We start from the raw sequence: 144,179 nt of genomic DNA, 5'->3' as shown, positions 1-144,179 counted from the left end.
AGGTTTCAAGAATCTATTGGAATAGGATGAGATCATGGAATAGATGGTTGCAAGAATGCATCATCTTCTTCCTGATCTCAATCAAGAACAAGAACGAAGAAAGAATAATTAGAAATCTTAATTAGGTTAAACATGGATCATGAAGAAAATATAGTGATCAAGTTTAGGTTAACACAAATATCACCCAAGGGAAAGAGAAACAACGAATCAAGATTCACCCATGGGAAAGAGAAACAAAGAATGCACAATCTGAAAAAGGTGTTGGGGAGTTTCCAACAAATAAAAGAACAATAGGGTTTCATATATGGTTACCTCTCATAAGAGTTGGTTACCTCTCATGAGAGTTACCCATAATTAATTCTCACAAAAACAACCCAAGATAGATAAAGGAAAATCTCATTAGTATTTCAAAATAAAGAATGGAATTAGGAAGGGTCTACCAATGAGATAAAATAAGGTTCTCAATTAAAGTGAAGGGAAAGAAATTCTAATCATACAATTAGGGATTACTAACAAGAATCCGTGTATCCCACGAAAAGACTAGGGAGAATAAAGATTCACCCTTAGGGCAAAGAATTTACAATCAAGAAAGGTTTTAGGGAGGGTCCAAAGAATTAATAGAAATAAAAGGGTTGCCAATTGTTCCAAGGAAAAACAAGGAACAACTCCTCAATCATGAGGACATAAGGGAAGGTCATGGTAATAATATGAGACCTTCCCCACAATAATAAAGATAGGTAGGAATTTAGGGAAAGTATCATTAAGAGCTTTGGTGGAATCAAATTCAAGGATCATCGCCATATGGCTTCAAGATCATAGAGTGAATTGGGGGATTCACTCTAGGGTTAAAAGAATTAAAGAAGAGGTCATTACAGTAGTGTAATACCCTTCTCAAAATCAGAAGTAGAGAAGAAAGAATGAATTAAAGAAGAAGCGAATTGAATACCAACCTTTTAGAAAAGAAACCGATGAAGAAATTTGAAGAGATGCTTGAGGATCTTCCTTGGCTTCGAAGGAGAGATTCTAGGGATCTTCCCACGTTCTCCCAAGGCTTAAAAACAGATTGAGAGTGAAACACATGGAGTTCCCCCTTTTAAATAGCACAAAGAGTTCAAGAGTTACTAGGGTTTCACCAAACTGACCAAACTGACCCTGTTGGTTGATTGGTTGCCAAAGAGGAAGTTCAAAGGTCGATCCCACACTATCAAGAGGTTTAGAAACATGGTGGGAATAGTTTACCACGAAATTAAAGGAAATAAAGCTTTTGAAAATCTTCAAAATAGATATTTACCAAAATGCCACTGCCTGGACAGCTTATTCAAAAATAGGGATTTAATGGGCCTAACTTCAATATTTTTGGATGGGCTTCTTTCAACACATCATACTACTTACCTAGTATGGAGGGATGTCTTCAAACTAGGTCCAACTAAGCTTTAGGTCCATCAATCAAGTTCTTCTTCACAAATAAATAGTTCAACACCAAATCAAGAAAAGATTTCCATAAGGAAAACACCATCATCAATATCCATGGGTTTTGGGTCAAACACCATATCTTCTAATGAGATGGCCCACAAAGACATCTTCCTCATTTTCAAAGATAGTAAAACTGAAATCACGGTCAAACTTCAAAGTCAACATTAAACAAAACCCGACTTCACCCAAAACATATCGGTTTTCCGGGCTAGATTTAGGCTGGGTGTCACAGAAAGCCTAGTCATTTTGCTCGTGATTGCACTGAGCAAGAGGTATGTATTGTGTGTTATACCTCATCTTGTTATGTAACAAGTTCTACTATGCTTGCTGAACTAAATCCTTTGTGGATTGTTGATTCAGGTGCGACAGAACACATAACAAGGGAACGCTCGAGCTTCGTGGAATACCGTCGTATTCCAAGAGGAAGCAAAAGAATAACGATGGGGAATAGCTCAAGCGTGGAGGTTCATGGCATAGGCACATGCAAATTAGTTTTGCGAGGTGGCCAGACGCTGTTACTCCATGATGTGCTGTATGCTCCAGACATTCGGCGAAATCTTGTTTCGTTATTTATCTTTTAAGACATGGTTTTAGAGTTGTATTTGAAAACAATTCTTTGGTTTTTTATCTGGGTGATACAGTTTATGGTTATGGTTTTCTTGATAATGGTTTCATTGTATTGGATACAATTGATTATTCATTTAATTCTAGTAGTGCTTTTGTTTGCCAAAATACTGTGTGTATTGATTCTAATTTGTGGCATGCTAGACTAGGACATATTGGCTTAGATAGGATGAACAGGTTGGCAAGAGAAGGTCTCTTAGGCCAAGGTTCACTATCTGATTTGCCAACATGTGAGTCATGTCTAGCGGGAAAAGCAACTAGAAAACCATTTAAAAAGGCTTTGAGAGCCTCTCTTCCTTTAGAACTTATCCATTCAGATGTGTGTGGACCCATGAATGTGCATACTAGAAAAGGACAGTCTTATTTCATCACATTCATAGATGACTATACAAGGTATGGTCACATTTATCTAATTTCTCATAAGTCAGAAGCTCTTGAATGTTTTAAGAAATTCATGAACTTAGTTGAGAATCAGTTAGATAAAAGGATTAAAACTCTTAGAACAGATAGAGGTAGAGAGTATCTCTCCGATATGTTCAAAGGGTTATGTGATGAAAAGGGGATATCTAGACAACTTACTATTCCGGGGACTCCACACAAAATGGGGTTCTTTGAGAGGAGGAATAGAACCTTGCTAGACATGGTGAGATCCATGATGGCACAGGCAAATCTACCCATCTCTTATTGGGGAGATGCTTTGTTGCTGCGGCCTATATCCTCAACGAGTTCCAACCAAATCGGTTCCTTCCACACCATATGAGTTGTGGACCGGAAGGAAGCCAGATTTGAGTTACTTGCGCGCATGGGGATGTGCAGCATATGTTCACTCTACTTCTCACCAATATGGAAAGCTTGGACCCAGAGGAAGAAAGTGTATCTTTGTGAGATATTTTGAACCCTCAAAGGGCCATGTCTTCATTGGACTAGATGAGAGTGAGAGGAGAACGGAACTTGAGTCTAGGGATGCAACATTCTTGGAGAATGATTTTCCATCTCTTTCAGGAGTTAACAAAGAATCATCGGAATTCTTTGAGATACAAGATAGTGGTCTTGTCACTCCAGGGATTCATATTCTGGATAATGAACCTGGGGTTCATCCAGAAGATCCTAGTGGGAGTGGGAGTGCAGATGTGATAGCTACCTTAGACGGTGAGCAATCTGACATGCACTTGCGCTGTAGTGGGCGCGGGCTAGTTCCTCGTCGACGTTTCGACATAGAGGATGAAGCCTACATGGTAACTCCTGAAGAGATCCACTGTGAGATGACTTCAGTCGATGAGCATGAACCAAAGAGCGTGCAGGAAGCTCTTGCGGGGTCAAGCTCAAAGGAATGGTTAAAAGCAATAAAGGAAGAGTTGGAGTCGATGAAAGTTAATCATGTCTGGGACTTGGTTGACTTGCCGCCAGGCCGAAAGGCAATTGGGAACAAGTGGGTTCTCAAGATCAAAAGAAAGGCGGATGGATCTATTGAGAGATTTAAGGCTCGTTTAGTGGCTAAGGGCTACACCCAACGAGAGGGCGTTGATTATGAGGAAACTTTTTCCCCTGTGGTTAGGTTTGCAATTCGCCTCATACTAGCCATTGTTGCTCAGATGGACTTGGAGCTTTATCAGATGGATGTAAAAACTGCTTTTCTCAATGTAGAACTTGAGGAAGAGATCTATATGGATCAACCTCAAGGCTTTGAAGCAAATGGACTTGACCGCAAAGTGTGCAAGAAGTCCATATATGGCTTAAAGCAAGCATCTAGACAGTGGAATGTGCGCTTCCACCAAGCTATGATGGAAAATGGTTTTTCCATGCTTGAGGAAGACCACTGTGTTTACACCAAGAGATCGATAATAATTATGTCATTCGACACTTTGTATGTAGATGACATACTTATGGCTAGCAATAGCAAGGAGCTATTGGAAACCATTAAGAAATGGTTGTCCTCCGTATTTGATATGAAGGACATGGGTGAAGCAAGCTATGTGCTTGGTGTCAAGATTGTCAGAAATAGGCAAAAGAGATTACTGGGTTTATCTCAAGAGACCTATATTGACAATGTCTTGACGAGATACCAGATGCACAACCGCAAACCAATTGATACTCCGGTGGAGAAGGGTTTGCATTTGAGCCTTGATATGGGTCCTAAAACTCCAGAGGAGAAAACCAAGATGGAAAGAGTTCCATATTCCAGTGCAGTGGGTAGCCTTATGTACGCTATGATGTGTACTAGGCCGGATATTTGTTATGTAGTGGGTTTGGTTAGTCGGTACCAATCAAACCCAGGCATAGAGCACTGGAAAGCAGTCAAGAGGATATTGAGATATCTCAGAGGAACGAGTAACTACATGTTGTGTTACCAAGGATCGGATTTGCGGTTAGTTGGCTATAGTGATGCCGACTAGGCTGGAGACATCGATGAGCGCAAATCAACCTCTGGATATGCTTTCTTGCTGAATGACGGGGCCATTTCGTGGTGTAGCAAAAAGCAGGCTTGTATATCCCTCTCGACCATGGAAGCAGAGTATGTGGCATGCTCGGCTGCGGTTCAAGAGGCTGTTTGGTTGAGGAGATTCCTTCGACATATCGGGATTGTGATGACATCCAAAGAGGCTGCCCTTTGTCTATTGTGATAGTACGACAGGCTCTTAGCTATGTCAAGGACCCCAAGTATCATGGGAAGACCAAACATATACAGTTGAGATATCACTTTGTTAGAGACATTACATCAAGGAAGAAAGTTGTACTTAAGCACATATCTACTAGTCAGATGGTAGCTGACCCTCTTACCAAACCTATAGCCAAGGATGTTTTCATTTCTCATGTAAAATCCTTGGGCTTGTGTAGATTGTGACTTATTTTTTGTACTGAGACTTTCTTATTAATGAGTAATATGAGTTCATTCCAGCATTTCTTTTTATTCACTTTCTGTGTGATTGTGTTTTGCTAGCATAAAACAATATATGTCAATAGGCAAGAGAATGGCTCACTCACACGAGCATTTGCCTCTGGCGCCTTGGAGGCGAGCAGAGATGAGACGGATTGTGAATGACTTTGTGTAGGTCAATTCATAATCATGATGTCGCCTTGATTTGGAATCAAGATGAGTTTCTCTATTGTGAAGAGAATTGACATGAATGTTCCCACTATTCATATTGCCTATAGGAGCCAGTGCGAGTACTTTATGTGGCGCTAGGGTGGCGACAATAAAGAAACTCGGGTTAGGCGCAAGAGGTTGCGACTAGACTAAGACCTGTATGGTGTTGAGATGGACATACGTTCTATTGTATATAGAATGCTCCACCATAGCACGTATATCATACTATGTGTGCTTAGCGATCATTGGAAATGAGAGGATGGATCCCTGCTCCTCTCATTGTGTGAGTCCTGGACCTTATGGTCTATTAGTGTTCTTAGTGACTTTCGACGACATCATGAAACGAAGGGTTGATGTGGCTACTTTGGGGTGTTACCTATGGTCATGATTGATTTGACCTAAAGGGGCACTACCGGGAAAGGAGTCAATCCTAAGTGTAGTGATGGTCTGGGGCGAAAGGAAAGGTTTGATTCAACTGCACCCTAAAAGTGTTTGCTGGCGCCAACTGTATGTGTTACAGTAGTGAACATTTTAAGGACAAGAAGGTGATCTCTCAGAGGGATCGAGATACCTTTAGTCTGATGAGTTTGAATAAACCTAGGACATTGTGTTATACTAATGCTTATTTGATTTGTTTCTATGAGTGATGTGCCATTCGGCCTTCGGGAAGGTTTCTAGTTTGGGGCTCACGCGTGCGGTATATCACCGGTCGCACAACCCATTTTGCCGGTATGACTTGTGGATATTAGTGTCCGGGACACGGGTGGTCTATGTATCGGGATACATAACGAGAAGATTGAATATGTATATCTAGGATATACATGTGTGTCTGGGACACAAGAGGTCTATGTATCGGGATACATAGCGAGAGAGATTGAATGTGTATATCTGGGATATACAAGTGTGTCTGGGACACATTGAAAGATTAACACTTGCCCTTGTGCAAGTGGGAGCTGTTGGAATTTATTAATATGATTAATAAATTAAATGCCCAAGGGCAATATTGGAAACTCACTATTAGGGCGGTTACAAAATAGGGTTATATATTTTGGTAACCACCGCATTAGTGAGTAAGTGTGTGATTCATTCGCACGAGATTTATCTCAGAGAAACGACGGCTCCATCTCTCTCTCCCTCTCTCCTAGAATCGCACGCCGAGGAAGCTTTTTTCCTCTCCTCGCTTTTGATCTTCATTCCATTAATCCACGGCATTTGGGTTGTGAATATCATTCCCTTTCCCAGTGATTGTGGAATCACCCCGGTAGAGCTTTGGTGGTTGAACGAGAACGTGGATCTAGACTTCCACTGCGAATACTTCAAGTAAGGGAAAGCGAATCCAGGTAAGGAATCTTTCCCCCGTCAATTAAACAATATTGATATATGGAGTATTTACAACAGTTGTCAATAAATCAAGAAAAGTTATCTTCCTTCTCAATATATGCGGTTTATTGAGAAACTTAATTTTGATTTGAGTAGGGTTTTCAAAAGCTCATGCAGATGAAGAATTCCAAAAATGGAAAAAGAATGCTACTTTACTTCATCAAAGAGAGGCAACCAAGATTGCTTAAGAATTACACCAGTATAACTCTGAAAGAATTAAGAAAGAATACATATATCCTTTTGATGCCCTAACTCGAATTTTAAAGCAGAGAACAGAATTGATATTAACAGCACAATCAGATCAATCTATTAGGGGGAAAAGAAAACGAAGATGAACACTTCCTCCTGCAGTCTCCATAAGTATAACTACTGTGTCACCATGGTCTCAAAGAAGTATAAGCTATCTAATTCCAATGCAAACCTGGGCATCTTCTCCGGCACCGGTGGTGACAACTTCTTCATATTCGCCGACTCTCCGGTGGCCACCTGAGATCCCTTTTGTTCATCTACTCCTTCAAGTCTTCTTCCCTTTTGATTTGGAACAAAAGTAAGAGAAGAACCCAGTAAGAGCCCCAAGGACCCTGCAGCAATGGCTGACAAAGGACTAGAAAACCAATTCATGGATGATCAAAGAGAATCAAAATAGAAGCTTTAGATAGATTTTAGGTCTGATGGAGAAGAAAGAGAGCAGTTAAGCTATATATATAAGGACTGAGGGGAGAGAGGGAGAGATCGAGAGAGAGAAGGTTTTTGAGTTTGGGAATTAGATGGCTTGTGAAGGCCGAAAGGGATTTATGGGTCTTTTACTTTTTGAGTGGGATTAGGACATTACGTGGGCCAATCACTGTGCTTTATGTGGAACGTCTCATATGAATCGTTTGTTCCTATTGTAGTGCTAATTGTTGACGGCTCATGAAGATTCTCAATGGATGGTTCAGAATCTTTCAGCATATATAAGAATTAAAATACACCATGTGTAAGTGTCAATGCAGGGTTGGTTCAATTGTAAAGATTCATACTTCACAGTGGTCTTGAGTTCGACCCTTGCGGAACTAATGAGTTAGTTTTTTTCCCTAGCGAAAGCAATGGGCTCCATTTAAAATTTGAAATCCCAATCCGCTTTCCTTCACCTTATGGAGGAATTATTCTTGTTTCTTACGGAGTTATAGGCATACGTTGTATTCCAACGTACCTTGGTCTCTCCCTAGGCGTGTCAATTTGCAGTCCGAACCGCATCGGTCCGTTATTTTCCAAATTGGCCCAAACCGAATCTGAATGGAATGTTTTTGGGCTGAGGGTGCAGATCCCACATTAGCCCGAAACCAAACGCAACCCATTATACTTGTTGTACAACCCGTTTAATAGTTTTACATTAAATACTATTTGAATGGTCATATTACCCCTAGGTAGTAGGTATAGATAATCAGAAAAATTGAAAATGAATTCAAAGATCAAATAGTCATTCTACTACTTGTAAGAGTCAATTTGAAGGATTAAATATAAATGTCCAATTGAAAGTATTAAGTTTGTTTAAATTAAATAAACACTTATCAATTTAGAGGTATTTCTTTTGCATATCAAACTAAATACCAACCCAAAAAGAGACAGATTTCATAGAAGGGGGAAAAAAATCTACATTCTCACAGAACAAGAACCCAACAATCAATTATAGCACAAGATGGGATTTAAAAGGTTTTTGGTTTGAGGATTTGTTTATTAAGGACCATACGGTGGAGCTTAAGGAATGAGCTTGCAGTCTCTATGCTACTACTTACTATGTGGTTCTTGATTTCTATAGGGTGGGTGAATTTCCTACAATGTGGAATGACTTTTTTTTAAAGGAAATTGACCAATAGTAATTTTGCTTTGCATGAAATTTTGGCTTTTTTTGTAGGATGCTCAACTATTTCTTTTTATTCTTTTTCTTGAACACCATAAAGCGTTAATCAATCTGAATCTAAACCGTTAGCCCAAACCGCTAGTCAACCCATACCCAAAACGCACCAAATTGAAACTAGCCCTAAACCATTATTTTGTGTCATGTTTGGGCTGAATGTTTTGTATCTCGAAACCGTTAAGCCTAGCTCGAAACTTGCCCAAACCGGACCGTTGACACTCCTATCTCCCCCCCCCCCCAACAAAACAACTTTTTTATATGGAACCCACTATTATTGGGGTGAAACTAACGTTCAACATAAAAGCTTACATTACATGACACTCACTTGCAGAATTACAAGTTACCCACAAGTAGGGTGTAAAATAACCTAAATAGCCTTTGGCCAGTAAAATGACTTAACTACCCTCATTTAATACCCTCCCATACCTGATTTTTAGGTGGGTTTTTCCTTTCTCTTGTTGGAAACTGCACACCCCCTCCTACCGGCCACCACGACCCACCCCTCTCTCTCTCTTGACTAGGCATTGGGTACTACAAGGTGGGTCATCTTGGGTACTTCAATCCTTCTATGTTCATCATACTAATCGTCCTCATAAGCATATTCTTCTTCATGGGTTTCTTCTCCATTTACATCCACCAATGCGCCGAGAATAATATCAGTGGAAGTGTACGCCCTACCTTCTTGGGCAGTGAAATGTCATGAAGGGTAGTGAACCGTGGTAATCGAAACTTTCCCAACCTTTGAATACTCAATGGTGAAAGGGCTCAAATTGGGGAAAGAAGCCTTAGAGTGCACCGTATGCTTGAACGAGTTTGAAGATGATGAAATGATTCAATTCTTCCCAAATGTGACCATGCATTTCATCTAGAGTGGTATATTGATGCTTGGTTGGCTACTCATACCACTTGCCCTATTTGTCTAGCTAATCTATTCCATATACTTGGGGAAACACTCCTAGATATGTTACCAATATAGGAATTGAAAAGCACATCAAAACGGGGAAGCCAGAGATCAAAACCAGTAGATGCACAGAATGAAGAACTTGATGTTTCAGTTTGATGTGCTTAAGAATTGTTCAATCTTCAAATACCTACAAAATGAACGTCGACTCTTCAGTCAGGAAGCCACCTCTGATGGTTAAATCAATGAGAGCACCATCAAAGAGCCCTAGCAAGTTTTAGGGCCTAATTGAAAGATTGAATGGAGGGAAACGAGTCAATTACCTTCCCTTCGTGTTATGCTTCGATTTATACTGATTTACCTCTTATTTCCGACCATCGGATCAATTCACAAGTTTTATTCATAGCCGTGTGATTGTAGGGTTTTTCTTCCTCAATCCGAGTTAGTGGCGATTTCCATTTAGAGCATGATTGCCCTCCCACCTCTCTCGAACTTGGTGGGAACTGACAAGTTCCTTCATGCTCAGCACATCAATGGGTTAACCTCTGAAACCGGTCCCATCCAAGGCAATTGAACCTACCATAGTTCAGCCCAGTTGGTTATTATTTTTACTTATCACAGTTCATGTGATAAAGGGAAGAAGAGCCATTAAGACTGGGGACAGTAGCACCTAAGGTAATTAATCCAATTCAAACACCAATGCACAACCATCCAACAAGATTGAGATTGAGATCGAGATCGACAAGACCAAGATACACATCTATATTTCCAAGGTCGCATTTGATGGGGCACTTGTTGGTTCACCCTGGAGACAATATGGAGTTTGTTGGAAAATGCCATGTCAACATTTGCCACATCAGCCTCCATTGTTTTTGATGATAACAAACATAAATTACTAATGGCTATATTGAGTTGTGTTTGTTTTAGTTCAAGATGAGAAACAAGTGTACCAACTCCAAGTCAAAGCCATATGCTCAAGACAAACCAAAACCAAGTCCATGCCAAGATGGACATGAAGATAATCATGAAGAATGGAATACAAGAAGACTCAAGAACTTCAATGATCAAGACTTAGGCTGAATTAGGGCTTAGTACACTCTCGCATACACATTTATGTAAATGCGTTGATAATATGTAACTCATGCTACTAGAGTGACCTAGGACATGTTAGTGAGGTGTACAATGCTTAGGGTTGACCAAAAAGTCAAAAAATCCAAACCAAGTCCCAGCCCCAAGTTGATTCAACAAAACTGCACCAGACGATCGACCGTCTGGGCAGACGGTCCATCGTCTATTTGCAGTTCACCGTGTTTTTGAACACAGTAGGCCAGGCGGAATTTCTGTCTGGCAGACAGAATTCCGTCTGTGCTAGTCAAGCCAGACGGACGACCGTCTGGCTCTGACTAAGTCATAATGGCTAGTTTTTAACGGATCTTTTCCAGACGGACAATCGTCTGGGCTGAAAACAAGACAAAAATTATGTCCATTTTCTATCCATCGGTGATTGGGTTTAGGCACTCAAAGGTGCTCTACATAAGCACAATTCACCTCTTTTGAGAGGTTGAACACTCACACTTGATCACCCACTCCCCAAGTGATCCTAAGCTCTCAAATTGCAAGAAAGCCTTGTGCTTTGCCTCCGACCTTCTCCCCAACCTTGAAGAACATTCCAAGGTATTAAGAAAGCTTTTGGAAGCCAAGCTTGAGGTGGTTAAAGGCGTCGGTGGTGCATACATTTCCATTTGAGCATACAACTCACATTGCATCACACTCACACAAGAGGTAAAGTGTCAAACCTCTTGTTAAGGTAACATCTTTTCTTTTGTAAATTGTTTCAATTCTAGTCTAGGTAGATTGGAATTGGTCATTGGGTGCTCTTTCCTGTGAAAAAGGATTGCTTGGGTGCTCTTGCCTTTGAACAAAGATTGCTTGGGTGCTCTTGCCCGTGAACAAAGATTGTAAAGGGTACTCTTGCCCCGCAACAAAGATTGTAAGGGTTTGACTCTCTACCCATCATATTGAAAGAGATCCATTAGTGGAATACTCTTTTGAGGCTAAGAGAGGAGCAGACGTAGACTTGTAAAGTCGAACCATTATAAATTCTTGTGTTGTGATTGCTTGTATTTAATGAATTTCATTTAAATTGTCAATTTACCTTGAAATTGCAATCAAACCGAGAATTTGGTATAATCCACGAGGTACAACCTAATCACCCCCTCTAGGTTGCACCAACAATTGGTATCAGAGCGGGAGCTCAAATTAACATTAAAATCAATCTCTAAAAGAGTAAAAGATCATGGCATCATCATCCAACCAATTCTCTTCAAGACCCGACGGTCTAAATACCTCTAGACCTCTATATTTTGATGGAGAAGGGTTTGCTTATTGGAAGAATAGATTTGAGGATTTTATATATACTATTGATATAGATGTTTGGGACATAATTACATATGGACCAAATGAGATTACCAAATTTGATAAAGATGGTAATAAAACCTCTCAAACCAAGAACCGAATGGGATGAAACTGACAGAGTCAAATCCCAAGCAAACCACAAGGCCAAAATGTTTCTACAATGTGCCTTAAGTGAAAAGGTACATAATGGATGTGATATTTGCTTGAATGCAAAAGAAATATATGATAAGTTGGTAGTCATCTATGAAGGAACAAACCAAATAGAAAATATCAACTTAGCCTTGATGGCAAAAATGGATGAAGATCAAGATCATGAGGTAAAATCTAGATGTGATAGTCTTGATTCCATTCATGATGAAAATGAGATAGATAACATTGATGAAGAAGACCTAGCAAGTGATTTTCACACCTTGTATAATTTTAGCAAGAAAATCAAAAAGAAAAACAAGGTCTTGGAAGGCGAAGTGTTATCTCTTAATGACACCGTAAATGATCTATGGGAGTACATTGAGAAAATAGAAAAAGAGAATAGTGACCTAAACAAAGCCCTTGTGAAATTCACAAATGGGCAAAGTAATCTAGATAATCTTCTAGGAACCCCCCCCAAAAAGAGTCCACAAGATAAAGAAGTACTCGGATTCTATAGTGAAACTTCAACTTCTAGAAAGGGGAAGGAAGTTCAATTTGAAAAAGGGACATTTAGCAAGAATCCCTTTTCAAAACCCACAAATGTTCAAGGGAACATTCAAAACGGGAACAAGACCCAACCTCAAACCAATAAAAGGAAAATTGGAAGAGGAAATCACAATTCCCAAAGGAAAGGGCAAAATGGGCCAAAGAATGACCAAAGAACAAGAAGACCAAATCAGTCAAGTCAAGGCTATTCAAGAAGAAATGGAGGATACCAAAACTATTATGACCCTAGGTGGCATAAACCCCAAAGCAATCAAAATGCCCATAGACAACAACATCACCAATTTTGGCCAAACGAAAATCAAATGATGTTTGATTATAGCTTGTCACATCCTTACTATGCATATTATTAGCATTCTCAACCTCCAATCAGGCCATACATGCCAAACCATCAAAGGCCTAGAAGAAGTGAAAACTTCTATAAAAACTTAATTAAATGAATGCGCAAAGAAGTCAAAACCTCAATGGACAGAGGAAACAAAGACCTCAAGTCCAAGAACCTTGTGACATTTGTGACCCAAGGTTTCAAAGGCCGAAAGGATATCAACCTAGTTGGTTCAACATGGAACCAATAGGATCTAACCAGGATGGACCCATATAGACATGGGTACCAATGCACATCCTTATTTTCTATATAGGTTTGCTTAATGAACATCCAAAGAAGTGAATGATACATCGATAGCGGGTGCTCCAAGCATATGACGTCAAATCCAAAGCTCTTCAAAAGCTTTGATCGTATGATGGAGGAAGCGTCACCTATGGAGACAATGGAAAATGAAAGATAGTTGGCATTGGTCGAATCAACATTGGAGGTGCTTTTATCTCTAATGTATATTTAGTGGATAAATAGTCCTAGAACTTGCGTAGTGTAAGTCAACTATGAAGTATAGGATATAGAGTTACATTTGATGTCTCTTGTTGACATGTGAAATATATGAATGGAAATCTAATCATATAGTAGGAGGGATAACATTTACACTTGTGTGTTCAATGAATCATCTCCTAACTTGACTTGCCTTATGTCACATGAAGAAACTATAGTCTGGCATAGAAAATTAGGCCACATCACATGAGGCTAATTGAGACCATTGCATCAAAGAATCTAGTTAGAAATCTTCCAAAAATGAAGTTTGATAAAAACTATTTTTGTGATGCGTGTCAAAAGGGAAAACAAACTAGAGTGTCACATAAGTCCAAAAACTTAGTCTCCACTAGTAGACCACTAGAACTCCTACATATGGACTTATTTGGACCAATTCCCACAACTAGCCTTGGTGGTAAACACTATACCTTTGTAATAGTTGATGACTACTCAAGGTATACATGGACCATATTTCTAAAGCATAAAGATGATGCTTTTGAAGAATTTGTCATCCTTGCTAGGAGAATTCAAAACCAGAAAGGTTACTTCATAACCACCATTCAAAGTGACCTTAGGAGGGAGTTTGATAACAATAGCTACTTTGGAGAATTCTGTGATAAACAGGGCATAACTATAATTTCTCCACTCCTAGAACACCCCAGTCAAATGGAATAGTAGAAAGGAAGAATAGGTCACTCCAAGAAATGGCTAGGACCATGCTTAGTGAATTCTCAATGCCAAAGTATCTTTGGGTGGAAGCCACAGGCACCGCTTGTTATATCTTGAATCATGTCCTAATTAGGAAATTCCTAAACAAGATACCATATGAATCGTATAATAACAAAGTTCCTAGGGTTGATTTCTTCCAACTATTTGGATTTAAATGCACTATATTGAACACTAGAGACCCTAAAGGAAAATTTGAAGAAAAAGTGGATGAGGGAGTGTTCTTGGGATATTCCCAAAACAGAAGAGCATATAGAGTGCTAAATAAAAGAACTCTAGTTGTGGAAGAATCAATGGATGTCTCATTCAATATATCTCCACCTAAGGAAAAATACAAACCTCTAGTTGATGAGGAAAATGATGGAAGGATTGAACATGCCATTAGAGAAAAGGTTGACAACTTATCTCCAAAAAACCCAAAAAATGATCCCAAAGATGGTGGGACCCCCTCTCAAGAATTGCCTAAAGAGGTAGTCCCATGGAAAGACAATCCTCTTGAACAAGTCATAGGTAACTTAGGTCAAGGAATCCAAACTAGGTCAAGAACTCAAAACTTTTGCAGCTATGTTGCATTCTTGTCAACCATAGAACCTAAGAATGCTAAAGAGGCCCTAACGATAGGTATCGGATCATGGTCATGCAAGAAGAGTTGAATAAATTCGAAAGAAATGATGTTTGGGAACTCATTCAAAGACCTCGAAACCATACCATCATAGGCACCAAATGGGTGTTTAGAAACAAGCTTGATGAGAATGGTCAAGTTGTTAGAAACAAGGCAAGATTGGTTGCCCAATGATATAATCAACAAGAGGGAATTGATTTTGATGAGACCTATGCACCCGTAACCTAATTAGAATCCATAAGAATGTTATTGGCATTTGCATGCCATAAGAATTTCAAGTTGTACCAAATGGATGTGAAAAGTGCCTTCTTGAATGGATTCATTATGGAGGAAATGTATGTTGCACAACCCCCAGGCTTTGAAGACTCCACCTTCCCCAATCATGTCTTCAAACTTAAAAAGGTCCTTTATGGACTTAAACAAGCCCCACGAGCTTGGTATGAAAGACTAAGTAAATTTTTAGTCCAAAAGGGATTCTCAATGGGCAAGGTAGATACCACACTGTTTGTCAAGTACAAGAAAAATGATATTATTATCGTACAAATATATGTGGATAATATCATATTTGGTGCTACAAATGAATCCCTATGTCATGAGTTTAGTACTTGCATGAAAAATGAGTTTGAAATGAGTATGATGGGTGAATTAACCTTCTTTCTTGGTTTACAAGTTAAACAAAATGAAAATGGCATCTTCAGTAGTCAAACCAAGTACATAAAAGAACTCATAAAGAAATTTGATGTAATATCTTAAAAGGCTAGTGGAACACCCATGAGCACATCTTTGGAATTATCAAAAGATGAGGATGGGAAGCCTTTTGATGCCACTAAGTATAGAGGTATGATTGGAAGCCTTCTATACTTAACGGCTAGTAGATCGGACATCATGTTTAGTGTTTGTGCTTGTGCAAGATACCAAGCCAATCCTTAACAATCTCATGCTTGTGCCATTAAGAGAATATTCAAATATTTGAAGGGCACATCAAACTTAGGACTGTGGTATCCTAAAGGTCAAGAATTTGACTTATTGAGTTTTTCAGATGCCAACTTTGCCGGTTGTCATGTTGACCGGAAGAGCACAAGTGGCACATGTCACTTGCTTGGACCATGTCTAGTGTCATGGTTCAGCAAGAAACAAAACTGTGTTGCTCTTTCGACTACCAAGGCGGAATACATTGCAGCCAGTAAGTGCTGTGCCCTAGTTGTTTGGATGAAACAACCTTATTAGATTACAAGGTTCAACTTGAGAAATGTCCCATCAAATGTGATAGCACTAGTGCCATCAATCTTAGACAAAACCCTGTGCTTCACTCAAGAGCCAAGCAAATTGACATTAGACATCATTTCCTTAGGGACTGCATTCAAAAGAATGAAGTGGTCCTTGAATTCATTGATACAAACCATCAATTGGTTGACATTTTTACCAAATCCCTAAGTGAAGACCGTTTTGTTGAACTAAGAAAAGAGTTGGGGCTGATTGACCTCTTAGAATAGACAAAATCATCAAAAATCTATTCCAAATCCCACTCTCAAAGTAGTGGATAGTTCAGCAACCAAACAGTCGTCCATCTGGCTAAATAGCCTAGACGGAATTCCGTCTACCAGACATAAATTCCATCTGGCTTACTGTGTTGTAAAAACAACACAGTAAACCAGACGGTCGACCATCTGGATCAGATAGTCGTCCGTCTGGTTAAGTTGAAAACACGCATGTATTTTTCCTATGATTTAAAACCTTTCCTCCTTGCTTGTGTGAGACTCCACGAACAGCAGTCCTCAAGAGCTCTCTCTCTTGCGTGTGTGAGATCTCAAGAGAAGAATCCCCTGTGTGAGAACCTTGGTGAAAGTTCTCCTCAGCAAGACTACCTATCTCCTCAAACAGGTACTTCTGGTAAGTCCTCAAAGACCTCATCATTTCTTGGATAATTCAAATCCATATGATGCATAAATCTCAAATCATTTGAAGATTTTTTTAAGGGTCTTTGAGTTGCTATATTTCTTAAACAGCATAATCTTTTTGGACTTGAACCATACTGAATTTTGGGTTTCTACCCTGCTTTTCACTAATAGGTTAAGCCATACTCTGTAACTCTTGTTAAAACCATACTCTTTGGAATGTATGTTGGTTAAAACAAGTTTTGGTTACATGTTGATTTCCTTCAAAAATTTTTGGAGGTTATCTGTCTAAAGGAACAACTCTGTCTGAAACAACATTATTTTGGCTACATGATAAATGTCCTTTGAAGACATATGAATTTCTATTTAGAGGCCATTAAGTTTCTCTAAAACTTTGTTGTTTAGGGGTTATCTGTTAAAGAAATCTGTCTTTTTTTTTTTCTTCTTAAATACAGTTCTTTTGAAAACTATGGATTACTAGAGTCATTGAGTTGCTATCATATTTGATTCCAATAGTATTACAGCAGTCTCTAGTTTGAACTCTTATAAGAATGAGATTCTTCACCAAAGGAGTTCTCTTCACAGATTTGTTTTTGGCCTGTTAAACTTGGTCAGACAAAAGTCTCTTCCAAAATTTGATTTCCCCTTTTTTCACTCTCCAAAATCCCCTTATAATCAAGCATACTCAGAATTCCTTGTTGAAACCATATTCTTTTGGTTACAACAAGACTAGATGAGTAACAACAATCGATTCTCTTCAAAATTCTGAAGATTACATGCTTCTAGGGCAAATCTGTTTTTCAAATCCTAATGACTGCATTCTTTGCTCTTGTGGATGGAAGACCTTGAAATGCAAGTATTGCTGCATTTCTCAAAATCTGGTTTAGCTCTTCATCTAACCTCAGACTTTGAGATCCTTATTTTCAACTATGATCCAACATTTGGATTCTTTTATGATTTTCAGTTGCCAAACCTGAATCTCAAAACAAGTTTTGAGCACTCATGAGTAATCCTTCTTAAGGTCCATTATGCATTTGTTATTGAAATCTTTAAGGTCCGATACTATTGGTGTATTCAATGATTGACAGCTCATCATGTCTCACCGCAAGAACCCTTTCAGTCCGAGGTGGTGCTTCCTCTTCTAGAGTCCCCTGAAGGTTCCCCTAGACTAGATAAGTGGTTTAGGAACATTAAAGCCAACAAATTATATCCTAAGATTGTCGCACGAAGCATTGAGCAAGGCACTACTGTTGACCTTGATGACTTCTCTCAAATTTCCCATCAAGGATATGTTTGAAGCCATAGGCTGGGTTCCCATGCTTTATGCCATTGAGGTCACCTATCCTAGACTTGTGACTCATTTCTATGCAAATCTTCGCCATGAAGGAGCAGGCGAAAATCTAAAAGTGACCTCCTATGTCAAAGGGATGAACATTGTTCTCACTATCCCTTCTATTTCACATCTTGTTCCAGATCTCTACTGAATGAGATCTCACCTCTAGACTTATAAGAACACCCCACCTAAGGATCTTAATATAGATGATGTCTATCAAAAGTCTCCTCAAAGTATGTCAAGATTTCAGATCCTTGATTCTCGCCTCCCCTCCCTGCAACAGCACTTTGATACCCGTTTTGACTCGATGGGTATTCGCATGGACACTCTTGAAGGCATGATGGCTCATCATACAATGCAACATATGATGACTCATCTCAAGATTCCTTCTATACCGTCTCCCGAAGTTGAAGATGCGGAAGGTGATGAATAAGAAGATGAGGATGAGAAAGGAGATGAAGAAGATGTTGAGGCAAGTGGCAGTGGTAGCGAAGATGGTAGTGGAGATAAAGAAGAGGGCAGCAAAGATGAAGACTAGCTTCAGTTATCTTTTGCTTTATGCAAATTCCTCTCGTTGACCAGCTCTTGTTTCATGTTATGATTGAATAGTTCTTGTGAATACTTGTCTTTATACATGAATCTTGGTACTATTGATGTAAATGACATGTCTTGGTATGAAATGCAAATTTTTGTTTCTCTTCTCTACTGTCATCTTGTTCTTATTGAAAGAGAAGCTCATGTTTAGGGGGAGCATGCCATGTTTTCTTCTCCTTTTTGTTCATGACAAAGGGGGAGAAAATATTGTCAGTTAAAATTCCCTTTAGACTGTAAATGTTAATAGCATGAAGTTTGGAAACATATTAGCATGATGTTTAATGCATATGTCATATGAGACTCACATGATGATTTATGAATTGCTCCAAAGTATGGGGTTAATTAGTATACTTCATGGCTATATGATTATCCAAGTGCATGAATGGTAGTTTTTATAGTCTTCTATCATTCCATCACTTGTATGTTTGTCATCATCAAAAAGGGGGAGATTGTTGGAAAATGCCATGTCCGCATTTACCACATCAGCCTCCATTGGTTTTGATGATAACAAACATAAATTACTAATGGCTATATTGATTGTGTTTGTTTTAGTTCAAGATGAGAAACAAGTGTACCAACTCCAAGTCAAAGCCATATGCTCAAGACAAGCCAAAACCAAGACCATGCCAAGATGGACATGAAGATAATCATGAAGAATGTAATACAAGAAGACTCAAGAACTTCATTTATCAAGACTTAGGCTGAATTAGGGCTTAGGACACTCTCGTATACACATTTATGTAAATGCATTGATAATATGTAACTCATGCTACTAGAGTGACCTAGGACATGTTAGTGAGGTGTACAATGCTTAGGGTTGACCAAAAAGTCCAAAAACCCAAGCCAAGTCCCAGCCCCTACTTGATTCAGTAAAATTGCACCAGACGGTCGACCATCTGTTTGCAGTTCACAGTGTTTTTGAACATAGTAAGCCAGACGGAATTCCTGTCTGGGAGACGGAATTCCATCTGTGCTAGTCAAGCCAGACGGACGACCGTTTGGCCCTGACTAAGTCATAACAGCTAGTTTTTAACGGATTTTTTCCAGACGGACGACCGTCTGACCAGACAGACGACTTTTTGGGCTGAAAATATGACAAAAATTATGTCCGTTTTCTATCCGTTGGTGATTGGGTTTAGGCACTCTAAGGTTTTCTATATAAGCCCAATTCACCTCTTTTGAGAGGTTGAACACTTACACTTGATCACCCACTCCCAAGTGATCCTTAGCTCTCAAATTGCAAGAAAGCCTTGTGCTTTGCCTCTCACCTTCTCCCCAACCTTGAAGAACATTCCAAGGTATTAAGCAAGCTTGTGGAAACCAAGCTCGAGGTGATTAAAGGCATTGTGCTTGGCCTCTCACCGTCTCCCAACCTTGAAGAAATATACCAAGGTGTTTCTAAGCTTGTGGAAGCCAAGCTTGAGGTGATTAAAGGTGTCAGTGGTGCATACATTTCCATTTGAGCATACAACTCACATGGCATCACACTCACACAAGAGGTAAAGTGTCAAACCAATTGTTAAGGTAACATCCCTTCTTTTGTAAATTGTTTCAATTCTAGTCTAGGTAGATTGGAATTGGTCATTGGGTGCTCTTGCCCATGAACAAAGATTGTTTGGGTGCTTTTGCCCATGAATAAAGATTGCTTGGGTGCTCTCGCCCGTGAACAAAGATTGTAAAGGGTACTCTTGCCCCGCAACAAAGATTGTAAGGGTTTGACTCTCTAACCATCGTATTGAAAGAGATCCATTAGTGGAATACTCTTTTGAGGCTAAGAGAGGAGTGGACGTAGACTTGTAAAGTTGAACCACTATAAATTCTTGTGTTGTGGTTGCTTGTATTTACTGAATTTCGTTAAAACTGTCAATTTACCTTGAAATTGCAATCAAACCGAGAATTTGGTATAATCCATGAGGTACAACCTAATCACCCCCCTCTAGGTTGCATGAACAGAGTTGTTCACTCTCTGGCTGCCAGATGAAGGGAGGAAGCAAATCATGAGCAAGACACTCAACTGTGTCACATCGCTCCAGCCGGTACCTTATCTTGAATACTTGGAGGTGTGATCCATAGCCCCAAAGAGAACAACCTAGATTTTGTAAGCTATGCTTCATGCATGTGTAGTTGATATGGGCAGAAACTGGGACGAGCACCTAGTATTGGTAGAGTTTGCCTACTACAACAACTATCAATCCAAAATTGGCATGGAACAGTTCAAGGCATTGTATGGATGAACATGTTGGACACCTTTGTATTGGGATGAAGCTGGAGAGCATAGAGTTTTTGGCCCAGAGTTGATAGAAGCCACTGGGGCTATGGTTGATTTGATTAGGGAGAGAATCAAAATAGCTCAGTCTAGGAAGAAATCTTGTGCAGATAAGCGAAGGATAGACCTTGAGTTCAAGTAGGTGAGTGAGCTTTCTTAAAGGTATCGCCGGTGAAAGGTGTGATGAGGTTCAACATCAAGGGGAAGCTTAGTTCAAGATATATCAAACCTTTTGAAATTGTAGAGAAGGTGGGACTTGTTGCATATCGGTTGGCACTTCCTTCATCTTTAGCCGGTGTGAATGAGTTGTTTCTCGTTCTCATGCTTCATCAGTGCATAGAGAACCTAGAACACTTCCTACCAAAAGAGCCCAAAGGTTTGAGTGCAAACCTTTTTTATGAAGAAGAACCGGCTGAAAATTTTAGATTGCAAGGACAAGCAACTTTGAAACCAAACCATGCCATTGGTGAAGATTCGATGGAAGAACCATACTTTTGAGGAAGCATCAAGGGAGAAAGAAGATGAGACGTGAGCAAAGTGTCCAACCCTCTTTGGAGCCTCAGGTACATCAATTTCAAGGACAAAATTTCTTGTAGAGGGGATGTAAAATCCACTAAAATCCTAACCCAATAACCCATCATTTCAAGTCTTCGAATCTAGAGTTCTAGTAGAAGGGAACTATGGGCCATTTGAGTTTAGCCCTGGAGTTTGGGAATTGAACCTATGGACTTGGATGAACTAGAAGAAGAACCAACCACCCTATTTGACTTCAAGAGGAGAGAGAAAGTTAGTCTTGAAGGCATAAAAAATGAGATGCTAGCATGCATGACAAGGTGTATACCATTGATTCAGAAATGTTTAAAGCTTTCCACCCTTTGAAGCTCACTGAAACTGGGTTTGTATGAGGATGATATAGGACTGGTTGATTTGGCCGGGTTCTCGGTTTCATCAATTGCGCCCTGCCCATAAAAGGGGCATTTTTGAGAATTTGGGTCGAGAAATCCTATTTTACGGTTTTCTCACCTCATAAACAAATTGTTTATGCTAGTGGGAGGCTGAGAGCATGGGAGAGGAGAGGTGCTTGAAATTTGGGGAGATTCTTGCACGTGAGGTTGTGGTGAAGCACAATTTGCGAGGATAATCATGTGTGAAGATAAGAGGACTCTAGAGAGCCTTTATTCCAACCACTTTTCATAGTATTTTGATAGATGTTTGTAATAATGATGGTAGTTGCAGAAATTGGGTGGTAATGAATGCTTATTCTTGTCCCTGTTCATGTTTCTCAACCCTATTCAGCAAAAATCATGTTAACTTTTCATTTTGAAACTAATTCATCCTCTCTAAGATGCCCGCGGCCAACTCTTTGGGAACCAATTTCCTTTTCGATTTTGGACTAATTGGAATGTGATTGGAAGGTGTTTTAGGGACAATACTTTTGTTCTATTGAAGTCTAAACCCCCTCCCCAATGGATTTTATTTCAAAATGAGCTCAAACTAGGGCTTTTTTGTTGCAGCCCAGGGGGTGGTTGACCAGCCCTGGTAGGTTTGAGTGGCCGGGTGTGCAAGTTTTGGTTCTTTTGATGCCCAGTTTGATTCCCGATCAAAATCTAATTTAGTCTTTATGCTTCTAAGGTGCTTATAGCTTGTTTACACTGTTGATTTGTGGATTTCTTGGGCTTTTGGAGATCATTATTGGCATTAACATGTGAGGAACACTATCATATATTGTGTATTTAATTTTCTTGTGATTGCAATGTCATGTTTATATTCCTATAAACTGTTGTGGGACTTTGCACAGATACAAGGTAAAGTGAGGTTTTATAGCCTATGCATCCACATAAACTCATTAGGTGCATGGTCAGTAGGTGTCTAAATGTGTCACACCCCATTCGACCGCATTAGATCCACCCCGACAACCCATGATTGTGATCCACAACCATAAGATCATAGTTACAATATCAGTAATAAATAAAACACACAAACCCCTAGGTTAAGAATATGAAATTACATTAGGGTTTGAGGGTCAAACTGGGCAAAGACAACATCAATACAGCCTCGGAGACCTAACATGTCGGTTAAGGTGGTTGGTCAGTTGATCGATCGCCCTAAGTGACCGCCCCACTCTCAGGAAAAATTCTAAGTGACCTTTATTTCAGACTTTTGATCACCCATCTTTGGTTTGATTTTGGGTTAGTCTAAGTCTAAATCATGTCTTTAGAACTCCAAAGAGGTCACTTAGACTATAGATCACATAAAGGAATAGTTTAGATCCACATCCTCTTCTCCGATAAAATCCATCCTCTTGAAATGATCCAATTGAGATCATTGATGGAAAATGACCAAACTAATCGAAATCACTATCACAAAATTTAGAGGAAGATTAACTGTTCCCTAACAAGATAAAATTCAATAGAATAAGAAAGTGGTTAAATTAACCTCCACTTGAATCTGAAAATCAAAGCAAACTCGCAAGATTCCCTATGGAAAGTGGTTCTCTTCCACCAACCACGTGCTCTCTAACTCTTCTCAGTCTATGGTGGCCTCCAAGAATAAAATAAAAGGGAATTAGGTGGTGGAAGGCTTTAAATAAAGTGTTGGGGGCAAATAGGGTTTTCAGGCACAATTTTTCAATCGATTGTCAGGGTGGCTGATCGCTTGGTCAATCGACTACATTAAGCAACCGCCCCCTAGTACTTCTCAGTACTTGGGCATTTTGCATTCTCGGATGATCCCTAACTCAGTTACAACATTAAACAATAGGTGAAGGGCTCTTACCTTGTTCACAGACATCCTCCAACTCAACCTTTCTCATACTGGATATCCACCTACCCAATCCATCAAGGTTTCGACTAGATATTCTTCAAGTTTCCAAAAGGCAGGTTCTTCATCAACAATATCCAGATCCATGGACTCTGAGGCCGAAACATGGATTTCAAGCCAGATGGCTCACATCTTCTTCCTGCTAAAGCTTTGGGTATTCGGACCTGCAATTCGAGTTTTGGGTTAGGAATACGAGGGTTATCACAAAACATGTTTGGTTAAATTAACCCGATTGAGTGCTACTACCCTTTTAGGGTATTGAAGCCAAGTGACCCATGATGGTTGTGGCTTGGTCCTCTGAGCATCATACATGCCCATTGTTATTATGTAGTGGTTGGATTGCATATGCTAGCGTTGGGCTCATAGGGCCACCAAGATGGCTTGAGCGCTGTCAGGAGACATGAGAGACATCCGCCCCAATGTATGTGGATGACCATAGGGTTAAGGAATGGTAGTCCAAAAGATGGTTTGAGTGCCATGAGGACTAGCATTCCTAGGTGAGAAGGATAAGCAAACCAAAAAGGCACTAGGCATGGGACGATATCTGAATCACATGTAGCATAAGACATAATTGACCTTGCATTTGGGCTAAACTTATCCCTAACACGTGCTAGTTCTCAGACCAAATGGTTTTGGTGAGACAGTGGTGACCTAATCCGAAGCCACAAATATGATGTGACCTAATCCCATTTGCCGTGGAGAACCCAAAAGACGGCTTGAGTGCTGTAAGGGAGAGTGACGAGACTACCTAGAGAAGGCTGATGTTGTAACTTAATGTGTGTTTGCTATAGAGACTACATTTGTTAGAGTCTAGGAAAATACTTGCCTCCTCACTTATTATCTCATTGTAATTATATTCCATATGAATGTTGTGATTGATGCATGATGTATGATTATGTTGACCTCACTAAGTTTTTTGGAACTCCCTCCAATATATATATTCTTCTTAGATTTTGTTTCAAGTTATGAGGACCCCGTTTACTTGGTGAGTTCACCACCTGTGAAGTCCTGCGAGGGACCGGCAAGCGAGGACACCGAGGTACACGCAGAGTTCTATCCTTGCTCGGACTGCACCTATGGAGGCTAGCTCTTTTGAAGCCATTGAGATACCTTATGAGAAAGTAGTTGCCTTAGTTACGATCACTTATGTACTTTATTTATTTGTTAGGCAGGGGTACTACTTATATTCTTGATTTTCTTTGAGAACTTTTAGATTTCCACTATTAATAAAATTTCCTTGTTTAAACTCTAATTATGATTTTGACTAACTTTGAGTAATATTTGAGGTTAACTGTAATAAATTTGATACCTTGATATTTTATATTTTATTTCCTTTTCTACTCTTGGATTATGCTATATTGTGTTATATGGTTATGGGTTAGTTGTGAACCTAGACTCTATAGTTTATCACCTCCACAGGTATTCGGATATGTTTGGAACCAGTTGGGTGGGGTGTGACAGAAACAACTGAAAAATCATATTTGTAAGAACCTAGCTAAAACGTGAGTTAAATCTCTAGCCAAAAGCAGGAACAACCAGAAAGACTCAAAAAATATATACAATAAATAAATCCTATATCCTTTTAAAAGATAGGAATTTGATGGAGGACCTTGAGTGACGAAATGAAAGGGGCACTGCCGTGAGGGTAGAAAAGTAGTTGATTTGAGGATATTGAGATCGAAGATGAACCACCACTGCCATTGTTCATTCCTTAAAACTCTTCTTTTTTTCCTCCAACTGAAATACCCTTGAAATGTTGGCGAAATATCACTGACATTTTGGGGGCTCACTAGTTTTGCCAGCCAGTAAGAACCCCGAATTCAGCAATATTTCACCCCTTAAATATAACAATTGTACCTCTATTGTTAGACTAATAAGGCAAAGCGATGAGTTAGTATGTATTATGTTTAAAAATTCTTAATAGTACCCTTCTTTATTTCAATCCTTTAAAAAATATACATAATTTTTTATTATTTTATTAATTTATTATAACAGTCTCACATACCTCCCCCCCCCTCAAATTTTTTTTTCTTCTTTCTGAATAGGTTCCTAAAAGGTAGACCTATAAATAGATTGGATTCGGCTAAGATACACCAGTACCTGAATCCGATGAGCAAAACCGCTATCCGAATCTTGATTTGATATCTAGCAGAAATTTACAAAAGGTATCCTAATTTGAATCCGAACTTTATCGGATATCCGATAATTATTTGATCTGATAAACTTTCTAATTATTGATTGCTGATTGTCATTTTTTTATTTTTCGATTTTCAATTTCAGATTTTTTTCGTTGCCAATTATTGCTTTCCAAATCCGACTGTCGACCCTTTTTAGAGAAAAAATGAAATGGTTGATCTAATGGTTTTTCCACAGTTTGGCCAAAGTTGGCTATGGATAATTGATGGGGTATAGGGTCAGTTCAACATATTTATTACGGTTAATCAAGTCAGAGCAATTCCCTTAGACTGATTTAGGGTTTGTTTGGTTACTTGAGTTTGGAGATTTAAATTCTATAGATTCCAAATTTATGGAGTCATGGTTTCTAAAATTAATTGTTTGGTTAGCCTAAATCTTTGGAATGAAATCTGTAGATTCATCATGAAAAAACATCTATGGAGTCATGGTCCAAATGTTTAACGTTTTTATAATAAGGGTGAAATTCAGGGTGAAGTCTCTGGATTTCACCTCATACCTATAAATCTACAGATTCACATTTTTAGTGTAAAAATATGAATCCCTAGATTTCATGAATCCAGAGATTCACACAACCAAATGTGTATAAATCTCCCATTTTTGAATCTAGAGATTTCAAATCTCTGAATTCATGTAACCAAACATGCCCTTATTACCTAATCTTTGCAGCCAATTTTGTAATCATCAGTTTGATAGAGCTACGCTATGCTGGTTTTTTTTATTGTTGTTGTGTCTTTTTTTTATTTTATTTACATGCTATGTTGTTTGGATGGCAGAAATGACATTGTTTTCTCTAACGTACAACCAAATCCAACAGAACTGGAAGGAACTTAAATAGCTGAAGGAACTTAAAATTAGTCCCCCAGAACTAGAAGAGACAATACAATACCTGCCTAAGTTTAAGGCAAATTCAAAACGCATATGCCGACCTTTGACCCAAGATACAAATGAACATACTACTACTCTAATGTGTTCAAAAGTGTATCAGGCAAAGGAGAACTGGACAGAATATTCAACATGGCATGTGGATTTATTAACAATGCATCAATTCGGGGCACTACAGAGTCCAAATACAATCTGATCCTGAGTCGGCTATTAAGATGACAGAGAAGATGTATCGGGTGCCATGGTATGTAGTGGATCTTGTACAACAAATTCCTGGGTTGGCTACATATTCACAATTAACCACTAGTCTTGTGTTGTAGCTTCAATTTTGGCTACTTGGAAGAAACTTTGGAAGATCAATTCTAGTAGGGAAGGATAGAGAGAGTACAAGACTAAAACTGGGATTCTCTGATTCCAAATTGTTGAATTATCAAATAACCCTATCTTGTTGTTGACGTCTGAGGGATCTGCACGCACACCAGAACTGTTGTTGTAATCACAGTACTTCTTTAGAGCTGAAACATACATGAAGTACTTTCTTTAAGGTATTTAGACACCCCGAATTGTGCAATACGGGTTCTAAAAGTGTCTTCACCCCAAGATCAGTCAGCCCAAACCTTTAAGGTTGCACCCCAGAAAGGTTTACTCAAGGTATAATCAAGTTATGTTCACTGCTTAACAGAATAACAGGGAGAGAGAGAGAGAGAAAGAGGAGGAGGAATTCTGTGTGTCAAGAATGAGCACGAAATGGAGTTTATATAGAGCCCCAAAGGCTGTGGGTGAAAGGGTAAGGCTGTGAGGGTACCTTTCAGCTCAACTCTCTTCAGCAAGGTACATTCAGTTGACCTCCCTACAGGAGAGTGCCACTCAAATGGCATCTCCACGTATTCACCCAGTAGTGGGCTTTCCAGAATAGGGCCCATGACAAACTGGGCCTTCCGTATCAAGCCCAAGTCCCAAGTCCCAAGTCCCAAGTCCCAAGTCCCAAGTCCCAAGTCCCAAGTCATATAGATATATATATATATATAATCATGGCAGGGTCACTATAGGGTATCAAGTAAATTAATAATACCTGGGCTCTTACTATATAAAAACCATATAATCAGATCCTCTCCACCCGATGTGGGACTAAATAAAACCATGGATAAAAGACACAATTAAAATAAATAAAATATTTATATAAAGTTTTAAACATATTTACAACATATCTTCACCAACCTCATGATGAGAATAGTACATTCAAAAGAGTTAGAGAATTGCAATTATGATTTCCAACCCCTACTAAATGAATCATTGTATTCAAAGATGTTTCATGTCTTAAATTTGAACAAGATATCTTTGTCAGGCCAGCTTATGCACACTTTTTAACTACATCCTAGGGTTAGTGTTTTACATATAATTTAAATATAAGGCCAAGATTTGTTCTTATAAAATATCTCGATTATTGGCACTCTTGGCACTATTGAGAATTCTCAACCCTTATTATATCGTAAATCGATTCTCTTAGTCATGTCTTTTAAGTCTAATCGATACTCATGTGTCGCAACTGAAAACGAAAAACCCAAATCCTAGGAGGCTAACACAATGATCATCGAGGAGATTAATTTCCTTCCAAAGAAACTAAAATGGACTTTTAGAAGGAAAAGCCTCCCCCATCACCTTCCCTCATTTTACCATCCAAAAAAGAATAGAGTTTAATACAAATAGAGTGAGCATCAGAGTATTACTTGACTTAAAAGACAACAAAAGGGAAAAGAGAAAACCTATTAATACTCAATTATAATTCATCTGATTTTTTTCCCTTTTCTTTCTATTAAATCTAAAAGATAAGGGAAAAAAGGCTATAGGATATATAAATCTCAACCCAAACCCTACACCAGTCCAAGGACTGTCACCACAAATGCTACCTTGTCAGGGTTCCCTGTTCATCTACCCCTGATTAACCTTAATTGGGCTGGGCAAATCAGGTTGCTTGGATAACCCTAATCAAGAAATTAAAAAATATATATATAATAAAATAAATAAAATAACAAAAATATTATTGTCGATTTCACAAGGGTTTTCGTTATGCGTTTGAAAGAACACAAATCTCTTCTGCAAATTGTTGTCAATAAATCAAGAAAAGTTATTTTCCTTCTCAATATATGCGGTTTATTGGAGAAATTTCTGAAAGAACCTCACCATTGATTTCCATTTGAACTCACAAAATCAATACCAACGGAACAAAATCTCCTCGATCCGTCACTTCCACTGAGTCCGAAACGCCCAAAAACCTTAGGTACTCCGTACAAAAAACCTTCGTACAAAATCCTGTGGAACACTTGTACGATATGGTCTAATAACCAAAAAAAAAAAAAAAAAAAACAAAAAAACAAAAAAACAAAAAAAGGGAAATCCGTTTTTTCCGTCTTTTTCCCACAAGGATTGATTTTTTTTTCTACGGTTCCACTTTCCACGTTCTCCAAACTCAACTTCTCAACTTTTTTTTTTTTTGGGTAATTTTCATCTGGACCCCCTGAGGTTTGATCTCTGTCATTTTTAGTCCAAAGAAATGGATACTTTGCATCTGCCTCCCCTGAGGTATCCAATAAAGTTAATTAAGGACAAATTATGACTTTTATGACCAAAATACCCTTGTATCTATTATACTGTAAGATTGCATCATATTTTCACAATTAAATCCAAGGGTGAGAATTAAAAAAAATATTTATCAATTATTAAATCTTTGAATATAAAAATATTTTAAATTTTACATTTTAACGATTTAAACTTTCTTAAATTTTCTTCCCAATCGTTACGTCTTCTTCGTCTTCATCTTCTTTATCTCTGTTTCTGCCATGGCCAACAGATCTTTAAACCCTAAATGGGGGAAAGAAAAAAACTCTACAAAAACCAATACACCAACAGAAACCCTAGGTCTAATCGGATTTGCACATCGGCTCACCTCTTTCTCAATGAACTTCGTGAAGAATCATTCCGCCTGAACTGCGGAGAGATTTAGGCGCAGAGTAAGCATTGATCGCAAATTAACCATACCTGCAACTATTTCTTCTACTTTGAATCCCATTGATATCAAGATTCACAAATAGATGAAAGTGTTTTATAAACAAAGTAAAGAAGGAAACGACCTAACATCATTAACTGTCAATCTGGGCAATCCAGGCAGAGATGAGTGAGTTCTCCAGAGACTCGTTCGTGGGCCAATTGCAATTCCCTTCATCCACCTTCGAATTGGTGAGCCGATGTGAGCTGTGCAAATCCGATTAGACCTAGGGTTTCTGTTGGTGTATTGGTTTTCGTAGAGTTTTTTTCTTTCCCCCATTTAGGGTTTAAAGATCAGTTGGCCATGGCGAAACCAGAGATGAAGAAGATGAAGAAGACGTAACGATTGGGAAGAAAATTTAAGAAAGTTTAAATCATTAAAATGTAAAATTTAAAATATTTTTATATTCAAAGATTTAATAATTGATAAATACTTTTTTTTAATTCTCACCCTTGGATTTAATTGTGAAAATATGATGCAATCTTACGGTATAATAGATACAAGGGTATTTTGGTCATAAAAATCACAATTTGTCCTTAATTAACTTTATTGGATACCTCAGGGGAGGCAAATGCAAAGTATCCATTTCTTTGGACTAAAAATGACAGAGATAAAACCTCAGGGGGTCCAGATGAAAATTACCCTTTTTTTTTTTTTTTCTTTCAAAAGATATGTAACCACTTTAAAGAAAAAAAGTAAAAAAAAACTTCAAAAAATCCACTCTACCGAGCAAACACCTACGATCCAACTTCAGTTGGACCGCCCTCTTCTCAAAATTTGTTTTAAGCGATCTAATCCGATCAAACTACAAGAAAAAAAATATTAAAAAACTTAACGATTCTAGATCCTACGCCCTCTTCTCAATTTTTTTTTAAGCGATCTAATCCGATCAAACTATAAGAAAAAAGATATTAAAAAACTTAACGATTCTAGATCTAGAATCGTACCTTCAATCAAACCGTCGAAGCCTTCTCCGTTCTCCTGGCACCTATTCTCTTCTGTCTAGATCTTCGCACACCTCTAGTGACGATCCACCGACTCACTCTGATACCACTTGTTAGGGATAATGGATGCACAACCACGAACAGAGAAGAACACAAGCAAAGAACACAAGGGGAATTTAACGTGGTTCGGCAAAACCCTGCCTACGTCTCTACTAGAGAGAAAAATAGTTTCACTAGTTCTAGGAAACCTCACACCACTCTCACACCCACATTACCCTTTGCTTCCATGCCCAATCCCTATCCCCAGGATGGGTTCCCCAATCCCCTGCGCAGGATTGATTCTTCAATCTCCTCCAGAGATTGATGCCTATAGGTTATCCGACAGAGACTATTTATAGGGACACTTAAAACCCTAATCCCAATGTAATTACAGTTTTACCCAGTACTAGTAATTGACCCAAATCCTGTTTCAATTACAGATACAACCAAAACAATAATTATATGGACCCACAGAATACAAGACACCCAAACCAAGCAATTTAATTTTGATTTGAGTAGGGTTTCTAGAAGCTCAGGCAGATGAAGAATTCCAAAAATTGAAAAAGAATGCTATTTTACTTCATTGAAGAGAGGCAACCAAGATTGCTTATGAATTACACCAAGTATAACTCGAAAGAATTAAGAAAGAATACATATATCCTTTGCCCTAACTCGAATTTTAAAGCAGAGAACATAATTGATATTAACAGAAGAATCAGATCACTCTATTAGGGGGGAAAGAAAACGAAGATGAACGCTTCCTCCTGTATCCATAAGTATAACTACTGTGTCACCACGGTCTCAAAGAAGTATAAGCCATCTAATTCCAATGCAAACCTTGGCATCTTCTCCGGCACTGGTGGTGACAACTTCTTCATATTCGCTGACTCTCCGGTAGCCACCTGAGTTCCGTTTTGTTCAGCTATTCCTTCATGTCTACTTCCCTTTTGATTAGGAGCAAAAGCTTTTGCAAGAGAAGAACCCAGTAAGAGCCCCAAGGACCCTGCAGCAATGGCTGACAAAGGACTGGAAAACCAATTCATGGATGCTCAAAGAGAGTCAAAATAGAAGCTTTAGATAGATTTTAGGTCTGATGGAAAAGAAAGAAAGAAGTTAAGCTATATATATAAGGACTGAGGGGAGAGAGGGAGAGACCAAGAGAGAGAAGGTTTTTGAATTTGGGAATCAGATGGCTTGTGAACTCCGAAAGGGATTTATGGGTCTTTTATTTTTGGGTGGGATTATGTGGACCAATCACTGTGCTATATGTGGAACGTTTCATACGGATCGTTTGTTCCTATTGTAATACTAGTTGTTGACGGCTCATGAAGATTCTCAATGGATGGATCAGATTTTTCTAGCATATATAAAGATTAAAATACACATGTGTAAGGAATCCACACAGGCTTCTTTCCTTCTTAAAGGATGCTATGATTCTATGAACAACTTCAGTTTTTTTTTCTTCCTAGGAAAGCAATGGGCTCCATTTAAAAGTTGAATTCTTAAGATGCAATGGTTGGATTGTATTTTTTTGTTTTTTTTTTTGGCCAAAACAAAAAAGCAGTGATTATATTAAATGAAAGAGTTTAGGTCAAAGGACCTATACAAACGAGAGGAATCCACAACAAACAAAAGTGGAATACTCACCAAGATCTATCTGGAGATAATCTGCAAGCACCCTTAGCAAGGAAATCAGCAAAACCATTGCCAATTCTAGGAATATAACTAAAAGAAACCCTAGGAAAGAAAGAACAACGTTTCAAAATATCTACTACTAAATTGAGACACATCCAATCTAAAGATGAGTGGAGACCCTGTAGAGCACTAACAACAGGTAAATAGTTTGAATGAATATGCAAATCAACCGTCCTAAAGAGGAACCCAGAATAATGTCATCTCTAATTGCTTCAAGTTCAACTAAAGTTGCTGAAGCACTATGACCACTGAAGCACTATGACCACATCTGCTTTGAGCCGCTACAAAACCACCATTATAGTCCCACATGATGCACCCTCTACCTCCTTTATGTGAAGAACTATCCCATGATCCATCAACGAAAATTTGAAAGAAAGCAAGTTCTTCAGAAACGATATGACTAGGCCTTAGATGAGGATCCCCATGAGCCCTTTAAAGATCCATAATGTGAGATTGTATATCTGCACATAGATAAGAGAAAGTAGTCATTGTATGAATTATGGAGGCATCAATCCCTTTAAAAAGTGCAGCATTCCTAGTATTCCATATACACCAAGCTAAGGCACTCCACATCTGATTCACTAGGGTTTAATTGTCACAACCATTGAACTTTATTTTGATAAAATCCATCCAATCAAATAAAATTTTCCCTAAAAAATCAGATGTATTAATACGGAGGGGAGATAGTCTCCAACACTCTTTTGCATGATGACAAAAAAATAAGGCATGACATACATTCTCCGAACCATGACCACAAATTAGACACAGAGGGGTAAATGAAACATTTCTCATGAAGAGGGAGCTCCCAATTGCAATAGCCTCATATGAGGATCGCCACAAAAATTGTTTAATCTTTGGAAGAGTAGGAATCTGCCAAATAATTTTCCAATATATTGAAGAGGAGGAAGAAGAAGCAACATGACCTTGATCATCAGCCATAGCTAAGCATTGATAATAAGCAGACTTCACAGTGAACTTACCATCCTTTGTTTTGTCCCATATCTAAGAGTCTAAAGTATTAGGAGACAATAAAGGAATTGTTAAAATAGCTTGAACCTCACATGGAGAAAATAGAGACTGAAGTAAAGGTAATTTCCAATGGCAAGTGTCCCAATCAATAAGCTCTTGCATCCATATTGGACTATGTCCCAAAGGGGCACTACTAATGCCATGGAAAGGCAAAGAGGGAAGCTATAGGTCCTTAAAAATATGCACATTAGCACCATTTCCCACTTGCCTAATAATGCCCTGTTTGAGAATATCCCTCCCAGACAGAATACTTCTCCAACCCCATGAACAATTATTTGGGATACGACATTCAAAAAATAGAATGTCTTTAATGTATTTTGCATGCATCACTTCGGCCCATAATGAGTTTTGGTTGGTTAAAAGTCTCCAATTCTGTTTGGCAAGGAGAGCTTTGTTGAAACAATGTACATCCCTGAACCCCAAGCCTCCATCTCTTTTGCTCTTGCACAAGGTTTCCCATTTTACCCAATGAATACCCCTTCCTTGATCATTCTTTCACAAAAATTGTCGGATCATTTGATTCATTTGTTTGCAAATTTCATTGGGTATGAGAAAACACGATGTAGCATAGACATGAAGAGAAAATGCTACTACTTTGATTAAAATCTCCTTCCCTGCATGAGAAAGCAATTTCCCCTTCCACCCAGATAATTTAGAATCTAGACGCTTCAAAATAAAAGAGTAAGTCTGCACTTTAGATTTTCCAATAGATGAAGGAAGACCTAGATATGTTCCATGAGAATTGACCTCTTTAATATCAATGGTAGAGACTATATCAGTCAAGAGGTCATGAGGGGTTCTAGTGCTAAACAGAACAACAAACTTTTCAAGATTGATGTGAAGGCCAAAGACTTGTTCATAATCTTGCAACAAAACATTTATCTGTGATGCATTAGAAATAGATGCAGGGGAAAAGATCATGCTATCATCAGCAAAAAAGAGATGGTTAATTTCTAGAGCAAAACGGGAGAGCTTAAAACCCAGTAGTCGAGGGATACCAAGATTGGAACTGAGCCTTTGTGAAAAAGTCTCTTGGCAGAGGATAAGAATGTAAGGGCTTAAAGGACAATCTTGTCTAATCCTTCTTTGTGGCACAATAGGTTTGGACAAGACACCATTGATTTTGATTTCATATTCAACAGTGGTGATGCACTGCATAACCCATTGGACCCATTTAGAATCAAACCCTAGATGTCTCAAAGTATGTTCAATGTATGACCACTCTAATTTGTCATAGGCCTTGCAAAGATCCAGCTTAAGAGCCATATATCCAGATTTAGATTTGGATTTGCGCATAAAGTGTAAGTACTCATGAGCAAGATAGATATTATCAGAAATGGCACGACCTGGAACAAAGGCACTTTGTGTCACATCCACCCAGCCGATACCCTATCTGGCATACCCGAGAATATGATCCACAGTCCAAGGATCAAGCATCGAGGGACCATGCCTTCCACATACACGATAACACAATCATGAACAATAATAATCAATATAAAAGCAACGAATAATAGATATCATGAATAAGATAAGATTCAACTAATCAGAGTGCGGAAAATAGATAATATCAAACGTGTAAGTGAAATCATAAGGGTGAGCGAATAAGTGAAAATCACTCTCTCAAAGCAGCGGAATGTCGTAATAATCAAGTTAGTTACAATCCCATGTTCAAAAGAAATCCAGAGAAAGTTAATTACATAACCAATTGTTCCATAATAAACCAGGGAAATGGGGCACTAAACAAGGGTTTCTTCTATCCTAACTCCTCATAGGTGTGGATGAAGAAAGCCTAGCTCGGCCACTCCCGCACAATGGTGGGGCTAACCCTGGTACACAGGATAATCCTCTTCGGCACTATAACCTTGATCCTCACCGTAGCTACCACCCAGAGGGTAGTATGAGGAATCAAGGTCTGTCTCGTAGAATGAGCCATCAGAATCTTCGGTATCTGCAGGATAATCTAACAACAATTGCACAAAAGGAATGAGTTCAAAAGAACTCAACAAAGCAGTTATTCCATAATCCAAAATCATATAAATACAAATCATAACATAATGCAATATGATTTGAGACATATGATGCAAATATGATTCTAACTCTATGAATGCTAGTCTCTATGGTAGACATGCTTTAAGTAATAGCACCATACTTCTTTGGGTAGTCAATCACTCTCCCTCAACCCATTCTGTATCTTGGGAATGCCGTAGTAATTGGGTAATGTCCTCTCAAACCATGGTAGGGGAAATCAGTCACCGCTCTCTCACATCACCATTTGGTATAAGTATTGGCGCATGTCACAGTAAAGCCTAGCCCAATGCAAGTCATTTACTTAGTCATATCAACTCAGATCCAGATACGTCCATTCCTCGCCCCAGGTGATCCTTTCTAGTATCCTTCACACTAGAGTCAGCGTAATTCCAGATTACGGACTCATCAACCCTATTGGTCATCCACAAATAGTAAACGGGAAGCTCTCACGTCCTCTCACGGGTTGGTTACTGGTCTTGAGCGCCCGTGAGCCCAAGTCTAGCTATTTGCAACCCTACCAATAAATGGCCCCTTCTGGGTATCCGTAGCATGGTTTATGTCCTCTCCTGGGTTGGTTACCGGTCTTGAGCGCCCATCAAACCATACACTACCACGGGTCGTTCGGTCTCAATGCCCTTCCGATTCGGGTCTGACACGACAAGGGCAATCCTAGCCACACAACTAGACAATCCTATTTATGTCATCCAATAACCTGGGAAAGTGTCGATAGGCACCTTCGGAGAACATCCCATACTATACCCTCCGATGCCCAAGGACAGAAGTGTCAATAGGACACTTCCCAATCCCAAGTTATACCTAGGCAATCACATACCCAAGTCCATCATATCTCATACATTTGATACATCATCATGATACAAGTTAAATCATAATATTGAATTGATCCATCATGAATATAAATAACAAGAATAATAACATTCTAACAAGAGTATAAGGAATCACAATACTACTGTTCTAAAACATGTATAGCAGTCCCATATTAATCAAAAGCAATTAAGAGACTAGGTTCATTAGGTATAGGCACCAAACATAAGTTCATGGCCTAAGTGTTTATGGAGATAACCATCCTTACCTTAGATTGAGTTGATGATGAATCGAGAATTACCAAGAAATGGTCCAGAAGTAATGTTAAGACCCTAAACAAACATAAACAAGAAGTTAGAGAAGGAATCGAGAAGATCGGATGTCGAACGGGTCAAAACTGGCTAAGGTGCTGTTAGCAACAAGTTTGGTCGATGGTCCTTGGTCGATGGCATCGACCAAAAAGGATCGACCAAAATATCTTCGGGACATAATAGGGGATTTTGGTCCGAAATTGGTCTTCTGGGGTTCGGATCGATCCGGAACTTGGAGGGATGTTTAATAACAGTGTGAGAACACTACAAATCAAGGAAATTACATAATCTAATGGTCTAAATATAAAGCCCCAAATTGAGCTACTAAGTTCAAGAGACAAGCATCATAGCATGGAATGAAATTGATTGCATCGACATGAAAAGGTATGCATTAACTAAGGGAACTTATAGAAATTCGATTAGGATCATATGCTAGTGATAAACATGTACATAGCATACCATATACCTCAGTTTTGTACAAGAAGGCATGATGTTAAGAAGAAAATCAAAGAATGTATATGCTAGGCTTGAAATGGGGGGCATGGCATCAATAGACAAGTGAGAGGATCATAGGTTAAGCATGAGTGGACACTTGGAGTGATGGTTGCAAGGTTGTAGCATCATCTCCAAGGTCTCAACAGCAAGAGAGAGGTAGAAAAGAATAGAAAAGGATAGAATAGAGAGTGGAAGTGATGAATCATACCTTGAAGTTGTAGATGGAGACAAGAAACAAAGATTAACAATGAGTTTTGGTGGAATCTCCTTCACAAGTGCCTAGGAGTTGCTTTGGGAAGCTCCCCCCATGTTCTCAGGAATGAAAATGATTGCAATAGGGCTCAAAACACGAGGCTAGTATAAATAGAATATGGAATATTCCAAGAATCATTAACTTGTCTAACTGGGGAACTTTGGTCGATGGTCCTTGGTCGATGGCATCGATCAAAGAGGATCGACCAAAATGTTTTTCAACAGAAAAGTTAGGTTTAGTTCAGCAACTTCACATAGGGTTTTGAAGGGCTACACAAGGTCAAATTGGATGGGGGTTTTCTTTTACAATTCAATCAAGAAGTCTAGTTTCGGGAAATACCTTCGGATTGTGCACGGGAGTCCATTAGGTACATCAACTAAATCATTCTTCTCCGATGTGCAGACTTCCATTAAATACCGACAATGTACTCAAGTAAGGGGTATCATCGTCAATGTTCATGGGCTCGGTCTCCGACTCATAATTATCAATCAAAAGGGTCCACCGCTTCGGGTCTTCAGACCTAAAAACAACAGTGGATCCGGGTTAGGATAGGGCTGGATTTTACACTTTGAGTCTGACTAATAATGGACCTCAAAATGGGTTTTAATCGATTAGCCAAACATTTTGCTATGACTTTATATGGAGTAGTGCATAGACTGATGGGTCTAAAGTGAGAGACATCCTAAGGGTGAGTTCTTTTAGGAATTAGGGAAATAATGGTTTTATTAAGACTACGCAGCATAAAACCCCCATTAAAAAAAGTGTTGCACAGCAAGGGTGAGATCATTGCCAATGATATCCCAGTGCCTTTGAAAGAACCTAGCAGGGAGCCCATCATATCCAGGGGCCTTGGTGCCCTTCATTTGAAACAAAGTTCTTTTAATCTCATCAAGAGAAAAAAGTGAGCAAAGAAGAGAGTTATCTGAAGCTGTAATGCATGCAAGAGTGCTACTGAGAAAGTCATGGGGAGGGATAGGGTGAAAAGTGGTGAAAAGGGAATTGAAATGAAACCATATTGCAGAATTGATTTGAGAGTCTTTAGACAACCAGTTACCCAGATGGTCTTTAATTTTTGTGATAGAATTTTCTTGCCTCCTTTGTGCAGTGGAAGCATGGAAAAACTTTGTATTTCTATCACCTTCTTGTAACCATTGGACTCTAGATCTCTGGCACCAAAATTTTTCTTCTGCTAATAATTGTTTCTCAATTTCTCTTTTCAACTCAAATTCTTCCTTAGCAGAACTGTCAGAAACAGATTTGGTCTGACACTCTTCCAACAATTGGGATAACCTAGAAAATTCCTTTAAGGCATTATGGAAAGTAGCTTTACTCCATGACCTTAAGGATTTTGTGCAATTCTTAATCTTTTGATGCAATCTGTTTGCAGGGGAGCCAAAGTTGGGTGAGTTCCAACTAAAGGAAATTTGAGAAGTAAGGTCTTGGTGATCTTCCCATTTGGTCTCATAATGAAATCTCATGGGGCATTTATTTGGTGGGTGTAGAGATACCTCTAAAGGGGTATGATCCGATCCCACTATAGCATGTCTATGACCTTGGATACTTCCAAATAAATCAAGAAAGTCCATATTGATGAAAGCCCTGTCTTGGCATTCTTTGACCAAATTAGTCGCTTGTCTTTTATTGGACCAGGAGAACTTTGGACCCGTGCATTTAACCTCAAGAATATTACAAGATTCAATAGCATTTCTAAATCTGTCCATTTGACCCAAGGGTTTAGGTCTACCTCCTAACTTCTCATCATTATTAAAAGTCTCATTAAAATCACCTAGAACTAACCAAGGAGAACTTACTGATAGACCCAATTGTGTAAATTCCGCCCAAATTCTTGCTCGCTGCTCCACCAAGGGGTGTCCATACATGAGTGTCAGGCGAAACTCTACACCAGAAGAAACCATCACAATTAGCAAATCAACAATATTAGAACTGTGACAGAAATATTACCATTCCACATTACACCAATGCTGCCTGAATTGCCAATTGCATCCACACAAAAATAGTTATCAAACCTAAGTTTCCTTGATACTCTAAAAATTCCAGCATTTTGATGTTTGGTTTCAAGTAGAAAAATCATACTAGGCCCAACCTTCCTACAGAGCTTCTGTAAGTATTGTTGAGTCAGGGGCCAAGTCCCTGACAATTCCATGCTAATAGCCTCATGGAGATCTTGGGGGCTAATTAAGGGCAGCAAGCCTCACCCTTTCAGTGTGGGAAATCATCCTTCCCCAATATCTCAGAATTTCCTTAAACCTTCTTGTAGCTTGACCTCTAACACTCCTGTAGACCATCTATGAACACATGATAATTCCCAATCCAAATAGAAAAATGAAAACTACCTGAAACGATGGTGACAACTAACACAGAGATATTGGGGAGGGAAAACCAGATGATAAAATATTAAAACTAATGACTAAGAAGGGGATGGGAAGATAAAAACTAAAACAGATAAAAAGGGAAGAGGAACAGTAGAGAGAGAGAATTCAATAGCATATCAAATGACTTAAGCATTCAATAGCATTTCGGAAGATTAACATACATAGCCATGATTTGGGGATTTGGGGATGTGAAGAAAAATTAGAGAAACATTCTACGGTTACAATGCAATATGATAATCAAACATCTACGGCAGCCTAATAAAAGAGAAAGAAACAAAAGTAAGAGAACCTGCAGATAGAACCACCGAATAGAATAGAGGAAAAACATACCATGTTGAAATAGAGGAAAATAACAAAACAAGATAAACCAAAAGGCAGATCGAAATGGCTAATGAGAAGCAGAAAGCTCACAATTATATACATGAAGATCTACAAATCTAACAAAAAGCATATATTACCTGCATCAACGATGGAAGCAATCATAGGTGTAAACAAATCATAGAGAAAACAAGGGAGGGAGAATAACGAACAAGATAGAGCAGCATTAAAATTAACAGAAGTTCAGGTAATGATGGGGGAAAAGGGATATTCCAAACGGTTAACATACAATACATCCTTAAGAAAAAACCAGACAAAAAGAAAAAACTAGAAACCAGTTCAGGGAGAGAAAAGAAGTAGATGAAACATTTCTACGATTAAATTGCAGCTAAGAAAATCATGGAAAAAACCAAAATAGAGCACCAGTTCAAGAGGTTTCAAGATACTTGAAAAAACGATTGAGAAAAAAATATAAAAACCGAAGAAAAAAAATCTATAAATGTTTAAGCAGTTGCTGTGATAAGAAATTGATGAGAAAACCACTCGGATAATGTGAAATCCAGCCCTAACCCTGACCCGGAAACCCTGTTGTTTGTAGGTCCAGTAACCTGAAGTAAGGCAAGAAGTCAGCTTTGGGCCATTTCAGTAGAAGACTTGATGGCTGGAGTGGAATCCTTGAGTGTGGATGTCAGTATCCCTTCTATGGAAACTGCACTCTGATGAAGATTGGATTAGTTGATGGACTTGGAGTGCTCTCTGTATTGGTTCGAAGGCATTTCTACCTACTAGGTATGTCACTTTAGGTGTGTGCAAAACCCCTTGATGTTTGGATTTGATCTGAGCCTTCAATTCCCTGTTTTGAAGTTGCTGTTTTGATTGGTCGACTCATTGGTCGACTGGACCAGTCGACCAATCAATCGACCAATTGATTATGTTTTTGAAATTTAGGTCGTGGCTACTCTATTTAAGTTTAGTCTCGGGAATACTCCGCCTCATCTGCCTCCTAAGCCTCTAGAACGAGTTAGAACCCTATTCTAATCGATTCCCTTGCATCCTTGGTTGATATCTCACAAGAACTCAAGCAATCTTCATCGTCCTGCATCAAAGGTATGTGTATGATCTCCTTCCTCTCTATCTTTGATTTTCTTTTCTTGAATATGTTCTTGATTGAGATTAGGAAGATGATGCTGCATTCTTGCAACCATCTATTCCATGATTTCATCATGTTCCTTGAGATCTATGATCATCATCATGATCTCAACCCTTGTCAGTTGAATCCTGGAAACCCTAACCCTTGAAACCCTAACCTTGTGTGGTCATCTGGAGAACCTTTGGTAATCCCCCATGAGAGGGAAACCTCTTGGGTAAAATTTATGTGAACCTAAACTTTATCATTGAATGATTCTTCTTGTTATTTTTGACTAACAATTTACCTCCCTTCATCCGGAACTCTCAACCTTTTCATGGGAGCCAAAAAGGGTGAAACCCTAATTTCTTGGGAAAAATCAAGAACCCCTATTTTGATCATGTTAGAAGACTCTCACTTTATTTTCTTTACTAGAATTGTAACCTATTAATCTTTAATTCCTTACCCTTGATCATACTATATTTTTCCCTTCATGATCTATGTGTAACCTAATTAGGTTAACTTTCTGGTTCCTGAGTTGTAACCGGGAAACTTGATTTGATTAATGGTTTGTTGTCCTCTATAGACTTAGATGTTTCCATTAAAGTTTCCCCCTTATTTTGTACCCTTTTGAACCACCAAATTCGGATTCATATTCTAAAAATTATGATTTTTGAAGGCTACTGTCTCTATTGGTCGACTCATTGGTCGATTGGGGCAGTAGACCAATCAGTCGACCAATGGGTACAGCAACCCCATTCTTGGTTTGTTTTGATTGAATTGTGATCTTTCCTTTTATGTATCTTTCCCAACTCTTAGTATACACTTGTTTAAGACTCTTTTCTCAGGTTTAGTCAAGGTCTTACTTGATTCTCTAAGTTCCTTTGCGAGTTAGAAGGTAAGGACAGTTATCTCCTTAACTACATAGATTGCATACTCTCTGGTTTCTACTTTACGAAACTATGAGTTGTTTACTGTTTGTACACTTTATATTCTGATGTACTATTGTGAGAATAGTAGCTCTTTATCATGTTTCTTTTATTACTTAGACTTATGTGAGATTGCTTATTTCTATATTGTTTAATGATTTGATCATGACTTTACATTCTCTTTTATATAATGAGTTGTTGATTGTATATGTCATGACTGATCTGAGACTGTGTTTGATTAAGTTTGGTTTGGGATTGGGAGGTGTTCTTTTGACACTTCTGTCCTTGGACATTATCGGAAATAGTATGGGATGTTTCCGGGGTTGCCCATCGACACTTTCCCGAGTCATTGGTTGTCATACCTAGGGCTGTCTAGCAGTGTTTGGTTAGGTTGTACCCCTGTTATATCAGACCTGATTCGGAAGGGTATTGAGACCGAATGACCCGTGGCAGCAATGGGGATTCATGGGCGCTCAAGACCGGTGATTTATATCCGTGAGAGGATGGGAATCACATTGTGGGGGCCATGTATTGGAGGGTTGCATATGGTTAGACTTGGGCTCATGGGCGCTCGAGACCGGTGAGTTATATCCGTGAGAGGACATGAGAGCTTCCCGTTTACCATATGTGGATAACCAATAGGGTTGATGAGTCCGTATTTGAGAGAGTCAGATACGCTGACTCTAGTGGAAAGGATACCGGAAAGGATCCCGAGAGGGGAGGAATGGAAGTATCTGGACCTGACTTGATGTAACTGACTAGATGACTTGCATTGGGCTAGGCTTTTCCCTGACATGCGCCGGTACTTATGCCAAATGGTTGTGAGAGAGAGTGTTGACTTAACCCCCTGCCATGGTTTGTCCTGAGGGATGCCGGACCCACTACCAACAGGAGCCATATGCGTGACCTACCCAAGGAAGTACGGTGCTATGACTTAAAGCATGTCTGCCATAGAGACTAGCATACATAGAGTTTAGATGCATACATACATTACTTGTTACATATTGCATTGCATCTTGTTATGGTTTGCTTTCATGTTATTTATGTTGTTATGGATTAACTACCTTACTGAGTTTCTTCGAAACTCATTCCTTTTTGTACATTGTTTTATTAGACTATTCTACAGGTATTGATTACTATGGCGAACAGTACGATGAAGCGCAAGCCGATGAAGCGTACTTCACGCAAGGTGTTGTCAACAATCAAGATTACTCTGATGATCCCTTAGTTGATCAAGCTGCGTACTACAGTTAAAGACAACGTGGAGGTGGAATGTCTCAAATGGATTGATGAAGTCCACTATTTTGAAGATGTCATCTATAGAATAGAAAACTCTGATGTTTAGTTATCTTTCTTAGTTCCTTTGATATAGTTGTTATTTCTTTTAGACTTACTACGTTCCGTTGTATTTTGTGGAGTGAGTTTCCGCCTCACTTTACTTCTTTTGATATCTACAGATATCTGGTATCATTTTCCACACTCTGATTATATTGTTTATTCATTCTTGTTTTGAATCTTGTTTATAATATTAAACCTTGATTATTTCCTGTTTATGATTATGTTATTGTATATGTGGGAGGATGATTTCCTCGATACTTGATCTTCGGGGCTGTGGATCACACTCTTGGGTATGCCAGTTAGGGTACCGGCTGGGAGGATGTGACAGATAAACTATGGAAGTAGCCATCAAAGAGAAAGCCATTGCAGGGGAAAACAATAGTACACACCTGTGAGCAGTCCGGAGTTCTCCAATATTGTCGATACGAAGAGCAAAACACGGTCCAGTGCCGCAGAAAATAAACCCTAAAGATTAAGGGAAAATCCTAGCGTGTAGAGAAACCCTATTCACAGGGTAAGAGGGAAGACCCTATTCGCAGGGTAGAAGACGAGCTTCTGGGAAGCTAGCAGCGGCAGCTCTCAATGGCAGTGCACAACAGCAGCGCACAACGGCAGCACTCAACAGCAGTGCTCAGTGGCAGCGCACTACAGCAGCGCCGGTTGGATTGTGCTTTCCTTCACCTTATTGGAGGATCTATTCTTGTTTCTTATAGGCATACGTTGTATTGAATCTTCTAGCTTCGGACACCCTTTTTAGTTGATCACATATTCTAAGAGATTTGAGTAGATAACAAAAAAAATTTCTTTAAAAAGAGAGATAACAAGATTATATAGACATGATCTTAACTAGAGCTCGGAACAACATACCTTGGTCTCTCCTTAGGGGTGTCAATTTGCAATGCGAATCGCACCGGTCCGTTATTGCTTGAATTGGCCCAAACCAAACCTTAGTGGGATGTGTTTGGGCTGAAGGGTGTAGAGCCCGCACCAGCCCGAAACCAAACCACAACCCGTTATACCTGTTGTAAAACCTGTTTAGTAATTTTACATTAAATACTGTTTGAATGATCATATTACCCTAAGCAGTTGGTATAGATAATCAGAAAAATTGAGAATGAATTCAAAGATCAAACAGTCATTCTACTACTTGTAAGGGACAATCAGAAGGATTAAATATGGATGCCCAACTGAATATATTAAGTTTGTTTAAATCGAATAAATACTTATCAATCCAGAGGTATTTCTTTTGCATATCAAACTAAATACCAACCTAAAAAGAGACGAATGTCATAAAAGGGGGAAAAAATCTACATTATCATAGAACAAGAACCCAACAATCAATCATAGCACAGGATGGAATTTAAAAGGTTTTTGGTTCAAGGATTTGTTTCGAAACCATCCCAGTGGAGCCTAAGGAATGAACTAGTAGTCCCTATGTTACTACTTACTATCTGAGTTCTTGATTTCTATAGGGTGGGTGAGTTTTCTACAATGTGGAATGGCTTTTATTTTTTCAAAGAAAATTGACTAATAGCAATATTGCTTTGCATGAAATTTTGGCTTTTGTTGTAGGATGCTCAACTATTTCTTTTTTTTTTTTTTTTTCTTGCACACCATAAAGTCTAATCAACCTAAATCTAAACTGTTAGTTAGCTCGTACCCAAACTGAAACTGGCTCGAAACTGTTATTTTGGGTCGTGTTTGGGCTGAGTGTTTTGTAGCCCGAAACCGTTAAGCCCAGCTCGAAACTGGCCCAAACCGGACCGTTGACACCCCTATCTCTCCCTCCTCGAATCCGCAAATTAAAGTCTTTGCCATCTTAACCCCTCCCCCTCCCCCCCTACAAACCCCCCCCCCCCCCCAAAAAAAAAATAATAATAAAATTATATGGAACCCACTATTATTGGGGTGAAACTAACATTCACCATAAAAGCTTAAATTACATGGCACTCACTTGCAGAATTACAAGTTACCCTCAAGTAGGGTGTAAAATAACCTAAATAGCTTTTGGGCAGTAAAATGACTTAACTACCCTCATTTAATACCCTCCCATACTTGACTCTTAGGTGGGTTTTTCCTATCTTTTGTTCGAAACTGCACACCCCCTCTCGCCGGCCACCACGACCAGCCCCTCTCTCTCTCGACTAGGCATTGGGTACTACAAGGCACGTCATCTTCGGTACTTCAATCCTTCTATGATCACCATACTAATGGTCCTCATAAGCATATTCTTCTTCATGGGTTTCTTCTCCATTTACATCTGCCAATGTGCCAAGAGTAATATCAGTAGAAGCGTAAGCCCTACCTTCTTGGGCAGCGGAATGTCATGAAGGGCAGCGAATCATGGTCTCAGTGTGGCTGTAATGGAAACTTTCCCAACCTTTGAAAACTCAATGGTGAAAGGGCTCAAATTTGGGAAAGGAGCCTTAGAGTGCACCGTATGCTTGAGCTAGTTCGAAGATGACAAAATGATTGGATTCTTCCCAAATGTGAACATGCGTTGCATCCAAAGTGGTATATTGATGCTTGGTTGGCTACTCATACCACTTGCCCTATTTTTCTAGCTAATCTAGTCCTTGTACTTGGAGAAACACTCCCATATACATTGCCAATATAGGAATTGGAAAGCACATCAAAAAGGGGAAGCTAGAGATCAGATGCACAAAATGAAGAAGTTGATGTTTCAGTTTGATCTGTCTAAGAATTGTTCAATCTTTGGATACCTACAAAACGAACGTCAAATGTGGGCCGAGTCTTCAGTCAGGAAGCCACCTCTGATGGTTAAATCAATGAGAGCACCACCAAAGAGCCCTAGCAAGTTGTAGGGCTTAATTGAAAGATTGAAAGGAGGGAAACAAGTCAATTACCTTCCCTTTGTGTTAAGCTTTGATTTATATAGCTTTACCTCTTATTGCCGACCATAGGATCAATTCACAAGTTTTATTCGTAGTCGTCTGATTGTACAAATTTTCTCCCTCAATCCGAGTTAGTGGCAATTTCCATTTAGAGCATGATTGCCCTCCCACCTCTCCCGAACTTGGTGGGAACTGTCAAATTCCTTCATGCTCAGCACATCAATGGGTTAACCTCTGAAACCGGTCCCAACTAGGGCAATTGAACCTACCATAATTCAGCCTAGTTGGTTATTATTTTTACTTATCACAGTTCATGTGATAAAGGGAAGAAGAGTCACCAAGACTGGGGACAGTAGCACCTGAGGTAATTAATCCAATTCAAACACCAATGCACAACCATCCAACAAGATTGAGATCGAGATCGACAAGACCAAGATACACAGCTATATTCCAAGGTCGCATTTGACGGGGCACTTGTTGGTTCAACCTAGAGATGATATGGAGTTTGTTGGAAAATGCCATGTCAGCATTTGCCACATCAGCCTCCATTGGTTTTGATGATAACAAACATAAATTACTAATGGCTATATTGAGTTGTGTTTGTTTTAGTTCAAGATGAGAAACAAGTGTACCAACTCCAAGTCAAAGCCATATGCTCAAGATAAGCCAAAACCAAGACCATGCCAAGATGGACATGAAGACAAGAAGACTCAAGAACTTCAATGATCAAGACTTAGGCTGAATTAAGGCTTAGGACACTCTCGTATACACATTTATGTAAATGCATTGATAATATGTAACTCATGCTACTAGAGTGACCTAGGACATGTTAGTGAGATATACAATGCTTAGGGTTGACCAAAAAGTCCAAAAACCCAAGCCAAGTCCCAGCCCCAAGTTGATTCAGCAAAACTACACCAGACGGTCGACCGTTTGTTTGCAGTTCACTGTGTTTTTGAACACAGTAGGTGAGATGGACTGGCAAACGGAATTCCGTCTATGCTAGTCAAGCCAGATGGATGACCCTCAGGGTAGACGGTCGGCCGTCTAGCCCTGACTAAGTCATAATAGCTAGTTTTTAACAGATCTTTTCCAGACGAACGACCGTCTGGGCTGAAAACAGGACAAAATTATGTCTGTTTTCTATCCGTTGGTGATTGGGTTTAGGCACTCAAAGGTGCTCTATATAAGCCCAATTCACCTCTTTTGAAAGGTTGAACACTCACACTTGATCACCCACTCCCCAAGTGATCCTAAGTTCTCAAATTGTAAGAAAGCCTTTTGCTTTGCCTCTCACCTTCTCCCGAACCTTGAAGAACATTCCAAGGTATTAAGCAAGATTGTTGAAACCAAGCTCGAGGTGACTAAAGGTGTTGTGCTTTGCCTCTCACTCTCTCCCAACCTTGAAGAAATATACCAAGGTGTTTCTAAGCTTGTGGAAGCCAAGCTTGAGTTGCTTAAAGGCGTCGGTGGTGCATACATTTCCATTTGAGCATACAACTCACATTGCATCACACTCACACAAGAGGTAAAGTGTGACATCCACCCAGCCGGTATCCTATCTAGCATACCCGGGATGTGATCCACAGCCCGAAGATCCAGATCGAGCGGCCATGCCTCCCACATACACGATAACATAATCATGAACAATATAATCAATGTATAAAGTAAACAATAAATAGATCAAATGAATGAGAAAAGGGTAATTAATCAGAGTGCGAAAACATTAAGTAACAACTTCTAAGTAACAAAATCTCAAAGAGAAAGAGTGATCAGAAGTCACTCCTTCCCAATCAGCAAAACAGTGGTAAATCAAGTTAAGTTACAACCAGTGTTATGAACAAATCCATAGGAACTAGAGAGAGAATATCCAAATGATTACATTCATCCAGGGAAATGGGGCCTACACATAGGTTTCCTCTATCCTAATGATATCCTCTTCAAGAGTATGGATGAAGTAAACCCAACGTGGCCGCTCCCTCACTAATGTGGGGCTAACCCTGGTACGCACTATAATCCTCCTCGGTATAGCAATCCTGACTCTCCGCGTAGCCATCACCCGAAGGGTAATATGCGGGATCATAGCTCGGGTCATAGGACGTGCCATCAAGGTCTTCTGTACCTGCAGTATAATCTAACAAATTGCACAAAAGGAATGAGTTCAAAAGAACTCAGCAAGGCAAGTCGTTTCATAATCCACAGTTCACCCAACACAAGTCAAAACATGATGCAATATGATATGAGACAATGATGAAATATGATTCTAATCTTAAGTATGCTAGTCTCTAAGGTAGACATGCTTTAAGTCATGGCACCATACTTCTTTGGGTCGTCATTCACTCCCCCTCAATCATAAGATATCTTGGGTCTGCCCGGGGAAGTTCGGTAAGGTCATCTCAAAAACCATGGTTGGGTATTCAGTCACCACTCTCTCACATCACCGTTTGGTATAAGTATTGGCGCATGTCACAGTAAAGCCTAGCCCAATGCAAGTCATCTACTCAGTCATATCATGTCAAATCCAGATACGTCCATTCCTCGCCCCCGGCGATCCTTTCCGGTATCCTTCCCACTAGAGTCAGCGTAATCCTGGATTACGGACTCATCAACCCTATTGGTCATCCACATATAGTAAACGGGAAGCTCTCACGTCCTCCCATCGGTTGGTTACCATCTTGAGTGCCCGTGAGCCCAAGTCTATCCATATGCAACCCTACCAATAAATGGCCCCTTTCGGATATTCGCAATATAGTTCAAGTCCTCTCACGGAGTGGATACCGGTCTTGAGCGCCCTTCAACCATACTCTACCACGGGTCGTTCGGTCTCAATACCCTTCCGATTCGGGTCTGATACGACAAGGAAATATCCTAACCATACACCTAGACAATCCTATACATGTCATCCAATAATCCGGGAAAGCGTCGATGGACACCTTCAGGGAATATCCCATACTACTACCTCTGATGTCCAAGGACAGAAGTGTCAAAGGGACACCTCCCAATCCCAAGTCATACGTAGTCAATCACAATCTCAATCTCATCATATTATATTAAATCAATGATTCATCATATAAACAAATACATATCATAACATGATTGATCATACATGAATCATAAAGTAAAACTGAACATGATATTCTAAATGATATATACATTCTATTACTGATAAGAAAACACTTAACAATCATGTATAGTAAAGGATTACTCATATGAACATAACCATTAAGTTCCCATAATGTAAGCATGTTGGTATAATTAACATACTTGAGTTAACGACTGCCCTTATCTTAATCAAGTTGTAAATAGATTCAATGATTACCAAGTATGGTCCCAAAATCAGTGTTGATACCCTAGATAATCATACAATTAATGTCAGAGAAGAAAGCAATTGAATTGGGGTTCAAACGGATCAAATTGGCTGAGTACAGGGCCTTAACAACTCTTGGTTCGACTGCAACTCTTGGTTCGACCAAGCAGTCGACCAAGACTTGTTATCTTCAGGACAGCAATGGAAACTTGATTCGAAACTGCGCTTTCGGTGCTCCGATTGTCATGAAATTTGGAGGGCATGTTTATAACGGTAAGAGGATACTACACACTAATTTTCATGATGATCCAACGGTTCAATCAAAAATACCCAAATCGAATTTTAGGTTCTATATGATACTTAGCAAGAATTAAATTGGAATTTATAGAAATTGAAAAGGATGATAAGAATCAATCAAATGAGTGTTAAGAATTAAGCTAGAATCTTAATTTCATTATAGTCTAAGCTTATCATGCATCTATATATCAAATTTGAATCAAATAGGTTAGATTGAATAGAATCAAAGTGATGGAGTGCAATTAATCTCATTTGAATCATAGCATAGCAAGAGTGGGGAAGGATTAAGAAATTGAATGGGGCATACCCATGTTTAAGTGTTTGCCAGGTTGCAGCACTTCAGCCATGGTTTCAATGATCATTAATTGATAGAAAATGAATAGACTAGAAGAGGAATAGAAGAAATCATACCTTGAGTTGATGATTAGTGTATACAATAATGATTGGAGTCAAAGATCTTCCCAAACATCAAGGAATAGCCCAAGAGAGTGTCCAACCTCGAGCTTTGGAGTGCCAATGATTAGTTTAGTTCCTCATTCACGAGTTCCAAAAAGGTAGGGGCAAAATGGGAAGAGATTTAGTGCAAAATCGAATTCCATTACTCTTGGTCGACTATCTGGTCGACTGTCAGTCGACCAAGCACTCGAGCAAGCTATGACAGCAACTTCAGGAGTGGATTCGGAAGGCTATACAGGGTCAAATCGAGCGGGGTTTTCTCCTACAAGTCAAACAACAAGTCTAGTTTCAGAAAATACCTTCGGATTGATCACAGGGTTTCGAGAAGTGCTTCAACTAATTCAATCTTCATCGATGCTCAGATTTTCACCCAATACTGACAATGTGCTCAAGTGAGGGGTTTCATTGTCAATGTCCATAGGCTCAGCATCAAGCATCGAATCATCCACTAAGAGGGCCCACAAGTCTCTTCTACCACCACTTCGGGTCTTCAAACCTGCAACAGTATAAAATTTGGGCCGGGTCATGGTTAGGATAAGGCCGGATTTTACTTTCTCCTCCCCTTAAAAGAAATTTCATCCTCGAAATTGAAAGCGTACCTGTGCTTCCAAAAAGATGAGGAAACCTCTCTCTCATGTCTTCTTCTTTCTCCCATGAGGCTTCTTCCGGGGTATGGTTCTTCCACCAAATCTTTACCAAAGGGATGGTGCAATTCCACAGCTGCTTGTCCTTCTTATCAAGAATTTCGGCTGGTCCTTCATCATAAGAAAGATCGGCACTGAGCCCTTTGGGGGCTTGCTGTAATATATGCTTTGTGTTCTCTATGTACTTTCGAAGCATAGAAACATGGAACACATTGTGAACTCCAGCAAGGGATGGGGGCAATGCCAAGCGATAGGGAACAGGTCCAACCTTCTCTAGGATCTCATAAGGTCCAATGAAGTGAGGGCTAAGCTTTCCCTTTACATTGAATCTCGTCACCCCTTTCATAGGTGACACTTTAAGGAAAACTTTTTCTCCAATTGGAAACTCCAGATCGGTCCTTCTCTTGTCGGCATAAGATTTCTGTCTTGACTGGGCAGATTTAATTCTTTCTCTAATCATGTCGACCATTGCACTTGTAGCTTCGATCATTTCCTGACCTAAGACTTTCCTTTCACCTGTCTCAGTCCAATACAAAGGTGTCCTACAAGTGTTACCATACAAAGCTTTGAATGGAGCCATGCCTATTGTTGCTTGATAACTGTTGTTATAGGCAAACTCAACTAAAGCTAAGTGTTCATCCCAATTTCCACCCATGTCCACCACACAGGATCTAAGTATATCCTCTAAGATTTGATTTGTACGCTCAGATTGTCCATCAGACTGTGGATGATGGGCTGTACTCAGATTCAATTGGGTTCCCAAGGCTTTCTGCAAACCATTCCAAAACCTTGAGGTGAAACTAGGATCACGATCAGAAACAATACTCACAGGCACTCCGTGTAGATGAACCACATTGTCCACATAAAGTCTAGCTAGCTGATCCAAAGTGTAAGTGATCTTCATAGGAATGAAATGGGCTGATTTGGTCAACTTATTGACGATCACCCACACAGTGTCATTTCCCTTACTTGTCCGCGGCAAGCTAGTCACGAAGTCCATGGAGATATCTTCCCACTTCCAGCTAGGAATAGGAAGGGGCTGAAGCAATCCGGACGGAGGCTGACGAACGGCTTTCACACGTTGACAAGTCTCACACGTGGCAAGGAAGTCTTCAACATCCGCTTTCAAACCGTTCCACCAAATATGTTCCCTTAAGTCTTTATACATTTTGGTACTTCAAGGGTGTATTGTAAAGATCGACTGGTGTGCCTCTTTCAATATTTCCTTATTGACTTCATCAACATTAGGCACACATAGTCTACCTCTAAACAATAAAGTACCATCTAAAGATGTACTAAAAGCAGGGTCCATTTCTGAATTCGAAGTGATCTTTTCAATCTTTTCTTTCAACTCAAGATCAGAACTTTGCAAGGCAACAATGCAGTCTCTAAGGGTGGATCTTGCCATCATGGCATAAAGGATACAATCCGAACCCTCAGGAACCACTTCCAAACCAAATCTTTCCATTGACAAAAGCAAGGGCCGATTCAAAACACACAAGCTCAAATCCTTCCTTTGATCTTTCCTACTAAGAGCATCCGCAACTACATTTGCTTTACCTGGGTGATACTTAATGTCACAATCGTAGTCAAAAACCAACTCCAACCATCTTCTTTGTCTCATATTCAGCTCTTTCTGGGTAAAGAAGTATTTCTAATTCTTGTGATTTGTGAAAATAGCAATTTTCTCACCGTACAAGTAATGCCTCCAAATCTTTAAAGCAAAAACAACGGCGGCAAGCTCCAAGTCATGAGTGGGATAATTCCGCTCATAATCTTTCAATTGCCGAGAAGCATAAGCCACAACCTTGCCGTGTTGCATCAACACGCAACCCAAACAGATCTTGGAAGCATCAGTGTAGACTGTGTCACATCCTCCCAGCCGGTACCCTATCTGGCATACCCGAGAGTGTGATCCACAGCCCGAAGATCAGGTATCGAGTAATCAACCTCCCACATAAACAATAACATAATCATGAACAATAATAATAAAAGTGCGAAAGATAAACCATAGATCCAAATAAGAAAAGGATGAATCATATATAAATCAAAGTACTTGTCACATCCTCCAAGCCGGTACCCTATCTGGCATACCCGAGAGTGTGATCCACAGCCCGAAGATCAGGTATCGAGTAATCAACCTCCCACATAAACAATAACATAATCATAAACAATAATAATAAAAGTGCGGAAGATAAACCATAGATCCAAATAAGGAAAGAATGAATCATATATAAATCTGAGTACTAGATATAATCAGAGTGTCTAAATCAAATAAGTAAAGTGAGGCGAAATCCCACTCTACAACCAGCGGAAAAGTAGTTCTAAAAGAGAATAAGCAAGATAAAATCTAATCCCAATAGCAGGTACAATAGGTAACTAAATTGTTCTCAACTTATAGACAACATCCCTATAAGTATAAATCTCATAAACGGCACAAGGGCGCTTCCACTCTATGGTCGGACTAAGCATCGTACGGAGCATAACCACTCGCGGAATCTTCAGTGTAATTGTTGTAACCGCAATCACCTTCCTGGAGATATGTCTCTTGTCCTTGCGCTTCTTCATACGGGCCGTCATGATATTCAGAACCTCTAGAATAGTCTAACAAACATTGTACAATAAAGGAATGAGTTTCAAAGAAACTCAGTAAGGCAGTTAAATCCATAATAACATAAATGGCAGGATTACAAAAACAACATAGATGCAATATGGTATGAGACAAACTATGAATGTCGACCAATGCAAACAGTAGCCTATAAAATCAGAGTTTTGAGATATAAAATCCGAATTTGGTGGTTCAAAAGGGTACTAATCAAGGGGTAAACTACATTAGTAGTATCCTAACATATAAGGGATCTCAAAACACTAATCAAATCAAGTCATCAAGATACAAATTAGGAAACAAAAAGTTACCATAATTAGATCAATCATGGTTCTTGAAGAATTCAAGATAGAAATCAAAGACAAGAACAATAGGAGAATGAATCATTGATTCAGGTAAAGGTATCATGAAAGGCATACTTAGATCTTCAAGAAAATAGACCTAAGAGCACAAATCTAAATAAGGAAACAAAACCTACCATATATGTAACTATCATGCTTCATGAAGAAAACATGGTATGGTAGAAGAGAAACAACTAGAGATTGATAGATCATGGATCATGAAAAGAAAACACAGCAATTGACTACTAACATGATCAATATAGTAGATTTAAGGAGATCAGAATTCAAATCAAAAGATAAACAAAGACATGATCATGATTTGATCATGATTCCTTCAAAAGCTTACAATGATCATGGTTAAGATCATTGCATTAGCCATTAATCCTTAGGAAGATCATGAGAGACAAGTCCAAAGATGTTTGCAACAGAGAATGCAGCATCTCCTCTACTGTCTCAACTCAAAAAGGAAAGAAAAACAGAGATGGAGGAGAAGAAGAGAGTGTAGACATACCTTTGATGCAAAAGGAAGAGTTTTGATGAAGATCCGTCAAGAAAAACACCAAGGATGCAAGGGAGATGACTTGCAGAGGTCTTTGGTTCGTTCCAAAGAGTTTGGAGGCAGAAAATACGAAGTAGACTCGAGATTGGACTTAAATAGAGCAAGCAAGACCTAATTGCCAAAGACAGCACCCATTGGTCGAGTGGATTGGTCGACTGGTCCAGTCGACCAATCAGACGACCAATGCAGAGAACAACTCCTAAACAGGGAATTGAAGACCCAGATCAAATCCAATCCTAAAGGGGTTTTGCACACATATCAAGTGACTTACCTAATAGGTAGAGATGCCTTCAAACCATGATAGAGAGCACTCCAAGTCCATCAACTAATCCGATCTTCATCAAGATTCAGTTTCCATAAATAGAACTTCATCATCAACTCTCATGGATTCAAAGCCAGACACCAAGTCCTCCACTGGGATGGCCCAAAGCTGACTTTTTACTTTACTTCGGGTCACTGGACCTACAAATAACAAGGTTTCCGAGTCAAGGTTAGGGCTGGGTTTTACATTCTCCCCCCTTAAAGAAATTTTGTCCTCGAAATTGAAAGCGTACCTATGCTTCCAAAGAGGTAAGGAAACTTCTCCTTCATGTCTTCTTCCTTCTCCCAAGAAGCTTCTTCAGGGGTATGGTTCTTCCACCGAATCTTTACCAAAGGAATGGTGCGATTCCGCAGCTGCTTGTCCTTCTTATCCAAGATTTCGGCCGGCTCTTCATCGTAGGTCAAATCAGCACTAAGTCCTTCAAGTGCTTGCTGCAAAATGTGTTCCGGATTCTCTATGTATTTCCGGAACATCGAAATATGAAACACATTGTGAACACCAGCAAGAGGCGGTGGTAATGCTAATCGATACGCGACAGGTCCAACCTTTTCCAAAATCTCGAAAGGTCCGATGAAACGAGGGCTAAGCTTTCCCTTAACATTAAATCTCATCACACCCTTCATTGGTGAAACCTTCGGAAAAACTTTCTCTCCAACTTGAAATTCCAAATCGGTTCTTCTCTTATCAGCATAAGATTTCTGTCTTGATTGGGCAGACTTAATCCTTTCTCTTATCATATCTACCATAGCAATCGTAGCTTCAATCATCTCAGGACCTAAGACTTTTCTTTCACCTGTCTCAGTCCAGTACAAAGGTGTCCTACAAGTACTGCCATACAAAGCCTTGAATGGAGCCATGCCTATTGTTGCTTGATAATTGTTGTTATAGGCAAACTCAACCAAAGCTAGGTGTTCATCCCAATTACCACCCATATCCACCACACAAGATCTCGAGCATGTCTTCCAATGTCCGAATTGTCCGCTCGGATTGTCCATCGATCGTGGATGATGAGCTGTACTCAAGTTCAATTGGGTTCCCAAGGCCTTCTGCAAACTATTCCAAAACCTTGAGGTGCACCTAGGATCACGATCAGAAACAATACTCAATGGCACACCATGCAAGCGAACCACATTATCCACGTAAAGCCTTGCTAGCTTATCCAGAGTATGAGTGATCTTCATAGGAATGAAGTGGGCTGATTTGGTCAACCTATCAACAATCACCCACACAAGGTGTCATTGCCTTTACTTGTCCGAGGCAAGCTAGCCACAAAGTCCATAGAGATATCCTCCCACTTCCAACTAGGAATAGGAAGAGGTTGAAGTAATCCAGATGGGGGTTGTGCTTTCACACGTTGGCAAGTCTCACACTTGGCAACAAAATTATCGACGTCAGCCTTCAAACCAAACCACCAAAAATGTTCCTTCAAGTCCTTGTACATCTTGGTGCTTCCCGGGTGTATAGTAAAGACTGAGTCTGGTGTGCTTCCTTCAATATTTCCTTTTTAATTTCTTCATTTGCAGGCATGCACAGTCTTCCTCTAAACAATAAAGCACCATCCATGGATATACCAAAGTCGGGGTCCGACTCAGGATTCGAAGAAATCTTCTCAACTTTGATCAAAAGTTCTTGATCGAGAACTTCTGTGAGCAACAATTTTATCTCTAAGGCCGGATCTTGCCGTCATGGCGAGAAAGAATAAAATCAGAATTCTCGGGGACAATTTCCAAATCAAAACTCTCAATAGAAGACCACAATTGTAAACTCAAAGCATTCAAATCCAAAGTCTTCTTCCCGGTTCTTCCTACTAAGAGCATCAGCAACAACGTTTGCCTTCCCGGGGTGATATCTTGAATATCACAATCATAATCGGAGACTAGTTCCAACCATCTCCTTTGTCTCATGTTCAACTCCTTTTGGGTAAAGAAGTATTTCAAACTCTTATGATCTGTGAAAATGGCAATCTTCTCACCATAGAGGTAATGTCTCCAAATCTTCAAAGCAAAGACAACAATGGCAAGTTCTAGATCGTGAGTGGGGTAATTCCGCTCATAATCTTTCAATTGCCGAGAAGCATAGGCTACGACCTTGCCATGTTGCATCAATACGCAACCCAATCCAATCTTTGACGCATCGGTATAAACTGTCATACCACCGGAACTATCGGGTATAGTCAAAACCTGGGCACTTGTCAATCTATCTTTCAACTCTTGGAAATTCTTCTCACGGGCGTCGAGACCAAACAAACTTTTCTTCTTTCCTGGTCAACTTAGTCATAGGAGCAGCCAACCGAGAAAAGTTCTCAATAAACCTTCTGTAGTAACCCGCCAATCCAAGAAAAATTCTTATTTCCGTTACCGACTTTGGTCTTTCCCAATCAGCCACAACTTGAACTTTTTCAGGATCGACACGAATACCTTCGGCTGAAACCACATGGCCAAGGAATACTACTCTCTTAAGCCAAAAATCACACTTGCTAAATTTGGCGTACAACTTCTTTTCTCGCAACCTTTGCAAAGTGAAACTTAGATGGCTCGCATGCTCTTCTTCGCTCTTCGAATAGATCAAGATGTCGTCGATGAATACAATCACAAACTTATCAAGCACATCGTGAAATACTCGGTTCATGAGGTCCATGAACACCGCAGGAGCATTGGTCAATCCGAAGGGCATGACCCTAAACTCGTAGTGACCATACCGTGTTCGGAAAGCTGTCTTGAAGATATCACTAGACTTCACTTTCAATTGGTGATATCCGGATCTTAAGTCAATCTTTGAGAACACAACTGCACCCTTTAACTGATCGAAGAGATCATCTATTCTGGGCAACGGGTATCTATTCTTGATAGTCAGCTTATTCAACTCACGGTAGTCGATGCACAGGCTCATACTACCGTCTTTCTTCTTGACAAACAAGACCGGAGCTCCCCAAGGTGATACACTAGGTTGTACGAAACCTCTATCAATGAGCTGATTCAACTGGTTTTGCAACTCTTTCAACTCAGTAGGAGCCATCCTATACGGAGCTTTAGATACCGGAGCGGCACCGGGGACGAGATCAATAGAAAACTCGAAATCCCTGTCCGGAGGCACTCCCGATAGATCATCGGTGGAAGACATCAACAAAGTCACGAGACAACCCCGACTTCATCGACTCTTTTCTCCACTTTACCCTTGCCTTCAGATGAAGCATCATCCACTAGGGCATAGACTTGCATCAGTGCAGACAGCACCTTCTTACAAACCCTTCTCTTCACACCATGAAATTCAAAGACCGGACTTCCACATATGGAACTGAATCTTCTTTGAGGAACAAAGAAACACAGCTTTGTGGGCTATTAACCAATCAATTCCCAAAATAACATCGAAGTCCTTCATATCAAGAAGTACAAAATTGGCTTCCAAGTTCGTCTCACCAATCAACACAGGACATTTAGATAACCCCTTATCTAGTTTCACAACAGGACCCAGTAGGTGTACTAATCAATAAACAACTAGACAACTTCTCGGGGATTAGGTCAGTCTTCTTGATGAATGCGAGATGACATGAACGAATGAGATGCACCCGTATCAAATAAGACAAATGCGAAATAGAAGCAACTAACAATGTACCTGTAATCACTTCATGGCTTGGATCCTGCTCAGCACTGGAAATATTGAACACTCTACCAGAGGGAGGAGTAGGAGCACTCTTCACCACTGGAGCAGGCTGCTGGACAGCCCGCTTTGGACAGGCACGAGAGAAATGACCAGCTTGCTTGCAGTAAAAGCAAACAGGATTGCTGGGTCCAACTGGGGTAGCTGCAACAGAGGGCTTCTGAACAAAAGGCCTACCAGAGGGAGGAGTAGGAGCACTCTTCACCACTGTAGCAGGCTGCTGGACAGGCCGCTTCAGACAGGCACGAGCGAAATGACCAGCTTGCTTGCAGTAAAAGCAAACAGGATTGCTGGGTCCAACTGGGGTAGCTGCAACAGAGGGCTTCTGAACAAAAGGCCTAGCACTTGCACTCATTGGAAATGTCTCTTGTCTCTTTCACAGATACACACTATGCAGAGGGGAGGGCGAGGACGAGGTAGAGGTCGTGGTCGCATTGTAGGGGCACTTAGGGGCAGAGGTCAGGTTCCTTCAGAGCCTAGACAGGAGGTTCGAAGACCCGACATGTTCGACACACCTCAGGCCGAGTTTTGTACGAGGACTACTTCAGTTACTGTAACATCGAGTTGGGACGTCTACTTCACCTACGCCAGCTCAAAGTCTTTAGGATTCGGCAGAGATTCGACACGTTGCAGTGGACTCATCTCTTCACCGAGGATCCGTCGGTATACCCGGAGCTAGTGAGGTTGTTCTTCAGACAACCTTACCTACACGAAGGAGGCTCGAGGTCAAGGACATCCACTTAGACTTGTCCTAAGGAGCGGGGTCTTCCGGACTCGGATTCGCTTTTCCACCCGAGCACCTGGCTGAGATCTTGCGGGTTCCTTACTATCCACGGCGGTGTGTGTGGATACTGCGGCAGAGCAGATTTGGACAGCCATCGATGTCGTACGAGCTTCGCGAGATATGCTCTACGCTATGGGATAGTCGTCGATGCTTCACTCCGTGGACCAGCGGACGGATGACGGATTCTGCACGGATTATCGGTCGCATAGTTGGCCGAAACATTATGCCGAAAGCCGAACATCACCATCGGGTCACAGTGATGGAGGCCTTAGTCATCTACCGCATCTACATGGGCTTCGAGATCGATCTCTCCTACATCATTCAACAGGTCATGCTTGGACTTGGTTCTGCGGCCTAGCATGCGAAACCTTTGCTATGGGAGGCTACCGACCTTGATCTTCGGGCATTTCGGGGTGAGTTTCGAGGATACACCGGTGGACACTTGGTTCACGGGGATACATCATCGGGACTCGGACCATTTTTCGGATGAGACTGCAGTGAGTCCGAGAGATCTCCTGGTCCGGAGGGTGAGGATGATGAGGAGTCGGAGGCCGAGGATCGGGAGTCGGAGGATGGAGGAGAGGATATCGGTCCTGATAGTGATGATCAGGCCGGAGACGATACGAGAGATGCATGAGGCTGAGCCGGTGCATCACGAGTTTCCTTCATCACACTTCGAGGCGGTGTGGCCCTTCTCATGCGGTTCTAGAGACTTCGGATCTTGGGGCACGGATGAGATCGATGACTTCCATGCTAGAGAGGATGGAGGTCGGACAGGAGCAGATGTATGAGAGGATGGAGTCACAACGGGATAGGATAGAGCATCGGGTGACTCGGCTAGCGGAGGAGTCCGTAGCATACGAGAGATCGGAGAAGATCACCTAGATAGACTGTACCCTAGGATTTTCATTTATGCATTTCAGATGTAATCGCTGTAAAAGCTTTTGAAATTAATGAAGTTCATTTTGTTTCACTTAATTATTGTATATTATGCACCTTTCTTTTATTTGCATTAGTGACATTTGTTTAAGTATAATTATGGTATGTTATTCGGAAATGTTCTATTATGCTTCATAGGTTAAGCTTCTAATCCAAGTGTTCTATTATTCACTTCTAAGAGTAGAGGAGTCATTTCAGATCTATGACTCAGGAATGTTCAGTTATTGTCTTTTGTGGTTAGGATTTCCTCGAACCTTGGGCTCTGATACCAATCTGTCACATCCTCCCGGCCGGTACCCTATCTGGCATACCCGAGAGTGTGATCCACAGCCCGAAGATTAGGTATCGAGTAATCAACCTCCCACATAAACAATAACATAATCATGAACAATAATAATAAAAGTGCGGAAGATAAACCATAGATCCAAATAAGGAAAGAATGAATCATATATAAATCCGAGTACTAGATATAATCAGAGTGTCTAAATCAGATAAGTAAAGTGAGGCGAAATCCCACTCTACAACCAGTGGAAAAGTAGTTCTAAAAGAGAATAAGCAAGATAAAATCTAATCCCAATAGCAGGTACAATAGGTAACTAAATTGTTCTCAACTTATAGACAACATCCCTATAAGTATAAATCTCATAAACGGCACAAGGGCGCTTCCACTCTATGGTCGGACTAAGCATCGTACGGAGCATAACCACTCGCGGGATCTTCAGTGTAATTGTTGTAACCGCAATCACCTTCATGGAGATATGCCTCTTCTCCTTGCGCTTCTTCATACGGGCCGTCATGATATTCAGAACCTGTAGAATAGTCTAACAAACATTGTACAATAAAGGAATGAGTTTCAAAAAAACTCAGTAAGGCAGTTAAATCCATAATAACATAAATGGCAGGATTTCAGAACAAACATAAATGCAATATGGTATGAAACAAACAATGAATGTATGAATCTAACTCTACATATGCTGGTCTCTATTGGCAGACATGCTTTAAGTCATAGCACCGTACTTCTTTAGGAAAGTCTCAATCACTCATCATCAATTGGTAATGGGTCCGGCATCCCTCGGGACATTCCATGGCTGGGGGTATAGGTCACCACTCTCTCACATAACCATTGGTCTAAGTACCGGCGCATGTCAGGGTAAAGCCTAGCCAAATGCAAGTCTTCTACTTAGTTATATCAAGTCAGATCCAGATACGTCCATTCCTCGTCCCTGACGATCCTTTCCGGTATCCTTCAGACTAGAGTCCTCATAGTCCTTGACTACGGACTCATCAACCCTACTGGTCATCCACATATGGTAAACGGGAAGCTCTCACGTCCCCTCACGGGTTGGTTACCGGTCTTGAGCGCCCGTGAGCCCAAGTCTATCCATATGCAACCCTCCAATAAATGGCCCCCACAATGTGATTCCTGTCCTCTCACGGGTTGGTTACCGGTCTTGAGCGCCCATGAATCCCCATTGCTACCACGGGTCGTTCGGTCTCAATACCCCTCCGATTAGGGTCTGACATAACGGGACATCCTAGCCCAACACTACTAGACAGTCCTAGATATGTCATCCAACAGTTTAGGAAGGTGTCTAGAGGGCATCTCCGGAAACATCCCATAATATTCCCGTAGTTGTCCAAGGACAGAAGTGTCAAAAGGACACCTCTCCTTTCCAAACCATACTTAAGCATACACAAGCATCAATTCATAACATCACATATATGGTAACTTCATATATGGAAAGAAATCAATAATTACAATCACTTTGTATATAACTGGTAAGTAAATCATACATGAGTCAATTCAATATAAATAAGTAATGCTACTGATATCAAGACAGTACCATAGTAGTATAACATTATAAGAATCTATTTAAAGAAATAAATTAACAAGATTCATATATAGAAACTAAGATATGCAATTTATGTTGTTAAAGAAGTAACCATCCTTACCTTTTATAACTTGCAAAGGAATCCTAAGGAATCAAGTAAGATCTTGACAAACTTGAGAAGAAGGTCCTAAACAAGTGTATACAACGTATTAGGAAAGATCCCTAACAGAAAAGATACCAAAACAGACCAATTCTGGAGTTGCTGTACTCATTGGTCGATTGGATTGGTCTACTGCCCCAGTCGACCAATCGATCGACCAATGCGAGACGATAGCCTATAAAATCAGAATTTTAAGATATAAAATCCGAATTTGGTGGTTCAAAAGGGTACTAATCAAGGGGTAAACTACATTAGTAGTATCCTAACATATAGGGGATCTCAAAACACTAATCAAATCAAGTCATCAAGATACAAATTAGGAAACAAAAAGTTACCATAATTAGATCAATCATGGTTCTTAAAGAATTCAAGATAGAAATAAAAGACAAGAACAATAGGAGAATGAATCATTGATTCAGGTAAAGGTATCATGAAAAGCATACTTAGATCTTCAAGAAAATAGACCTAAGAGCATAAATCTAAACAAGGAAACAAAACCTACCATATATGTAACTATCATGATTCATGAAGAAAACATGGTATGGTAGAAGAGAAACAACTAGAGATTGATAGATCATGGATCATGAAAAGAAAACACAGCAATTGACTACTAATATGATCAATATAGTAGATCTAAGGAGATCATAGTCAAATCAAAAGATAAACAAAGACAAGATCATGATTTGATCATGATTCCTTCAAAAGCTTGCAATGATCATTGTTAAGATCATTGCATTAGCCATTAATCCTTAGGAAGATCATGAGAGACAAGTCCAAAGATGTTTGCAACAGAGAATGCAGCATCTCCTCTACTGTCTCAACTCAAAAAGGAAAGAAAAACAGAGATGGAGGAGAAGAAGAGAGTGTAGACATACCTTTGATGCAAGAGGAAGAGTTTTGACGAAGATCCGTCAAGAAAAATACCAAGGATGCAAGGGAGATGACTTGCAGAGGTCTTTGGTTCGTTCCAAAGAGTTTGGAGGCAGAAAATACGAAGTAGACTCGAGATTGGACTTAAATAGAGCAAGCAAGACCTAATTGCCAAAGACAGCACCCATTGTCGACCAATCAGTTCAGCAACTCTTAAACAGGGAATTGAAGACCCAGATCAAATCCAATCCTAAAGGGGTTTTGCACACATATCAAGTAACTTACCTAATAGGTAGAAATGCCTTCAAACCATGATAGAGAGCACTCCAAGTCCATCAACTAATCCGATCTTCATCAAGATTTAGTTTCCATAAATAGAACCTCATCATCAACTCTCATGGATTTAAAGCCAGACACCAAGTCCTCCACTGGGATGGCCCAAAGCTGACTTCTTACTTTACTTCGGGTCACTGGACCTACAAATAACAAGGTTTCCGGGTCAAGGTTAGGGCTGGGTTTTACAGACTGTCAATCCACCGGAACTATCAGGTATAGTTAACACTAGGGTGCTTGTCAATCTAACTTTCAGCTCTTCAAAATTCTTCTCGTAGGCCTCGGTCCAAACGAACTTCTCATCTTTCCTAGTTAGCTTAGTCATAGGGGCAGCCAACCTAGAAAAATTGTCAATAAATCTCCGATAGTATCCAGCCAATCCAAGGAAACTTCTTATCTCAGTCACGGTCTTCGGTCTTTCCCAATTAGTAACGGTCTGCACTTTTTCCGGGTCAACACGAATACCTTCGGCTGAAACAACATGGCCAAGGAACACTATACTTGAGAGACAAAAGTCACACTTGCTAAACTTAGCATAGAGTTTCTTTTATCTCAACCTTTGCAATGTGAAGTTCAAGTGCTTCACATGCTCTTCTTCGTTCTTCGAGTATATCAGGATGTCATCAATGAAAACGATTACAAACTTATCAAGCACATCATGAAATACTCGGTTCATGAGGTCCATGAACACAACAGGGGCGTTGGTTAGACCAAAAGGCATGACTTTGAATCCATAGTGTCCATACCTTGTCCTGAACGCAGTCTTAAAGATATCACTAGACTTCACCTTCAACTGGTGATACCCAGACCTTAAGTCAATCTTTGAGAAACAGCCGCGCCTTTCAACTGATCAAACAGATCATCAATCCGAGGCAGCGGGTATCTATTCTTGATCGTCAGCTTGTTCAACTCTCGATAGTCAATGCACAGACACATACTACCATCTTTCTTCTTGACGAACAAGACCGGAGCTCCCCAGGGCGACACACTTGGCTGCACAAAACCTCTATCCAAGAGTTCATTCAACTGAGTTTGCAACTCAAGCTCGGTAGGTGCCATCCTATATGGAGCCTTAGACACCGGAGACGCTCCAGGAATCAAGTCTATGGAGAACTCAAACTCTCTATTAGGGGGTAGTCCTGATAGACCGTCTGGAAATACATCAGCATAATTACAAACAACACTGATATCTTCAAGTCTCTTCCTTTCCTTGACTTTGTTTCCAGATGAAGCATCTTCCACCAAAGCGTGGACTTGCATTAAAGCGGTCAAGGTCTTCTTGCTCACTCTTCCCTTCTTTCCTTGGAACTCGAAGGCTGAATTCCCATCCAATAGAAACTGGATTTTCTTAGAAGAGCACAAGATCACAGCGTTGTAGGATGTCAACCAGTCAATTCCCAAGATGACGTCGAAGTCCCTCATATCAAACAACACTAGATTTGCCTTCAAGTTCAACCCACAAACAAGAACAGGACATTCCTCTAACACTTTATCTAGTTTAACAGCAGACCCAACATGGGTACAAATTGACAAACAACTAGATAAAAATCTGGGTGTTAGGTTAGTCTTTACAGCAAAAGTATATGAAATGAATGAATGAGATGCACCCGTATCAAACAACACAAATGCTGGAAAAGAAGCGACTAACAATGTACCTGTTACAACTTCATGGCAAGGATCTTGCTCAGTACTGGAGATGCTAAATACTCTGCCAGAAGGAGGGGCAGGGGCAGGAACGGAAGCAGGAGCACCTCTCACAGTAGGAGCAGAAACACTAGGCAAGGCGGAGTTTTTCGGACACAAGCGAGCAAAATGTCCGGGCTGCTTGCAAAGGAAGCACACAAGATCTCTCTGTCCAACAGGGGTGGCTACCAAAGGGGGTCTCTGAAAAGCAGGCCGAGGGGAAACCACACCAAGCTGGGAAGGCTGCATAAATCCCGTAGGTTTAGCTCCACTATATTGGCCACGAGGGCCCACATGAGTAGTACCGGAACTCTGACCCACACCCCTAGGCTGGAAGGCAGGAGTGGGATATGGTGAGGCCTCACAAACTGACGCTCGATGTGATCCACAAGACCGGGATGCCTAGGCTGCCAAGGCCTCTGAACTCGTGCATTTTCTCTTTCTGCTTCTTCCAGCTTCTTTGCATTCTGAACCACCTGGGCATAACTCTCAAGAGGGAGAAGGGTGAGGTACGTCTTTAAAGATGGCCGCAGTCCTTTGAAGAATTTCTTTGCCTTCGCATTATCAGGTTTCATCGAGTCAGGGGCGAAAAAGAATAACTCTTCAAATTTCTGCTGGTAGTCCAGCACAGAAAGGGAACCTTGGGCCAATGCCATGAACTCAGACTCCTTGGCATCTTTCATAGCGTCGGGAAAATAATTCTTACAGAAGGCTTCCTTAAATATTTCCCAAGAAACAGCACCACCATGGAGGGTTTCAAGAATAAGGCGGGAAGAAGTCCACCATGCATCCGCTTCCTGCTGAAGCTTCTGCTCGGCGAAGAGCACTTTCTGAGCATCTGTACACTGCAAGTTCCGGAAGGCCTTTTATAGTTCCCTCAGCCATCTGTTAGGGAACAGAACGTCCTTTGATACACCAGTAAAAGATGGCACCTGCAATTTCAAGAAACTCTCCATCAGCCGGGTATGCGGGGTTCCTGTGAACCTCTCCACATACGGGGCCGCTAAGCCAGCACTGCCAGACCCACTAGCATGGTTCTCTTCTCTCAAACTCACAAAACCAGCCATCATCTGGTTAAACTGAGCTTGCTGCTGTTGCATCATGTTGGTCATGACACTTGCAATGTCCTTGAAGCTTCCAATGTCAGGGGCACTGGGGATGCCATTGGTAGTATGGCTGTCCTCCTGGGTCTGTTGGTCAGACCCTCCAGCAGGCGTCTCCTCATTTCCGGCACTACCGGAGCCGACAAGACGACTTCTTAGTAAAACCATTCTGCAAAAGAACATTGACCACATCAAGATGCGAAGATTCATCAAAATACACTTGACCATATGATTAAAGTGCTCAAAGCATACATAGATTCATCAATATAATAAGCAAATAATCAACCATGGGTCAAAATCCGAAAATTTCCTCAAAATTCTCATTTTTCTCACTTTCTATAGCCTTGGTCGACTGGCTGGTCGACTGTCAGTCGACCAAGCAGTCGACCAAGCCATGACAGCAACGACAAATCAGGCTCTTAACTTCATTTCTCCTCCATTTTTCATTTCTAACTCATTTTTCTTGTGGAGGGGCTCTGGAGAACGCATTAGCAAACACTTCTAAGCAGATTCCAAGTGGTTAGAGGCTTCCACATCATCAAGACATTAAGCATTGCTCAACCAAGTAGGTAAATCACTATTCATCATCTTCTCAAATAGTTTCATTACTTAGATTTCCCAAAATACCATGTTAAACTTGTTGTTCTAGAATGGAAACATGTTCATGCATGCTTAGAAACAAAATCTCATAGTTTACATGCAACAACGACGCCTAAACAACAAGCAAACACGAATTTTCAACTTGATCTCGCTAACGTAGCCGAAAGTTTCCAAAATTAGAAAATTTTCGAATTTCTCCCAAACTGCTAGGAGTTTGAATACCAAATTTGATGCCACACATTCCAAATGATATGCTACACATTACCATGCAATTCGTTTCAACCAATTTCAACAATATAAAAAATCCCCAAATTTGACCTAAACGTCGAAATTTCTCTTTTCTAGCTTGCTGAATTTTCAACTTTAGGACGCAATTTCGACCGGTTTTCTTCGAGCAAACACCACAATCATGCAATTCTAAGTATTTTGCATAAGGCAGTATACTCAAATTGAATTTCCCCCAAATTTGAAAATTCCCGAAAAATTACGAAAATGCCCTTCATGTCCAATTTTGGTTAATCTCCTAACATTGACTTGTTGATCTTTTTCTACAAATATTTATACTCTATGGAGAGACGAGGACGAGGTGGTCATGCTCGAGGTAGGGTAGTAGGTGCTAGGAGAGGTAGAGGTCAGGTGCCTTTGCTGCCACGAGCGGAGGTGGTTGATCGACACCGCTTCGTCATACCATTGGCCGAGTTTCTTTACGATGCATACTTTTGGCATTGTCACATAGAGTACGGGCGACCATTTCGGGCTGCAGAGTTGACTACTTTTCGGATCGGGGAGAGATTCGATGTTTTGGGGTGGACACACCTACTTACTGAGGATTTGCCGGTGTACCCAGAGTTAATTCGGCTGTTTTACAGCAATTTGACTTCATTTGTGGAGGGACGAGCTGATCAGATGGAGTTAGTGATAGCGAGTCAGATCAGGGAGACTCATATCAGATTTACTACTCGCACACTAGCAAAGATTCTCGGGGTTCCTTATTGTCCACATGCATGTGTGTGGATATCAGTAGGGGAGGATTTCAGCAAACATATGCTTCCATACGAGTTGCATGAGATATGCATGACACTTTGGGATGATGATAGGTGTTATTATCCTAGAAACAGCGGTGAGATGATTACCTCGGCCAGAGTCATCGGTCAGATTATAGGGAGGAACATCATACCGAGAGCGGGACATCATAATGTGGTTACGGTGATGGATGCCTTACTCATCTATCGGATCTATATGGGATTCGAGATCGATCTAACTTATATTATACAGAATGTTATGATCGAGGTTGTCATGCATCCAAGTGTCAGAAATCTTTGCTTTGGGATTTTATTGACACCCTTCTTCAGTTATTTCGAGATAGATCTGGATGGTGAGGATAGAGTTGTTGGAGGTGCGGGGTATTCCATTGGTACGAGGACCATTGGACTGATGTAGTTAGATTGAGTTGGCAGATCTCCCAGTCTAGGTGACGAGTCGGATTCCGAGGATGATGATGAAGATATTCCAGCAGAGGATCAGGCTGGGGATGATAAAGGTGTGCAGGAGGTCGGTCTTGATGATCAAGGGGTTCCCGCATCACAGTTTGAGACTGGGGGTCCATCACAAGCTACACCAGAGGCACCAGATCTGTATGCTCAGATGCAATCTATGACTTCCATGATGGAGAGGATGGGGGTTAGGCAGGAGCAGTTGCTTGAGAGTTTAGGAGTCAGGCAGACTCAGATATATGAGAGGATGGAGGCGAGCCAGTCACATATGTATGAGAGGCTTGAGGGGAGGCTTGCACAGATAGAGTCTAGGCAGGATCAGATGCAGTCTCAGCTCACTCAGATCACTGAGGATGTCAGGACATCCAAAGTCCGACGACGATCTCCTAGATAGATGGAATGTACTAGGATTTCAGTTATGCTTTTCATATGTAACCCGTTGTAAAACTTATTAAAATTAATGAAAGTTATTTCAGTTTCACCTGTTATTGTGTGTTATTCGTTTTCTTTTCCGTTTCATTAAGTGAAGATTGTTAAATTATAATTATTGTATGTTATTGAACAATTCCCTTATGCTTCGTTAATCAGGTTTCTAGTCTGAGTTATCTATTATTCACTTCTAAGAGTAATTGAGTCACCTTGGATCTATAACTCGGAATGTTCCGTTATTGTTTTTGTGGATAGGGCCCTACTTGATCCTGGGCTCTGACACCACTCTGTCACATCCACCCAGCCGGTATCCTATCTGGCATACCCGGGATGTGATCCACAGCCCAAAGATCCAGATCGAGCGGCCATGCCTCCCACATACACGATAACATAATCATGAACAATATAATCAATGTATAAAGTAAACAATAAATAGATCAAATGAATGAGAAAAGGGTAATTATTCAGAGTGCGGAAACATTAAGTAACAACTTCTAAGTAGCAAAATCTCAAAGAGAAAGAGTGATCAGAAGTCACTCCTTCCCAATCAGCGGAACAGTGGTAAATCAAGTTAAGTTACAACCAGTGTTATGAACAAATCCATAGGAACTAGAGAGAGAATATCCAAATGATTACAGTCATCCAGGGAAATGGGGCCTACACATAGGTTTCCTCTATCCTAATGATATCCTCTTCAAGAGTATGGATGAAGTAAACCCAACGTGGCCGCTCCCTCACTAATGTGGGGCTAACCCTGGTATGCACTATAATCCTCCTCGGTATAGCAATCCTGACTCTCTGCGTAGCCATCACCCGAAGGGTAATATGCGGGATCATAGCTCGGGTCATAGGACGTGCCATCAAGGTCTTCTGTACCTGCAGTATAATCTAACAAATTGCACAAAAGGAATGAGTTCAAAAGAACTCAGCTAGGCAAGTCATTTCATAATCCACAGTTCACCCAACACAAGTCAAAACATGATGCAATATGATATGAGACAATGATGAAATATGATTCGAATCTTAAGTATGCTAGTCTCTAAGGTAGACATGCTTTAAGTCATGGCACCATACTTCTTTGGGTCGTCATTCACTCCCCCTCAATCATAAGATATCTTGGGTCTGCCCGGGGAAGTTCGGTAAGGTCATCTCAAAAACCATGGTTGGGGATTCAGTCACCACTCTCTCACATCACCGTTTGGTATAAGTATTGGCGCATATCATAGTAAAGCCTAGCCCAATGCAAGTCATCTACTCAGTCATATCATGTCAGATCCAGATACGTCTATTCCTCGCCCCCGGCGATCCTTTCCGGTATCCTTCGCACTAGAGTCAGCGTAATCCTGGATTACGGACTCATCAACCCTATTGGTCATCCACATATAGTAAACGGGAAGCTCTCACATCCTCCCATGGGTTGGTTACCGTCTTGAGCGCCCGTGAGCCCAAGTCTATCCATATGCAACCCTACCAATAAATGGCCCCTTTCGGATATCCGCAATATAGTTCAAGTCCTCTCACGAAGTGGATACCGGTCTTGAGCGCCCTTCAACCATACTCTACCACGGGTCGTTCGGTCTCAATACCCTTTCGATTCGGGTCTGATACGACAAGGAAATATCCTAACCATACACCTAGACAATCCTATACATGTCATCCAATAACCCGGGAAAGCGTCGATGGACACCTTCGGGGAATATCCCATACTACTCCCTCCGATGTCCAAGGACAGAAGTGTCGAAGGGACACCTCCCAATCCCAAGTCATACGTAGTCAATCACAATCTCAATCTCATCATATTATACTAAATCAATGATTCATCATATAAACAAATACATATCATAACATGATTGATCATACATGAATCATAAAGTAAAACTGAACATGATATTCTAAATGATATATACATTCTATTATTGATAAGAAAACACTTAACAATCATGTATAGTAAAGGATTACTCATATGAACATAACCATTAAGTTCCCATAATGTAAGCATGTTGGTATAATTAACATACTTGAGTTAACGACTGTCCTTACCTTAATCAAGTTGTAAATAGATTCAATGATTACCAAGTATGGTCCCAAAATCAGTGTTGATACCCTAGATAATCATACAATTAATGTCAGAGAAGAAAGCAATTGAATTGGGGTTCAAACGGATCAAATTGGCTGAGTACAGGGCCTTAACACTCTTGGTTCGACCAAGCAGTCGACCAAGACTTGTTATCTTCAAGACAGCAATGGAAACTTGATCCGAAACTGCCCTTCCGGTGCTCCGATTGTCATGAAATTTGGAGGGCATGTTTATAACAGTAAGAGGATACTACACACTAATTTTCATGATGATCCAACGGTTCAATCAAAAATACCCAAATCGAATTTTAGGTTCTATATGATACTTAGCAAGAATTAAATTGGAATTTATAGAAATTGAAAAGGATGATAAGAATCAATCAAATGAGTGTTAAGAATTAAGCTAGAATCTTAATTTCATTATAGTCTAAGCTTATCATGCATCTATATATCAGATTTAAATCAAATAGGTTAGATTGAATAGAATCAAAGTGATGGAGTGCAATTAATCTCATTTGAATCATAGCATAGCAAGAGTGGGGAAGGATTAAGAAATTGAAAGGGGGAAACCCATGGTTAAGTGTTTGCAAGGTTGCAGCACTTCAGCCATGGTTTCAATGATCATTAATTGATAGAAAATGAATAGACTAGAAGAGGAATAGAAGAAATCATACCTTGAGTTGATGATTAGTGTATACAATAATGATTGGAGTCAAAGATCTTCCCAAACATTAAGGAATAGCCCAAGAGAGTGTCCAACCTCGAGCTCTGGAGTGCCAATGATTAGTTTAGGTCCTCATTCACGAGTTCCAAAAAGGTAGGGGCGAAATGGGAAGAGATTTAGTGCAAAATCGAATTCCATTACTCTTGGTCGACCAAGCACTCGACCAATCTATGACAGCAACTTCAGGAGTGGATTCGGAAGGCTATACAAGGTCAAATCGAGCGGGGTTTTCTCCTACAAGTCAATCACCAAGTCTAGTTTCAGAAAATACCTTCGGATTGATCACAGGATTTTGGGAAGTGCTTCAACTAATTCAATCTTCATCGATGAGCAGATTTTCACCCAATACTGACAATGTGCTCAAGTGAGGGGCATCATTGTCAATGTCCATAGGCTCAGCATCAAGCATCAAATCATCCACTAAGAGGGCCCACAGGTCTCTTCTACCACCACTTCGAGTCTTCGGACCTGCAACAGTATAAAATCCGGGCCGGGTCAGGGTTAGGATAAGGCCGGATTTTACATAAAGTGTCAAACCTCTTGTTAAGGTAACATCCCTTCTTTTGTAAATTGTTTCAATTCTAGTCTAGGTAGATTGGAATTGGTCATTGGGTGCCCTTGCCCGTGAACAAAGATTGCTTGGGTGCTCTTGCCCATGAACAAAGATTGCTTGGATGCTCTTGCCCGTGAACAAAGATTGTAAAGGGTACTCTTGCCCCGCAACAAAGATTGTAAGGCTTTGACTCTCTATCCATCGTATTGAAAGAGATTATTTAGTGGAATAGTCTCTTGAGGCTAAGAGGGGAGTAGACGTAGACTTGTAAAGTCGAACCACTATAAATTCTAGTGTTGTGATTGCTTGTCCTTACTAAATTTCATTTAAATTGTCAATTTACCTTGAAATTGCAATCAAACCGAGAATTTGGTATAATCCACGAGGTATAACCTAATCACCCCCTTTAGGTTGCACCAACAATTGGTATCAGAGTGGGAGCTCAAATTGAGATTAAAATCAATCTCTAAAAGAGTAAAAGATCATGGCATCATCATCCAACCAATTCTCTTCAAGACCCGAAGGTCTAAATACCTCTAGGCCTCCATATTTTGATGGAGAAGGGTTTGCTTATTGGAAGAATAGATTTGAGGATTTTATATGTGCTATTGATATAGATGTTTGGGACATAATTACATATGGACCAAATAAAATTACCAAATTTGATAAAGATGGTAATAAAACCCTCAAACCAAGAACTGAATGGGATGAAACTAACAAAGTCAAATCCCAAGCAAACCACAAGGCCAAAATGTTTCTACAATGTGCCTTAAGTGAAAAGGTATATAATGGATGTGATATTTGCATGAATGCAAAAGAAATGTATGATAAGTTCGTAGTCATCTATGAAGGAACAAATCAAATAGAAAATATCAACTTAGCCTTGATGGCAAAAATGGATGAAGATCAAGATCATGAGGTAAAATCTAGATGTGATAGTCTTGATTCCATTCATGATGAAATTGAAATAGATAACATTGATGAGGAAGACCTGGCAAGTGATTTTCACACCTTATATAATTTTAGCTAGAAAATTGAAAAGAAAAACAAGGTCTTGGAAGGTGAAGTGTTATCTCTTAATGACACCATAAATGATCTACGGGAGCACATTGAGAAAATAGAAAAAGAGAATAGTGACCTAAACAAAGCCCTTGTGAAATTCACAAATGGCCAAAGAAATCTAGAAATCTTCTAGGAACCCCCCAAAAGAGTCCATAAGATAAAGGAATCGGATTCTATAGTGAAACTTCAACTTCTAGAAAGGAGAAGGAAGTTCAATTTCTAAAAGGAACATTTAGCAAGACTCCATTTTAAAAACCCACAAATGTTCAAGGGAACATTCAAAGTGAGAACAAGACCCAACCTCAAACCAATAAAAGGAAAATTGGAAGAGGAGATCACAATTCCCAATGGAAAGGGCAAAATGGGCCAAAGAACGACCAAAGAATAAGAAGAACAAATCAGTCAAGTCAAGGCTATTCAAGAAGAAATGGAGGATACCAAAACTATTATTACCCTAGGTGGCATAAACCCCAAAGCTATCAAAATGCCCATAGACAACAACATCACCAATTTTGGCCAAACCAAAATCAAATGATGTTTGATTATAGTTGGTCACATCCCTACTATGCATATTATGAGCATATGTCTCAACCTCCATTCAGGCCATACATGCCAAACCATCAAAGGCCTAGAAGAAGTGAAAACTTCTATAAATACACGAATAAAATGAATGGGCAAAGAAATCAAAACCTCAATGCACAGAGGAAACAAAGATCTCAAGTCCAAGAACCTTGTGACATTTGTGACCCAAGGTTTCAAAGGCCGAATGGATATCAACCTAGTTGGTTCAACATGGAACCAATAGGATCTAACCAGGATGGACCCATATAGACATGGGGACCAATGCACATCTTTCTTTTCTATATAGGTTTTCTTGATGAACATCCAAAAAAGTGAATGGTACATCGATCATACCACAAAGCTTCGATCCAAATCCAAAACTCTTCTCAAAGCTTCGATCGTATGATGGAGGAAGCATCACCCATGGAGACAATAGAAAGGGAAAGATAGTTGGCATTGGTCGAATAAATATTGGAGGTACTTATATCTCTAATGTATATTTGGTTGATAAATTGTCCTATAACTTGAATAGTGTAAGTCAACTATGAAGTATAGGATATAGAGTTACATTTGATGTCTCTTGTTGCTATGTGAAAGATATGAATGGAAATCTAATCATAAGAGGTAGTAGGAGGGATAACATTTACACTTGTGTATTCAATGAATCATTTCCTAACTTGACTTTCCTTATGTCACATGAAAAAACTATAGTTTGGCATAGAAAATCAGGCCACATAAACATGAGGCTAATTGAGACCATTGCATCAAAGAATCTAGTTAGAAATCTTCCAAAAATGAAGTTTGATAAAAACTATTTTGGTGATGCGTGTCAAAAGGGAAAACAAACTAGAGTGTCACATAAGTCCAAAAACTTAGTCTTCACTAGTAGACCACTAGAACTCCTACATATGCACTTATTTGGACCAATTCCCACAGTTAGCCTTGGTGGTAAACAGTATATCTTTGTCATAGTTGATGACTACTCAAAGTATACATGTACCATATTTCTAAAGCATAAAGATGATGCTTTTGAAGAATTTGTCATCATTGCTAGGAGAATTCAAAACCAGAAAGGTTACTTCATAACCACCATTCAAAGTGACCTTGGGAGGGAATTTGATAACAATAACTACTTTGGAGAATTCTGTGATAAACAGGGCATAACTCATAATTTCTCCACTCCTAGAACACCCTAATCAAATGGAGTAGTAGAAAGAAAGAATAGGTCACTCTAAGAAATGGCTAGGACCATGCTTAGTGAATTCTCAATGCCAAAGTATCTTTGGGCGGAAGCCATAGGCACCGCTTGTTATATCTTGAATCATGTCCTAATTAGGAAATTCATAAACAAGATACCATATGAATTGTATAACAACAAAGCTCCTAGTGTTGATTTCTTCCAAATATTTTGATGTAAATGCACTATATTGAACACTAGAGACCCTAAGAAAAAGTGGATGATGGAGTGTTCTTGGGATATTCCTAAAATAGAAGGGCATATAGAGTGCTAAATAAAAGAACCCTAGTTGTGGAAGAATCAATGGATGTCTCATTCGATATATCTCCACCTAAGGAAAAATACAAATCTCTAGTTGATGAGGAAAATGATGGAAGGATTGAACATGCCATTAGATAAAAGGTTGACAACTTATCTTTAGAAAACCCCAAAAATGATCCCAAAGATGGTGGGACCCCCTCTCAAGAATTGCCTAAAGAGGTAGTCCCATGGAAAGACCATCCTCTTGAACAAGTCATAGGTAACTTAGGTCAAAGAATCCAAACTAGGTCAAGAACTCAAAACTTTTGCAGTTATGTTGCATTCTTGTCAACCATAGAACCTAAGAATGCTATAGAGGCCCTAACCGATAGGTATTGGATCATGATCATGCAAGAAGAGTTGAATAAATTCGAAAGAAATGATGTTTGGGAACTCATTCAAAGACCTTGAGACCATACCATCATAGGCACCAAATGGGTGTTTAGAAACAAGCTTGATGAGAATGGTCAAGTTGTTAGAAACAAGGCAAGATTGGTTGCCCAAGGATATAATCAACAAGAGGGAATTGATTTTGATGAGACCTATGCACCCGTAGCCCGATTTGAATCCATAAGAATGTTATTGGCATTTGCATGCCATAAGAATTTTAAGTTGTATCAAATGGATGTGAAAAGTGCCTTCTTGAATGGATTCATTATGAAGGAAGTGTATGTTGCACAACCCTCGGGCTTTGAAGACTCCACCTTCCCCAATCATGTCTTCAAACTTAAAAAGTCCCTTTATGGACTTAAACAAGCCCCACAAGCTTGGTATGAAAGACTTAAGTAAATTTTTAGTCCAAAAGGGATTCTCAATGGGCAAGGTAGATACCACACTTTTTGTCAAGTACAAGAAAAATGATATTATTATCATACAAATATATGTGGATGATATCATATTTGGTGCTACAAATGAATCCCTATGTCATGAGTTTAGTACTTACATGAAAAATGAGTTTGAAATGAGTATGATGGGTGAATTAACCTTCTTTCTTGGTTTACAAATTAAACAAAATGAAAATGGCATCTTCAGTATTCAAACCAAGTACATAAAAGAACTCATAAAGAAATTTGATATAACATCTCAAAAGGCTAGTGGAACACCCATGAGCACATCTTTGGAATTATCAAAAGATGAGGATGGGAAGCATTTTGATGCCACTAAGTATAGAGGTATGATTGGAAGCCTTCTATACTTAACGGCTAGTAGATCGGACATCATGTTTAGTGTTTGTGCTTGGGCAAGATATCAAGCCAATCCTAAACAATCTCATGCTTGTGCCGTTAAGAGTGTCACATCCACCCAGCCGGTACCCTATCTGGCATACCCGGGATGTGATCCACAGCCCCGAAGATCCATAGTTCAGGGACCACATAATCCACATCGACGATAATACAATCATGAACAGATAATAATCATAAACTAACAATGAATGATCATGGAATTCAGAAATAAGGTGTCAGACATAATCAGAGTGCGGAAATAAATATCAAATCATATAAATTAAGAAGGCAGTAGGCGGAATCCACTCCTTCACCAAACGGAAGTGAGGTCAAAATTTAGTTAAGTACAAGTCTCAAGTTATAAAGGTAAGTTAAAGTTATTACAATTCTTCTAAGTATACTGTCACAAAAGAAGGGGTAACTACTCATAAGTCTCCTCCATAATAAATATATCTTCTTCAAAGTTGAGGACCATGGAGACCCAACATGACTGCTCCCATACAACTCCGAGGCTAACCCCCAGTACGCTGGTAATCTTCTTCGGTATGGTCACCGAAGTCTTCAACGTAGCCAGCCTCCGGATGGTAGTATGAGGTATCTGCGGGTCCGCCTCAGGGAGGGTGCCATCGGAGTAATCACCCGTAGAATAGCCTAACAAAATATTGCAACGAGAAAAAGGAATGAGTTCAAAAGAACTCAGCAAGGAAGTTATCCCACCACACATAAACCACAAGATAATCATAAAATGATGCGAGATGATATGAGGCATATAATGCAATATGACTTTATTCTAAGTATGCTGGTCATCTATGGTAGACATGCTTTAAGTCATAGCACCATACTTCTTTAGGTAGTCTCAGTCACTCATCAACGGGGGGAATTGGGTCCTGCATCCCTCTCGGACAAATCCATGGTTGGGGTTTCGGTCACAGCTCTCTTACATCACCGTTTGGTCTAAGTATTGGCGCATGTCAGGGTATAGCCTAGCCCAATGCAAGTCATCTACTTAATCATATGATGCCAGTTCCAGATACTTCCATTCCTCCCCTCTCGGGATCCTTTCCGGTATCCTTCACACTAGAGTCACGGATATTACTCACCGGACTCATCAACCCTATTGGTCATCCACAAATGGTAAACGGGAAGCTCTCACGTCCCTCTCACGGATCATTTCACCGGTCTTGAGTGCCCGTGAGCCCAAGTCTAGCCATTTGTAACCCTACCAATAAATGGCCCCTTTCGGGTAACCGTAATGCAATTTATGTCCTCTCACGAAGTGGATACCGGTCTTGAGCGCCCACAAATCCACACTACTACAACGGGTTGTTCGGTCTCAATGCCCTTCCGAATCGGGTCTGATATGATAGGGACATCCTAGCCATACATCTAGATAAATCCTATGCATGTCATTCAATAACCCGGGAAAGCGTCAATGGACACCTTCGGAGAACATCCCATACTATTCCCTCCGATGTCCAAGGACAGAAGCACGAGAGGGTACCCCTCAATCCCAAGTTATACTTAAGCAATCACATGCCCAAGTTCATCATATCAGTTCACAAGATACAACGTCATAATAAACATTCAATTCATGACATTGACATAAGTCATCATATATTTAAATTGATAAACATGATAAAACATTGGAGTAATATAATGTAAACACAAAGCTACTGTTAAAAGACATATGTAGCAAGTCTAACACGATAAGAATATGAAATAGAAACTATATTTACTAGGTTAGGAATACCAAGTCAAGATTTCCATATCCTAGGTAATTACATCGATAACTATTCTTACTTTGAATCGGAGAAGAGAATGGTCCAAGATCACAAGCAGTGGCCCAAATAGTCTTAAAGTCCTAAACAAGCATATATGAAAGGTTAGAGAAGAAGTTAGAACAATCGGAGATCAAACGAATCAGAACTGGGCAAAAGTTGCTGACATCAACTTTATTGGTCGATACATTTGGTCGATAGTATCGACCAATAGTATCGACCAAATCAAATCCAGGACAGCAAGCTGGCTTTTCGGATTCTTGCCCAGATTTGGTCTTCCGGGTCTCGGATTGACATGAAACTTGGAGGATAGTCTAAGCACAACATGGGGACACTAATTATCAAGAAACTTTCATAATCCAATGGTCCATTTGGAAATCCCCAAATTGACATATTAAGGTTAAGAGTTGTAGATCATGGCATTGGCTATATCTCAATTCAAATTTGGGGAAAACATGGGGGATTAGGTAGGGAATCGTTTAGAAGTAACATGGAGCACATATGCAAGGTATAGATTAGGTTAATCATGAGCTTCATCTCAGTTTTGGTAAATAAAGCAAGTTGGTAAGCAATAAATCATGGAAATGTGTAGTCAATGATCATGAGGTGAATCAATCATAGTCATATCGGTGAAAACATCATTGTATGGGGTTTAGAAGGTTCATGGCAAGGTGTATGCAAGGTTGCAGCACCTTGGCCATGGTCCCAACAGTAAAATAGAGAAAAGATGAGTGAGAAATTGATTAGGAGAGAGAGTCATACCTTTAAAGTGGAACAAGAAAGTAGGAATGAGTGGTTGGCAATGATTGATGAAGAAGATGCTTCACCACTACCAAGGAGGAGTTCTTGGGAGGCTCTCTCACGTTCCCAGATGTTAAAAACACAAGAATAGGGCTCCAGTCTCGAGGAATAAATAAATAGAAAAGAATATTCCAAGAATCTTTAAATCTGGGCTCAGCAGACTTGTTGGTCGATACCTTTGGTCGATGGTATCGACCAATAGTATCGACCAAAACAATCTCTGCAGAAATTTTACAGAATAGTTCAGCAACTTTATGTGCGGATTTGGAGGGCTATACAAGGTCAAATTGCATGGGGTTTTCTCCTACAGTTCACTCAAGAGGTCTAGTTTCAGGGAGTACCTTCGGATTATGCACAAGAGTCCGTTTGCTATTTCAACTGTCTCGCTCTTCATCAGTGCGCAGATTCTAACTTAGGACTGGTAATGTGCTCAAGGAAGGAGCAGCATCATCAATGTCCATAAACTCGGAATCCCGACATTACGTCATCAACCAGTAGGGCCCATAAGTCCCTCCTACCACCACTTCGGGTCTTTGGACCTACAAACATAACAATGACCGGGTCGAGTCAAGGTTAGGTAAAAGCTGGATTTTACATTCTTCCCCCCTTAAAAGAATTTCGTCCTCGAAATTGAAAGCGTACCTGTGCTCCCAAAAAGATGAGGAAACTTCTCCTTCATTTCTTCTTCCTTTTCCCATGAAGTTTCTTCCGAGGTATGGTTCTTCCACCGAATCTTCACCAAAGGGATGGTGCGATTCCATGTTGCTTGTCCTTTTTATCTAGGATTTCAGCTGGTCCTTCATCGTAAGAAAGATCAGCACTAAGTCCTTCGGGTGCTTGCTGTAGTATGTGTTCCGGGTTCTCTATGTACTTCCGAAGCATCGAAACATGGAACACATTGTGAACTCCAGCAAGAGATGGAGGCAAGGCCAAGCGATAAGCAACAAGTCCAACCCTTTCCAAGATTTCAAAAGGTCCGATGAAGCGGGGGCTAAGCTTTCCTCTCACATTGAATCTCATCACACCTTTCATAGGTGATACTTTAAGGAAAACTTTCTCTCCAATAGGAAACTCCAGATCGGTCCTTCTCTTGTCGGCATAGGATTTCTGTCTTGATTGAGCAGACTTAATCCTCTCTCTAATCATGTCGACCATAGCACTTGTAGCTTCAATCATTTCCGAGCCTAAGACTTTTCTTTCACCTGTCTCAGTCTAATACAAAGGCGTTCTACAAGTGTTACCGTACAAAGCTTTAAAAGGAGCCATGCCTATTGTTGATTGATAACTGTTGTTATAGGCAAACTCCACTAAAGCTAAGTGTTCATCCCAATTTCCACCCATGTCCACCACACAAGATCTAAGCGTATCTTCTAAAATTTGAATCGTCCGCTCAGATTGTCCATCAGATTGGGGATGATGAGCTGTACTCAGGTTTAATTGGGTTCCCAGGGCTTTCTGCAATCCATTCCAAAACCTTGAGGTGAACCTAGGATCACGGTCAGACACAATACTCACCGGCACACCGTGTAGACGAACCACGTTGTCCACATAGAGTCTAGCTAGCTTGTCCAAAGTGTAGGTGATCTTCATAGGTATGAAATGGGCTGATTTAGTCAACCTATCTACAACCACCCACACAGTGTCATTTCCTTTACTTGTCCGCGGCAAGCTAGTCACGAAGTCCATGGATATATCTTCCCACTTCCAACTAGGAACGGGAAGGGGCTGAAGCAATCCGGACGGAGGTTGGCGAACGGCTTTAACACGCTGACAAGTCTCGCACTTGGCAACAAAGTCTTCCACATCCGCTTTCAAGCTATTCCACCAAAAATGTTCCCTTAAGTCTTTATACATTTTGGTACCCCCAGGGTGTATTGTAAAGATCGACTGGTGTGCTTCTTTCAATATTTCCTTCTTGATTTCATCAACAAGCAGGCACACGAGTCTACCTCTAAACAATAAGGCACCATCTAAAGATGTACTAAAAGCGAGGGTCCATCTCCGAATTCGTGGCAACCTTCCCAATCTTCTCTCTCGATTCAGGGTCGGAACTTTGCAAAGCGACGATCCGGTCTCTAAGGGTGGATCTTGCCATCATGGCAAAAAGAATACAATCCGAACCCTCAGAACCACTTCTAAGCCAAACCTTTCCATTGACAAAGCAACAAAGGTCGACTCAAAGCACACAAGTTCAAATCCTTCTTCGACTCTTCCTACTAAGAGCATCCGCAACTACATTTGCTTTACCAGGTGATATTGGATGTCACAATCATAGTCAGAAACCAACTCCAGCCATCTTCTTTGTCTCATATTCAGCTCTTTCTGGGTGAAGAAGAATTTCAAACTCTTATGACCTGTGAAGATAGCGATCTTCTCACCGTATAGGTAATGTCTCCAAATCTTTAAAGCAAAAACAACAGCGGCAAGCTCTAAGTCGTGAGTGGGATAATTCCGCTCATAGTCTTTCAATTGCCGAGAAGCATAAGCCACAACTTTGTCGTGTTGCATCAACACGCAACCCAATCCGATCATGGAAGCGTTGGTGTAGACTGTCAACCCACCGGAACTATCAGGTATAGTCAAAACCGGGGCGCTTGTCAATCTAACCTTCAGCTCCTCAAAATTCCTCTCGCGAGACTCGGTCCAAACGAACTTCTCTTCCTTTCTAGTTAGCTTAGTCATAGGGGCAGCCAACCTAGAAAAATTCTCTATAAATCTCCGATAGTATCCTGCCAATCCAAGGAAACTTCTTATCTTAGTCACGGTCTTCGGTCTTTCCCAATCGGTAACGGTTTGCACTTTTTCCGGGTCGACACAAATACCTTCGGCTGAAACAACATGGCCAAGAAACACTACCCTTGAGAGCCAAAAGTCACACTTGCCAAACTTAGCATAGAGTTTCTTTTCTCTCAACCTTGCTTCCAGATGAAACATCTTCCACTAGGGAGTGGACTTGCATTAAAGCGGTCAAAGTCTTCTTGCTCACTCTTCCCTTCCTTCCTTGGAACTCCAAAACTGAATTCCCCTCCAATCGGAATTGGATCTTCTTTGAAGAGCACAAGATCACAGCGTTGTAGGATGTCAACCAATCAATTCCCAAGATCACGTCGAAATCTCTCATATCGAACAACACCAACCTTGCCTTCAAGTTCAAACCACAAACACAAACAGGACATTCCTCTAACACTTTATCTAGTTTAACAGCAGACTCAACAGGGGTACAAATTGATAAATAACTAGACAAACATTTGGGTGTTAGGTTAGTCTTCACAGCAAAAGTAGATGAAATGAATGAATGAGATGCACCCGTATCAAACAATACAAATGCTGGTAAAGAAGCGACTAACAATGTACCCGTAACAACATCATGACAAGCTTCTTGGTCGGTACCGGATATATCGAAGACTCGCCGGCAGGAGGGGCGGGGACACTCTTCCGAACAGAGCACCGGCTGAACAGACTTCTTGGGGCAGAGGCGGGCAAAATGGCCGGGCTGTTTGCAAAAGAAGTAAACATTATCCTTCGGTCCAACAGAGGTAGCTGCCACCGGAGGTCTCTGAAATGCAAGCCTGGGGTGTACCATTCCAGGTAGAGAAGGCTGAACAATTCCTGCAGGTCGGGTCCCACTAGTCTAGCCATATTGGCCTACATGAGCAGCACTGGGACTCGGCCCAACACTCCGGGGCTGATAGGTGGGAGTGGGGTACGGTGCAGGCTTCACAAAACGACGGTCAGTACGATCAACAAATCCAGAAGGTCTGGATTGCCAAGGTTTCTGTGCTCGCACATTCTCCTTCTCAGTTTCCTCAATTTTCTTCGCATTCTCCACGGCCTGAGCATAGTCTCCAAGAGGTAAGGCAGTGAGGTGGACTTTGATCGAAGGTCGCAGCCCTTTGAAAAATTTCTTCGCCTTGGCAACATCGGAACTCAAAGAATCAGGAGCGAAGAAAAAGAGTTCTTCAAACTTCGCTGGTATTCCAGCCACGAAAGGGCACCTTGTACCAATGCCATGAATTCTCGCCTCTTTGGCATCCTTTACCGACTCGGGGAAATAGTTCCTACAAAATGCTTCCTTGAACAACTCCCAAGTAACCACACCAAAGATGAAGGTTCTCGAGAATAGGCCTGGTGGAGGTCCACCATGCATCGGCTTCATGTTGGAGCTTCGTTACGCAAAACAACACCTTCGATTATCCGAACACCGCAGTGTCTAAATGCCTTTTCTAATTCTCTCAACCATCTATTAGGAAAGAGGGTGTCCTTGGTCATTCCGGTAAAAGATGGTACTTGGAGTTTAAGAAAACTTTCCATCAGCTTGGTATGCGGGATCTCAGTGGACCTCTCCACATACGGAGCTGCACGGCCAGGGTTTCTTGAACCACTTGCTCGGTTCTCTTCTCGCATAGCCAAAAATCCGGTCATCATTTGATTGAACTGCGCTGCATGTTGCTGCATCATGTTGGTCATAATGCTAGCAATGTCTCTGAAGCTTTCCGATTTCAGGAGCATCGGGAACTCCATTAGGGGCGGGGTGCTCTCCTTGTCTTTGCTGGTCCGGGGTCCCAGCAGGCACATCTTCAACTCCAGAATTATCAGAACCAATCAAACGATTCCTCAGAAGCACCATTCTGCAAACATCGGAAATTTACAACATCGAAAATCAACTTGTCAAAATCACTTGATCAATAGAATAGACTGCCCAAATCATGCTTAAAATCATCAACAAAGCAAGATTATAGTCCAACATTGACAATAAACAAATCACAAATCAGATTTCCACAAAAGCCCAAAAGCAGAAATTTTTCCCTATTGGTCGATACATTTGGTTGATGGCATCGACCAATAGTATCGACCAAAAACATTCTGCGTGAAAAACAGAATATATGGTTCACCCGTTTCATTTCCAAAACATTTCCGTTTCAAACTTGGCTCTGGGGAAAACTTCTCCTTAAGGTCTCTAAGGGTTTTAGGGGTGATTTGAGACTTCCAACACTCTTGCAAGCTTGCATTGATCAACAACACAAGTAAGTCTCATTCTCTTCTTCTCTCTTCTTGCGTTTTCATTTACCAAGATATGATTTTTCTTCAAAACTGGAAAATGGTTGATGCTAATGGTTAGAATCATGTCTAGGGACGTTTAGAAACATGCTCCCACCATTTTACAAGCCAAACTAAGCATGAAACACAAGATTTCACATTCTTGGATTCAAAAATCACTATTCATCTCAATGTTTCCAACTTTACAAATACTTGCCTCATTTTTAAACCAAAATGAATTTTGACATGAAACCAAGTCCCACATGACTAATTTACCATGGGGAAGGTGTTCCCACATTCGGTTTGCCGAAATTCCGACTTTTGAAAAATCTCAAACATAGCCCAAAGAGGGATTTCTTCCTTCACCTTCTTGCTGAATTTTCACTTCTACATGGCCAAGATGTTAGATTTTCACCAAACGAAACATCCCAGCATGTTTATCCAAGTCTTATACACATGCTAGTATGTTCGAATCGCATTTTCGCAACAATTTCAAATTTTCAAAAAATTACAAAAATGCCCTTCATCTAACAAATGAACAAGGGAATTAATCAAAATAAAATTTCTTTCTTGTCTCCGCAGGTTCATCATGCCCAGAGGAGGACGGAGGGCTGACAGAGGTATAGGACATGCTCCACGGCAGAGGTGACCGAGGAGGACCTCTTCATATCACCTCGAGCAGAGTTCCCTGTTCGAGCACTACTTCTATGACATACCGATCGAGTACGGGCGGTTGGTAGTCTTAGATGAGCTAGAGACCTTTCGCATACGGGAGAGGTTAGAGGCGATGGGATGGTTATCTTTGTACACCACGCCATATCCAGTCTACCCGCAGCTTGTCGTGGTACTTTTATAGTAACCTCGACCTACCGATTCAAGGATGACCCACGAGATGGTCCTCGGATTGTCATCTCGCTCCGTGGTCGAGGCGTTGAGATCACATTCACTACCAGCGAGTTGGCTGGGATCTTGGGAGTGCCGTCTGTACTGCAGACTTTCGCTTGTGGATTCCTCCTCGCACTGACATTCTGGAGGGTCTCACTCCATACGAGACACACGAGATATGCAAGACTCTGTGGGACAATGAGAACTGCTTCATGCCCAGGAGTGGCACTTCTATGATACCATCTGCCCGAGTCATCGCTCGCTTTGTCGGGCGAAACATTATTCGAAGGCAGGGCATCACAAAGAGGGTGACGATTATGGAGGCACTAGTCATCTATTGCATTTACACTGGCGTGCAGATAGACTTGGCTCACATTATGCAGCATATCATGATAGACCGAGTTGAGTCTCCCGGGGTTAGGAACTTAGCTTTCGGCCGGGTCTTGACACGCATTTTCCAAGACTTCCGGGTGGATTTAGAGGACACACCGATGATTCCCGATATAGAGATAGGTGAGGACCTCTCGTGCATGGTCGGTCAAGAAAATGGGGCTTGGTAATGCGGTTAGATCAGACAATGAGGCCGACATTGATGGGGATGCCGAGGATGACGATGTAGATGAGCATGGAGACGATGATGATCAGGGTGATGCTCCAGTTCAGGATGATGACCACGGCATCAGGAGATTCCCGCTCCACGATTCTCCGAGGATGGAGGTCCATCTCACCAGACTTCTAAGGCTCCAGGTGTGACTTCTCATCAGTCTTCGATTTATTCCATACTCGAGAGGATCGAGGCTCGACAGATGAGGATGGAGACATACATGCACACTTTAGGTGAGAGGTTTACACGGCTCGAGGATGAGTTCGGATCGAGGAGGGATCGACAGATCGTCGGAGTAGATCACCTAGATAAATAGCATTAGGAGTTTTCCTTTTTATGTTTCCCAGATGTACTTTCTTTCAGACTTGTAAAAATTTTCTTATGTGATTAATGAGATCAAGTTGTTTTGCTTATATTATTGTATCTTATTCCATAATCGTTAAGTTTCATTTATTCAGTTACTAATCTCGGTTATCTATTATTCAGCTCTAAGAATAGTTGAGTTACCCTTTTGATCGGTAACTCGGAATGTTCCATCATCGCTTCCGTGGTTAGGGTCTTACTGAACCTGGGGCTCGATACCACTGTCACATCCACCCAGCCGGTACCCTATCTGGCATACCCGGGATGTGATCCACAGCCCCGAAGATCCATATTTCAGGGACCACATAATCCACATCGACGATAATACAATAATGAACAGATAATAATCATAAACTAACAATGAATGATCATGGAATTCAGAAATAAGGTGTCGGACATAATCGAGTGCGGAAATAAATATCAAAGGCGAGATAAATTAAGAAGGCAGTGGGCGGAATCCACTCCTTCACCAAACGGAAGTGAGGTCAAAATTTAGTTAAGTACAAGTCTCAAGTTATAAAGGTAAGTTAAAGTTATTACAATTCTTCTAAGTATACTATCACAAAAGAAGGGGTAACTACTCATAAGTCTCCTCCATAATAAATATATCTTCTTCAAAGTTGAGGACCATGGAGACCCAACATGACTGCTCCCATACAACTCCGGGGCTAACCCTGGTACGCCTGGTAATCTTCTTCGGTATGGTCACCGAAGTCTTCAACGTAGCCAGCCTCCGGATGGTAGTATGAGGTATCTGAGTCCGCCTCAGGGAGGGTGCCATCAGAGTAATCACCTGTAGAATAGCCTAACAAAATATTGCAACGAGAAAGGAATGAGTTCAAAAGAACTCAGCAAGGAAGTTATCCCACCACACATAAACCACAAGATAATCATAAAATGATGCAGATGATATGAGGCATATAATGCAATATGACTTTATTCTAAGTATGCTGGTCATCTATGGTAGACATGCTTTAAGTCATAGCACCATACTTCTTTAGGTAGTCTCGAGTCACTCATCACCGGGGGGAATTGGGTCCTGCATCCCTCTCGGACAAATCCATGGTTGGGGTTCCGGTCACCGCTTTCTCACATCACCGTTTGGTCTAAGTATTGGCGCATGTCAGGGTATAGCCTAGCCCAATGCAAGTCATCTACTTAATCATATGATGCCAGTTCCAGATACTTCCATTCCTCCCCTCTCGGGATCCTTTCCGGCATCCTTCACACTAGAGTCACGGATATTACTCACCGGACTCATCAACCCTATTGGTCATCCACAAATGGTAAACGGGAAGCTCTCACGTCCCTCTCACGGATCATTTCACCGGTCTTGAGTGCCCGTGAGCCCAAGTCTAGCCATTTGTAACCCTACCAATAAATGGCCCCTTTCGGGTAACCGTAATGCAATTTATGTCCTCTCACGGAGTGGATACCGGTCTTGAGCGCCCACAAATCCACACTACTACCACGGGTTGTTCGGTCTCAATGCCCTTCCGAATCGGGTCTGATATGATAGGGACATCCTAGCCATACATCTAGACAAATCCTATGCATGTCATTCAATAACCCGGGAAAGCGTCAATTGACACCTTCGGAGAACATCCCATACTATTCCCTCCGATGTCCAAGGACAGAAGCACCAGTAGGGTACCCCTCAATCCCAAGTTATACTTAAGCAATCACATGCCCAAGTTCATCATATCAGTTCACAAGATACAACGTCATAATAAACATTCAATTCATGACATTGACATAAGTCATCATATATTTAAATTGATAAACATGATAAAACATTGGAGTAATATAATGTAAACACAAAGCTACTGTTAAAAGACATATGTAGCAAGTCTAACACGATAAGAATATGAAATAGAAACTATATTTACTAGGTTAGGAATACCAAGTCAAGATTTCCATATCCTAGGTAATTACATCGATAACTATCCTTACCTTGAATCGGAGAAGAGAATGGTCCAAGATCACAAGCAGTGGCCCAAATAGTCTTAAAGTCCTAAACAAGCATATATGAAAGGTTAGAGAAGAAATTAGAACAATCGGAGATCAAACGAATCAGAACTGGGCAAAAGTTGCTGACATCAACTCTATTGGTCGATACATTTGGTCGATAGTATCGACCAATAGTATCGACCAAATCAATTCCAGGACAGACAAGCTGGCTTTTCGGATTCTTGCCCGGATTTGGTCTTCCGGTCTCGGATTGACATGAAACTTGGAGGATAGTCTAAGCACAACATGGGGACACTAATTATCAAGAAACTTTCATAATCCAATGGTCCATTTGGAATTCCCCAAATTGACATATTAAGGTTAAGAGTTGTAGATCATGGCATTGGCTATATCTCAATGCAAATTAGAGGAAAACATGGGGGATTAGGTAGGGAATCGTTTAGAAGTAACATGGAGCACATATGCAAGGTATAGATTAGGTTAATCATGAGCTTCATCTCAGTTTTGGTAAATAAAGCAAGTTGGTAAGCAATAAATCATGGAAATGTGTAGTCAATGATCATGAGGTGAATCAATCATAGTCATATCGGTGAAAACATCATTGTATGGGGTTTAGAAGGTTCATGGCAAGGTGTATGCAAGGTTGCAGCACCTTGGCCATGGTCCCAACAGTAAAATAGAGAAAAGATGAGTGAGAAAGTGATTAGGAGAGAGAGTCATACCTTTAAAGTGGAACAAGAAAGTAGGAATGAGTGGTTGGCAATGATTGATGAAGAAGATGCTTCACCACTACCAAGGAGGAGTTCTTGGGAGGCTCTCTCACGTTCCCAGATGTTAAAAACGCGAGATTAGGGCTCCAGTCTCGAGGAATAAATAAATAGAAAAGAATATTCCAAGAATCTTTAAATCTGGGCTCAGCAGACTTGTTGGTCGATACCTTTGGTCGATGGTATCGACCAAAACAATCTCTGCAGAAATTTTACAGAATAGTTCAGCAACTTTAAGTTCTGACTTGGAGGGCTATACAAGGTCAAATTGCATGGGGTTTTCTCCTACAGTTCACTCAAGAGGTCTAGTTTCAGGGAGTACCTTCGGATTATGCACAGGAGTCCGTTTTCTATTTCAACTGTCTCGCTCTTCATCAGTGCGCAGATTCTAACTTAGCACTGGTAATGTGCTCAAGGAAGGAGCAGCATCATCAATGTCCATAAACTGGAATCCCGACATTACGTCATCAACCAGTAGGGCCCATAAGTCCCTCCTACCACCACTTCGGGTCTTTGGACCTACAAACATAACAATGACCGGGTCGGGTCAAGGTTAGGTAAAAGCTGGATTTTACAAAAAGAATATTCAAATATTTAAAGGGCACATCAAACTTAGGACTATGGTATGCTAAAAGTCAAGAATTTGACTTATTGAGTTTTTCGGATGCCGACTTTGCCGGTTGTCATGTTGACCGGAAGAGCACAAGTGGCACATATCACTTGCTGGGACCATGTCTAGTGTCATGGTTCAGCAAGAAACAAAACTGTGTTGCTCTTTCGACTACCGAGGCGGAATACATTGCATCCAGTAAGTGTTGTGCCCAAGATGTTTGGATGAAACAAATCATATTAGATTATAAGGTTCAACTTAAGAAATGTCCCATCAAATGTGACAGCACTAGTGCCATCAATCTTAGCAAAAACCCTGTGCTTCACTCAAGAGCCAAGCACATTGACATTAGACATCATTTCCTTAGGGACTGCATTCAAAAGAATGAAGTGGTCCTTGAATTCTTTGATACGAACCATCAATTGCCGGATATTTTTACCAAACCCCTAAGTGAAGACCGTTTTGTTGAACTAAGAAAAGAATTGGGGTTGATTGACCTCTTAGAATAGACAAAATCATCAAAAACCTATTCCAAATCCCACTCTCAAATTAGTGGATAGTTCAGCAACCAGATGGTCGTCCGTCTGGCTAAATAGCCCAGATGGAATTCCGTCTGGCTTACTGTGTTGTAAAAACAACACAGTAAACTAGACAGTCGACCGTCTGGATCAGACGGTGGTCCGTCTGGTTAAGTTAAAAACACGCATGTATTTTTCATGTGATTTAAAAGCTCTCCTCCCTGCTTGCGTGAGACTCCACGAACAGCAATCCTCAGGAGCTCTCTCTCTTGCGTGTGTGAGATCTCAAGAGAAGAATCCCCTGTGTGAGAACCTTGGTGAATGTTCTCCTCAGCAAGACTTCCTATCTCCTCAAACAGTTACTTCTAGTAAGTCCTCAAAGACCTCATCATTTCTTGGATAATTCAAATCCATATGATGCATAAATCTCAAAGCATTTGAAGATTTTTTTTAAGGGTCTTTGAGTTGTTGTATTTCTTAAACAGCATAATCTTTTTGAACTTGAACCATACTGAATTTTGGGTTTCTACCCTGCTTTTCAGTAATAGGTTAAGCCATACTCTGTAACTCTTGTTAAAACCATACTCTTTGGAATGTATGTTGATTAAAACAAGTTTTGGTTACATGTTGATTTCCTTCAAAAATTTCTTGAGGTTATCTGTCTAAGGGAACAACTCTGTCTGAAACAACATTATTTTGGCTACATGATAAATGTCCTTTGAAGACATATGAATTCCTATTTAGAGGCCATTAAGTTTCTCTAAAACTCTGTTGTTCAAGGGTTATTTGTTAAGGAAATCTATCTTTTCTTTTCTTTTTTTTTTTTTTTTTTTAATTTTAATACAGTTCTTTTGAAAACTATGGGATTACTTGAGTCATTGAGTTGCTGTCATATTTGATTCAATAGTATTACAACAGTCTCTAGTTTGAACTCTTATAAGAATGAGATTCTTCACCAAAGAAGTTCTCTTCACAGATTTGTTTTTGGCCTGTTAAACTCGGTCAAACAAAAGTCTCTTCCAAAATTTGATTTCCCCTGTTTTCACTCTCCAAAATCCCCTTATAATCAAGCATACTCAGAATTCCTTGTTAAAACCATATTCTTTTGGTTACAACAAGACTCTAGATGAGTAACAACAATTGATCCTCTTCAAAATTCTGAAGATTACATGCTTCTAGGGAAAATCGGTTTTTCAAATCCTAATGACTGCATTCTTTGCTCTTGTGGATGGAAGACCCTGAAATGCAAGTATTGCTGCATTTCTCAAAATCTGGTTTAGCTTTTCATCTAACCTGAGACTTTGAGATCCTTATTTTCAACTATGATCCAACATTTAGATTCTTTTATGATTTTCAGTTGCCAAACCTGAATCTCAGATCAAGTTTTGAGCACTCATGAGTAATCCTTCTTAAGGTCCATTATGCATTTGTTATTGAAATCTTTAAGGTTTAATACTAGTTGGTGCATTCGATGATTGACAGCTCAGCATGTCTCGCCGCAAGAACCCTTTCAGTCCGAGGTGGTGCTTCCTCTTCTAGAGTCCCCTGAAAGTTCCCCTAGACTAGATAAGTGGTTTAGGAACATTAAAGCCAACAGATTCTATCCTAAGATTGTCGCACAAAGCATTGAGCAAGGCACTACTGTTGACCTTGATGACTTCTCTCAAATTTCCCATCAAGGATATGTTCGAAGCCATAGGCTGGGGTCCCATGCTTTATGCCACTGAGGTCACCTATCCTAGACTTGTGACTCATTTCTATGCAAATCTTTGCCATGAAAGAGCAGGCGAAAATCTGAAAGTGACCTTCTATGTCAGAGGGGTGAACATTGTTCTCACTATCCCTTCTATTTTACATCTTGTTTCGGATCTCTACTGAATGAGATCTTCGTCTTTGGACTTATAAGAACACCCCACCTAAGGATCTTAATATAGAAGATGTCTATCAAAAGTCTCCTCAAAGTATGTCGAGATTTCAGATCCTTGATTCTTGCCTCCCCTCCCTGCAACAGCATTTTGATACCCGTTTTGACTCGATGGGTATCCGCATGGACACTCTTGAAGGTATGATGACTCATCATACAATGCAACATATGATGACTCGTCTCAAGATTCCTCCTATACCGTCTCCTGAGTTGAAGATGTGGAATGCGATGAAGAAGAAGATGAGGATGAGGAAGGAGATGAGGAAGATGTTGAGGCAAGTGGCAGTGGCAGCAAAGATGGTAGTGGAGATGAAGAAGAGGGCAGCAAAGATGAAGACTAGCTTCAGTTATCTTTTGCTTTATGCAAATTCCTCTCGTTTACCAGCTCTTGTTTCATGTTATGATTGAATAGTTCTTGTGAACACTTGTCTTTACACATGAATCTTGGTATTATTGATGTAAATGACATGTCTTTGTATGGAATGCAAAATTCTGTTTCTCTTGTCTACTATCATTTTGTTCTTATTGAAAGAGAAGCTCATGTTTAGGGGGAGCTTCATATGTTGGGGGAGCATGCCATGCTTTCTTCTCCTTTTTGTTCATGACAAAGGGGGAGAAAATATTGTCAGTTAAAATTCCCTTTAGACTGTAAATCTTAATACCATGAAGTTTGGAAACATATTAACATGATGTTTAATGCATATGTCATATGAGACTCACATGATGATTTATGAATTGTTCCAAAGTATGGGGTTAATTAGTATACTTCATGGTTATATGATTATCCAAGTGCGTGAATGGTAGTTTTTACAGTCTTCTATCATTCCATCACTTGTATGTTTGTCCTCATTAAAAAGGGGGAGATTGTTGGAAAATGCCATGTCCGCATTTGCCACATTAGCCTCCATTGGTTTTGATGATAACAAACATAAATTACAAATGACTATATTGAGTTGTATTTGTTTTAGTTCAAGATGAGAAACAAGTGTACCAACTCCAAGTCAAAGCCATATGCTCAAGACAAGCCAAAACCAAGACCATGCCAAGATGGACATGAAGACAAGAAGACTCAAGAACTTCAATGATCAAGACTTAGGCTGAATTAGGGCTTAGGACACTCTCGCATACACATTTATATAAATGCATTGATAATATGTAACTCATGCTACTAGAGTGACCTAGGACATGTTAGTGAGGTATACAATGCTTAAGGTTGACCAAATATTCCAAAAACCCAAGCTAAGTCCCAGCCCCAAGTTGATTCAGCAAAACTGCACCAGACGGTCGACCATCTGTCTGTTCACTGTGTTTTTGAACACAGTAGGCCAGACGGACTGGCAGACAGAATTTTGTCTGTGCTAGTCAAGCCAGACGGACGACCGTTTGGGCTAAAAACAGGACAAAAATTATGTCCGTTTTCTATCCGTTGGTGATTGGGTTTAGGCACTCAAAGGTGCTCTATATAAGCCCAATTCAACTCTTTTGAGAGGTTGAACACTCACACTTGATCACCCACTCCCCAAGTGATCCTAAGCTCTCAAATTGCAAGAAAGCCTTGTGCTTTGCCTCTCACCTTCTTCCCAACCTTGAAGAACATTCCAAGGTATTAAGCAAGCTTGTGGAAACCAAGCTCGAGGTGACTAAAGGCGTTGTGCATTGCCTCTCACCCTCTCCCAACCTTGAAGAAATATAACAATGTGTTTCTAAGCTTGTGGAAGCTAAGCTTGAGGTGTTTAAAGGCGTCGGTGGTGCATACATTTCAATTTGATTATACAACTCACATTGCATCACACTCACACAAGAGGTAAAGTGTCAAACCTCTTGTGAAGGTAACATCCCTTCTTTTGTAAATTGTTTCAATTCTAGTCTAGGTAGATTGGAATTGATCATTGGGTGCTCTTGCCCGTGAACAAAGATTGTCACATCCCGCCAGATAACCACCCAGCCTATACCCTATCTGGATTACCCAAGGAGTGGGACAGCCCAAAAGATCAAGTTTAGGAACGATCATATCCATTTAGCACAATAATATAATCAAAAGCAAGAACAAATCATTGTATTCCAATAAAATAATAATAAAAGTCAAGAAAGGATCTCAGAAGGATCACTAAAGAATATCAAAGTGCAGAATAACAAGATGCTAAATCAAAAGACAACTGTAGAGTATAGCGGAAATATACCCCACAACATATGCGGAAGGTAGATCGAAATCTAAAGCAAGCTCTAAGCTAATACAAGTAAAATAAAAGTCTAGAAGAAACAAGAGAATCTAATCCACATCTTCAGTTGGCTCTTCTTCTTCTTCAGTCTTCATCTTCTTCGCTTTAGGGTCATGCTCTTGAAGCTTCAGATCAGCATCTAGCGCACAATCCCATCGACGAATAAGACGATGCCGGCTGCCATCAATAGGAGTCGTGAGTGCAGCCCAAATCCAAGTGTTGGCTGCCTCGCTGTTCATTACCTTGTCCAAGGACATCCGGAGTTGTACCATGTACAGAAAGGTCCTCCATACTGGGGCACGAGTTCTCTTTCATACCTACAATGTCATCTAAAAACAAGTCCCCCGAAGGGTAAGCTCAAAAGAACTTAGCAAGTAAACCAAACACAATCAGCATCTTCACATGTATTCACAAGCAAACATATATGCAATGATATGAAACAATATATGCAAATATGCTTCTAACTCTATATATGTATGCTGGTCTCTATTGGCATACATGCTTTAAGTCATAGCACCATACTTCTTTGGGTAGATCTCAATTCACTCATCCTCGGTTGGCAAAGGGTCCTTCATCCATGGCTGGGGGTTAAGTCACCGCTCTCTCACATCACCATTGGTCTAAGTACTGGCACATGTCAGGGTTAAGCCTAGCCGAATGCAAGTCATCCACTTAGTTATATCAACTCAGATCCAGATATGTCCATTCCTCCCCTCTCGGGATCCTTTCCGGTATCCTTCACACTAGAGTCAGCGTATCTGACTCTCTCAAATACGGACTCATCAACCCTATGGGTCATCCACATATAATAAACGGGAAGCTCTCATGTCCTCTCACGGGTTGGTTACCAGTCTTGAGCGCCCATGAATCCCCATTGCTGTCACGGGTCGTTCGGTCTCAATACCCTTCTGAATCGGGTCTGATATAACAAGGGTATTCCTAGCCAAACACTGCTAGACCAATCCTAGGTATGTCAACCAGTAGTTAGGGAAAGAGTCAAGGGGCACCATAGGAAAGCATCCCATACCACTTCCACTGATGTCCAAAGACAGAAACGCCAATAGGGCATTCCCCATTCCACAACTACGAACTAAGCATCCACATCACATCATGATTCCAAACTTATCATAATCACACTCATATCCACATCATAGTCCATATCGCATTTTCATAATCAATAATCAATTCTAATATGTAATTCACAATGTGGACAAGCTATTGTAGTTGCAGAAGTATCATGATGTAAAAGAACCAAACGACAGTAGTTAAAACATGCATTCATATCATAATACATAAAAACATGTAAATAGGCATATTGTGAGATGGAATACTCACCTCGTAATCCGAACTTATAGTCTTCAAATAAGAGATCAGAGAACAGATCCAAAATCACCTAAACAAGCTTGACAAAACATGTATAGATCATAAGAAACGATTCCAAAAGATTGGAGTCGAAATGGATCAAAAACAGAGTTGCTGTCACTGCGAGTTGATTGGCTGGGTTGATTGACCCAGTCGACCCAATGAACAGTACGGGTCAAAAATCAGATTTTTTATCCGAAACCTATCCTACACAATCCGAAATGCTACGAAACTTGGAGGGAATCTCTAAAACAGTAATCTAAGACTAAAAAGCATAGTTTATACATCAAACACTGATCAAAATCAATACTTACTAATTTAGAATCATACTTTCTAATTTGGTAAAAATCATAGTTTTCATTGAAAACATGCTATGAATGAAAGAGATGACTAGAGATGAGATCTCATTCTAGTACATGAATACAGTAAATAAGAGGTATGAATAATCATAAGAATACATCTATAATGCTAGAAGAAATCGAAATAAGAATATGATCATAGATGCATGTAGAAAACATAAGAATCATGGTAAGAATTGATTATGATGATCATAGTATGAGAATGAATGGAGATTGTAGAAGATACAATTGCAGAGATGCAACATCTTCTTCGTAGTCTCAGATTAGAGAAGAGAAAGATCATGGAAAGAATAAATCAATAACATAGAAGTAAGATTACTAACCTTTGATTGAAGAACAAGAGAGAAAAAGCTTGAGAGTTGAATGTCGATCTTCTTCCACACCAATGGAGGCTTGGAGATGAGTTCCCTTCGTTCTCTAGGTATTTTGGAGGCTAGGGATACTAAAACCACGAAGTCCTATGGTATATATAGCAATATAACCTAAATAGAAAATTCTACTCGAGTTCAGCATCCTTGGGTTGATTGGCTGGGTAGACTGACCCAGTCGACCAGGGCAATCGACCCAGGCTGTCAGAAAAGCCTGAAATAGGGATTTGAGGGCCTTTCACTACTCGGAATCAAACGAAACTTTAAACACATAAACTACAACTTACCTAGCATGGAAAAATGGCTTCAAATCATATCTAACCAAACTCTAAGGTCATCAACCAATCTTCTCTTCATCAAGGCGTAGTCTCTTTTCTAAATCAACCAAGGTCTTCAAGTATGGGGCATCATTGTCTAACTCCATGGGTTCGGAGTCGAACACCATGTCTTCTACTGCTATGGCCCATAGTTGACTTTCACTTCTCTTCGGGCCTTTAGATCTACACTAAGGGAGAGGTCCGACTTGACTTCCTAGGACCTTCAAAACATATCAACACCATACTCAAGGTCTAACTTCAACGTCAAACATCAAACAAGTTATTCTTCATCCAAAACAAATAGGGCGTCTAATTTAGGTTTTGGGCTGGATTTCACAAAGATTGCTTGGGTGCTCTTGCCCGTGAACAAAGATTGTAAAGGGTACTCTTGCCCCACCACAAAGATTGTAAGGGTTTGACTCTCTACCCATTGTATTGAAAGAGATTCATTAGTGGAATACTCTCTTGAGGCTCAGAGAGGAGTGGACGTAGACTTGTAAAGTCGAACCACTATAAATTCTTCTGTTGTGATTGCTTGTCTTTACTGAATTTCATTTAAATTGTCAATTAACCTTGATATTGCAATAAAACTGAGAATTTGGTATAATCCACGAGGTACAACCTAATCACCCCCCCCCCCTCTAGGTTGCACCAACAGAGTTGTTCACTCTTTGGCTGCCAGATGAAGGGAGGAAGCAAATCATGAGCAAGAGACTCAACTGTGTCACATCCCTCCAGCCGGTACCCTATCTAAAATACCCGGAGGTGTGATCCATAGACCTGAAGAGAACAATCTAGATTTTGTAAGATATGCTTCATGCATGTGTAGTTGATATGGGCGGAAACTGGGATGAGCACCTAGTATTGGTAGAGTTTGCCTACAACAAAAACTATCAGTCCAAAATTGGCATGGCACAGCTCAAGGCATTGTATGGACGAATATGTAGGACACCTTTGTATTGGGATGAAGCTGGAGAGCATAGAGTTTTGGGCCCTGAGTTGATAGAAGCCACTAGGGCTATGGTTGATTTGATCAGGGAGAGAATCAAAATTGCTCAGTTCAGGCAGAAATCTTATGAAGATAAGCGAAGGACAGACCTTGAGTTCAAGTAGGTGAGTGAGCTTTCTTAAAGGTATCGCCGGTAAAAGGTGTGATGAGGTTCAACAACAAGGGGAAGCTTAGTTCAAGATATATCAGGCCTTTTGAAATTCTAGAGAAGGAGGACTTGTTGCATATCGGTTGGCACTTCCTTCATCTTTACCAGTGTGCATGAGTTGTTTCACGTTCTCATGCTTCATCAGTGCATAGAGAACCTAGAACACTTCCTACCAAAAGAGCCCAAAGGTTTGAGTGCAAACCTTTTTTATGAAGAAGAACCGGTTGAAAATTTTAGACTGCAAGGACAAGCAACTTTGAAACCAAACCATGCCATTGGTGAAGATTCAATGGAAGAACCATACTTTTGAGGAAGCATCATGGGAGAAAGAAGATGACACATGAGCAAAGTGTCCCACCCTCTTTGGAGCCTTAAGTACATCAATTTCAAGGACAAAATTTCTTTTAGGGGGGATGTAAAATCCACTAAAATCCTAACCCAATAACCCATCATTTCAGGTCTTCGAATCTAGGGTTCTAGTAGAAGGGAACTATGGGCCATTCGAGTTTAGCCCTGGAGTTTGGGAATTGAACCTATGGACTTGGATGAACTAGAAAAAGAACCATCCACCCTATTTGACTTCAAGAGGAGAGAGAAAGTTAGTCTTGATGGCATAAAAAAGGAGATGTTAGCATGCATGATAAGGTGTATACCATTGATTCAGAAATGTTTAAAGCTTTCCACCCTTTGAAGCTCACCGAAATTGGGTTTTGTATGAGGAAGATATAGGACTGGTTGATTTGGCCGGGTGCTCGGTTTCATCGACTGCGCCCAGCCCATAAAAGGGCATTTTTGAGAATTTGGGTCAAGAAATCCTATTTTATGGTTTTCTCACCTCATAAACGAATTGTTTATGCTAGTGGGAGGCTGAGAGCATGGGAGAGGAGAAGTGCTTGAAATTTGGGGAGATTCTTGCACGTGAGGTTGTGGTGAAGCACAATTTGCGAGGATAATCATGTGTGAAGGTAAGAGGACTCTAGAGAGCCTTTATTCCAACCACTTTTCATAGTATTTTGATAGATGTTTGCAATAATGATGGTAGTTGCAGAAATTGGGTGGTAATGAATGCTTATTCTTGTCCCCGTTCATGTTTCTCAACCCTATTAAGCAAAAATCATGTTAACTTTTCGTTTTGGAACTAATTCATCCTCTCTAAGATGCCCGCGGCCGACTCTTCGGGAACCAATTTCCTTTTCGATTTGGGACTAATTGGAATGTGATTGGAAGGTGTTCTTGGGACAATACTTTTGTTCTATTGAAGTCCAAACCCCCCCCCCCAATGGATTTGATTTCAAAATGAGCTCAAACTAGGGCTTTTTTGTCGCAGCCCAGGGGGTGGTTGACCGGCCCTGGTAGGTTTGAATGGCCAAGTGTGCAAGTTTTGGTTCTTTTGATGCCCGGTTTGATTCCTGATCAAAATCTAATTTAGTCTTTATGCTTCTAAGGTGCTTATAGCTTGTTTACACTCTTGATTTGTGGATTTCTTGGGCGTTTGGAGATCATTATTGGCATTGACATGTGAGGAACACTCTATCATATATTGTGTATTTAATTTGATTATAATTCTTGTGAATGCAATGTCATCTTTATATTCCTATAAACTGTTGTGGGACTTTACACAGATACAAGGTAAAGTGATATATGATGCTTGTTGTGATGTGTGATGAAGTTGGGTGGTATGGTACCACCATGTATGTATGTATATGTATATATATATTCGGGGTTGTGGGTTCATCCATTACCCCTGGTGCCATTAGGTGTCTAAATGTGTCACACCCCACTCGACGGCATCAGATCCACCCTGACAACCCATGGTTGTGATCCACAACCATAAGATCATAGTTACAATATCAATAATAAATAAGACACACAAACCCCTAGATTAAGAATATGAAATTACATTAGGGTTTGAGGGTCAAACTGGGCAAAGACAACATCAATACAGCCTTGGAGACCTAACACGTCAGTTAAGGCGGTTGGTCAATTGATCGATCACCCTAAGTGACCGCCCCACTCTCAGGCAGAATTCTAAGTGACCTCTATTCAGACTTTTGATCACCCATCCTTGGTTTGATTTTGGGTTAATCTATGTCACATCCACCCAGCTGGTACCCCATTTGGAATACCCGGGAATGTGATCCACAGTCCAAGGATCAAGATTCGTAGGTCCATGCCTCCCACATACACAATGACATAATCATGAACAAAGATAATCAAAGTAAAAACAATTAATACTAAGTATCATGAATAAGATAAGATTAAATAAATTAGAGTGTGGAAGACAGATAACAGTAAAGTGTGAATATAATCATAAAGGCGAGAGAAAGTATGATAACCACTCTCTCAGAGCAGCGGAAAAGAAATGTGATAACGTTAATTACATGTCCAAGTATCTGAAAGATAAATCCAACAAGTTAATTAAAGGCCCAAATACTCCAAAAATACACCAGGGGAATGGGGTACTAAGCTAGGGTTTCCTCTACTCTAATAATAGTCTCCTCAATGGTACGAATGAAGTAAACCCAGCTTTGCCACTCCCTCACAACCATGGGGCTAACCCTGGTGCGGATAGTAATCCTCCTCGGCACCAACACTCGGATCTTCACATATGCCACTACCCAGAGGGTAGTATGCGGAATCATAGTCCGTCTCGAGGGGGTGCCATCCTAGTCTTCGGTACCTGTACGATAATCTAAAAACATTTGTACAAAAGGAATGAGTTCGAAGAACTCAGCAAGGTAGTTATTCCATAATTAGAAATCATACACATACAAAACATACATAATGCAATGTGATATGGGACATATGATGCAGTATGATTCTAACTCTATGAATGCTAGTCTCTAGGGTAGACATGCTTTAAGTCATAGCACCATACTTCTTTGGGTGGTCAGTCACTCCCCCTCAATCATACAAGATATCTTGGGTCTACCAAGGAAGTTCGATAAAGTCATCTCAAAAACCATGGTAAGGGAGTAGGTCACCACTCTCTCAGACCACCATTTGGTATAAGTACTGGCGCATGTCACAGTAAAGCCTAGCCCAATGCAAGTCATCTACTCAGTCGGTCAAGTCAGATCCAGATACGTCCATTCCTCGCCCCCGGCGATCCTTTCCGGTATCCTTCACACTAGAGTCAGCAAAATCCCGGATTTCAGACTCATCAACCCTATTGGTCATCCACAAATAGTAAACGGGAAGCTCTCACATCCTCTCACGGATTGGTTACCAGTCTTGAGCGCCCGTGAGCCCAAGTCTAGCCATTTGTAACCCTACCAATAAATGGCCCCTTTCGGGTATCCGTAGCATGGTTTATGTCCCCTACCGGATTGGTTACCGACCTAGAGCGCCCATCCAACCATATACTACCACAGGTTGTTCGGTCTCAATGCCCTTCCGATTCGGGTCTGACACGACAAGGATAAACCTAGCCAACCAACTAGACAATCCTATGTATGTCATCCAATAACCCGGGAAAGTGTCTATAGGCACCATCGGAGGACATCCCATACTATTCCCTCCGATGCCTAAGGACAGAAGTGTCAATAGAACACTCCTCAATCCCAAGTCATACGTAAGCAATCACATATTCAAGTTCATCATCTTTCATGTATCCAATGCATCTTACCATACAAGTTAATTCATGATATTGAAGTGAATCATCATAGACTTAAATAAACAAGAATAGTAATGTAACATGACAAAAGTATGAAGATGTCAATACTACTGTTCTAACACATATATAATAGTCTTATAAAGATTTAAAAGAAATCAAAAGGTTCTATTCATAAACAAGAACATAAATCATAAGTTGGTGATCTATATGTTTATGGAGATAACCATCCTTACCTTGGGTTGAATTGATGATGAATTGAGAGTACCAAAAATAGTCCAAAATAATTGTTAAGGCCCTAAACAAACATCAATAATAAGTTAGAGAAGAAATTAGGAAGATTGGATATTAATTGGATCAAAACTGGCCAAGGTTGATGTCAGCAACAACTTTGGTCGATGGTTTTGTCGATGGTATCGACCAAAAGGATCGACCAACATTTCCTTCAGGACAGAATGATGGATTTTGGGGGTTTTCATCCGAAATTGGTTTTCCGGTGTTCGGATCAACCTGAAACTTGGAGGGATACTTAACAATAGTAGTAGGACACTATAAGTCAAGAAATTTACCCAATCCAATGGTCCAAACAAAAAGCCCCAAATTGAGCTAACAAGTTCAAGTGACAAACATCATGGCATGAGTTGGGATTGATTGCATTGTCATGGAAATGGCATGTAATAGCTAGGGGAACTAATAGAATTTCGATTGGAATCATATAAAAGTGATAAACATGAACATAGCATGCCCTACAACTCAGTTTGGTACAAAATGACATGATGTTAATAGAAAAATTAAGGAATACATATGCTAGGCATGAGGTGGAAGCATAGCATCAATGGATGGCTAAGAAAATCATAGGTTAATCATGTGTAGACACTTGGAGTGGTGGTTGCAAGGTTGCATCACCATTTCCAATGTTTCACCAGCAAGAAAGGAATAGAAAAGAATAGAAAATGGTAGGATAGAGAGTGGAATGGTGATTCATACCTTGGTGTGGAAGATGTAGACAAGAATCAATAGTAAACAATGAGTTTTTGATGAGGTGCCCTTCACATTAGCCAAGGAGATGCCTTGGGAAGCTCTCCCCACGATTTTAGGTGAGAAAATGATTGCAATAGGGCTCAAGGCTCGAGGTTATAATAAATAGAATGGGAATATTCCATGGAATCATTAACTTGGCAGACTGGGAAACTTTGGTCAATGGTTTTGGTCGATGGCATCGACCAAAAGGATCGACCAAAATGTTTCTTAGCAGAAAAACAGGTTTAGTTCAGCAACTTCAAGTAGGGATTTGAAAGGCTATACAAGGTCAATTTGAGTGAGGTTTTCTTCCACAATTAAATCAAGAAGTCTAGTTTCGGGGAATACCTTCGGATTGTGCACAGGAGGTCATTAGGTACATCAACTAGATTAATCTTCTCCGATGCGCAGACTTTCCTTAAACACTGATAATGCATTTAAGCAAGGGGTATCATCATCAATGTCCATAGGCTCGGTCTCCAAATCATGATCATCAATCAGAATGGTCCATAGGTCTCTTCTACCATGACTTCGGGTCTTCGGACCTGAATACAACAGTGGATCCGGATTAGGGTCAGGGTTAGAATAGGGCTGGATATTACAATCTAAGTCTAAATCATGTGTTTAGAACTCCAGAGAGGTCACTTAGACTATAGATCACATAAGGGAATAGTTTAGATTCACATCCTCTTCTTCGATAAGATTTGCCATTAAATCGGATATAAAATCCATCCTCTTGAAATGATCCAATCGAGATCATCGATGGAAAATGATCAAACTAAATGAAATCACTATCATAAAATTTAAAGGAAGAATAACTGCTCTCTAACAAGATAAAATTCAGTTGAATAAGAAAGTGGTTAAATTTACCTCTACTTGAATCTGAAAATCAAATCAAACTGGCAAGATTCCGTATGGAAAGTGGTTCTCTTCCACCAACCACATGCTTTCTAACTCTTCTCAGTCTATGGCAGCCTCCAAGAATAAAATTAAAGGGAATTAGGTGGTGGAAGGCTTTAAAAAAAGTGCCAGGCTTTAAAAAAAGTGCCAGGGGAAAATAGGGTTTTTGGGCACAATTTTTCAATCAACTGTCAGGGTGGCCGGTCGCTTGGTCAATCGACTGCTTTAAGCAACCGCCCCCTAGTACTTCTCAATACTTGTGCATTTTGCACTCTCAGTTGATCCCTAACTCAGTTACAACTTTAAACAATAGGTAAAGGGCTCTTACCTTGTTCACATACATCCTCCAACTTAACCTTTCTCATACTGGATATCCACCTACCCAACCCATCAAGGATCCGACTAGATATTCTTTTAGTTTCCAAAAGGCAGGTTCTTCATCAACAATATCCAGATCATGGGCTCTGAGGCCGAAACATGGATTTCAAGCTAGATGGCTCACATCTTCTTCCTGCTAAAGCTTTGGGTATTCGGATCTGCAATTCGAGTTTTGGGTTTGGAATACGAGGGTTATCACAAAACATGTTTGGTTAATAAACCCGATTGAGTGCTACTACCCTTTCAGTAGTGGTATTGAAGCCAAGTGACCCATGATGGTTGTGGCTTGGTCCTCTGAGCATCATACATGCCCATTGTTATTATGTAGTGGTCGGATTGCATATGCTAGGGTTGGGCTCATAGGGCCTCCAAAAGACGGCTTGAGTGCTGTCAGGAGACATGAGAGACATCTGCCCCAACGTATGTGGATGACCATAGGGTTAAGGAATGGTAGTCCAAAAGACGGCTTGAGTGCCATGAGGACTAGCATTCCTAGGTGAGAAGGATAAGCAAACCAAAAAGGCACTAGGCATAAGGGACGATATCTGAATCACATGTAGCATAAGACATAATTGACCTTCCATTTGGGCTAAACTTATCCCTGACACGTGCTAGTTCTCAGACCAAATAGTTTTGTTGAGAGAGTGGTGACCTGATCCGAAGCCACAAATATGATGTCACCTAATCCCATTTGCCATGGAGAACCCAAAAGACGGCTTGAGTGTTGTAAGGGAGAGTGACGAGACTACCTAGAGAAGGCTGATGTTGTAACTTAATGCGTGTTTGCCATAGAGATACATTTGTTAGAGTCTAGGAGTATACTTGCCTCCTCACTCATTATCTCATTGTAATTATATTCCATATGAATGTTGTGATTGATGCATGATGTATGATTATGTTGACCTCACTAAGTTCTTTGGAACTCCCTCCAATATATATATTCTTCTTAGATTTTGTTTCAAGTTATGAGGACCCCGTTTACTTGGTGAGTTCACCACCTGTGAAGTCATGCGAGGGACCGGCAAGCGAGGACACCAAGGTACACGCAAAGTTGTGTCCTTGCTCGGACTGCACCTATGGAGGCTAGCTCTTTTGAAGCCATGGAGATACCTCATGAGAAAGTAGTTGCCTTAGTTACGATCACTTATGTACTTTATTTATTTGTCAGGCAAGGGTACTACTTATATTCTTGATTCTCTTTGAGAACTTTAAGATTTCCACTATTAATCAATTTTCCTTGTTTAAACTCTAATTATGATTTTGACTAACTTTGAGTAATAATTTGAGGTTAACTATAATAAATTTGATACCTTGAAATTTTATATTTTTATTTCCTTTTCTACTCTTGGATTATGCTATATTGTGTTATCTGGTTATGGTTTGGCTGTGAACCTAGACTCTATAGTTTATCACCTCCACAGGTATTCGGGTATGTTTGGAACCAGTTGGGTGGGGTGTGACAGAAACAACTAAAAAATCATATTTGTAAGAACCTAGCTAAAACATGAGTTAAATCTCAAGCCAAAAGCAAGAACAACCAGAAAGACTCAAAAAATATATACAATAAATAAACCCTATATCCTTTTAAAAGATAGGATTTCAATGGAGGACCTTGAGTGACGAAATGAAACGGGCACCGCTGTGAGGGCAGAGAAGTAGTTGATCTGAGGATATTGAGATCGAAGATGAACCACCACTGCCATTGTTCATTCCTTAAAACTCTCTTCTTCTTTTTTTCCTCCAACTAAAATACCCTTGAAATTTTGGCAAAATATCACTGACATTTTGGGGGCTCACTAGTTTTGCCAGCCAGTAAGAATCCCGAATTCAGCAATATTTCACACCTTAAATATAACAATTGTACCTCTATTGTTAGAATAATAAGGCAAAGTGATGAGTTAGTATGTATTATATTTTAAAAATTCTTAATAGTACCCTTCTTTATTTCAGTCCTTTAAAAAATAATCATAATTTTTTATTATTTTATTAATTTATTATAACAGTCTCACATACCCCCCCCCCTTCAAAAAAATATATTTTTTTGAATAGGTTCCTATATGGTAGACCTATAAACAGATTGGATTCAGCTAAGATACACCAGTACCTGAATCCAATGAGCAAAACCGCTATCCAAATCTTGATTTGATATCTAGCTGAAATTTACAAAAGGTATCCTAATTTGAATCCGAACTTTATCGGATATCCGATGACTATCCAATTTGATAAACTCTCTAATTATTGATTACTGGTTGTCATTTTTTTATTTTTCGATTTTCAATTTCAGATTTTTTTCGTTGCCAATTATTGCTTTCCAAATCCGATTGTCGACCCTTTTTAGAGAAAAAATGAAATGGTTGATCTAATGGTTTTTCCACAGTTTGGCCAAAGTTGGCTATGGGTAATTGATGGGGTATAGGGTCAGTTCAACATATTTATTAGGGTTAACTAGTTCAGAGCAATTTCCTTAGACTAATTTAGGGTCTGTTTGGTTACTTGAGTTTGGAGATTTCAAAAATTTAGAGATTTCAAATCTATAGATTTCAAATTTATGGAGTCATGGTTCCTAAAATTAATTGTTTGGTTAGCCTAAATCTTTGAAATGAAATCTGTAGATTCATCATGAAAAAACATCTATGGATTCATGGTTCAAATGTTTAAAGTTTTTATAATAGGGGTGAAATTCAGGGTGAAATCTTTAGATTTCACCTCATACCCATAAATCTACAGATTCACATTTTTAGTGTAAAAATATGAATCCCTAGATTTCATGAATCCAGGGATTCACACAACCAAACGGGTATAAATCTCCCATTTGTGAATCTAGAGTTTTCAAATCTCTGAATTCATGTAACCAAACAAGCCCTTATTACCTAATCTTTGCAGCCAATTTTTTAATAATCAGTTTGATAGAGCTACGCTACGCTGGTTTTTTGTTGTTATTGTGTGATACGAGGAAAATTACACCGAACCCATGGACCGGGTTGATAATCATCAGCCAGGTTAGACCATAACCAAGGACCCACTAAACCCTAATTAAATGATCATAAAGGCGCCACATTTCGATTATCAGTCCGGTAAGATCTCCCGAACCTTGCGGTAGACGAAGCTGACTTGTAAGAAGCAACTATCGGCAAAGCAGTGAGGGAATCATGCCGCAATTGGTAACTACCTACGTTCCTTTGGCGCCGTCTGTGGGAAACGCTTCAAGAAGTCATTTTAACTAGATTGGCAGCAGCGGCTGCGGCGTCTCAACGGTTAGCTAACATTCCACCATTCCTTGAGGAGAATAATCCTTTAAATGTTCCTCAAGGAGGCCAACCCCCAGAAACTCATGAAGATGGAGTTGATACATGAACATCAAAACCATCCTAATCCACTTCAGCAACAAGTGGACCAGGTGCAAGTCCAATATCTAGAGATGCAGGACATGATCCGAACTCTGCTTAGGCAGGTGGTGATTCCTCAGGCTCCTAATCAGGTGGAGGCCCGAAGACATGCGGGAGAGGCAAACGAGCAGATACCGCACATTCGAGCGATTTCTGTCGAAAGGGAAGGACAGCCGGATGAAGGCTAGAATTTTGGCCCGAATGCTCAAAGAGACCTGCGGTGGGCCCGAGATTTAAGGATTGGCGAACATCCAAGAAGGGATGATCGGTATGACAAGCCATAGGCTAGCCGAACCGATTCTCGGACAAGATTTCCAAGAGGAGTACGAACTCATTCTCCAATGTCCAAACATTCGGAAAGAGTGACTGTTCGGACGGAGGACGGTTGTTCAATACATATAGGCCGGGAGCTTTCCAACATAAACCAAAGGTTGGGACAACTGCCTAGAGGGAGAAGAACTGATGATATTTACTCAGTTATTCGGAAGACTCCTTTTGCTGATGCAATAACCCTGTTCGTGTTTCCGCATAACTTTAAACTTCCAACATTCACAGCATTTGACGGTTCGGGAGATCCTACGGCACATATTAACTATTATCAGCAAACCATGGCAGTAGCTGGAAATTTCGATGAAATTCTTTGCAGGGTATTCGCCTCCTCCTTAATTGGGGCAGCGCATAAGTGGTTTTCTAATCTTCATTCAGGAAGAATCAATGATTTCGACGATTTGGCCCGCAAATTTATCGGACGTTTCCAGAGTGGTATCCAGATTAAGAAAACGGAGGAAACACTCTTTACAATCAAACAGGGAGGAAATGAATCAATTCGGGAATACCTGGAAAGATTTAATAAAGTCACCATGGAAATTGAGAATTTGGATGAACAGGTGGCAAAAACTGCCCTTTTTATGGGGTTAACCAACCGAAAACTATTGGAATATCTACTTCAGGACATGCCATCCACCTATGCTGAATTAGTATAATGGTGCCAAAAGCAAGAGGAAGTAACTGAGTTACTCAATGCAAGGCAAGGAGAATCTAAGATAGCAACCAAGGAGCCGAAGGTCCTTGTGAAAAGCCAAAAGCAAAAACAACCTACTCAGGATCGTGATCGGACCAAAAAGCCATGATCAACTTGGAGAAGGCAATCACCCGATCAAGATGAATACACACCACTAAATTCTCCCCGATCGGAGATATTGATGCAGATAAAAATTCAAGATATTTTGAAATGGCCACCTAAGATAGTCGGAAAGATGGGAGAAAAGAATATGGAGAGATATTGTCAATTCCACAAAGATTTTGGACACTACACTAATGATTGTTGACACCTCAAAGCAGATATCGAAAGATTGATCAATCAAGGTCATCTCAGGAGTTTTTTGAAAGTCCGAGAGGATGAGAAGAGAACAACGAATGAAAAGAGAGATCGCTCGCCAAGCAGGGAGCGTCGGGTTGAGGTTCCAAGATCTAAGAAAGGCAAGGAATTGGCAGGACCTAGTAGGTCCCCAATCCTAACTATATTCGGAGGGCCCGGACCGGAATCTTTGAGGAAGTTAAAGGCAAAGTCAAGATTTGTGGGATTAGAAGAATCCCATAAAAGAAAGAAAGTAGAAGAAGTTCCCATCACGTTCGGTGAGGAAGATGAGCGAGGTATAAGCATGCCTCATGATGATGCGATAGTTATCAAAGTGGAGATCGGGCGAAGGGAGATAAATAGGGTCCTAGTTGACACGTGATCTTTGGCGGATCTTCTTTCTTATGAAGCTTTTCAGAAGCTAAATTTCAAGGAAGATCTGTTGAAGCCCTCCTCGACATACCTTTACGGATTCGTTGGTTCGTCCGCCATAGCCGAGGGATCAGTTCAGTTAGATCTTTCGATTGGAAATATCTTGAAGGAATCAACCATTTGGGTTAATTTTCTGGTGGTTTGGGATCTTCCCACTTATAACATGATCCTCGGTAGGCCTTCATTAACAAAGCTAGGTGCTATAGTTTCGCCAAAGCATATGAAGATAAAGTTTCCTACTGACACTGGGATCGGGCAAGTAGTTTCAAATCAGAAACTCTCACGGCATTGTTATGTGGCTTATCTAAAGGTTAAGGATGGACCAGAAAAAGCCATAGCCTTACCAATTGAGGTAAGGGACGATCGGGATGAAGATACCATGTAGAGACCTGAACCAGTGGAGAAATTAGAACGAATCTTTCTGCAGCCAGGAGACGAGGCAAAATCCACACATATTGGGTCTGAGCAACCAGAACCCTTCAAGAAAGAACTACAAAAAATTTTGTAAGAAAACATAGATGTTTTCGCCTGGTCAGCAAACATTATGCCAGGAATTGATCGAGCCGTAGCCGAACACGAACTCTGGATCAATTCAGAGGTCAAGCCTATAATTCAAAGGAGACGAAACTTCTCAATTGAGAAGCATGAAGCTATTAGAGGGGAGGTCAAGAAGTTAAAGAAATCTGGTTTTATCGAAGCCATCGAGTGTCCAACATGGTTGTCTAATGTCGTAATGGTAAAAAAGTCAAACAGGAAGTGGAGGATGTGTACAGACTACACAGACCTCAATAAGGCGTGCCCAAAGGACTTGTCACATCCACCCAGCCAGTACCCTATCTGGCATACCCGGGATGTGATCCACAACCCCGAAGATCATAGTTCAGAGACCACATCAGCCACATCGACAATAACACAATCATGAACAATCAATATTAAGCTACAATCAATAAAATAGAATTCAGGAATAAGATATCAAGGATAATCAGAGTGTGGAAATAAATATCAAATCAGATAAATTAAGAAGGCAGTGGGCGGAATCCACTCCTTCACCAAGCGGAAGTGAGGTCAAAATTTAGTTAAGTACAAGTCTCAAGTTATGAAGATAAGTTAAAGTTATTACAATTCTTCTAAGTTTAATTGTCACAAAAAGAAGGGGTAACTACTCATAAGTCTCCTCCACAATGGATATGTCCTCTTCAAAGGTGAGGACCATGGAGATCCAACATGACTGCTCCCATACAACTTCAGGGCTAACCCTGGTATGCCGGGTGATCTTCTTCGGTATGGTCACCGAAGTCTTCAATGTAGCTAGTCCCTGGATAGTAGTATGAGGTATCCGGGTCCGCCTCAGGGAGGGTACCATCAGAGTTATCACCTGTAGAATAGCCTAACAAAATATTGCAATAGAAAAGGAATGAGTTCAAAAGAACTCAGCAAGGAAGTTATTCCACCACACATAAACCACAAGATAATCATAACATGATGCAGATGATATGAGGCATATAATGCAATATGAATTTATTCTAAGTATGCTGGTCATCTATGGTAGACATGCTTTAAGTCATAGCACCATACTTCTTTAGGTAGTCTCAGTCACTCATCACCGGGGGAAATTGGGTCCTGCATCCCTCTCGGACAAATCCATGGTTGGGGGTTTCGGTCACCACTCTCTCACATTATCGTTTGGTCTAAGTATTGGCGCATGTCAAGGTATAGCCTAGCCCAATGCAAGTCATCTACTTAATCATATCATGTCAGTTCCAAATACGTCCATTCCTCCCCTCTCGGGATCCTTTCCGGTATCCTTCACACTAGAGTCACGGATATTACTCACCGGACTCATCAACCCTATTGGTCGTCCACAAATGGTAAACCGGAAGCTCTCATGTCCCTCTCACGGATCATTTCACCGGTCTTGAGTGCCAGTGAGCCCAAGTCTAGCCATTTGCAACCCTACCAATACATGGCCCCTTTCGGGTAACCGTAATGCAATTTATGTCCTCTCACGGAGTGGATACCAGTCTTGAGCGCCCACAAATCCACACTACTACCACGGGTTGTTCGGTCTCAATGCCCTTCCGAATCGGATCTGATATGATAGGGACATCCTAACCATACATCTAGACAAGTCCTATGTATGTCATTCAATAACCCGGGAAGCGTCGATGGACACCTTTGGAGAACATCCCATACGATTCCTTCCGATGTCCAAGGACAGAAGCACCAGTACGATACCCCTCAATCCCAAGTTATACTTAAGCAATCACATGCCCAAGTTCATCATATCAGTTCACAAGATACAACATCATAATAAACATTCAATTCATGACATTGACATAAGTCATCATATATTGAAATTGATAAACATGATAAGACATTGGAATAACATAATGTAAACACAAAGCTACTGTTGAAAGACATATGTAGCAAGTCTAACATGATAAGAATATGAAATAGAAACTATATTTACTAAGTTAGGGATACCAAGTCAAAATTCCATATCTTAGGAAATTATATCTATAACTATCCTTACCTTGAATCGGAGAAGAGAATGGTCCAAGATCACAAGCAAGTGGCCCAAATAGCCTTAAAGTCCTAAACAAGCATATATGAAAGGTTAGAGAAGAAATCAGAACAATTGGAGATCAAACGAATTAGAACTAGGCAAAAGTTGCTGACAGCAACTCTACATGGTCGATACATTTGGTCGATAGTATCGACCAATAGTATCGACCAAATCAATTCCAGGACAGCAAGCTGGCTTTTTGGATTCTTGCCCAGATTTGGTCTTCTGGGTCTCGGATTGACACGAAACTTGGAGGATAGTCTAAGCACAACATGGGGACACTAATTATCAAGAAACTTTGATAATCCAATGGTCCATTTGGAAATCCCCAAATTGACATATCAAGGTTATTACTTGTAGATCATGGTATTGGCTACATCTTAATGCAAATTGGGGGAAAACAAGGGGGATTAGGTAGGGAATCGTTTAGAAGTAACATGGAACACATATGCAAGTATAGATTAGGTTAATCATGAGCTTCATCTCAGTTTTGGTAAATAAAGCAAGTTGGTAAGCAATAAATCATGGAAATGTGTGGTTAATGATCATGAGGTGAATCAATCATAGTCATATCGGTGAAAACATCATTGTATGGGGTTTAGAAGGTTCATGGCAAGGTGTATGCAAGGTTGCAACACCTTGGCCATGGTCCCAACAGTGAAATAGAGGAAAGATGAGTGAGAAAGTGATTAGGAGAGAGAGAGTCATACTCTTTAAAGTGGAACAAGAAAGTAGGAATGAGTGGTTGGCAATGATTGATGAAGAAGATGCTTCACCACTACCAAGGAGGAGTTCTTGGGAGGCTCTCCCACGTTCCCAGATGTTAAAAACGCGAGAATAGGGCTCCAGTATCGAGGAATAAATAAATAGAAAAGAATATTCCTAGAATCTTTAAATCTGGGTTCAGCAAACTTGTTGGTCGATACATTTGGTCGATAGTATCGACCAATAGTATCGACCAAAACATGTTTCTGCAGAATTTTACAGAATAGTTCAGCAACTTTAGGTGCGGACTTGGAGGGCTATACAAGGTCAAATTGCATGAGGTTTTCTCCTACAGTTCACTCAAGAGGTCTAGTTTTAGGGAGTACCTTCGGATTTCGCACCGGAGTCTGTTTGATATCTCAACTGTCTCACTCTTCATCAGTGCGCATATTCTAACTTAACACTGGTAATGTGCTCAAGGAAGGAGCAGCATCATCAATGTCCATAAACTGGAATCCCGACATTACGTCATCAACCAGTAGGGCCCATAAGTCCCTTCTACCACCACTTCGGGTCTTCGGACCCACAAACACAACAATGACCGGGTCGGGTCAAGGTTAGGTAAAAGCTGGATTTTACAGGACTGCTATCCTTTACCACGTATAGATCTTTTGATCGACGCAACGGCTAGATATGAAACATTAAGTTTTATGGATGTTATTCAGGATATAACCAAATCCTGATGAGTAAGAAGGATGAAATATTCACTGCTTTCATGACTGACAGGGAAAGTTAGTTTTACAAAGTTATGCCATTTGGTTTGCAGAACGCGGGGGCCACGTACCAGAGAGCTGTAAAAAAAATATTTGGTGAACTGATTGGGAAAAACATGGAAGTATACGACGATGACATGTTGGTAAAAAGTCTTTAGAGGATTGGCCACATTGCAGATCTTAAGGAACTATTCTTTGTTTTGAGAAAATATCAGATGAAGCTGAATACGGAGAAATATGTCTTCGGTGTATCCTTAGGGAAATTCCTGGGATATATAGTTTCACAAAGAGGAATTGAGGCAAACCCTGTCAAGATACAAGCTTTGATCGATAAGAATCCCCCAAAGACTGTTTGTGACATTTAGTGCTTGACCGGACGAATAGCGGCCTTGACCCGATTCATATCACAATAGAGAGAAAGGTGCTTACCTTTCTTCAAAGCCCTGAAGGATTTAAAGGGAAGGAAAGAGGCTTGATGGATGGACGAATGTCAAAAGGCATTTGAAGAATTGAAGAAGAAACTCGGACAGCCACCATTGCTTTCTCGGCCTGAGAAGGGCGAGATTTTATAGGTATATTTAGCGTCATCACAGTCGACTATGAGTGCTGTCCTCATTCGGGGAGAAAAGAAGAAACAGTGGCCCATTTACTATGTTAGCCATGTGCTCTTGGATCCCGAAACAAGATATTCGACGATCGAGAAGCAGGCGTTGGCACTGATGGTAGCAACTCGAAAGCTGAGACCATACTTCCAAGCTCACCCGATCGAGGTACTCACAAACTTCCCCTTGAAAAAGGTCCTATTCACCTGATCTATCAGGAAGGATGGTAGCATGGTTGGTCGAGTTAGGGGAATTCCAGGTGGAATTGAAACCCCGAACAGCTATAAAAGCATAGGCATTGGCCGAATTTATGGTAGAATCCACAGCTCCAATCGAAGAAGAAAAAGAACCTATCCTACCAAGTATGTGGCACATATACGTCGATGGCTCTAGCAACAAATTCAGTTCGGGGGCAGGAGTCTTGTTAAAAAGTCCAGGAGGTTTCTTGATTCGGTATGCTCTAAGGTTCACATTCACGGTGAGTAACAATGAGGCAGAATATGAAGCTTTCATTGCAGGACTTAGGCTCGCCAAAGCCTTGGCAGTAGCTGAAGCAATGGTATACAGTGATTCCCAACTTATCGTCAATCAGATAGAAGGAGAATATAAAGTCAAAGAGCCTCGCTTACAGAAGTACCAAGAGCTGGTCAGAAATCTCAAGAAACAATTTAAAGTGATAAAGGTATGTCAAATACCTCGAAAGGAGAATTCAGTAGCAGATGAACTCTCTAGATTAGCAAACGCTAAGGAAAAAAACTTGGATCCATCGGTCTACATTGAGGAGCTAAACTTCCCAAGCGCTAAGGTAAACCTCATCTCATACATAGAAAGCGACAGATGCTAGATGGACCCCATCATTCAGTATATTCGGGATAATAAATTACCCAAGGATTTAAAGGAGGCACGATCAATAAGAATTCATGCGGCAAGATTTACCATTCAGCAAGGCAAGTTATATCGAAAGTCTTTTGCGGGGCCTTTACTCAGATGTGTCGGTCCCAAAGGAGCCGAAATGGCGTTGGCTGAAGTTCATGAAGGTATCTGCAAAGCACACATGGGGGGACGGGCCCTAGCACATAAAATCCTCCGTCTTGGGTTATATTGGCCCAAGTTGGAAGAAGATTCCATGAAATACGTTCGGTCATGCAACCAATGCCAGATACACGCGAACGTGCCGAAGCAGCCTGCTACGACACTCACGTCAATTCTAAACCCTATTCCGTTTGCAATGTGGGGAATAGACCTGATGGGAAAATTCCCCACAGCAAAAGGAAGAAAGGAATACTTGATTGTGGCAATCGACTACTTCACAAAGTGGGTAGAAGCATCTCCTTTGGGGCATCAAGCACAGAAAAACAAATGGAGAAGTTTGTTCTGGAATCAATAACCCACAGGTTCGGAATTCCAAAAATACTGGTGACTGATTACGGAACTCAGTTCGATAATCCCCAATTTAAACTCTTCTACAATACTTATATGATCGATCACCGAATGTTGTCTATTGAATATCCTCAAAGTAATGATCAAGTAGAAGTGACAAACTGAACGCTACTGGATGGAATCAAGAAGAGACTAGAAAGCAATAAATCCATATGGACCGAAGAACTACCGAATGTCCTTTGGGCATATTGAACAACAGTCGAAACACCCACTGGAGAAACCCCATTGCGCAGAAGCACTTGCACCAGTTGAGATAATGGCAGGAACCATTTGGGAGCGAGAGTTCGAAGAGCAAGCCAACAAAGAAGGTTTATTGGATAGCCTGGAATTATTGGATGAAGTTAGAACAAGAGTAGTAGTGCTAATACAACAATATCATCGAAGGATAGCCTCTCACTACAATGCTCGAGTAAGAAATAGGCAGTTTCGTGCAGGAGATTTAGTTCTAAGGAACACTCTTGCATCGGACCCACGCCATCAGCGAAAGTTGGACCCAGCATGGGAAGGACCATATATGATTATCAAGCAAGTAGGCTCAGGAGCTTATAAACTGAAAGATCTGGCGACAGAGCGTGCATTAGAACGATCATGGAACACGAAGCATTTGAAGAAATATTTCTGTTGAAGTTATCAACATCTTTTTTATTGAAGAGCGTTTATCGATCTTGATCATTTGATATATAATTACTTAATGCAGAATACTGGTTTTACCCAAATCTTTTAATTGGGGGCATAGTAGAGTACATTTAGAATCAAAAGGCTTCGTGTAACACCATATGAGACCTTCGATCAAAAGGCATCGGGTAAAACCGAGTGGGACCTTCGAAAGCTTGAAATGTTCTCTGGAATTTTTGGGTAAAGGCATTGGGTAGCACCGAGTGGGACCTTCGAAAGCCTGAAATCTTTTAAATTTTCCAAGAAAGTTTTTCAGGCCAAGGCATCGGGTAAAACCTAGTAGGACCTTCGAAAGCCTTGATGAAAATTCTGCAAAATTTCTAAGGTAAAGGGCATCGGATAAATTCGAACAAGAACCTCAAAAAGCCTAGGAAGTTGTTACTTCCTAAGGTAAAGGCATCGGGTAGCACCGAGTGGGACCTTCAAAAGGCACAAGAGTGATAAAGAATTTTTCAGGGTCGGGTATATCGGATGTACACCGAATAACCATCGAAACCTTGGTAAGAATCCCTATGAAACTCTTGGGCATCCAATTAAGGCATCGGGTAAAACTGAGTGGGACCTTCGAAAGAACACAAGTTATGAGGAATTCTTCGGTGTCGAATATATCGGTTGCTCACCGATTATAATTATTGAACTCTTAGAACCTTAGAAACAAATGTTTTCAAGCTTCTGACGAATCGAATACCATCCTCAAACGCTGATCGGACACATCAAACAATAATCAATTCGACTCAGCTCAATCCGGGAACAATAAAGAAGCTTTGCAATCGGGAAGATTAATACAAAAGCAACTTTTCATTTATTCTAAGACCAGCACTATACAACGTTCGGGATATACACAATGTTACAAAATCTTGGACAAGGAACATTTCAAATTTAAAACTACGTTCGGGAGATCATATAATATCTTGGACAAGGAACATTTCTACAAAGAAAACTAGAACTCCACCAACAATTGGGAAGAGCAGCTCGAACCCACCGTCTAGCTTTTCCAGGATCCTTACCCTTTGACTGATGAAGAAACTTCATTTCGGTCGCTAAGATAAGAAGGAAAAGAAAATCTGGCGAAGAAGTTTCAAGCTCGATCCCCTCCTGTTCTTTGGATCGTTGTGGAAGAAGGATTGACGCCTTCCGGATTGACATTTGGAGCATCAACTTCTTCCTTGTTTTCTGCAATCTCCTCTGTTATTGGAGTTGCAGGAGGTGAGTCATCAAGATATAGTTGTCCGGATTAGGAGTCGGCAAATCTTCTACATCCTCGGCCCATTCGAGATGGCAGAGAAATTATGGGGAGCCGTGTCAAAATTCGAATTTCTCCTCAAGATTAATTTCGAACACCTCATTCTGGCCATCCCAATAAGCATGACCATTCAAAATATCCAACAAGTTACGAAAAGGCTTACTGCCTAAGTACTTACGAATGCAAACCTTCCAGGTTTCGGCAGGGATGCAATCAAGATCGGGAGGAACTATTTGCTTCTACAGCTCTTCCACCTTGGCTTCAAAATTATTTAGTTCCCCCGAGAGATTAATTACCCTTCACTCGAAACCACAGATTTGACCATTGGCAACATCCAGGTCTTGAGAAAGATTTAAAATCTCAGTATTTCTTACCTTTACCTCATCCTAAAGCCTATCCCGAAGGTGTGCAATCTCCCGATCCTTGGACGAAGATTCAACCCGAAGCCTGGAGAGGTCAGAATGCATCTTTCCAATCTGGTAAGCTGCCTCCACCTGTTTGTGGAAGTTATCCACGGTACTCCTGCAACAAGCAAATTTTTTGCAAGATTCAGAAAAATATACAAAAAGCGAAGAATAATCTCAAAGAAGAGACTCACATCACCAACGATTTTACAAAAACATCGTCAAGAACAGAGTCAAAAGCCTTGCTTTCTGCCAATGTTTGGGCAAGAGTGCACCACTCCAATGCCCGTTCAAAACTGCCGGTAACACGGTCAAAACGCTGCAGTTTCCAGGGAGGCCTGTAAATCTCCTCTGTAGAAAGAGGGGGAGGTTTTGGAACTGAAGAAGTCGCTTTGCCTTCTTCTCTGGACTTTTCCCGTGGTATGCGCTTCACAGACATTGTAGCAGTAGCAGAAATGCTGGAGGAATCCATTATCCAACATGATGAAGATTTGTTGTATGGTTTCTAGTTCCAGAAACGTCAGAGCTTCGCACAACCAAAACGAAAATGCAAGAAAAAAAGGGAAAGCCAAAGCATTTAAATAGACACTGAAACAGGATGATGACAGTTCAAGTTTTGGGAAATCCACCGGCAAAAGCATAACGATGGTTCAAGCTTTTGAAATCAATGGTTGAAGACTAGCGATGATTGGAATACGTCAGATGATGAATGGTGGACAATAAGCAACTTAGCGAATTTAGAAAAATGGATTCGAACACATCGCATCTGTCTACGTGCCAAGGAAGGTGCCAGTTACGAAGACGGCGAATTCGAGTGTGCAACCTTCAATCAAAGCATTTAATACCTAAGTGACATTTGCGTTTCCCAAGGAAGATAAATTCCAAGAAAAAATAAACGATTGAGATAACCGCTGGACGATTGAACGGGCAGAATCAAGGAAAGATTATTCCCGAACAAGATGGTTCTTTCAAATGCCAAAACTTTAAATATTTTGAATAGGGGGCAGTAGAAGAACAAGATAGCACAATGATAAATCCAAAAGACTTTCAGTTTGTGTTCAGATTAAGGCAAGTATGTTCAGTTAAATGCGAGTATAAGAAACAATAGAACATGCAAGGATACAATCAACAAAACTACAGCAAGCAATAAACCAAAAAAGATTTTATCTTAAAGTTTAAGACCCAAAAGGGAGGGTCTACCCTCACCAAAAAAAAAAATCTCTTAAAATTTGCAGAAGATTGAGGAACATGTTCAGGAACAACTTCGGGAGTTCTTTGTTCGGAGGCGCCCTCAGGTGTTTGTCCTTCGAAGTTTTGAGCAGTTGGAGGAGCATTGTCTGCAACCCCTTTGGCGTCCGAAGGTAAAGCAGGCTCATCATCCAAATATTTGCAAATGACACCACTAGTGGGATTAGCTGGCGGCAGATTCTTCTTTTCAGCATCCCAAGTTGGAATTGGAAGATCCAAATCCACAAAAGTCTCCTAAAAAATTAAGTCCTTGTGCTCTTCAATTGGGAAGGAATGATAGGTCGTCAGAATACTCTTCCACACGTCTTTAACACCCTCCCGATAGGCAACCAGATTATACCGATTGAGTAACTCACCGAAAGGCACGCTGTTCAAATATTTCAAGACACAAGCTTTCCGAACCTCTGGCTTCAAATCATCGGGACCTTGGGGAGAAGCAATAGCTTCCTGCTTTCCTTCCAACTTTTCCTTCTCCCAGGTAAGATCCTCGATTTGGCATTCTGAGGACCGGACACTTTTCTTCAACTCTACCAACTCTTTCCTCAAATCCTCCAATCGGGACTTAGCAACGACAAGTTACCTTGAGACAAATAAAGACGGGCAATCTCCTCCTCCAGTGCGGAAATTTCCCCCAACCTCTTCTCGGCAAGCTCATTACTAAGACAAACGTCAGCACGTAGGTGGCCGACTCTCATGTTTGCTTCCATCTCACGATGGAAATTCTCAGTAAGAACCCTGTTGTGACAATACGAAAACAAGTTAGTCTACCTACTACAGAGGTTCCAGCTGGGAAAATAGTTAAAGAATCAATACACACCTAATATTGGAGTTCAACAACTCACATCGGGCATCTAGTTCAACAACTCACATCGGGCATCTCATTCAAGGCTTTCCGATTGCACGGTGTTCGAGCATTAACAGCCCAATCAATAAATGCTTCAGTATCTAAGAGAACCGGGTCCCGAAGATTCACTTTCCATTTGGGAACATAGATTTCCCCTTGATCAACCTTGCTTCTCTTAGAAGCAGCATCATCGGTCAGATCCTTTCTCCTTTTGACAGGGGTAGTATCATCATGGGTGAATTCCTCAACTATTACTGGATCTTTTCCTCGAGCAGCACAATCCGACTTGGTCCTCAAAAGCCCCCTCGGGGAAGTAACCCCTTTCGGGGTAGCAACAGATGAAGCCTTCTTAAGAGAAGGGGCGTCCTCAGGAGCCTCTTTTCTCCCTTTCCGGGGAACTCTTTTCTCGGCAGCGGCCAAGCCTTTTTGAGCCAGAGAAAAGACAGCATTGCGGTTAAACTTGGGAGGCACTGCAAATCAACCAAAGATTGAGATCATTATAAGAACAAAGAGTATATGCATAAATAGAGTGGAATTAAAACTTTTGGGCGCTCACCATGGCTCAAAACCCAGTAGTGAAGAACTGCTTCGTTCTCCATGGCATGCCCATGGATTTCCGAACGCCAGAAAATGGCTTTGATGACCCGAACCGCCTCTTTCTCAGGGCAGGAAGGAAAGGAGAGCGATTGATCTAGGTGAAGGAGTCCGGGGTGCTCCAACTCATTGGAAATTTATGTTTGGATTTGGGAACCTTACAAAAAACAAACTTTTCCCGCCATCCTTTATTATTGGAAGGGCAGGTACCCTCTGCAAGGATTCCCCCTTGCCAATTGAGCTCAGTCTTCGGGCGTTTGGAAAAGACTACCCACCCGGGTGGATTTGATCTACTCAGTGTATAGAAATGACGAAAAAAATCTAAAGAAGGGTTAGCTCGAGCTCATGGCAGAGCCCCAGGTAACCGATTATATGCCTCCAGCTATTCGGGAGAAGCATACCAGGACAAATTTGCCAGTCGTTTAAAATTCTGGCAATCACAGAAGAAAAGAAAGGAAAACGAACCCCACTCTTGAAAGAGTTGAGGTAAAGAGAGAATTCCCCTGGAGGGTTGGAATTGAGCCTTTTGTTTGAATTCGGGATGCGAAGGATACAAGACCGCGGAATGGAATAGTCATCACAAATGTTTTTCAGGTCTTTCGCGCGAACCGCAGAAATGATATCTGAGGGCCTGGTGGAAGATCTTTTCGACGAACGGGATTTCTCCACCGTCGTCTTAGAAGCTTTTCTCTTCTTTGAGGAAGACCCCTTAGCAATGGGAGCATTGCCTGGTGCTTCTCTAGGGATGGCCGGTGCAGATCTCAACCAGTGTTCAGTGATCCTATGATCCCAATCACCGGAGAATTCAACGAAGCCAGTGTGTCACATCCACCTAGCCGGTACCCTACCTGGCATACCCAAGTGTGTGATCCACAGCCCCAAAGATCAAGTATCGAGGTAATCAACCTCCCACATAGACAATAACATAATCATGAACAATAATAATCAATGTGCAAAAGATAAACAAAAGATCCAAATAAGGAAAGAGTAATTCATATATAATCAGAGTACGAAAGATAATCAGAATGTCAAATCAAATAAGTAAAGTGAGGTGGAATCCCACTCTACAACCAGCGGAAAAGTAGTACTAAAAGAAAAGGAAAAGGAATGAAAACTAATCCCAATAGCAGGTACAATAAGTAACTAAATTGTTCTCAATCTTATAGACGACATCTCTATAAGTATAAATCTCAAAAATGGCGCAAGGGCTCTTCCACTCTATGGTCGGACTAAGCATCGTACGCAGCATAACCACCCGCGGAATCTTCAGTGTAATTGTCGTAACCGCAATCACCTTCCTGGAGATATGCCTCTTCTCCTTGCGCTTCTTCATATGAGCAGTCATGATACTCAGAACCTGTAGAGTAGTCTAACAAAACATTGCACAAAAGGAATGAGTTTCAAAGAAACTCAGTAAGGCAGTTAATCCATAAAACATAAATGGCAGTATTTCAAAGCAAAGTAAAATGCTATATGATATGAAACACATGATGCAATATGATTCTAACTCTATGTATGCTGGTCTCTATTGGCAGACATGCTTTAAGTCATAGCACCGTACTTCTTTAGGATGGTCTCATCACACAACGCCTTTTGGTAGTGGGTCCGGCATCCCTCGGGACATTCCATGGCTGGGGGTATAGGTCACCATTCTCCCACATCACCATTGGTCTAAGTACCGGCGCATGTCAGGGTCAAAGCCTAGCCAAATGCAAGTCTCCTACTCAATTACATCAAGTCAGATCCATATACGTCCATTCCTCGCCCCTGGCGATCCTTTCCAGTATCCTTCACACTAGAGTCCTCATAGTCCCTGACTACGGACTCATCAACCCTATAGGTCATCCACATATGGTAAACGGGAAGCTCTCACGTCCCCTCACGGGTTGGTTACCGGTCTTGAGCGCCCGTGAGCCCAAGTCTAACCATATGCAACCCTACCGATAAATGGTCCCCACAATGTGATTCCTGACCTCTCACGGATTGGTTACCGGTCTTGAGCGCCCATGAATCCCCATTGCTACCACAGGTCGTTCGGTCTCAATACCCCTCCGATTAGGGTCTGACATAACGGGACATCCTAGCCAAACACTACTAGACAGTCCTAAATATGTCATCCAACAGTTTAGGAAGGTGTCCAAATGGCATCTCCGGAAACATCCGATAATATTCCTGTAGTAGTCCTAGGACAGAAGTGTCAAAAGGACACCTCTCCTTTCCAAACCATACTTAATCATACACAAACATCAATCCATAACATCACATATATGGTAACTTCATATATGGAAAGAAATCAATAATAACATCCAACTTGTATATATTTGGTAAGTAAATCATACATGAGTCAATTTAATATAAACAAGTAATACTACTGATATCAAGATAGTACAATAGTAGTATAACATTGAAAGAATCTAATTGAAGAAATAAACTAACAAGATTCAAATATAGAAACTAAGATATGCAATCTATGTAGTTAAGGAAGTAACCATCCTTACCTTTTATAACTCGCAAAGGAATCTTAGGGAATCAAGTAAGATCTTGACAAAACTTGAGAAGAAGGTCCTAAACAAGTGTATACAACATATTAGGAAAGATACCTAGAAGGAAAGATATCAAAACATCCAAAACAGACCAAATATGGAGTTGCTGTACTCATTGGTTGATTGGATTGGTCTACTACCTCAGTCGACCAATGAGTCGACCAACTGAGACAGTAGCCTTCAAAAATCAGAATTTTGAGAATAAACAAACCGAATTTGGTGGTTCAAAAGGGTACTAAACAAGGGGTAAACTAAAATGGCAGCATCCTAGTATATAGAGGACTTCAAAACACTAATCTAATCAAGTTTTCAAGTTACAAGTTAGGAAACAAAAGTTACCATAATTAGATCAATCATGGTTCTTGAAGAAAAACATGGTATGATCAAGGAGAAAGAACTAGAGATTGATAGGTTATAGATCTTGTAAAGAAAACACAGCGATTGACTACTAATATGATCAATAAAATAGATCTAAGAATATCAAAATTTAAATCAAAGATGAACGAAGACAAGATCATGATTTAGATCATGATTCCTTCAAAAGCTTGCAATGATCATGATTAAGATCATTGCTTTAGCCATTAATCCTTAGGAAATCATGAGAGATAAGTAAAGAGATGTTTGCAATAGAGAATGCAGCATCTACTCTACTGTCTCAACCCAAAAAGGAAAGAAAATCAAAGATGAAGAAGAAGAAGAGAGTGTAGACATACCTTTTTGATGCAAGAGGAAGAAGATTACTTGAGTTCTTGCGAGGGATCAACCAAGGATGCAAGGAAGATGTCTTGCAGAGATCTCTGGTATGTTCCAAAGAGTTTGGAGGCAGCAAATACGAAGTAGACTCGAGATTGAACTTAAATAGAGCAAGCAAGACCTAATTAGCAAAAACAAAACCCATTGGTCGATTGGATTGGTCGACTGATCCAGTCGACCAATGAGTCGACCAATCAAAACAGCAAGACCAAAACAGGGAAATGAAGGCTCAGATCAAATCCAAACATCAAGGGGTTTTGCACACACACCAAGTGACTTACCTAATAGGTAGAAATGCCTTCGAACCATGACAGAGAGCACTCCAAGTCCATCAACTAATCCGATCTTCATCAAGATACAGTTTCCATAAATGGAACACTGTCATCAACACTCAAGGATTCAAAGCCAGTCACCAAGTCTTCCACTAGGATGGCCCATAGTTGACTTCTTGCTTTACTTCAGGTTGTCGAAACTACAAACAACAAGGTTTCCGAGTCAAGGTTAGGGCTGGGTTTCACAAGTGGGACTCCTTTGATCGGCAGATTCTTCACCCTCTACCATGCAGGATACAGAATCGTTATTTTCAAAGGTTTTACCGCTACCCATTTTTTAAGAAGTAAACAGAAAGAATCGATTGTGCGAGTGTAGGAAAAGAGAACAAAGTAAGGGAAATGGAACTTACTTGTGATTTTAGGATTTAGAAGAACAAAGCTTGAGTCGCGCAGGTTGAAAACTAAAAAACTCGAAAGAACGCAAGCTGATAAGTAGAGAAGTAAAAAGAAGGAATGAGGCATGAGGAACCTTTTATAGGTTCAGAAGACAAATGAACAAGGATATAATCGATGGATAGGGGCACATCGATTCGAAAGAAAAAGATTGGACGATTTGTAAGGTTCTAATGGTCTGTAGTCGCTGAGGATTCAAAAAACTTTCGTCATGGTGAGAAAAACTGAGATACGACGGTTCGAACAACACGGTGTAAGGTTCGCACCTCCCCGACTGCCACGTGGCCCACTATGCACAGGAAACGAGGCGTCAAAACGTTTCGATGGCACCTCGCTGGAAAGAGATGTCAGCAGCATTAAATGCGGAGATATTTTTACTTGAAAAGATATTTCATACTCGCTCATGATCGGAAAGTGTACCAGACCAAGCATTCCACACCGTTGCTTGAACGCTTGGCCTGCGGGGCAAATGATACGAGGAAAATTGCACCGAACCCATGGACCGGGTTCATAATCATCAGCCAGGTTAGACCGTAATCGGGGACCCACCAAACCCTAATTAAATGATCATAAAGGCGCCGCATTTTGGTTATCAATCCGGTAAGATCTCCCGAACCTTGCGGTAGACGAAGCTGACTTGTAGGAAGCAACTATCGGCAAAGCGGTGAGGGAATCGTGCCGCAATTGGTAACTACCTGCGTTCCCGAACATCTAGAAGGAAACCCTACAATTGGACGGCCACTAACGGAGATGGAGACTTCACTCAACGGTTGAGAATTTGAGGTAAAATCTATATAAACAAGTGATCCATTCACTCCAGAGGTATCTGAATCGTTTCCAATTTATGCATTCATTATTTAAGCTCTGCAACTTATCAGAGCTCTGGTGATTAGTTCAGGAACTAACTTAAGCTTCGGAGGTGGCCTCCCGACCCCCACGGTCGGGCCACATCTAACTCTCTTTTGCAGGCAATCATCTAGGAATCTGAAGGCTTGACAATTTCTGGGCGCATCATTGTGTCTTTTTGTCACATCCTCCCAGCCGGTACCCTATCTGGCATACCCGAGAGTGTGATCCACAACCCAAAGATCAGGTATTGAGTAATCAACCTCCCACATAAACAATAACATAATCATGAACAATAAAAATAAAAGTGCGAAAGATAAACCATAGATCCAAATAAGAAAAGGATGAATCATATATAAATCAGAGTACTAGATATAATCAGATAAGTAAAGTGAGGCGAAATCCCACTCTACAACCAGCGGAAAAGTAGTTCTAAAAGAGAATAAGCAAGATAGAATCTAATCCCAATAGCAGGTACAATAGGTAACTAAATTGTTCTCAATCTTATAGACAATATCCCTATAGGTATAAATCTCATAAACGGCACAAGGGCGCTTCCACTCTATGGTCGGACTAAGCATCGTACGGAGCATAACCACTCGCGGGATCTTCAGTGTAATTGTTGTAACCGCAATCACCTTCCTGGAGATATGCCTCTTCTCCTTGCGCTTCTTCATACGGGCCGTCATGATATTCAGAACCTGTAGAATAGTCTAACAAACATTGTACAATAAAGGAATGAGTTTCAAAGAAACTCATCATCAGTTGGTAATGGGTCCGGCATCCCTCGGGACATTCCATGGCTGGGGGTATAGGTCACCACTCTCTCACATCACCATTGGTCTAAGTACCGGCGCATGTCAAGGTAAAGCCTAGCCAAATGCAAGTCTTCTACTTAGTTACATCATGTCAGATCCATATACGTCCATTCCTCGTCCCTGACGATCCTTTCCGGTATCCTTCACACTAGAGTCCTCATAGTCCCTAACTACGGACTCATCAACCCTATTGGTCATCCACATATGGTAAACGGGAAGCTCTCACGTCCCCTCACGGGTTGGTTACCAGTCTTGAGTGCCTGTGAGCCCAAGTCTATCCATATGCAACCCTACCAATAAATGGCCCCCAGAATGTGATTCCTGTCCTCTCACGGGTTGGTTACCGGTCTTGAGCGCCCATGAATCCCCATTGCTACCATGGGTCGTTCGGTCTCAATACCCCTCCGATTAGGGTCTGACATAATGGGACATCCTAGCCCAACACTACTAGACAGTCCTAGATATGTCATCCAATAGTTTAGGAAGGTGTCCAGAGGGCATCTCCGGAAACATCCCATAATATTCCCGTAGTTGTCCAAGGACAAAAGTGTCAAAAGGACACCTCTCCTTTCCAAACCATACTTAAGCATACACAAGCATCAATTCATAACATCACATATATGGTAACTTCATATATGGAAGGAAATCAATAATTACAATCAACTTGTATATAACTGGTAAGTAAATCATACATGAGTCAATTCAATATAAATAAGTAATGCTACTGATATCAAGACAGTACCACAGTAGTATAACATTATAAGAATCTATTTAAAGAAATAAATTAACAAGATTCATATATAGAAACTAAGATATGCAATTTATGTTGTTAAAGAAGTAACCATCCTTACCTTTTATAACTTGAAAAGGAATCCTAAGGAATCAAGTAAGATCTTGACAAACTTGAGAAGAAGGTCCTAAACAAGTGTATACAACATATTAGGAAAGATCCCTAACAGAAAAGATACCAAAACATCCAAAACAGACCAATTCTAGAGTTGCTGTACTCATTGGTCGATTGGATTGGTCTACTGCCCCAATCGACCAATGCAGACAGTAGCCTATAAAATCAGAATTTTAAGATATAAAATCCAAATTTGGTGGTTCAAAAGGGTACTAATCAAGGGGTAAACTACATTAGTAGTATCCTAACATATAGGGGATCTCAAAACACTAATCAAATCAAGTCATCAAGATACAAATTAGGAAACAAAAAGTTACCATAATTAGATCAATCATGGTTCTTGAAGAATTCAAGATAGAAATCAAAGACAAGAACAATAGGAGAATGAATTATTGATTCAGGTAAAGGTATCATGAAAAGCATACTTAGATCTTCAAGAAAATAGACCTAAGAGCATAAATCTAAACAAGGAAACAAAACCTACCATATATGTAACTATCATGATTAATGAAGAAAACATGGTATGGTAGAAGAGAAACAACTAGAGATTGATAGATCATGGATCATGAAAAGAAAACACAGCAATTGACTACTAATATGATCAAAATAGTAGATCTAAGGAGATCAGAATTCAAATCAAAAGATAAACAAAGACAAGATCATGATTTGATCATGATTCCTTCAAAAGCTTGCAATGATCATGGTTAAGATCATTGCATTAGCGATTAATCCTTAGGAAGATCATGAGAGACAAGTCCAGAGATGTTTGCAACAGAGACTGCAGCATCTCCTCTACTGTCTCAACTCAAAAAGGAAAGAAAAACAGAGATGGAGAGAAGAAGAGAGTGTAGACATACCTTTGATGCAAGAGGAAGAGTTTTGACGAAGATCCGTCAAGAAAAACACCAAGGATGCAAGGGAGATGACTTGCAGAGGTCTTTGGTTCGTTCCAAAGAGTTTGGAGGCAGAAAATACGAAGTAGACTCAAGATTGGACTTAAATAGAGCAAGCAAGACCTAATTGCCAAAGACAGCACCCATTGGTCGAGTGGATTGGTCGACTGGTCCAGTCGACCAATCAGTTCAGCAACTCTTAAACAGGGAATTGAAGACCCAGATCAAATCCAATCCTAAAGGGGTTTTGCACACATATCAAGTGACTTACCTAATAGATAGAAATGCCTTCAAACCATGATAGAGAGCACTCCAAGTCCATCAACTAATCCGATCTTCATCAAGATTCAGTTTCCATAAATAGAACCCCATCATCAACTCTCATGGATTCAAAGCCAGACACCAAGTCCTCCACTGGGATGGCCCAAAGCTGACTTCTTACTTTACTTAGGGTCACTGGACCTACAAATAACAAGGTTTCCGGGTCAAGGTTAGGGCTGGGTTTTACACTTTTTTTTTATTTATTTACATGCTATGTTGTTTGGATGGCAGAAATGACATTGTTTTCTCTAACATACAACCAAATCCAACAGAACTGGAAGGAACTTAAAATTAGTCCCCCAGAACTGGAAGAGACAATACAATACCTGCCTAAGTTTAAAGCAAATTCAAAACGCATATGCCGACCTTTGACGCAAGTTACAAATGAACATACTACTACTCTAATGTGTTCAGAAGTGTATCGGGCAAAGGAGAACTGGAAAGAATATTCAACATGGCATGTGGAGTTATTAACAATGCATCAATTCGGGGCACTACAGAGTCCAAATACAATCCGATCCTGAGTCAGCTATTAAGATGACAGAGAAGATGTATCGAGTGCCATGGCATGTAGTGGATCTTGTACAACAAATTCCTGGGTTGGCTACATATTCACAATTAACCACTAGTCTTGTGTTGTAGCTTCAATGTGGCTACTTGGAAGAAACTTTGGAAGATCGATTCTAGTAGGGAAGGATAGAGAGTACAAGACTAAAACTGGGATTCTCTGATTCCAAATTGTTGAATTATCAACCCTATCTTCACCAACCTCATGATGAGAATGGTACATTCAAAAGAGTTAGAGAATTGCAATTATGGTTTCAAACCCCTAATAAAGTCAACCTTCAGGGTACTTTTTGATTAATTCGTTACAACAGTTAGGGAACTGTTTTACTGTCCTAGAAGAAAAGGGGTTGAACCTTTTTGATCCCCTAGATAGGGAAAGGGAGTGTCTTAGTAATGTCCAATTTCAGTTTGATATTTTTCAGTTTTAGATTGAAAGTATTAAGCCCAAATATGGACGATATTTAGGTTTACCTTTGTGTTAAATATGGACGATATTTTTCAGTTTTAGTTTCAGGGTACTTCCCTTTGTGTTAAGCTTCGATTTATATAGGTTTACCTCTTATTTCCGACCATCGGATCAATTCACAAGTTTTATTCATAGCCGTCTGATTGTACGATTTTTCTCCCTCAATCCGAGTTAGTGGCGATTTCCATTTAGAGCATGATTGCCCTCCCACCTCTCCCGAACTTGGTGGGAACTGTCAAGTTCCTTCATGCTCAGCACATCAATGGGTTAACCTCTGAAACCGGTCCCAATTAGGGCAATTGAACCTACCATAGTTCAGCCCAGTTGGTTATTATGTTTACTTATCACAGTTGGATTGGTAATCTAACATATCTGGAGGCACTTAACATGGAAGATAACTTTTTAGAAGGAAACATCCCAATTGAATTATCTAAACTTTCAACTGAATTTCTTGATTTAGGTGGAAACCAGCTTTCAGGAACCTTACCATCAATGTTCAACTTGACAAGTTTATACCATTTACATTTGAATGGAAATGAATTCACATGGTCACCATCAGTTGATTTTGTCCTGAACAATTCAAATATGGTGACTTCGGATATAGCAGATAACAACTTATTTGGTAGACTTCCTCATTGGATTAGTGAGCTACCTAATTTGAGAGTTCTTTCTGTCAAAGAGAATCATATTGGTGGTGAAAAACAGAATACTTGTGCCATTTGATATGGATAAGCTTAATGGATCTTTCACATAATAGCTTTTCTGGGTCAATACCCCGATGTCTCAGTAACATCACATTTGGGAGGATAAGAAGCCCAGTGGCACAATATTTTCGGTATTATCAAATCTCTGAATTCCGTTTTCATTCAAATTTAAACTTGGATGAGGATTTCATAAGTTGGGAATATGAAGAAGTAGATGGATGGTTCACTACGAAAAGTAGGTCTAATTCCTTTAAGGGTAAGATCCTTGAGATTATGTCTGGGTTGGACTTATCTTGCAATAATCTCATAGGTGAGATCCCACATGAAATAGGACACTTGACTGGAGTTCGAGCATTAAATATGTCACACAATCAATTAACAGGAGCCATTCCAATAACTTTTTCAAACCTAACACAAGTAGAGAGCTTAGATCTTTCCTATAACAACCTAAGTGGGGAAATCCCTTCAGAACTAACCTCATTGTGTGCTCTTGCTGTATTCAGTGTGGCACACAACAATTTATCTGGCAAGATGCCAGACATGAAAGCACAGTTTTCAACATTCAGTGCTACAAGTTATGAAGGAAACCCCCCTTTTTTGTGGTCCACCCTTACCAAATACCTGTTCAGTATCTGGTGGAGAACCACCCAGCATAACCATAGCAACTTCAATGGGTGTAGGAGACGAGGATGGTGTCGACATGAGAATCTTTGTTATAAGTTTTGTTGCTTCATATGGAATGTGCGTTTTAGGATTTGCAGCGGTTCTGTACATCAACCCTCGTTGGCGGAGGATGTGGTTTCGTTTCATTGATGAATGTGTTATCAGACACTTAATATGAGTGATCCATGTAATGTAAGTATGCATATGCATGCATACAGGTGTGGGCTTCATGTGGAAGATGGAATGGATGCCCCTTGCTGATCTAGAGATTCGACTTCTCCTCTTCCATTTTTTATACATGCAATGTAGTCTCCAATAGACAGAATTACTGTTTTATGTTTCAGCCCAAATGCAGTATGACTGTCGAGCTGCCTACATGGATCTTTAATCACCAATGCTCTATTCGAAGTCATACTAGATACAATGCTGGGATATACACATCTTTCATTTCGATTACTCCTTGTCATTTTAGGACTGTCTTTGGATCATTTAGCTCGTCTAATCTGAATCAAATAATTTCTCTATACTGGAGCATTTAAGGGCTTTCATTGAGCACTATCATGGCACATCAAACAATTTTCTCATAATTTGTCATGTATTGGAGCTACTTCCAAATGGACTCTAATTTGAACAATAATCCGATGGTCGGAAATAAGAGGTAAACCTATATAAATTGAAAGTATTAAGCCATATTTATCTAGCTAATCTAGTCCCTGTACTTGGAGAAACACTCCTCGATACATTGCCAATACAGGAATTGGAAAGCACATCAAAAAGGGGAAGCAAGAGATCAGAAACAGTAGATGCACAAACAAAGAACTTGATGTTTCAGTTTGATGCGTCAAAGAATTGTTCAATCTTTGGATACCTACAAAACAAAAGTCAAATGTGGGCCGACTCTTCAGTCAGGAAGCCACCTCTGATGGTTAAATCAATGAGAGCACCACCAAAGAGCCCTAGCAAGTTGTAGGGCTTAATTGAAAGATTTAATGGAGGGAAACGAGTCAATTACCTCCCCTTTGTGTTAGGCTTCGATTTATATAGGTTTACCTCTTATTGCCGACCATCAGATTCACAAGTTTTATTTGTAGTCGTCCAATTGTAGGGTTTTTCTCCCTCAATCCGAGTTAGTGGCGATTTCCATTTAAAGCATGATTGCCTCTCCTGCCTCTCCTGAACTTGGCAGGAATCGTCAAGTTCCTTCATGCTCAATGCACCAATGGGTTAACCTCTGAAACCAGTCCCAACTAGGGCAATTGAACCTACCATAGTTCGACCCAGTTGGTTATAATTTTTACTTATCATAGTTCATGTGATAAAGGGAAGAAGAGCCATCAAGACTGGGGACAATAGCATTTGAGGTAATTAATCCAATTCAAACACCAATGCACAACCATCCAACAAGATTAAGATCAAGATCTACAAGACCAAGATACGCAGGTATATTTCCAAGGTTGCATTTGATGGGGCACTTGTTGGTTCAACCTGGAGAGGATATGGAGTTGTTCACTCTCTGGCTGCCAGATGAAGGGAGGAAGCAAATCATGAGCAAGAGACTGAACTAGACCAGAAGTTTGGTGGTGTTTCTGAGGGCGGGGAGTTTGAGAAGAGGTTACCAATCAATACTAATGATTGTATTATTGCAGATCAAGTTGCTTAGGGATGCATTTGGGTCTTTTAGTGGAGATGCTGATGTACGGGGCAGAGAAACCAGTGATCCAGGTTAGATACTTATATAGTTAGATCCTTACATGCATAAATGCATTATTATTATTATTTATAAATAAGTTGATTTTATGTTAAGTATTAAAGTTATAAGTTCTAACTTAATGTTTTTGTGATAATGTAGCTGAATGGTGGTATCTCTATGGCAACAGTGCATCAAACCTTCGAAGATTGGCGATCAGGATCCTGTCTCAAACTTGCTCTGCCTTTGGATGTGAGAGGAATTGGAGTACATTCAGCATGATCTACTCCAAGAGGAGGAACCGGTTAGGAAGCCAGCGCCTAAATGTTCAGATATTTTGTCACTATAATATGAGGTTGAAGCTATAACATGTCAGGGAGAAGGCTGAGAATGATAGGCAAGACATCAATCTCGATGATATATTTGATGTGGGCGTAGATGAGCAAGATCCCCGCACTCAGTGGATGTTGGACAGGGGTGAGCCGTTGTTGGACCAACCTGGAGGGAGGCCTGACCCAAACCTAGCTCGAGCTGCAAGGGTTGATGTGGATGAGTTTATGGCCTCTCGAGAGGGTCAAGCACATGCAGAGGCAGCTGGTACTTTTGGTGAGGATTGGATCATGGCACAAGGCATGAAGGAGTGGCAGGATGACGAGGCCGAGCCACCATCAGAGGGGGAAGGGCCATGAGGGCCAGCAACAGCACAAAGGTGATTATGATGATGTCACCCTCCCGCACGGATCGTATGGTTCTTATGTTAATCCTTGGGATTCGGCGGTCGACTTAATAGGAGTGGTGGGGTCCAGGAGCTTGGATGAGTCTGTAGGCTCCACACCAGGTTATTATGGTGTCCCTCCTTCACATGGACAATATGATATGGGAATTAGTATCCCCTCTAGTACTTTGTATTATAGGCACTCGCAAGCCGATAGTCACGATACTTACTTTGACCATGGTATCGAGAGGACGCCATTGTCTGTTCAAGAGTCCATGTATTCACTTTCAGAGACATTGGCACCAACAATAGCATCATCAGGCATGCAGCACCTTCCTTGGCTCTATTCTCACTTCCCTCAAATTAGAGTTCCCTTGGCGGCGGAAGATGACCACTATAGAACTGCAGTTGATGATTATCTTGACCACTATCAGTATTGTGAGTCACAGGAGTTCGATCCACCTAGGCACAGTACTTGGAATTGAGAGTTCGAGATTTTATATAGTTGGATGACTCTATGTATTTGTACAATGAATTGTAGACTTTAGATGATTTGGTTTTTATGAGTTTTTAAATTTATAGTTTCGGGGCTTTCGCCTGCATACAATAGGACATGAGTCGATTAAGAACATTAGTTTAGGTGATGTTTTAGGTCAAAATAACACTCACAGTGTGTTTATTGGCCTCAAATTAGACTACACGTTAAATTTCGACCCCAATACCCTTCACAACAGGGGGTCGATTTTTCATCAAACCCCTACGAAATATCGGGCGACATGTCACCAGGGTCCGACATGGCGACACGAGGCGACATGTCGGATGTAGCCCTTAATTTTCGCTACTTGGAAGAACTTTGGAAGATTAATTCTAGGGGGGAAAGGACAGAGTACAAGACTAAAATTAGGATTCTCTGATTCCCAAATTGTTTAATTATCAACCATATCTTCACCATTGTCATCATGAAAATAGTACATAGAGTTAAAAAGAGTTAGAAAATTGCAATTATAGTTTCAAACCCCTAATTAACTCAATCTTTAGGGTACTCTTTGATCAATTGATCACAATAGATAGGGAACTGTTTTACCATCTGAAAAGAAAAGGGTTGAGCCTTTTTGATCCCCTAGATAGGGTGGCAATGGTTCAATGGTTCAGTCAAGTTCAATCTTAGTTTGGTCTTTTCAGTTTTAGGTTTGAAGTATTAAACCGAAACAAAGATCATTAGTAGAATTCAAGACGTTGAAATAAAAATTACCCTTTAGACAGTTAAATGAATCATTGTATTCGAAGATATTCCATGTTTTAATTTGAATAAGAAATCTTTGTCTGTGCCAACTTAAGCACACCTTTAACGACATCTTTAAGGGATTAATTTTTATATATAATTTCAATAAGGCAGAGAGATTGGTCCTTTTAAAATATCTTGATTATTGGTAATTTTGGCACCATCGAGAACTCTCAACCCTTATTATAGTGTGAATCCACTTCTTCAAGTCATATCTTTTAAAGCTAATCAATAGTCATGTACAACAATAAAAAAACAAAAATACCAAATCCAAATCCTGGGAGGCTAATACCACAATCATCAAGGGATTAATTACATCGGAAGGAAACTAGAAGGGGACTTTGGAAGGAAAAGCCTCACCTTCCCTAATTTTATCATCCAAAAGGATAAAGCATAACACAAATACAGTGAGCATCAGAGTATTACTTGACTTGAAAGATAACCCTAATCTAGAAATTAAAAATAAAAAAATAAAAAATAAAAAGAGAGAGAAGAATAATTTCTTATAGAAAAATATTATTGTCGATTTCTTCGTTTATGCGTTTGAAAGAACACAAATCTCTACTGTAAATTGTTGTCAATAAATCAAGAAAAGTTATCTTCCTTCTAAATATATGCGGTTTTATTGGAGAAATTTAATTTTGATTTGAGTAGGGTTTCTAGAAGCTCAGGCAGATGAAGAATTCCAAAAATTGAAAAAGAATGCTACTTTACTTCATCGAAGAGAGGCAACCAAGATTGCTTATGAATTACACCAGTATAACTCTGAAAGAATTAAGAAAGAATACATATATCCTTTTGATGCCCTAACTCGAATTTTGAAGCAGAGAACAGAATTGATATTAACAGAAGAATCTGATCAATCTATTAGGGGGAAAAGAAAACGAAGATGAACGCTTCCTCCTGTCTTCATGAGTATAACTACCGTGTCACCATGGTCTCAAAGAAGTTCAACCCGTCTAATTCCAATGCAAACCTGGGCATCTTCTCCGGCACAGGTGGTGGCAATTTCTTCATATTCGCCGATTCTCCGGTGGCCACCTGAGTTCCCTTTTGTTCAGCTACTCCTTCAAGCCTACTTCCCTTTTGATTTGGAGCAAAAGCAAGAGAAGAACCCAGTAAGAGCCCCAAGGACCCTGCAGCAATGGCTGACAAAGGACTGGAAAACCAATTCATGGATGATCAACGAGAATCAAAATAGAAGCTTCAGATAGATTTTAGGTCTGATGGGAAAGAAAGAAAGCCGTTTAAGCTATATATAAGGACTGAGGCGAAAGAGGGAGAGACCGAGAGAGAGAAGGTTTTTGAATTTGGGAATCAGATGGCTTGTGAACGCCGAAAGGGATTTATGGGTCTTTTACTTTTGGGTGGTATTACGTGGACCAATCACTGTGCTTTATGTGGAACGTTTCAAATGATTCATTTTTTTTTGGTAATTGTCATATAAGTCGTTTGTTCCTTGTAATACTAATTGTTTACAGGCTCATGAAGATTCTCAATGGATGGTTCAGAATTTTTCTAGCATATATAAGGATTAAAATACACCACATGTAAGGAATCCGCACGGGCTTCTTTCCTTCTCAAAGGATGTTTTTTTTTTGGTAAAAAGATAAATTTATTGAGGCGACAAAGCCAAGGGTACAGAGATACAAAGAGACTGTAACCAAGGAGAGGAAATGGGCCAATTCGTAGAAGTCGCCACCAAAAAGGCCCTCCGGGCTAAGGCATCAGCCACATGGTTGATGTCCCTAGAAATATTGGAAAATAAACATGATCCAAAGTACTGGCTTAGGTGATGGATATCCCAGATTGTAGGTTGGATAGCCAGCAGGGGAAGCTTGTTCCTGCAGTCTACTTCAAAGATGGCTTCTTGAATCCCTTCACCTAAAGTGTGGAAGAGAGCAGTTCTGAGAGCCTAAGCTTCAGCCATAAGAGGGGAAGAGGCTATACTAGGCACTGAGACCGCTAGCATAGGGGCTCCTCCATGGTTCCGAATTACAAAGCCCAATCCAGCCTGCTCGGAGCTAGGATCAAAAGCAGTGTCCACACTCACCTTAACCCAAAACATAGGGGGAGGTCTCCAGCATAGCTGTGCTGGCCTATTTTGTTGAATCTGATGAGAACCTAACTTGGCATGTCAGGTTTCTGTGAATTCAGTTGCCACCTTCCATGCATACCAACCCACTTCTTCAGGAGACCAAGACATTTTCTTAAAGATATGGTCACTACGAGCTTTCCAAAGGAACCAGCACAAATAAAAACAACATGCTTGATGGGCCTTCTTTTCTTTCTTCAAGCCTACATCCATGTTGTTTAGCTACTCAAGCCAACTTTCCAATTGTGTTTCTGAATTATTCACTCCTTTGAAGCCCAATGGGCTGCTGAACCAAGCCACCTGAGCAAAGTTACAGTTGAAAAGTATATGATTGATGGACTCAACGGTGGTTCCACATCTACCACAACTTGGGTCGATATTGAAATTTCTTCTTTGCATGGCTTCCCCTGAGGCTAGACCAGCTGCAAGTGCCCTCCACATAAAGAATTTAATTTTTGGGGCCACCAAACTCTTCCAAATGGACATCCAAGTTGCTTCAGATATTGATTTCCAGCAAGGGGAGTGTGAAGATGAAGCTTGATGGGTGATTGTCCTTTCTTGCTCAATAACGAGAGCCTTATAAATCTCTTTAACTGTATTTCCATCCTTGGCGCCCACCCAAGTGAGGGCATCATCACTGGAAAAAGCCTAAGTTGGATTTGTTGGATTCTTCTAATGTCATCTGTTTGGAATAGAGATTGAAGGATGTCCTCCTTCCACGTACTATTGGTATGGTCTATAAGTTTGAGAAACATACCCTATAGGACAACCATGGGGTTGGGGGCTTTGTATCTTAAAGTCATGGAATCCATTTGTGCTCCCAAATTAGAATTGAATCTCCTCTTTCAACTCTCCAAACTAGGTGCTTTTTTAACTGTTGAAGCCCAATTACCAAGCTCTTCCAGGCCCACGAATCTGAAGCCTTACTTTTCACCTTCAATAAGGATTTCTTTGGGAAGTACACAGCTCGAACAAAATTGCTCCATAATGAATTTGGATTATGCCATATTCTCGCAGCCATTTTGGTTAACAGAGCTATGTTCTGTAGACTTGATTGTTTGAATCCAAGACCTCCTTTGCATTTAGGGCTTCAAATTCGTTCCGAAGAGATCCATTGTGTTTTGCTTTTCTCTCCTACAATACCCCAAAAAAATCTGGCCAAAGCTTTTCTAATGTACTCATGTAGTGATTGTGGTAGCTTAAAATGTGAACATGCATATTGAGGAAGTGCAAAAGCTACTGATCTTAGCAAAACATCCCTACTTGCATGAGATAAGAGTTTGTATTTCCAACTCTCCAACCTTTGTGTCACCCTTTCATACACTTCCTTGAGTGTTTGTTTCTTTGAAGTTCCAATCTCTGATGGTAGTCCCAAGTATTTTGTTGGTTCTTTCGTGTAAGATACTTTCAACACTCTTGAAAACCACCTCTAGAACTTCATATGAGTATTGGGAATAAAGAAAATGCTTGACTTTTTAAGGTTCATTGCTTGTCCACTCGCTTTACAATATAGATCAAAACATCCTTTCAAGTTACACACTGCATCCAACTTCACTTCAGAGAATAGGAGGCAATCATCGGCAAAAAGAAGGTGGACGAGTGGGGGAGCCCTGTTCTTCACTCTAATTCCTGCAATAAGTTTTGCTTCTTCTGCTTTTTTGATAATTGAACTAAATCCCTGGGAGCATAAGATGAAGATGGCTGGGGACAATGGGTCTCCTTGTCGGATGCCACGGGTAGGAGTGATGGGCGAGCTCATAGTGCCATTGATGAGGAGCTTATAGGATGTTGGTGTGATACAACTCATTACCAAAGCCACCCATCTATCTGAGAAACCCAACTTTAATAGGATTGCTTCAATGTACTCCCATTCCAACCTATCATATGCTTTTTTCATGTCTATCTTCAAAGCCAAGAGTTTCTTCTTTCCCTTCTTCCTCTTTTTAATGTAGTGAAACACCTCATGTGCCAAGAATATGTTGTCAGAGATGAGCCTAGAAAGGATGAAAGCTGATTGATAAGGAGCCACCACCTTCTCAAGTATGTGTTGAAGTCTACTAGCAAAAATCTTGGAGATAATTTTCATAACCACACCCCCAAGGCTTATAGGGCGAAAATGCTCAGTTAGTTCAGGGGTTGGGGATTTAGGTATGAGACAAATATACGAGACATTCAATTCTGCATTAGTGATACCAGAATAAAAAAAATCTAGTACAAAGCTAACAAAATCATGATGAATATCATCCCATAGCTTTTGAAAAAAGAGAGGGGGCAAGCCATCCGGACCTGGGGCCTTTAGTGGGCCCATTGAGAAGAGTGCAGCCTTGATTTCCTATGTTGTGGGGGCTTGACCAAGCATTTGATTCATATCATCTATAACGATTGGATCCACCGCACTCAATACCTGAGCGAGGGCTTCTTGGTCATGGGCACTGAAGTGAAGGCTTCCTCGAAGTGGTCGCATAGGATTTTCTGGATATCCTCTTCATTCGAAGTCCATACTCCATCTGGTCCTTTGATTCTAAGCATTTTGTTGGCCTGTCGCCTTTGTAGAGTGCATGCATGAAAAATTTTTGTGTTTGCATCTCCTCCCTTTAACCATTCGATTCTCGACTTTTGGTGCCAAAGTTCTTCCTCTCTCTCCAATTGCTCAGCTAGCATTTCAGACAATTTGTTCACTTCTTCTTGAGAATACCTTCCATCCTCTTCTCCTTGAACAACCTCAAGTTTTTTCTTTAAGTTGGCAATATTGGTTTGTATATGGCCATATACTTCCTTGTTCCATTTCCTAAAAACAATTCTGCAGTGATCCATTTTCTCCAGTAAACTATGGTAGGGCTGCCTTGGGTATACTTTTTCCACGCCTGAGTTGCAACTTCTCGACACTGTGGATGTCTAAACTAAGCACTCTCAAACCTAAATGGTTTTCTTCCTTTACAGAGGCCTCCTTTGGCCTCAAACATAATTGGGTTGTGATCAGAACCACAAGCTCATTTCACAAAGAGAATAGCATCTGGATATTGTTTTTTCCATGCATAATTGACCAGTGCTCTATCAAGGCGAATCCCAATATTCGCAACTCCTTTCCTTCTATTTGTCCAAGTACGATTTGGGCATTTGAAACCGAGGTCAATGAGATTACAGTCATTTATCATTGCCATGAAGTCAACACACTCAAAGGATAGATCTGATACACCTCCACTTTTCTCTCCAAGTCACATGAGAATTAAAGTCTCCGATAAGCATCCAAGCTTCATGAAGATCCTTTCCCCAATTTGTTATTTTCTCCCAAACTGCTGCTCTATTAATCCTGATTGGGTCACCATAGATGAAAGAAATAAATGTAGGATCACTCTTCGCCACTGAAACTTTGGAGTTGATAACTCGATTGTCAGCAAAGATGATTTCAAGACCAACATGTGTCTTCCAGAAAATCGATAAACCCCCTGCTTTGCCTTGTGGATTAACATGGAAACTGAAATCCATATTCAAGATTTTATGAAGTTTTCTCATTGTATTTTCCTAAGTCCTAGTTTCCATCTAAAAAAGAATGTCAGGGTGGTCTGTCCTTGAGAGATGCCGTAGAATTCTAGGAGACAAGGGACTCCCTGCACCTAGCACATTCCAGCTAAGGACTTTTAGAGCTGCTCGTGAGGAGGGTCCAATTCCTCCACGGAGCTGTTGGTTAAAAAAGGCATTGTTCGTTGGTCTGCATGTTGAGAAGAGGATGTACTTTCTCTAATATTTTTGGTTGGTCGTGCCCTCTTAGCTCTGGTTTTTTTTTTTTTTTTTTGGGGTTTGGGGTGGTACAGGCTTTGGTTGGAAGGATCATCCATGGATTCAACAGTGGTGTGGAGGGATGTCAAGTTATCTGGGTTAGAGAAGGTTGGTTGAGGAAGGTGCAGGGTTATTGGGCTGGTTTGAGTAAGGTGTTGAATCGGGTTGGGTTGAGTTTGGTTCAATGGGTTCATTTGGTTTACAGGTGCTGAGTTGAAAACAGGTTGAGGTAAAGTTTGGTTTGAGTTTTCAGAAAGGCTAAAACCTCTTATTTGTGGAAGCAGTTGAAGAACTGCAGCTATAATTTCTGGGTTTTGTGGTAGTGTAGAAAACGCTAGATTGGCAAGGTTTTGGGAACTTGTGGGGTCAAAGTTGGGGTAGAAGAGCTGGTTGGGGTTAACATTGGTATTGATGATCTAATGAGGGTAAATGTGTCCAGTGAGGGGAGGTTGAGGGAAACAAGGGTTTTGGTTAGAAATGGTATGCAGCAGGTTTGTTGGGATTGGTGTATATAGAGTTTGAGGAAAAGTTGGCGAAAAGACAAAAGGTTGATTTGTTTGAGTTTGTGTACCGTTGATGGGGTTTTGATCTAGTTGAGGGTTATTTTTCATGTTGAGATTGTCAACTGTAAAGGTTGTGATCATTGCTTTTGATTTGAACATTGACACTTCATTGGTTGACATGGCAGGGTTGACAGGTGTTGCAGACTGCTGGTGGTAGGTTGTAGGTTGGTTCTGCATGGTAAGGGACAGCGGTCGTACCTGAATAGCTGGACCCGATTGTTGTTTTTGGATGCTCAGATTTCCTCTTCCTTCTCCGACGTCGGCTTGTGGAGGTTCGTCCTTCAAGATAGCTTGCTCGATGAGTCTAGCTGATGGGGGTGTGCCTCTTAGATTAGAGCTGAACTTCACTCGTTCAAACTCCTCGCATATTGTATTTTGACAGCATTGATATTCTTCTTGGTGAGCTTCCTCATCCTTTTCGAGAAGGAAGCACCTACTTTCATCGTGCCCAACGTATCCGTAGTAGGAGCAGAAGCTCGGAACTCTCTCATATTTGATGTGGATAATTCGGGGTGGATTAGTGCGTCTGTATAGTGGTATAGTTTGCTTCAGTTGGGCAAGGATATTCAAGTTGATTTGGAATCGCATGTAGTGCACTTGGTCACCAAATTGATTTCCGGATACGATCATACCCCACAGAGGCTTTCCTATTTTCCAAGCAAGTTGCTCACCCAGTTTCAACATCATCAACTTCTTTGGGATGCCAAAGAGTTGAATCCAGATTTCAATAGCGTTAAACTGCCACTGCTCACTTTCATTCCACCTTTCGAGAATCAAAGGGTTACCTGCAATGGACCAGGGGCCTTCTTCCAAAACGTTCTTCAGGTCTCTAGGTTGCTGGAAGTGAAATATGAAGGTATGCTCTGCTTCATTGGTGTAACGCTCACCTTTCCTTTTGTGTTCCACCCTTTCACTAGTCCATCAGTGACCGTTTGAGCCCTATATTTCTTACCTTCAATAATACGACTATTATTAGGGGTGTAGACGGTTCTCTCCTCCAGTTCATCGTCCACGAAGACACCGTCTTCATAGGGGTCAGGAGGGGGTGGTGGAGGTTATGATTGTGAGGAACTAGCCATGGTAAGTGGATGTGGGGCCTGAAGGTAAATCGGCAGAGGTGGGTGGGTTTAGCATGGTGAGGGTAGAGACAAGGCAGCAGGTGAAGACGGAAATCACGCCTGAGGCGGAGAAGAACACTCCTTACGGAGGAGCAAAAACTTGTCATGTGCTTTTTGAAGTACTTTAGTTTTTTTTCCCTTGGGAAAGCAATGGGCTACATTTAAAAGATGAATTCTTTAGATGTAACGGTTGGATTGTGCTTTCCTTCACCTTATTGGAGGATTTATTCTTGTTTCTTATAGACAATGTTGTATTGAATCTTCTAGCTTCGGACACCCTTTTTAGTTGATTACATATTTGTAGAGATTTGGGTAGATAACAAAAAAAATTCTTTGAAAAGATTAGAGATAACAAGATTATATAGACATGATCTTTACTAGAGCTCGGAACAACGTACTTTGGTCTCTCCCTAGGGGTGTCAATTTGCGGCCCGAACCGCACCAGTCTGTTATCGTCCGAATCGGCCCAAATTGAATCTTAATGGGATGCTTTTGGGCTGAGGGGTGGAGAGCCACACCAGCCCAAAACCAAACGCAATCCATTATACCCATTGTACAACCCATTTAATAGTTTTACATTAAATATTGTTTGAATGGTCATATTACACCTAGGTAGTTGGTATAGATAATCAAAAAAATTGAGATTGAATTCAAAGATCAAATAGTCATTCTACTACTTGTAAGGGACCATCAGAAGGATTAAATATGGATCCCCAATTGAATATATTAAGTTTGTTTAAATCGAATTAATACTTATCAATCCAGAGGTATTTCTTTTGCATATCAAACGAAATACCAACCTAAAAAGAGACGGATTTCATAGAAGGGGGGAAAAATATACATTATCACAGAATAAGAACCCAACAATCAAACATAGCACAAGATGGAATTTAAAAGGTTTTTGGTTTGAGGATTTGTTTCTGAAACCATCTGGTGGAGCCTAAGGAATGAACTAGTATTCCCTATGTTACTACTTACTATCTGAGTTCTTGATTTCTATAGGGTGGGTGAGTTTTCTCCAACGTGGAATGACTTTTATCTTTTAAAGGAAATTGACCAATAGCAATTTTGCTTTGCATGAAATTTTGGCTTTTGTTGTTAATTAACCTGAATCTAAACCGTTAGTCAGCTCGTACCCAAACTGCACCAAACTGGCTCGAAACCATTATTCTGGGTCGTGTTTGGGCTGAGTGTTTTGTAGCTCGAAACCATTCAGCCCAGCCCAAAACTGGCCCAAACCGGACCATTGACACCCCTATCTCTCCCTCCTCGAATCCGCAAATTAAAGTCTTTGCCATCTTAACCCCTCCCCCTCCCCCCCCCCCTCTACAAACCCAAAAATAATAATAATAATAATAAAATTATATGGAACCCCCTATTATTGGGGTGAAACTAACGTTCACCATAAAAGCTTAAATTACATGACACTCACTTGCAGAATTACAAGTTACCCACAAGTAGGGTGTAAAATAACCTAAATAGCTTTTGGGCAGTAAAATGACTTAACTACCCTCATTTAATACCCTCCCATACCTGACTCTTAGGTGGGTTTTTCCTATCTTTTGTTCGAAACTGCACACCCCCTCCCCCCAGCCACCACGACCCACCCCTCTCTCTCTCTTGACTAGGCATTGGGTACTACAAGGCACGTCATCTTGGGTACTTCAATCCTTCTATGGTCATCATACTAATCGTCCTCATAAGCATATTCTTCTTCATGGGTTTCTTCTCCATTTACATCTGCCAATGTGCCGAGAATAATAGCGGCAGAAGCGTAGGCCATACCTTCTTGGGCAGCGGAATGTCATGAAGGGCAGCGAATCGTGGTCTTAATGTGGCTGTAATCGACACTTTGAATACTCAATGGTGAAAGGGCTCAAATCGGGGAAAGGAGCCTTAGAGTGCACCGTATGCTTGAACATGTTCGAAGATTACAAAATGATTCAATTCTTCCCAAATGTGAACATGCGTTTCATCCAAAGTGGTATATTGATGCTTGGTTGGCTACTCATACCACTTGCCCTATTTGTCTAGCTAATCTAGTCCCTGTACTTGGAGAAACACTCCCATATACATTGCCAACATAGGAATTGGAAAGCACATCAAAAAGGGGAAGCTAGTGATCAGAACCAGTAGATGCACAAAATGAAGAACTTGATGTTTCAGTTTGATCCGTCTAAGAATTGTTCAATCTTCGGATACCTACAAAATGAACATCAAATGTGGGCCAACTCTTCAGTCAGGAAGCCACCTCTGATGGTTAAATCAATGAGAGCACCACCAAAGAGCCCTAGCAAGTTGTAGGGCTTAATTGAAAGATTGAAAGGAGGGAAACGAGTCAATTACCTTCCCTTTGTGTTAAGCTTTGATTTATATAGGTTTACCTCTTATTGCCGACCATCGGATCAATTCACAAGTTTTATTCGTAGCCGTCCGATTGTACAATTTTTCTCCCTTAATCCGAGTTAGTGGCAATTTCCATTTAGAGCATGATTGCCCTCCCACCTCTCCCAAACTTAGTGGGAACTGTCAAGTTCCGTAATGCTCAGCACATCAATGGGTTAACCTCTGCAACTGGTCCCAACCAGGGCAATTGAACCTACCATAGTTCAGCCTAGCTGATTATTATTTTCACTTATCACAGTTCATGTGATAAAGGGAAGAAAAGCCATCATCATTGGGGACAGTAGCACCTGAGGTAATTAATCCAATTCAAACACCAATGCACAACCATCCAACAAGATTGAGATCGAGATCGACAAGACCAAGACACATAGCTATATTTCCAAGGTCGCAATTGATAGGGCACTTGTTGGTTCAACCTGGAGAGGATATGGAGTTGTTCACTCTCCGGCTGCCAGATGAAGGGAGGAAGCAAATCATGAGCAAGAGACTCAATTGTATCAAATCCCTCCAGCCGGTACCCTATCTAGAATACCCGGAGGTGTGATCCATAGCCCTGAAGATCAAGTTTAGGAACGATCAGATCCATTTAGCACAATAACATAATCCAAAGCAAGAACAATCATAGTATTCAATTATTTTAATAAACAAAGTCAAGAAAGGATCTCAAAAGGATCACAAATG

General features: G+C 40.5%; 3 pseudogenes; all 3 read left to right on the top strand.

Annotated features, from left to right (window-relative positions):
- The window catches only part of LOC148999459 (uncharacterized), a 17,472-nt pseudogene extending 7,236 nt beyond the window's left edge, over nucleotides 1–10,236 (top strand).
- A 33,773-nt stretch (nucleotides 10,237–44,009) lies between these two features.
- LOC148999458 (E3 ubiquitin-protein ligase ATL6-like) lies at nucleotides 44,010–132,231 on the top strand (annotated as a pseudogene).
- A 6,953-nt stretch (nucleotides 132,232–139,184) lies between these two features.
- On the top strand, nucleotides 139,185–144,042 carry LOC148999457 (E3 ubiquitin-protein ligase ATL6-like; annotated as a pseudogene).
- The last annotated feature ends 137 nt before the right edge of the window (nucleotides 144,043–144,179 follow it).

The sequence above is a fragment of the Hakea prostrata genome, unplaced genomic scaffold (assembly GCF_041222555.1).
Source record: "Hakea prostrata isolate BN-2017 unplaced genomic scaffold, UWA_Hpros_2 contig_4, whole genome shotgun sequence".
Taxonomy (NCBI): Eukaryota; Viridiplantae; Streptophyta; class Magnoliopsida; order Proteales; family Proteaceae; genus Hakea; species Hakea prostrata.
Note: the sequence above shows the minus strand (reverse complement) of the source record. Positions and strands in the feature narration are given on the sequence as shown.